At 46.7% G+C, this 144179-nt stretch overlaps 2 protein-coding genes across 7 annotated transcripts; both read left to right on the forward strand.

The window, feature by feature from the left end:
• Positions 1 to 7629: 7629 nt before the first annotated feature.
• On the forward strand, positions 7630 to 101443 carry PHF20 (PHD finger protein 20). Of its 6 annotated transcripts, none has more exons than XM_044298336.1 (20): positions 7630 to 7870; positions 39111 to 39227; positions 39330 to 39501; positions 40502 to 40586; positions 41192 to 41271; positions 45318 to 45690; positions 56670 to 56771; positions 59208 to 59420; positions 59525 to 59719; positions 66352 to 66408; positions 74690 to 74965; positions 80141 to 80326; positions 80693 to 80776; positions 82318 to 82467; positions 83863 to 84047; positions 85739 to 85838; positions 92181 to 92376; positions 93677 to 94070; positions 97472 to 97652; positions 98829 to 101443. In XM_044298336.1, exons 2-20 carry the CDS (start codon positions 39145 to 39147, stop codon positions 98966 to 98968), a joined length of 3252 nt encoding a protein of 1083 aa, XP_044154271.1. In that variant the 5' UTR covers positions 7630 to 7870; positions 39111 to 39144; the 3' UTR covers positions 98969 to 101443. The 6 variants fall into 6 exon arrangements, with proteins under 6 accessions (XP_044154271.1, XP_044154275.1, XP_044154273.1 ...); XM_044298337.1 differs by lacking the exon at positions 7630 to 7870 and adding an exon at positions 21679 to 21884; XM_044298340.1 differs by lacking the exon at positions 74690 to 74965.
• Positions 101444 to 133525: 32082 nt separating this feature from the next.
• Positions 133526 to 142415, forward strand: SMIM19 (small integral membrane protein 19). Its single transcript, XM_044297163.1, has 4 exons — positions 133526 to 133596; positions 135365 to 135528; positions 139180 to 139304; positions 141435 to 142415. Exons 2-4 carry the CDS (start codon positions 135395 to 135397, stop codon positions 141488 to 141490), a joined length of 315 nt encoding a protein of 104 aa, XP_044153098.1. The 5' UTR covers positions 133526 to 133596; positions 135365 to 135394; the 3' UTR covers positions 141491 to 142415.
• Positions 142416 to 144179: the final 1764 nt, after the last annotated feature.

Raw genomic sequence — 144179 nt, forward strand, 5'->3', positions numbered from 1 at the left:
CCAGTTTTGATAACTCTCCTCCATAGGCGGCTTATAGCACCAGATATTTTTATGTTATTGACGAAAATAACTGCACCATTGTACAGATGGCATATTAGACAATCCGAGAGTAAAGGGGATGTACAAGCAAATGAAAAACGTGGCAAGAGCCACTAAATGTAATAAGAAAATAATCCTATATCCACCTTCTAATCGCCTGCTGTTTCCAGTGTCACAGTTTGGGTCCATTCACACGTCAGTATTTTTACCTTTCCAGATAAACGTTCCTTTTTTTTGCGGATCCGTTTTTCAGTACAACCTTCTGGTTTTTTTTTTTACTAAAGTGCTTCCGAATCTGTTCCGTGTTTCCGTTATTCAGATTTTTTTTTTCCTCCATCCATTTTCCTGTCAACGGATCCCAAAAATCGGATGACATTCGGATGGCTTTTGTGCATGTCATCCGCATTTATGCGGAACCATTGACTTGAATGGACAACGGACCCGAAAAATGGACAGAAAGTAGGAGAAGCTTAATTTTTTTTCAGGCTCCACATACTCGAAAATAGGAAAACGGAACGGATTCGGACAGCACTATGATTGGTGTCCGCATTTTTGCAGAGGCAATTGAAATTAATGGATCCGAAAAAACGTTCCGATTTAAATCGGAACGAAAACGGAGTGTTATAACGGACCCTTTCAGTCCTCCTCATGGAGTTTGTGATGTAGCCCTATACGGCAGGTGACTGCTGCAGTCAATCACTGGCCTCAGTGGTCTCGTTTTAAAGGGTGTTTGTAATGGTGCAGAACCCCAAACAACCAGACAGAGTTTAAACAATGGTGGATTTATTAAATGACAGCAGTACAGTGCAGACCAGAAATCATATGCAGGTAATAAATCCAAATAATAACTTGTGCAGGAAAATTCACAAGGGACAGCCAGGCCAGGCCAAAGTTCATATGCACAGAAATAGTCTGTGTAACGTAGTATCTAAGGACGAGACATTTCCAGGGTCCGATCCGAGACAAACTGTTCCGCATAAAAGTTTCCCACAGGCAGTCTCTAGAGATGGATTGAGGAAGTCAGAGGTCATGCACAGGTAGTCTGGAAGAATGTGAACAGCAACATACACCCGGGTTGTCAAAACAACAATGGGCACTAACCAGCCAGGGCGATCACCTCTTAAACACCTGCTAGCCAATCAGAGTGCCGTGTGTTTTATTCCTCATAGGCCATATGATTATCCTAATCCCTGACACTTGTGCGGCCTTGGCTGGTCATTGATCACTTAACCCATGCCTGCCCTCTAATCTACTAGAGTTTATGTACAGGTATATTACCTGTCAGAAGCCGGCGTAGCGAATAAGATGAGAGTATGTTCAGCCGCGTAACCCTTTGCGAACCTCCTCTCAAGTGTGCACACGGACACTCAAGCGGCCCAGCATGGATACCCAATTGCGTTGGCACGGACGTCGGAATCACTTCTGCCCGCAAAGGAGTCAGAACCGAAGATTCCGCAGGCACATGCGTGACCTCTCCCCCTACTCCAATGGGGGCCCAGCAGGCCGAGCCCCCCGAGAATTCCTGGGGACCCCGGTGGACCGCTAAACAGGAGAGTGTCTTACAGTGGTGAGTGAAAGTTTATGAACTCCTTAGAATTTTCTACATAAATTTTCCCTAAAACAAAATTTTTCACTCAAGTCCTAAAAGTAGATAAAAATAACCAAATCAAAAATTTGTCATAAATATTAGCCGTGGTAATTTATTTATGAGGAAAAGTATCCAATATCACATGTCTGTGAGTGGCAAATGTATGTGAACCTTTGCTTTCAGTATCTGGTGTGACTTCCTTGTGCATCAATAACTGTGACTAAACGTTTCCAGTAATTGTCGATTAGTCCTGCACATCAGCTTGGAGTAATTTTAGCCCATTCATCTATACAAAACAGCTTCATCTCTGTTCAAATATTAATGGGTTTCCAGCCATAAACTGCTCGCTTCAGGTCCTTTCACAACATTTCTACTGGATTAAGGTCAGGATGTTGACTTGGCCATTCCAAAACCTTTCTATTCTATAACCAATTTTTGGTAGAACAACTTGTGTTCAGGATCGTTATCTTGCTCCATGACCCACATTCTCTTGAGAGTCAACTCACAGACAGATGTCCTGACATTTTCTTTTACAATTTGCTGGCATAATTTAGAATTCATCAATGATGGCAAGCCGTCCTGACCCAGATGCAGCAAAAGAAGCCCAAACTGAGACCACCACCACCACAGTGTTTCACAGATAGGATGTACTTTTTATGGTGGAATGCATATTTTCCTTTTGCAAACATAATTCTCATTTAAACCAAAACGTTCTATTTTGGCATCATCCATCCATAAGACATTGTTTCAATAGCCTTCTGGCTTGTTCAGGTGATTCTTAGCAAACTGCAGATCGGCAGCAATGTCCTTTTTTGGAGAACAGTGGCATCGCCTTGCAATCCTGCCATGCACACCATAGTTATTTACTGCTGTCCTGATGGTAGCCTCATGAACATTAACGTTAGCTAATGCGAGAAAGGCCTTTAGTTGCTTAGAGGTTACATTGCGTTCCTTTATAACCTCGTGGACTATTACACTCTTTGTTCTTGACATGGTTTTTGTTGGTCGACCGTTCCTGGAGAGGGTAATAATGGTCTTGAATTTCCTCCATTTATGCATAATCTGACTGTGTATTGGTGGAGTCTAGGCCTGCACAATATATCGCCAAAGCAATCGCAATATCGCAAAATCGTTTTTTTACACAATAAAAGCACACAGAGCTACGGGGACTGGGTATTGCGGATGTGCTAGCGGCCATCTAGCAACCCATGTCCTCAGCTCTATACCCAAACTCCCGGTGACAGGTTCCCTTTAAGACAATATCTGGGGCTTGTTTAGCCTAAGTCTACTGGGCTTCCATTGGGGATGTACATTTAAATACCCTAAAACTACAGTATTCAAGTGTATACTGTAATGGATTTATTAACTTCAATTAGGCAAACTGAGCCCAAACAACTCATCGTTGGACTCTGTTTAACATGCTTTGGCTTGTCTCCACAAACGTAGAAAAGACTGCAGCACTCCCAGGTCTTTATGCAATTCTTATTTATTCACCAAATAGTGCGAGGTTTCGACCTTACATGGTCTTTTTCAAGTAATTATTCTCAATCCCTTTTGGATTACACGGTGGTCCTAACCATGTTAACGAGCAGTACATAATGTGATGGAAAAATGAATCTAGCCAGCAAAGGAGGCAATATGGACAATCACAATACATTAGTAAGTGACTGGTATTAACTTTCTCTACATGATAAATGCCATTTGCTGAAGTGAGACAGCCCCTTTTAAAAGGCATTATCCCATGATCAGGCTCAGACTAGCTTACCCCCTGCACAAGCGGCACATGGCACAGTAGGCTGACTGCACTACATATAGAAGGCAGTGTACAGCATTTCAACCAGCCTATGTTCAAATAAGTGGGTAGATTAACAAACTACAGAATTTATTACTATAGCTGCATCAGGTGGCTGAGTTCCAACTAGAAATAAGAAAAAGAACAAACAGCAGGTGGCGCTATAAAAATGTAAAGGGATTAATGCTTTCGCAGCTGTAATAAGGTGTGAAATGAGGTTCTTTTTGGAGGGGTTGTATAATGTGCTCGGCCTGACCAGAGCTATCATATCAAGAGAAAGCCTAAAATTAGGCATGGAGAACTATTTGATCACATCCTGTACTCCATCCCAAAAAGGCTCAACCAAAGGGCAAGTCCATTAAAAGTGAGACAAATAGCACACCTCTCCCCACACCTCTAACAATGTTTTGAGGCAGACAGGGAACTTAAAGTGGCCCTGGAAAATATACTAAAAGTGGCCCCATTTAGTGGTTGGGTCCAAATTGATAGAATATAGAGCAAGCAATACCATATTGTGGCACATTATACTACCCCAACAGAGCCAAATACCACAGTCCATCACCAAATACTGCCAGCAGCACAAAATACATCCCCAATAACTTCTACTGGCCGGCCGTTTGTATCAGCCCACCGGGAAATTTCCCTGTAAGGTCTATGGCCAATCTACCCCTGGAGGAAGAAAGACCTCTTTCATATAACAACTTAGGCGTCTTGTACCACCTGGAGAGGAGTTTATAGTGATTCTCCTGGAGATGTACAGAGGGTGAGAAGCTATGAGATGTTGATAGTGTCCTCTTAGGGTACTTTCACACTAGCGGCAGGACGGATCCAACAGGCTGTTCACCCTGTCGGATCCGTCCTGCCGCTATTTCGCTGTGCCGCCATCTGTACCCATTGACTAAAAAGTCAGACATGCAGTACTTTTAGTCCGGAGGCCTTTCACCGTGCTGCGCTGGAGCTCCGTGCCCGTCCCTATTATAGTGAATGGGGACAGAGCGGTGATCCGGCAGCACGGCGAAATAGCGCCAAGACGGATCCGACAGGGTGAACAGCCTGTTGGATCCATCCTGCCGCTAGTGTGAAAGTAACCTAAGTATCCTTCACCGTCAAAACCAGTTATGGCCAGTTCGCATGCGAACACATGCAGGCTGCCATCTTTTCTCACAAGTCCGGCGAGGCACAGGTAAGCCCTTACCTGTGCCGCCAGCCGGTCTGAAACAAATGCGGTCAGCGGGAGTAGGCAGTTCCGAGAACAGCACGATGAAGGTCCCCGGCGGCTGTTCTCGGAACTGCCTGCTTCCGCTGACCGCATTTGATTTCAGACCAGTTCGCGGCACAGGCAAGGAATTACCTGTGCATCGCCGGACTTGTGAGAAAAGATGGCAGCCCGCATTGTTCGCCCGCGAGCACATGCGAACTGGACATCACTGGTCAGGGCCATATCAGCTCCTTCTCCCAGGCAAGTAGAAGGTGGATTAAGGTCTCTCCCCTGGCCTCCCAGCAATGAGTAAAGAGCTGAAACCTTCCTAAGCTTTAATACAAGATTGGCAATAAACTTTTAGGAGCCAGATCCGATTTTTTTCTTTACCAAAAAACCTGATCCAACACCAGCAGGATCCAGGCAGCAGCTCACATCGTGAAGGGGTCGCATAGCATTATATTGATTATGGTGCTATATAACCCTTACAGTATTGGAATGTAGGGAAACTAGGGATGAGCAAATCGACTTCAGATGAAACATCCGAAGTAACTTTGCATAAAACTTCATTAGAATACTGTACGCAGCGAGCGCTCCATACAGCATTAGAATGCATTGGCTCCTATGAGTACTTTAACAAAGTTTTATGCGAATCGACTTTGGATGTTTCATCCGAAGTCGATTCGGTCATCCCTAGATAACACTGGCATAATGCTGTCAGTGTTATACAATACATTCCAGAACTCTAAGGGTTACATAGCATCATAAATCAGCATAATGCTATGTGAACCTGGCAGTGCTGGGAGGTCAGGACGGGAGCTGCCGCATACTCACGCTGCGAGTCCGCAGTGTGCAACTCACTCGTCTGAAAGGGGCCTTACACTAATTTTCACACCAGATCTGTATTTTTTGTTTTTGTTTCGCAGACCAGACACAAAACCACAACTTGCAGAGGTTTTGTGTCCAGTCAAAAAACTGAACAAAGGAGAACGGAACGCATCCTGATCTGGTTTGTTCTGTTTTGTTCCCATTGACAATGGGAACAAAATGGAAGCGTTTTGCCCCGGTTTTGAGAAGACCCTCTCTAAATCGGAATGCAAAATGCATATGTGAATATAGCCTATTAAAGGAAAACAGCAAGACCCCTTCAGTCCTCCAAGCAGCATCTGTATTCAAAACGCATTACAACTTGATTGCTTTTCCACTGTGCACTGTTACTGCCACACCATACATGCAGAATTGCGCTGCCAACAAGACACAAAGAAGCAGCTGTTGGCTTCACACTTCTGTCACCGGAACTGCCTGTAGGATCCGGCAATCCGTACACAAACGGATGCGGATCTGTCTGACAAATGCATTGAAATACCAGATCCGTCTCCCCGGAAAAATGGATCCGGTATTTTTTTTCACACATTTGATCCATCAATGCGGCAATTTTAAAGCTGGATCCAGCACTAATACATTTCCATGGAAATGAATGCCGGATCCGGCATTCTGGCAAGTGTTACGGAATTTGGGCCGGAGAAAATACAGCAGCATGCTGCGGTATTTTCTCCAGCCAAAAAACATAAGATGGACTGAACTGATCCATCTTCAACGGATTTCTCTCCATTCAGAATGCATTAGGATAAAACTGATCAGTTTCTTTCCTGTATTGAGCTAAGGGTCCATTCACACGTCCGTGTGTGTTTTGCGGATCCACAAAACACAGACATCGGACCGCACATCGCCGGCATTCTCATAAAAAATGCCTTTTCTTGTCCGCAATTGCGGACAAGAATAGGACATGTTTTTTTTTCGGGATCAGAATTGCGGACCCGGAAGTGCAGATCCGCAATTCCGAATCCGGGCAGCACATCGTGCTGCCCCATAGAAATAAATGGGTCCGGAAAATGCAGAACGAAATTGCGGACGTGTGTATGGACCCCTAGAGTACTTTCACACTTGCGTCAAAGTTTTCCATTATTGAGTTCCATCCTAGGGGCTCAATACCGGAAAAGAACTGATCAGTTTTATCCTCATAGATTCTGAATTGAGAGAAATCCGTTCAGGATGCATCAGGATGTCTTCGGTTCAGTCCTTTTATGGTATTTGGACGGAGAAAAAAACGCAGCATGCTGTGTTTTTCTCTCCGACCCAAAATCCCGAACACCTGCCGGCATTTTTTTCCATTAGAATGTATTAGTGCCGGCATTAAAATTGCCACATGCGCAGACCTTTAAAAATGTAAAAAAAAAAAAATACCGGGTCAGTTTTTCTGGATGACACCGGAGAGACAGAACCGGTATTGCAATGCATTTGTGAGACGGATCCGCATCCGAATCCGTCTACAAATGGTTTCCGTTTACATATAGATTGCCGGATCCGGCAGGCAGTTCCGGCGATGGAACTGCCAGTTGGAATCCGGCAACACAAGTGTGAAAGTACCCTAAGGGTGGGTTCACATCAGCATTAGGCCTCATGCACACGACCGTCGTTTCATTCCGTGTCCGTTTTCCGTGATTTTCTGCGGACCCATTGACTTTCAAAGGGTCCGTTGAAAACTCTGCTAATGCACCGTTTGTCATCCGCGTCCGTGATTCCAGTTCGTCAAAAAAATATAACCTGTCCTTCTGCCCAAAGACTTGTAGTATGACGGAATGTAGAACGGAAGCCTTTAATCGAATACCAGCGCCACATTCAGGGCAGTGCAGCGCTCCCCACAGAGCTTCTCGCCGCGTCATTCTGTGACACTGGTGCTGTTTTTCTATATAGGAAATACGTGGTGTGAACAGAGTTCAACAGCAGAGCGCTTTCCCTTTCTACGCCACCCGCAACATCACTCAGCAGCAGCCAACCACCGCCGGCCGCACAAGTACGCCACGCTCCCCTAGGAAGGAAAATGCGCGCCAAAGCTCAGGTCACATGACCATCCCGCCTCCGCAAGTAGGAGGAACCACGAAGCCCCTCCCAATACGCGCCCTATCACTCAAAGCCGTCAGCCGTGACCACGCCCCCTCCCCCGCCGGCGCCTAGCGCTGGGTCTCGCACGCCCCCCCTCCAGCACACCTCCCGGGAGCGCGCACCGGCCATGCCGCGCAGTGTTAAAGCGAGGGAGGCGCTGACTGTGGTGAAGGGAGGCAGAACCATTATTTATTCCTGAGTAAATTCGCGCAGTAAGCAGCTGTCCCGAGGTCGCCGCGGCTGGAAGGGAAAATAACCACAGCCTTCTGTGAGGGGAGAAGACGGTGTCACCGGCCTGAGCTCCACACAGGTACACATCCATACTGCTGGCTGCCCACATGACGTTGACACGAGTGTCCCTGAGTGGGATGGGCAGGGGCTGCCGCTGTGGCTCTGCTGAGGCCGGGTGGCCGTGGAAATGACGCAGTGGTCGTCCGGGATATAACCGGGGAGATGTGGAGTTTAATGGGGTGGGGGGGCGTTATTAAACCGCCGGTCTCCCTCTTGTCTGCCTGCTGGTGATGGAGACATGGGCCAGCCAATCGGCGTGCTCCGGCGGCTGAGTGACAGTCCGACTGGCCTATCCGCGGAGTGGGCGGGACTAAGGATTCTTTTACCAGGTCCCTTTAAAACTCTCGTCCACGCTACCCTAGACGCGTTTTTTTTTTTTTTCTCCGTGTCGCGGTGTTTAAAGGGTTAAGGGTGGCCTCCTGCGAGCTGTGCTACAATCGCGAGTGACTATCGGGCAGCGCGGGCGACACGCGTCTTGTCGCTTCCTGCAGGATGTGATGGGTTGTCTGCAGCTGTGACGCAGCCCGATTGTCGCATGAGGAGCCGCCGGTTCTGCGGTCTCCTGGTGGGGGCAGGAGGCGGCACTGCAGCGGAGTAATGCCGGGCTCCTCCACCATCCTGTGCCAGGGCCCTCTTATTAACCCCCCTGATGCCGGAGAGACGCGTGATCCAGCAGGAGTCGTGTCCTGGGGGCTCCTGATGTGTGTACCCCCCAATTCTTGTGTTCAGTCTCTACTACGCTACATGAAATAGTCATACATACCGGACCGTGTCCTACAGTCGGTGGTTTGTCCTATTCCCATCCACTTCCTGCAGTCTGGCTACCGATGCACTCGTTAAATTGAGCACTTTCTATTGAGTTCCATGCGGGTGTCAATTATTTTATAAGAGCTCAGTCGTTGCGATCCACAAATTAGTGGCAGACGCTTTCAGGCCATCGCGGTGCATCCAGATGAGACTTACATCGGAGCAGGAGGATCGGCGTGAATTTTCAGAGATCTGCAGATTTTTGTAATGCTGTGTAGCCCTATTACAGTGACAGCATTATGTCAGTGTAATTCAGTAGATATAAATCAGTGTCGTGATGTGTGAGCCTGTAAGAGGAACCTCTCACTGACGCATGAGTTTACCGCGTTAAACTCTCTCCTGATGCCCTATATCAGACAGGTGGAGGAAAGCACACTGCGCAGGCGCGCCCACCCTCCGTTCATCTGTATAGGAGTTTTAAAAATATCGGAGTGCTATTTTTGGCAGAATGTGTTGCTCTAGAGCAGGGGTGCCCCAATCCAGCTGTTGCAAAACTACATTTCCCAGCATGCCCTGATAGCCTACAGCAGTGCATGATGGGAGTTGTAGTTTTACAACAGCTGGAGGGTCGCAGGCTGGGCCTGCCTGCTCTAGAGCCACAGCGGAAAGTCTGCAAGGTGAGAAGTATACTGACTCCTGTGGAGTTTCCATGGCTTTCCTGCCCGGTCTTACAGCTTCCTGTGGTGATTTAATACCAGTGTTTGGCACTTGGCTATTTTCTAGCAGATGAAACCCGCAAACCGATCTGCAGCAGAATGCACGTGACTTGGTGCTGCTATACCGCTGCAGTAACCGCACAGCTGCATGGGGCAGCATTTTTGCCTCTTTGCTGATTTTTGGCGCAGATTTGCCCTGGATTTCATCCTATGCATTGCAAAGGGTAAAATCCGCACATTGCTTTTCACTGCAAGTCCGCAGCATTTACACCACATGAGAACATGTCCTAATTCAGCTCTGTGGGTCTAGACTTGCTCCACACGAGCCGTATGGTATGAGTCAGGGTCTGTTCAGGGGAAAACTGATGGTTGAATATGTCTTGACCGCTATTACGTTCAGGGTTTCAGTTTTTGATGCTCTTTTTACGTGCGTGAAGGAAAACTGACGAATAAGCAACAGTCGGTGAGAAGCGCACTGCCTCAGATGTACATTCACTTCTATGAGGCAAGGGCTGCGTGAAAAACACCCGATTATAGAAGATGATGACCACCGCTCATGTGCACAGAACCACTGAAATGAATGGGTCAGGGTTCAGTCCTTTGACTGCACTCATCTCATCTGGACGGAAAACTCGCTCGTGTGAAAGAGGCCTTAGGGTGAATTCACATCTGGCAAATGTTGCCCTAAACTCCTGCGACTTAATAGCAGTCCCATACGTGGATGTGCATTATACCCCATTCAAATGTACAGGATAGTTGGAGGGGTTCCTACAACAAATCCGCCCGTGTGTGACTTTGTTCCATCTGGACAAGTCCTTCACCCAGTAGAGCTCAGGGTGGCAGCTTTGGGCCCCTTTCACACGAGCCAGTTTTCCGTCCGGGTGTGATGTGTGAAGTGAACGCATAGCACCCGCACTGAATCCTGACCCATTAAATTTTTTTTTTACGCATCAGTTCCGTGTTTTCACGCAGCCTTGACCACCATAAAAACGAATGCCCCATTCATTTTTATGGTGGTCAAGGCTGCGTGAAAACACGGAACTGATGCGTAAAAAAATGAATGGGTCAGGATTCAGTGCAGGTGCTATGTAATCCGGATGCATTGCATTTTCACTGATGGTTGCTAGGACATGTTGTCTGTAAACCTTTAGGTTTTTTCTTGCGAGTGAAAAACGCACTAAATCGCATTGCACCCGCACAGAAAAACAAACCCTGAACGCAATTGCAGACGCAACTGACTGAACTTGCTGGCAAAATTGTGCGAGTTTCACTGAACACATCCTGAGCCAATTACCGTCGTTTGTGTGAAAGAGGCCTCATTCATGTGAGCTTAGTCTGCTGGAGCTGCTCGTTGCATATTGTTTCCTGAGCATGGATACCCCTTCTGTAATAGTCATGCCATATAAAGACTTGTCCAGGTAAATACATTTTTTTTTTGGGTGTTTTACCTAATTCTTGGAGGTATGGAAAGCATGAGGACTTTTTTTTTTTTTTTTTTTTTTTTTTTTTTTTTTTTTCTTCCTCCTCCGTATGGGTAAGACTAATTTCATACGAGTGTATTCATCCATGAAATACTCTCCATGTGACTGCAGTATCTTTAAAGGGGTGTTCCAGTTCTTTCACATTATCCCCTATCCACAGGATTAGATTGGTGGCGGTCCTACTGCTTGGTGTTCTAAGGATAGCACAGTACAGCGCTATGTTCATTTCGGGGGGGGGGGGGGGGCCTGTATGGGATATGGTGGTGGTCCTAGTGGTAAGACCCCCACCAATCTAATGGTTATCCCCCATCGTGTGGATAGGGAATACCTTGAAACAACCAGATTACCTCTCTAAGGGCTTGTTCACACGACCGTTGGTGTCGCGTTCCTAATTGCGGACCGTTTTGTTGTCATTCTGCATCACGGATGTGGACCCATTCATTTCAATGGGTCCGGAGATGCGTAACGGAAGCGTGGAACACTGCGGAGTGCTTTCTGGGGTTCCGTTCTGTGCCTCTGCAACACAAAAAGAGAGAACATGTTCTATCTTTTTGTGGAACGGAGGGATCGCGGGCCCATTCAATTGAATAGGTCTGCAATCCCCATGCGGCTGCCTCACGGAAGGTGCCCGTGCATTGCGGACCGCAATTTGCGGTTCACGGCACGGGCATGGGACACCAACGGTTGTGTGAACGAACCCTAATGCTGTATGTTCCTGTGTGGGCTGACCTCGGCTGTACTGAATTGTATAGGGTTGTTCAATACCAAAATATTGATTTGGTTTCGATGCCATAAAAAAGTATTGCAATACTCGATACCACGTGAAAAAAATTCAATGTAAAAAAAAAAAGAAGCCGGGTGCATTCCACATTTTATGGAACGTCTGGCCCATTTTAGAACAGTCAGATCCTATTTTTGGGGGGACAAGGTGACTAAAAAAAGGCCAATCGCGTGGTTTTTATTTTTATGTTACGGCGCTCAACGCATAGGACACACAATTTTTTTTTTTTATATATTTTAAATTTGGACTTTTCAGACATGGTGATATGTTTATTTATATATTTTATATGTAAAATTGGGAAAGGGGGTGATTTAAACTTAATATTTTGGTGTGTGTGTGTGTGTGTGTGTGTGTGTGTGTTTGTTTTTTTTATTTTTATTTAATAACCATTTTCCCCCTGGGGCTAGAACCTGGGATCTTTTGATCCCTTGTCCTATTCACCCTGATAGGTCCTGTTCACCCTGATAGAGATCTAACACTCTCTGCTGCCCTGTGCATAGTACACACAGCAGCAGGCATGCTACCATGGCAGCCAGGGCTTCAGTAGCATCCTGGCTGCCATGGTAACCGATCGGAGCCCCAGGCTTACACTGCTGGGGCTCTGATCAGAAACTGCCACTGCCGCCAATGAGGGGACTCTGGCCACTGCCACCAATGATTTTAATATTTGGGGGGTGCACTGCGCCGCCGATTTTAAAATTGGGGGGTTGAGGGGAGGGGGCGCACTGTACCACCAATGGTTTTTAATACTTGGGAGGGCACACTGCGCCACCAATGATAATTTAGTTAACATTTAATACAGGAGGCGGGTGCGGCACCTGAGGGGCTAATTGCAGCTCCCTGCCAGCACCTGCCTCTGGGATTTGTATTAGAGAACCTTTAATCAGGCAAAAAAAATCTGAACTAAGTATCATGATATGTACAGCAGCGCCCAGGGATTCCACTGCACTTACGATTATCCCTGGGAGCCGCTCCGTTCTCCCGCTATGTCCTTCGGTATGTTCGGGGACTTGGTTATAGTAGGTGGAGACTGCCCTTGTTCTCCTGGGCGTCTCCTTCTCCCAGGCTGTGAGCTCTGCGCTGCGATTGGCCAGCGCTACAGCCTGGAAGAAGACGACACCCAGGAGAACAAGGGCAGTCTCTGCCCAGTATAACCAAGTCCCCCGAAGATACCGGAGGACATAGCGGGAGAACGGAGCGGCTCCCAGGGATAATAAGTGCAGTGAGATCCCTGGGCGCCGCTCTACATATCATGATACTTAGTTCAGAATTTTTTTCCAGATGAAATGGTCTCTTTAAACATTTACTTCCATTGGTGGCGCAGTGCGCCTGCCCCTCTCTCTTCATTGGTGGCGCAGTGCGCCTGCCCCTCTCTCTTCATTGGTGGCAGCACAGGGGGGAGGGAGAGACTGCTTCCTTCTCCCCTGTGCTGCTGAGGGGGAACACTGAGCGCGCTCCGATACTAGACTGCGCAATAGCGATGCCTAGTATTGAAAAAAGGCAAATCCTGGTATCGAGGTCGATACCAGACACAAGTATCAATTGGGTATTGAAAATTAGATGCCTAAAACAACCCTAGAATTGTGCTGACTGCCATTATGAGTATAGTTCAGTACAGCTGAGGCCAGACCGGAACACGGCATTAGAAGTCCTGATGAGCAGTCTTCAGTCCGTGAAATACTGTTGTCTGAATGTATTTCACAGGCTGAATATGAGGACCTGTCATGTCAACCACCTCCAAAACATTTAGGACTTAATCCTTTGTTTCCTCTTTTCCACCCGCAGTCGTCCCTGTTTTTCAGAGGCTGATATACAAATAGATGACGGGCGGACTTCACCGTCCTTTGTCAGCTTTGTGGCTGTGACATAGCTGCTGCAGGGGAGGCGGAGGGGGTCTGCACTTGAGCTTCTGCTTCCCCTTGGTGTCCGGATCTCCTTTGCTTCCCCTGATGCTTGCTGCGAGTGCCTTGGCTAAAAGACACGACATCTGTGTCAAGCCGTGTCCCAGCGTTGTCTCATGAGATGGTGTGAGTTTCACGAGATCTTGCTGCTGGAGCTGTTCCGACACGTCCATGATATAGGACAGTGACTCAAGTTCACGCCCTGGAGACCACCCAGTTGTCAGTTTTTCTTTGCATATTGGCCACACAAACAAGCAGGACTAATACAGGGTAATGGAGTCATGTGAAGACGTAGAAAGAAGGTAAGGGGCGACAGGAATCAAGGTTTGGTTGCAGTTTAAAGGAATATTCCCATAGGGCTTTGCAGAAATGGCATAGCACGCCCCGCTACCGTTTGTGCAGCCCCCATTGACTCTTACAGGCGTTATGGCCTGTAACCACCACCAACCCCTGGCTGCCACTTATGTGGGTTATTCCAATCTCAGCCATGAACGGCTCAGATAGGAGCAACCCCTTAATTTTTGGGGGGCATGGCCCATCAGGGACATTGATTGCATATCCCAGCAATATGCTATTAATGTCGGATAGGTGCGAGTCCCATCTCGAGGAGACTGTCCTGTTTCTCAATGGGCGTCTCCTCCTCCCTGGCTGTAGCGCGGTCCAATCACCGCCAAGGGAGAAGGTGTTTGTTTTTGTATTTTATTTTTATTTTGGGGGGTTTCTTCTCCCTGGCTGTGACGCTCTCCACTGTGATTGGAACGCGCTACAGTCAGGGAGGAGGAGACGTCTATTGAGAAACATAACGTCTCCTCCTCCCTGTTCCATGCTAATCATTTACATACCAGGCGGGAAAAGTGAACGGGGGGCACAGCGGGCAAACAGAGCGCTGGAGAGATAAGCTAGTATTCCTACAGAACCCTCTACTTATTTCATAATGTCTGGACCCATGAAAGGTCCTCTTTAAGTAGTAGTTAAAGGGGTTATCCCATCTTTTTAAGTCTGCCTAATTGTGTAGTTTTTGACACCAGTATCAACTTGCACAATAGAAGTTATCAGAGATTCGTCCTCACTTCTTATATATTTAACCTTCTTTTTTGTAGCCTTGTTTACTGCCGGTTGTGTGTTTTTTTTTTTTTTTTTTTTTTTTTTTTTTTTTTTTTACGCAGCCTGACCCGACTCTCGGGCTTGCGCATTTTCGCACCTGCGCGATGGATTCCTTTCGTTCGTCCTGTTTTTTTTTTTTTTTTCAGAGAACTTTCTGCGCCTGCGCGCTTGTTAGTTCTCCTGCGCTTATAAGTCTAGGTTATGGGTGGCAGAAGTAGGATTGTAGTTGCGGCGGCTGAGCAAATGATTTCCAGCTCACACGGGAGCGTGCACGCCAAGCAAGGAGGCGGAGTCAGTAGATCAGCAGACCGCTGATCCTGCTGTCAATCAATAGATATGTAAACGCCCCCTGACTGAGCAGTTTCTCGAACCTGAGAGAGCAGTCACGGCATGGAAATGAGAAGGTGGGATAACCCCTTTAATATAGATTTGTTTGTGGGGTTGTGTGCGCACTTTTGATCGCTGTGGTATTTCTTCTCTAAACTTCATGCTCATGATTTGGCTTTTTATGAGGTGTTTTTTTGCCAGACTCTCGTCACAAATGCTGCCACAGCAGTATAAAATATACAAAACCCTCTGTGAAGTGGATCTAAGGCGGCTTTCATATGGCTGCTGTCATGTGACATTTCCTGGACCGACCGAGGCTAATAGGAGCTGAACTCGCTGCCTCGTGGTAATCTCCTATGCTTGTGGGTCTGATACAGACAGTATCGTATGAGTACAGGACAGTAATCACTGATGCTGTGAGTTCGGCTCCAGTCAATCAAGGAGATGTGGCTTTCACATGGACCGCACAGCCATATGAATGCAGCCATGGAATGCTTGCAGCAGGCCCTGTTGGATGTTTCATGTAGACGGGCATGGCTTCTAGGGTCGACTTTCTCCACCGCTGGTAGCACCTTCAGCTGTTTGGATAAGAAACTTAAAGCAGCCTGTGGTCTCATTACACAAGGCCAAACAGAACGACCCTATGTACGTCCTAAACACGTGTACAGTTACATGCTGTACATCCCTTTCTGTAACCACTTCATATGCATGACCTCCTCTCCATTCCATATAGATGCTGCTGCCTTGACTCTACTTTTCTTAAGAGGTGGGGGTCCCAGAGGTGACACAAGTATAAGGAAGGCTCCCATTAAATGTGGCCCAGTGTTAGGTAGGTGTACTTTTCACCTCTGGGACCCAGAACAGATCTCCCAAAGTTAGTGAGCATGCTCAGCTATTTTCAAATCAGTGTACAGCTTGTATAACAGTGTAAATGTGGTGTGCCCTCAAAATAACTCGCACAGCCATTAATGTCTAAACCGCTGGCAACAAGTGCGTACACCCCTGAGTGAAAATGGGCAAGTTCTGCCTAAAGTGTCAATATTTTGTGTGACCACCATTATTTTCCAGCACTGCCTTAACTCTCTTGGGCATGGAGTTCATTAGAGCTTCACAGGTTGTCACTGAAATCTTCTTCCACTCCTCCATGACCACATCACGGAGCTGGTGGATGTTAGAGATCTTGTGCTCCTCCACCTTCTATTTGAGGATGCCCCACAGATCCTCAATAGGGTTTAGGTTTTGTGAAGGGTTAGCTCTTTTTCGGGGGTTGCAACCACACACGTATTCACGGACACAAAGTTTTAAGGTCCAAACATTGCTTTTCTTTTATTTGGCACCTCGGCAAAAACAAAACATAATACAAAACAAACACCTGCCCGGCTGGGCTCTAACTAAACATATAATAACCTGACTTGCCTAAAGTATATCTCAGTTCCCACACGGTTTCAGGTGTGGCTTTCTTAGCCATAGTCCAGCTCCCTTCCAGGCTGTAACCAAGTCAGTCTAGGCTATCTCCCAGCTTCGTGGTCCCTCAGCCTTGTCCAGCTGAGACCACATTCACAGAGCCTCCAGGCCTCTGTCCACAGGTAACACACTCCCCCCTAACCCTGGGTTCACACCTGAGCGTTTTACAACGCTCAACAAGGAGAAATCAATGCTTCCCTATGGGAATGGTTCTCACCTGGGCGTTTTACAGCGCGCTGTATTGCGCTGTAAAATGCCCGACGCTCAAAAGTTCTTGAGCTTCTTTGGGGCGTATTGTCGCTCGTTCCCGTACATAGACTTTCGGGAACGCACGACAATAGGCGTTCGCTTGTCTCTGTATGCGCGATTGTAAACGCCGGTACAATCGCGCATACAGAGCGCTCCATCGCGAACGCTCAGGTGTGAACCCAGCGTTGCTGACACTCTGGGAGGTGCTTTATGTCCAGTACCTCCAGCTGGTCTCACCTGTGGTGGAATAGGGGTGTGGATCACACTATCTACCTCCTTCCTTGCCTCTAACCTGTGTGAGACCTGTCACTGTCTCAGTGGCCAGTCCAGCACCTTTTACCCTCAGTTTCTTTAGCAAGACTATGGTCGTCTTGGAGGTGTTTGGGGTCGTTATCATCTTGGAATACCTCCCTGCAGCCCAGTTTCCAGAGGCAGATGATCTTGCTCTGCTTCAGTATCTATCTTGGTCTCATCAGATAACAGGACATGGTTCCAGTAATCCATGTCCTTAGTCTGCTTGTCATTAGCAAAATGTTTAGGGGGCTTTCTTATGCATCATCTTTAGAAGAGGTTTCCTTCTGGGACGACAGCCACGTAGACCAATTTGATGCAGTGTGTGGCGTATGGTCTGAGCACTGACAGATTGACACCCACACACAAACACACTCCTTTAACCGCTGGCAGCACTCATGCAATCAGCCTACAGCAGGCCATGGTGGGAGTTGTAGTTTTACAACAGCTGGAGGGCCGCAGGTTGAGAATCACTGGTCTAGGCCATCTTTATGTAGAGCAACTTTTTTTTTTTTTTTTTTTTTTTTTTTTTTTTTTTTTTTTCTTCTTCAGATACTCAGTTCTTTGCCATGAGGAGGCATGTTGAATTTGTTGAGAGAGAACACCAAATTTAACACACCTGCTCCCCATTCACACCTAAGACCTTGTAACACTGAGTCACATGAGTTATTTTGAGGACACACCACATTTACACTGACTACTTTACATTGTATCAAAGTGTCAGATCTTTGTTGTCCCATGAAAAGACAATAAAATATTTACAAAAATGTGAGGGGTGTACTGACTTTTGTGAGATGCTGTATCGGGGTGCTACCACATGTTCAGGTATTTTGATGCAGTGTTTAAAGCCAAAACCAGTAGTGGACCTTAAAAAGAATATGCCATTAATGTCCGATAAGCGCAGGTCCTATCTCTGCAAATGAAACGGCACACAGGTAATTTTGAAGCAGAAGAAGCGCTCATACCAGCACCGCTACCCCTTCCCCTTCAAACAGCTGGGAGTCAGACCCCCACCAATCTGATATTGACAGCCTATATTTAGGATAGGTCATCAATAGATACTCGTTGCACAACCCCTTTAAAGGATCTGATGCTAAAGGCCAACTTGACACAAGCGTTTTCAGTTCAGGAAACATTCCCAGTGTGACAGCTATATTTCCTGGCTAGAACACCGCTCCTCTGTCCCAAAGTCACAGCATCATAGTGATGTGTCCTCATCCGATCCGCATTTCTTCTGCAGAATAGATGCAGACCCATTTGTTTCAATGAAGCTGCCAAAAATACAGGTAGCGCCCCATGTGCTGTATGTCCGTTCTGCTGCCCCACAAAAAAGAGAGAACCTGTCCTATACTTGTTTGTTTTGCGTACAAGAATAGGCATTGTAACATTGAGTCTGCAAAAACAGCGATTCAACATGGACATCATCCGGATGTTTGCGGACTGCAAAGTGTATACGGTCATGTGAATGCATCCTAATCCTAGGCACTATGCATTGGAAAGGGTGGAATCCACGGAGGATAGACTGACATACTGGGGCTCTCTCATAATGTGTCGATGGTATTTCTTACTGTACCGTAAAACTGGGGGAGACTTGTCATAAGGGTAATACTGTGTGTGAAGTCTGTGTTTTTCAGGAGTCTGTGTCGGAGTACTTTGCTCATATCTAACGCGTCTGTTTAGAAATACTAGCCTTTTTAAAGTCTCTGATAAATATGGGGTGAAACTCATTAACATAGATAACGGCTGATTTTTCAGAACAGCAGTGTGTGGTGTAAAAAATCCCAAAAGTAGTGTTTTTTTTTTTTTTTTTTTTTTTTTTTTTTTTTGCACAAGAGACCTAAAAAAGTTCTAAACCTATTTTGGAACTTGATAAAGCCAGAATTCCCCCTTGTGTCTTGGCCACTTGCAAATCTGCAGCGTTTGTCATGTGGACATACCTTTGGGGATAATTTTTTTTTTTTTATGATTGCATTTTACTCATTTTGGGTTAAAAATCATTTTTTTTCAATTGGTCTTTTATTAAAAACAACTTATTAAATTACTAAAAGGTCATAAACGCTTTTATTTTATAGGGGTTATCCAATAGTACAAAATAGGAGGGGCCCAGATAAGGAGCCCTCAGCAGAGAGAAAATGCATATCCTGCTACTGGAAAAAATCTAAGCTGTGATGGGAAAACGGCTCATTTTTTAATTTTAATAAAGACCAATAAAAAAAAAAAAGACAAAACAAATTTGCCACCAAAGGTGTACATGGCCTTTTAGGGTGCATTAGTATCTAATCGCTAAAGTGTATGGTATTAGACAAATCTCCTGTACACTCAGCTTTTTTTTTTGTTTTTGTTTTTTCTTCTTGGGTGTGAAAATTGACCTGCTGTGCAGATTTTAAAACCTGCAGCTTGTCACTTGTTGTAATTTTGTGCGCATTTCAGACTTTAGTTCCGACTTAACCCTTTTCAATGGAAGGGTGAGATCTGCAGAATAGCCGCATTTCTTGCACACAACTGCACAGTGTGCTGAGTACAGCGCTCAGCTCGCCTCGAAAATGAGTGCTCCTGGACCCGTTCTTGTAATCGGTGGGCTCTCAGCGGCCAGACCCCCAGCGATCTGTGAAGGGGATGACCTAAAATATTGACACAACCCCTTACAGCTTAAAAAATAAAATAAAAACATGCTTTTTTGTGTTTATACAATTCAATAGCAAAGTGTAAACCCGTCTTAAAGGCTGTGGACACCTTTTTTTTTTTTTCTATTTATTGAGCTAAAAATAATTTTATTGGTCTTAGGCTATTTTCACACTAGTGTTTTTGCTGGATCCGGCAGGGTTCAGCAAAAAAAATATGCTTCCGTTACTGATGATGCAACCCTCTGCATCCGTTATGAACGGCTCTGGTTGTATTATCTGTAACGTAGCAGTGTCATGAACACCATTGAAAGTCAATGGGGGATGGATCCATTTTCTATTGTCAGAAAAACGGACCCGCCCCCCATTGACTTGCATTGTGGGTCATGACGGATCCGGAAAGTAAACATCGACATGCTGTGGTTTGCTCTCCGGTATGAGAACACAACCAGATGGAACGGAATGCATTTTGGAGCGTTCTGTTCAGTTGTTTTGTTCGCATTGACAATGAATGGGGAGAAAATGGAAGCGTTTTTCTCTGGTATTGAGACCCTATGACGGAGCTCAATACCGGAAAATATTAACTGCACAAAGGGAAAGTACCAGTCACACAGTTAGAAAAACAGTTAACCCTTTGTGACAAAACGGCTCAATATTATTTTTTTTTAAAACCAGTTGTAAAAACTATTTTTAGCCTAAAATGCGAATAAAAACCAATTGTAAAAATAAAATGTCCCTGAAGGTGCTCCTAGCCTTTAAAGGTGCTGCCACATTCTAATCTGCTGAATTTTGGATGAAACAAACGCCATTTGTTGCATTTCTTTCCTGAAAAGGGGGAAATGCAAAACTGAATGACCTGAATTACAGAATAGTTACATTGATGTCATTGTCTGCTGTGCGTTTCCCTTGCCTGAAGAAAATGCAGCACAAGCGCAGGTATTTTTTTCTGCACCCTTTGATTACCTGCAAACAAGTGCAGACTTCAGAATTCAACACAGTTTTTGACGTATTATGCTTCATTCACACATCAGTGTTTGGTCAGTGATTTCCATCAGTGCTTTTGAGCCAAAACCAGGTGCGGCTCTAAACACAGAACAGGAGCAGATCTTTCCCTCATGCCTTATGTCTGTGGAGGCTCCAGTCCTGGTTTTGGCTCAAAATCACTGACCAAACACTGATGTGTGAATAAGGCTTTACTTGCAGTTATTGGTGCAGACTTTGCAGATTGCTCACCCTTGTATTGGAAAAGGTGACACCCACACAACTTCTGCAGATTTCTAAATCTACATGGGGGGGGGGGGGGTCTGACATGTATGCTTTTTGCTGCTGCTGCAGTTGACCTGCGTAATCTGCACCACCGGGTGCACACTGCTGCAGGCAGTCCACTGCTCCGTAGTTCTTATCAAGAATTGGGACCTGTTCTATCTTTTGCGGAGCCGCAGAACAGACGTGCGGATGCAGGCAGCACATGGTGTAATTGAAATTAATGGGTCCACAAAAAAATGCTAAGATGCGGTCTGAAACTACTGTGGATGTGCCCAGTGCTGTCCTAGTGATCTCCCCTACCTGCATTCTCTGCACAGACTGGCACATAGAGGTGGGGTCCTTCCTGCAGCCCCACTTTGGATGCTGGGCAATATTGTATGGACTCCTGTGCTGTGGCATACCGTTTATGGGCACAGCAGTCAGGAATGGCAGAAAGGTGGCACCTCTGCATAAGCACAATTATTTTAACCATTTAGAGGTGTCCTTACCACTTGGGCCTGGAGGTTATGACCAGGGATGGTGTTGCAGTGCCACTTGCTTCCTTATTATCTTGGCTGAGGATAGCCTTCATTGTAACGCCCAAAAGATGGGTAGCTGACAACCACTTCTCTGCAGGCTAATGGTATTTGGGAACATATGATACATGATGGGGGGCTGTTTGTTACATGTTAGAGGCCATTGAGCAGGCACTACTCGGATGGTCATGCCAGCTGTTGGGGCATCTGGCTGTATCTCCAGTGGAGAGAGGTCACCTGCTGTCAGCTGCACATGGAGCCCCCGCCGAGTCCTCCCTGTGCAGCACGGCCTCCGCCTGCCGTCTGCATACTCGCCAGCAGGGGGCAGGATGCGTCAGCTTGTTAACCTTTGTGGCGGCCAGCTTCTCGGCGGTTCCCGGTTCACGGCTTGTCCCGCAGCCCCAGCGGTGTGTGGCGGAGCGCCCGTGCCGATCCGGCGCCTTGTGTGCTATGGTGAGAACAGCAGCAGCCCGGGTAACCCGCCCTGCAGGCGGCGCCAGCTCCCAGACAGCGGGCCTCTCTCCACGTGGATCGCAGTGCTGAGAATCGGAGGCGGAGGAAGAGGCAGCGGTGGGTGAGGGGGCGCCGATGCTGGCGGGAGGTGGTGGGTAAGGGGACGCCGGTTCTGGCGGGAGGCGGTGTGTGAGGGGGCGCCGGTCCTGGCGGGAGGCGATGTGCGCCCTGGCTTTGTGTGGTCCCCCTCCATGTGCTGTCATGTCTCTGCCCTATAGCATTCCTCTGCACCCACTGACTGTCATGGAGGGCAGCCGCTCCCTGGTGGCTTAGGAGCGCTCTGCTTATCTCGTGCCTTAGGTCGGGGCAGCGGAGGCTCCAGAGCATTGCTCCGCTATCGCAGTGAGGTTATGAATGGCACTTTGCTTTGTGCCAATTCCTCTAGAGGGCGCTGCATGCCCAGCACTGCCAGAACTAGTGGTGTCCACTGTCAATGGAGCCCTATGTGATGTCTCATAGGCTGCACCATCCCTGCATGGATACAGTAGACAAATGCTTCATTCACTGACAGCATGTGCAGGGTTTCCTCATAGACCCTCCTGTAGGGGAAATGCACCACATGGACAGAAGTATTGGGACACGTACACCCTGCACCTACAGGAGCTGTTAGAAAGTACCATTCTAAGTGCTTTGTGCACTTTTGCACAGCCATGCGGGAACAGACGAGGACCTTCCCCAAACTGTCCCCACAAAGCTGGAATCCTACAATTGTCCAATATGTCTTGTATGCTGAAGTATTAAAGGATAGATTATCAATATCAATATTTTTTTTGGGGGGGGGGGGGGGTCCAACAACCCCTGCTGATCAACTGGAGCCCCTTTAAGATTACCCTTCCCTGGAACTAAGGGGCCCAGCCCCTGATGGGGCCCCCCCCCATACCATTATCTCTCCTCCACCACAATGTACAGCTATGTACACAATGCAGTCAGGCAGGTAAAGTTCTGGTATTCGCCAAATCCAGTGCATCAGACCCCGGATAGGGAAGAGTAATCGCTCCACAAAAGGTGTTTCCTGCTGTACAGTGCCTGCAGGCTCTACATCACGCCACCTGACACTTGGCATTGTGCCTGGTGATGTAAGGCTTCCATGCAACTGTTCGGCCCTGGAAACCCTTTCCATAAATCTCCTGGTGCAGTTTTTGTACTGATGTTATTGGCAGAGGAGGTTTGGACTTATGGGGTCAGCAGAGCGTCAGTGACTTTTCCCACCGTACACCTCACTCTATAACTTCACGTGGTCTACAAATTCATGAGTTGCTGTGGTTTCTGAATGCTTCCACTCTGTAATAATACCTCTCGAAGTTGATGAGGAATATCTAGGAGTGTAGACATGTCGGAAACCGACTTGAGGCAGGGGTGGCATCCTATAACAGGACCACGCTGGAATTCAGTGAGCGCTTTAGAACAAGGGATTTTCTCACAAATGTTGGTAAAGGCAGACTGCATGGTTAGGGACTGGAATTTATACACCTGTAGCAATTGCTCTGAAGGAAACATTTGAGCTGGCCCATGCGCACAAACGTATTTTCTTTTTTGTCCCTTTCAATGGGAATCATTCATTTCAATGGGTCCGCAAAAAACCCACAAGTTACTGTGCATTCCATTTCCTTATGTCCGTTCCGCAAAAAAAAAGAACTTATCCTGTTATTGTCTGTGTTATGAACAAGGACGGTACTGTTCTATCAGTGGCCAGCTGTTCCGCTCCGCAAATACGGAATGCACACGGACTTTATCCATATCTTTTGCGGATCAGTTTTTTTGCGCACCGCAAAATACATACGGTTGTATGCATGAGCCGTAAGAGTTGTGTCCTGATACTTTTGTTCATGTAGGTTAGCTGTAGACACAATGTGGCGTACCTAGGAATGACTTGACTGACCTAAGCTGGCCTTACAGTATAAACCATACATGAAGGAATGTTTATGGTAGCCGATGCAGAATATGGGGTCTTTCTGGTTTATTTTTGCTTGTTGACAGCAGGTGATTTGACATGTGACTGGCTGCATTTAAAGGCATTGTCTCGCTACAGCAAATGGCATTTATCATGTAGAGACAAGGCGCTTACTAATGTATCGTGATTGTCTATATTGCCTCCTTTGACTGGATTCATTTTTCCATCACTTTATACACTGCTGGTTTCAATGGTTTGGACCACCCTGCAATCCAGCATAGGTGGCCGTGCTTGCACACTATAGGATAAAGCGCCCCGGCCGTGTGCAGCAGCTCCCAACCCAACGACCTGGTATCTGTAGTGCCCTTTACGTAGTGTATTAGTCGATGAGTTTTTAAGAAATACCGCCATGGAGGTAAAAACTGTGTAAAAATGGTCTAGGCTAGACTCCTAATTGCAATTTAGTGTTTTTATTTGTTTTGAGGTACAGCCTGGAGTAGATGCAAAAGGATAAAAAAAGTATAGATCAGTGATCAGCAACCTCCAGCGGTTCTGAAACTACAACTCCCAGAATCCTCACTTCTATGGGAGTTACAAGGATAGCCAAGTAAGTTTGCATGCTGGGAGTTGTGGTTTCCTAACAGCTGGGGTGCCGGAGGTTGCTAATCCCTGGTATAGAAAAACGACCACTATAGTGCCTCTCATTTGTACCTGCTTTTAAAGAGGACCTGTTACCACAAAATGCAGGCAGCGGGCGTCATTAGTGAGCTCCTCCTCAGTATGGGGAAAAGCTATCGCTCGTCCTCATACAGAATCATTATTAGCTGGTGTGATCTGCTGCCTGCATAAAATATGCTATTGCCTGATCATGTGCTGGCGGCACCTTTACACCGGAAGGTCATCGCTAACGAGTAGGGATCGGCCGATATTCAGGATTTTGAATGTTATCGGCAGCTATTTTGCCGATATACCGATAACGTATGGGGAACAAGGATCGCCCCCCCCCCCCCGAAACCCCAGTATTAATCATTGGTAGTGCAGTGCGCCCCAACCCCAGTATTAATCATTGTTGGTGCAGTGTGCCCCCCCACCCAAGCCCCCTAGTATTAATCATTGGTGGCAGTGGCCACTGGGTCCCCTCCTCCTCACTGACAGTTCTGATCGGAGCCCCAGCAGTGTACTGCTCCGATCAGAACTGTCAGTGAGGAGGAAGGGCTCCAATCTGTTACCATGGCAGCCAGGACACTATTGAAGCCCTGTCTGCCATAGTTGCCTCCCTGCTGCTGAGCACAGAGCAGCAGGGACAGTGTGAGGTCCTATTCACCCTGATGGAGATCTAGCAGGGTGAATAGGACAAGGGTTCTAGTCCCTAAGGGGGCTAATAGTCAGGAACAAAAAAAAACACACCAAAATATTAATTATAAATTAAAAAAAGATTTACAAAAAAAAATACACGTTAACAATAAACATTCATTTTCAGAAGATTTGTGTAGGAATTTTTAATTTTGCAAGAATGAAAATTCACAGATTATCGGTATCGGCCCTAAAAAAAATATCAATTTCGGTCGATCCCTACTCGCGAACATTCCTTCTTACGAATGATCTGGCGGACCCCTGCCCACTGTAATAGTCGGTCACTGTCGTGGCACCTAAGCCAGTTTTCCATTTCACCAGTTTTGATAAATGTGGCTCTAGACTGGAAAAAGTGCCCTGGGTGGTGGTCACACTGCTCTTTACTTACCCCATACACTAGAGCTTCCGGCTGTTCTGGTGTCTTCTAGGCCCAAATTTTACTACTAGAATATTTCAGTAATCTTTCAAATGTATTTCTATTACTTTTGCTCTGTGTGGGGTACAGTGTTACCAAATCGCCTTTGACCTAAACCACTTGTATCCCTATTAGTGCATATGATCCCTCCTACATCACATCACCAATACATACAGCCCCTTAACAAATACTCAGGGGCTTTCACATGTGCTGTTCTGATGCCGTTTTTGAAGCTACTGACTGTGCTGGATAAAAATGGAGTTGAATCAAAAAAATTCACCCAAAATGGCACATGTGACAACAATCTGTGGATATTGATGACCTGTTCCCACAATATCTGATCTGTGGGAAAAATAAACTGTGGATTGATCCAGACCCAGAAGGCTCAGATTGCTTTGCCAGCATACTACAGGTCAACACCTATTCAAGTGAATTGAACCTAAGCCTCAGTACGTTGGCATGGCCACTACCGAGGACCGAGCCTTCTGCTTCCAACCTCGTTCACAGTTTTGTTTTCTGGAGTTGCAGAAAACAGCAATTTGGAGGTGGTGCTAGGAGTTAGACCACCACCAATCGGATATTGATGACCAATTCTGAGAATAGTATAAGGAGGGAAATCCTGCTACATCTTATGAGTGGTTTGTCTGTACACAGCTATTCATAAGTGTACCATATTCCTTTCTGTGGCATGCACCTCTGATGTGCCTTATCCTCAGATGAGGAACATTGGAACCTTATTGTGTCTCCGTGACTCATTCAGGAAATGGCCCTGTGTTCTCATGGACAATAAAGACCTCTGGGGATGTTAGTGGTGGATCAATCAAGGGGCCACTAAAGGTTAATGTCTCCTAACTAGATAGATATATTCTAATTTTTTTTCTATAGTACTGATACTCTGTGAAATTTCAGGCTGATAGCCGATAATTTATACAGATATTCTTTGCATTTTCATTTTTGAAAGAACAAATTCCTACACACCCGACCTCTATGAGCGGTAGCTGCGATCTGTGGCAGTTAACCCCTTAGATGCAGCACCTGAGGGGTTAACTGCCGCGGATGGCAGCTATTTGTCAGAGGTCGGGTGCGGCTGTATGATTTTGCAGCCAGCACTGGCCTCCTGTTGAATTTGAATGAGTGAGTTAACATCATTGGTGGCGCAGTGACCACAGCCCCTCCCCTTCTCTCATTGGTGGCGCAGTGACCACAGCCCCTCCCCTTCTCCTGACAACAGCGCGATCCTTGTTCCTGATTAGTTATCGGCAAAATACATACCGGTAAGGCCTCTTTCACACTTGCGTTGTCCGGATCCGGCGTGTACTCCACTTGCCGGAATTACACGCCGGATCCGGAAAAACGCAAGTGTACTGAAAGCATTTGAAGACGGATCCGTCTTCAAAATGCTTTCAGTGTTACTATGGCAGCCAGGACGCTATTAAAGTCCTGGTTGCCATAGTAGTAGTGGGGAGCGATATACTTACAGTCCACGCGGCTCCCGGGGCACTCCAGAGTGACGTCAGAGCGCCCCATGCTCATGGATGACGTGCCATGCGATCACGTGATCCACGCGCTTGGGGCGCCCTGACGTCACTCTAGAGCGCCCCGGGAGCCGCACGGACGGTAAGTATGCTGCTCCCCCGCTCCCCGCTACTCTTTACCATGGCTGCCAGGACTTTAGCGTCCCGGCAGCCATGGTAACCATTCAGAAAAGGCTAAACGTCGCATCCGGCAATGTGCCGAAACGACGTTTAGCTTAAGGCCGGATCTGGATCAATGCCTTTCAATGGGCATTGATTCCGGATCTGGCCTTGCGGCAAGTCTTCAGGATTTTTGGCCGGAGCAAAAAGCGCAGCATGCTGCAGTATTTTCTCCGGCCCAAAAACGTTCCGTTCCGGAACTTAAGACATCCTGATGCATCCTTAACGGATTTCACTCCATTCAGAATGCATGGGGATAAAACTGATCAGGATTCTTCCGGCATAGAGCCCCGACGACGGAACTCTATGCCGGAAGAAAAGAACTCAGATGTGAAAGAGCCCTAAAACCGATAATCAGTCAATCCCTACTCCTAATAACCTTCAAAAAGCAGGCCTTTGTGTAGTGCATCTTTAACCACCTCAGGACCGCCGTACGCAGGATTGCGTCCTGCCGGCGGTCCTGCTCTTCTGGGTGGACGCATATACGCGTCCTCCCGCGATAGCCGAGATTTCCTGTGAAAGCGCGCGCACAGGCGCGCGCGCGCTCACAGGAACGGAAGGTAAGCGAGTGGATCTCCAGCATGCCAGCGGCGATCGTTCGCTGGCAGGCTGGAGATCCGAATTTTTTAACCCCTAACAGGTATATTAGACGCTGTTTTCATAACAGCGTCTAATATACCTCCTACCTGGTCCTCTGGTGGTCCCTTTTGTTAGGATCGACCACCAGAGGACTCAGGTAGCTCAGTACAGTCGCACCAAACACCACACTACACTACACCCCCCCCGTCACTTATTAACCCCTTATAAACCCCCGATCACCCATGATCACCCCATATAAACTCCCTGATCACCCCCCTGTCATTGATCACCGCCCTGTCATTGATCACCCCCCTGTCAGGCTCCGTTCAGACGTCCGTATGATTTTTACGGATACATGGATCGGATCCGCAAAAAGCATACGGACGTCTGAATGGAGCCTTACAGGGGGGTGATCAATGACAGGCGGGTGATCACCCATATACACTCCCTGATCACCCCCTGTCATTGATCACTCCCCTGTAAGGCTCCATTCAGACGTCCGCATGATTTTTACGGATCCATGGATACATGGATCGGATCCGCAAAACACATGCGGACGTCTGAATGGAGCCTTACAGGGGGTGATCAATGACAGGCGGGTGATCACCCATATACACTCCCTGATCACCCCCCTGTCATTGATAACCCCCCTGTAAGGCTCCATTCAGATGTCCGCATGCGTTCTGTGGATCCGATCCATGGATCCGTAAAAAAATCATGCGGATGTCTGAATGGAGCCTTACAGGGGGGGTGATCAGTGACAGGGGGGTGATCACCCTGATCACCCCCTGTCATTGATAACCCCCCTGTAAGGCTCCATTCAGACGTCCGCATGCGTTCTGTGGATCCGATCCATGTATCCATGGATCCGTAAAAAATCATGCGGATGTCTGAATGGAGCCTTACAGGGGGGGTGATCAGTGACAGGGGGGTGATCACCCTGATCACCCCCTGTCATTGATAACCCCCCTTTAAGGCTCCATTCAGACGTCCGCATGCGTTCTGTGGATCCGATCCATGGATCCGTAAAAAATCATGCGGATGTCTGAATGGAGCCTTACAGGGGGGGTGATCAGTGACAGGGGGGTGATCACCCTGATCACCCCCTGTCATTGATAACCCCCCTGTAAGGCTCCATTCAGACGTCCGCATGCGTTCTGTGGATCCGATCCATGGATCCGTAAAAAATCATGCGGATGTCTGAATGGAGCCTTACAGGGGGGGTGATCAATGACAGGGGGGTGATCAGGGAGTCTATATGGGTGATCACCCCCCCTGTCATTGATCACCCCCTCCCCCCTGGTAAGGCTCCATTCAGACATTTTTTTGGGCACAAGTTAGCGGAAATTTTTTGTTTGTTTTTGTTTTTTCTTACTAAGTCTCATATTCTACTAACTTGTGTCAAAAAATAAAATCTCACATGGACGCACCATACCCCTCACGGAATCCAAATGCGTAAACATTTTTAGACATTTATATTCCAGACTTCTTCTCACGCTTTAGGGCCCCTAAAAAGCCAGGGCAGTATAAATACCCCACATGTGACCCCATTTCGGAAAGAAGACACCCCAAGGTATTCCGTGAGGGGCATATTGAGTCCATGAAAGATTGAAATTTTTGTCCTAAGTTAGCGGAAAGTGAGACTTTGTGAGAAAAAAAACAACACAAAAAATCAATATCCGCTAACTGATGCAAAAAAAAAAAAATTCTAGGAACTCGCCATGCCCCTCATTGAATACCTTGGGGTGTCTTCTTTCCAAAGTGGGGTCACATGTGGGGTATTTATACTGCCCTGGCTTTTTAGGGGCCCGAAAGTGTGAGAAGAAGTCTGGGATCCAAATGTCTAAAAATGCCCTCCTAAAAGGAATTTGGGCCCCTTTGCCCACCTTGGCTGCAAAAAAGTGTCACACATGTGGTATCGCCGTACTCAGGAGAAGTTGGGGAATGTGTTTTGGGGTGTCATTTTACATATACCCATGCTGGGTGAGAAAAATATCTTGGTCAAATGCCAACTTTGTATAAAAAAATGGGAAAAGTTGTCTTTTGCCAAGATATTTCTCTCACCCAGCATGGGTATATGTAAAATGACACCCCAAAACACATTGCCCAACTTCTCCTGAGTACGGCGATACCAGATGTGTCACACTTTTTTGCTGCCAAGGTGGGCAAAGGGGCACATATTCCAAAGTGCACCTTTCAGATTTTGCAGGCCATTTTTTACACATTTTGATTGCAAAGTTCTTCTCACACATTTGGGCCCCTAAATTGCCAGGGCAGTATAACTACGCCACAAGTGACCCCATTTTGGAAAGAAGACACCCCAAGGTATTCCGTGAGGGGCACGGCGAGTTCCTAGAATTTTTTATTTTTTGTCACAAGTTAGCGGAAAATGATGATTTTTCTTTTTTTTTCTTTTTTCCTTACAAAGTCTCATATTCCACTAACTTGCGACAAAAAATAAAAAATTCTAGGAACTCGCCATGCCCCTCACGGAATACCTTGGGGTGTCTTCTTTCCAAAATGGGGTCACTTGTGGCGTAGTTATACTGCCCTGGCAATTTAGGGGCCCAAATGTGTAAGAAGTACCTTGCAATCAAAATGTGTAAAAAATGGCCTGTGAAATCCGAAAGGTGCACTTTGGAATATGTGCCCCTTTGCCCACCTTGGCAGCAAAAAAGTGTGACACATCTGGTATCGCCGTACTCAGGAGAAGTTGGGCAATGTGTTTTGGGGTGTCATTTTACATATACCCATGCTGGGTGAGAAAAATATCTTGGTCAAATGCCAACTTTGTATAAAAAAATGGGAAAAGTTGTCTTTTGCCAAGATATTTCTGTCACCCAGCATGGGTATATGTAAAATGACACCCCAAAACACATTCCCCAACTTCTCCTGAGTACGGCGATACCAGATGTGTGACACTTTTATGCTGCCAAGGTGGGCAAAGGGGCACATATTCCAAAGTGCACCTTTCGGATTTTACCGGTCATTTTTTACAGATTTTGATTGCAAAGTACTTCTCACACATTTGGGCCCCTAAATTGCCAGGGCAGTATAACTACGCCACAAGTGACCCCATTTTGGAAAGAAGACACCCCAAGGTATTCCGTGAGGGGCATGGCGAGTTCCTAGAATTTTTTATTTTTTGTCGCAAGTTAGTGGAATATGAGACTTTGTAAGGAAAAAAGAAAAAAAAAGAAAAATCATCATTTTCCGCTAACTTGTGACAAAAAATAAAAAATTCTAGGAACTCGCCGTGCCCCTCACGGAATACCTTGGGGTGTCTTCTTTCCAAAATGGGGTCACTTGTGGGGTAGTTATACTGCCCTGGCAATTTAGGGGCCCAAATGTGTGAGAAGAACTTTGCAATCAAAATGTGTAAAAAATGGCCTGCAAAATCTGAAAGGTGCACTTTGGAATATGTGCCCCTTTGCCCACCTTGGCAGCAAAAAAGTGTGACACATCTGGTATCGCCGTACTCAGGAGAAGTTGGGGAATGTGTTTTGGGGTGTCATTTTACATATACCCATGCTGGATGAGAGAAATATCTTGGCAAAAGACAACTTTTCCCATTTTTTTTTTTTATACAAAGTTGGCATTTGACCAAGATATTTTTCTCACCCAGCATGGGTATATGTAAAATGACACCCCAAAACACATTCCCCAACTTCTCCTGAGTACGGCGATACCAGATGTGTCACACTTTTTTGCTGCCAAGGTGGGCAAAGGGGCACATATTCCAAAGTGCACCTTTTGGATTTCACCGGTCATTTCTTACACATTTTGATTGCAAAGTTCTTCTCACACATTTGGGCCCCTAAATTGCCAGGGCAGTATAACTACCCCACAAGTGACCCCATTTTGGAAAGAAGACACCCCAAGGTATTCTGTGAGGGGCATGGTGAGTTCCTAGAATTTTTTTATTTTTTGTCGCAAGTTAGTTGAATTTGAGACTTTGTAAGAAAAAAAAAAAAAAAAAAAATCATCATCATTTTCCGCTAACTTGTGACAAAAAATAAAAAGTTCTATGAACTCACTATGCCCATCAGCGAATACCTTAGGGTGTCTACTTTCCGAAATGGGGTCATTTGTGGGGGTTTTCTACTGTTTGGGCATTGTAGAACCTCAGGAAACATGACAGGTGCTCAGAAAATCAGAGCTGTTTCAAAAAGCGGAAATTCACATTTTTGTACCATAGTTTGTAAATGCTATAACTTTTACCCAAACCATTTTTTTTTTTTTATCAAAGACATGTAGAACAATAAATTTGGCTAAAAATTTATATATGGATGTCGTGTTTTTTTTGCAAAATTTTTCAGCTGAAAGTGAAAAATGTCATTTTTTTTGCAAAAAAATCGTTACATTTTGATTAATAACAAAAAAAGTAAAAATGCCAGCAGCAATGAAATACCACCCAATGAAAGCTCCATTAGTGAGAAGAAAAGGAGGTAAAATTCATTTGGGTGGTAAGTTGCATGACCGAGCAATAAACGGTGAAAGGAGTGTAGTGCCGAAGTGTAAAAAGTGCTCTGGTCATGAAGGGGGTTTCACCTAGCGGGGCTGAAGTGGTTAAAAAACTATTTGTCCCTGTGATTTCAGCAAATTATATCCTTTACATTGCAGAATGTGAAATCTAGTAAATAATCTGCTGCAGTGTGCCCTCTAGCCTTACCGATGCTTTCTGCTGCATGCCTTAAGGCTTCCTTCACACTTTGCGGATCATGTGTGTTTTTTCCTGGGCTGATTCTCTTGCAGAAAAACAGCATCGTAATGCAGTACCAGCTAGGGTTGATGGATATCCAAAATATTCCCATGATAACGATATTAAGAAATTTATCGCAATAAATGCCCATGTAGAAGAAACACTCAAAACATCTTCTCATGTTTCCTTGTTGCCCCCATACAGTATATTGTCTCCTTGATGCAACCATCCAGTAAGATTTCTTTGTTGCCCTACCAAGAACAGGGCTCCTGTTCCACCCTGACCCGATGGAGCGGCACGTTTTGCATGCGCCCTGCTGCTCTATGGGAGTGCTGGAGACTCTGTCACTCCCATAGACAATGGGACATGCTAGTGGAAAGCCCTGATAAATGGGTTCTTCAGAGTGTGATAGAGATCCAATCCATTTATTAAGAGGATCATGCACCCCTCGTAACTTGTTGCATTCTCCGCAGTTCATGTGCCAGAACTGAAATCTACTCTATGCAACTTCTATTACTGGCAAAACATTCTCATAATTGATTTATGTGGGGCAATGCTGGGAAGTTGGATAGCGGGTTGGTTTCCCTGTTTTTTGGGCAGCTGCTGGAGACTTCTACGCTATAGAGGTGTGCGTACAGATGTGTAACGTGCACCAGACGTTTAGAAGCTGCGCACTGTCCAGTGTGACTGCCCCTATGGCGTCACTGACATACCGCAGTAATTATAAAACGATGAATACCGGTGTATCGCCTAACTCTGTTAGCGAAGTGTAGGAAATAAGACAAATCTCATGCAGTTTGCTTTTTTTCCTCCTTGCAGAATTCGACCTGTCGTGCGTATTTTGAAATCTGCAACGTGTCAATTGTGCAGATTTCACCCTCTGTGATGCAAGGGTGAGATCTGCAGTACTACCTAAAGTGCAGGCCGTCTTTCAGAAATTCCGTGCTGATTTCTGTGCGTTTTCTCACAAATATCCGCATGTCACCCCCACACAAACAATTGACATGCTGCAGATTTGAAAATCCACACAGCAGTTCAATTTCCACACGGAATGAAAGTGTACATGAGACTTGTGAAATGTTAGACTTTGCTGATACTGTATTATGCTGCAGTTTTTCCACACAAGAATCTGAGCACAAAAAAACATGTGTAATCTACGACTTGTGCAGGTAGCCTAAGGCCCCTTTCACACGGGCGAGTTTTCCGTGCGGGTGCGATCCGTGCGGCGAACGTATGGCACCCGCACTAAATCCTGACCCATTCATTTCTATGGGGCTGTGCACATGAGCGATGTTTTTAACGCATCACTTGTGCGTTCAGTTGAAATCGCAGCATGCTCTATATTTTCCGATTTTGACGTGACGCAGGCCCCATAGAAGTGAATGGGGTGTGAAAATCGGATGGCATCCACAAGCAAGTGCGGATGCGGTGCGATTTGCACGCATGGTTGCTAGGAGACCATGGGGATGGAGACCCGATCATTATTATTTTCCCTTATAACATGGTTATAAGGGAAAATAATAGCATTCTGAATACAGAATGCATAGTAAACCAGCGCTAGAGGGGTTAAAAAAAAATAAAAAATAATTTAACTCACCTTAGTCCACTTGCTCGCGAAGCCCGGCATCTCCTTGTGTCTCCGCTGCTGATGAACAGGACCTGGGGTGAGCTACTCCATTAAATAGAGCTTAAGGACCTTCGATGACGTCACTCCGGTCATCACATGATCTTTTACCATGGTGAATCACCATGGTAAAAGATCATGTGACGTACCATGTGATGACTGGAGTGACGTCATCGAAGGTCCTTAACCTGTATTTAATGGAGCAGCTCACCCCAGGTCCTGTTCATCAGCAGCGGAGACACAAGGAGATGCCAGCTTCGCGAGCAAGTGGACTAAGGTGAGTTAAAAAATTTTTTATTTTTTTTTAACCCCTCTAGCGCTGGTTTACTATGCATTCTGTATTCAGAATGCTATTATTTTCCCTTATAACCATGTTATAAGGGAAAATAATACAATCTTCAGAACATCAATCCCAAGCCCGAACTTCTGTGAAGAAGTTCGGGTTTGGGTACCAAACATGCGCGATTTTTCTCACGCGAGTGCAACGCATGACAATGTTTTGCACTTGCGCAGAAAAAATCGCGCATTTTCCCGCAACGCACACGGCTCTTATCCGGGCAAAAAAACTCACGCCCGTGTGAAAGAGGCCTAAGACCTCATGCACGCGGCTGTTGGGCGGCCATGGTCATATTGCGGCCCACAAACTGGCTGGCTCCCTGAATCCCAGTATGCTCTTGTGATTTGCAGCCCGTTACATGACTGCATAATGGCCAGGTGGGGTGAGAGGCAGAGAGATTTGGGTTTGCTAAATGTATGTGTAGTGTCCCACTAGGTAAATGTGGGCACTACACAAGGGTCAATTGGGCCACGTTGTCGTCCTACTCCTAAGGGACAGTGACAGTATATTTAACCGTCCATTTTAATGTATTTTGTATACGCTTTTGTGTATTGTCCCCCTGTGATATGTGCAGCAGGCCTATTGGGGTGTAGTGTAGCATCCTAGACACTAGAGGGAGATAGAGAGCCCCTAGTATAAATGTTCAGGCCCAGACAGGGAGGAGTTAGTCTGTAGTCGGGAGTCTGTGGAGACAGAAGTGAGAAGGCACCAGCCAGAGACAAGCTGAGGGCCTCCTCTGGACATGCAGCTAGACAGTCCAGGCTTCTAGTTGCCACCAGGAGGCTAGTGAAGGAGCCTGCCTGAAGTTTCCTGAGCCTATGTTTAGCTCAGAAGATTAACCCCAAGAGAAGAGTTTGTGTAAAGCAAGGATAAATACAGGAGGAAGATTTCTACCAAGGATAAAGCCAGACAGGAGTTTAAATGAACAGTGTACACTATTTCTGAGGAGAAGGTACAGCCTGATCTGAGTGTGTTGCTGTTGCCATCTGAGTATCTTGCAAGGAACAGTATACCTGCCATTATTGTGAAAGCCTGCCTGTGAAGGGAACCTGCTATATGGAACTGTATTGACACCCAACTGTACAAAGTTGAACTGTTTCACCAGTAAAGAAAAGTTTGGTTCACCATACCATCGTGTTTCTCATTTACTACAACTATAAATCTGTGTGCCACCGTTACAGGCACTGGCGTCACGAACCTTAAAGGGACCTTGCCCTAGGCACATTAAATACCTTCAACATCCAGGGCACCTCATCCACAATCAGGCCTGGTCCCTAAATACAGAATGTGCCCCAGAGGTCTCCTGTGCCAGCCTCTCCTTCACTGCCGTACGCCTGCCCAGGATTTTCCTACAAAAACTGAGTAACCCTCGCTTGCCCGTTGACCTCACAATCGCAATACCCTGCGGGTCTGGCTACTGCATATGTCCTATGAAAGATACTCTTTTGGCAAAAGTTTATAGTACAGCACAATAATATATCTGCCGTGGTTTAAATGTATTTTTCTATCCAAAATTGATGCTCTGAACATAAACGTTTCTGTCCTGGTGATGTTTTGCACAGAAATCAGACCGACACTTTCTTTTTGTAACACAGCTGCACAAGGACTAGCAAGTGGAGCTAATCCGTGGTTTTCTTTGCAAAATCCCTTAGCATGATGCCATCCAATTTAAGTGAATCGGATGGAGGAGTTGTAATCACTCTGCTCGCTGCTGCAATGTCGACGGCGAGCAGCTACACCGTGAAGAGAACACAGCGCTAATACGAGAGCTGCAATCTCGTCCAACAGCTAATTGGTTGCTGGCAGTTGGGGCCCTGCTGATCTGATATTGATGACCTATCTGATGACTGATGGGTCATTACTAGTAGGGGTGCACCGAAATGAAAATTCTGGTCCGAAACCGAAAATTCAGGATACCCCTTGACCGAAACCGAAACTGCCTTTTTGCCCAAATACTTTTAAAAGACCCCCCACCCCATAACAGTGCCATCCACAGACCCCCACCCACCCCATAACAGTGCCATCCACAGACCCCCCCCACCTCATAACAGTGCCATCCACAGACCCCCACCCACCCCATAACAGTGCCATCCACAGACCCCCCCCACCCCATAACAGTGCCATCCACAGACCCCCCCCACCTCATAACAGTGCCATCCACAGACCCCCCCACCTCATAACAGTGCCATCCACAGACCCCCACCCACCCCATAACAGTGCCATCCACAGACCCCCACCCACCCCATAACAGTGCCATCCACAGACCCCCACCCACCCATAACAGTGCCATCCACAGACCCCCCCCCCACCTCATAACAGTGCCATCCACAGACCCCCACCCACCCCATAACAGTGCCATCCACAGACCCCCACCCACCCCATAACAGTGCCATCCACAGACCCCCACCCACCCCATAACAGTGCCATCCACAGACCCCCACCCACCCCATAACAGTGCCATCCACAGACCCCCACCCACCCCATAACAGTGCCATCCACAGACCCCCACCCACCCCATAACAGTGCCATCCACAGACCCCCACCCACCCCATAACAGTGCCATCCACAGACCCCCATTGTACAATTAATAGATTAATAGAAAATAGCGGGGAGGAACTGGGAGGAGGAGCTGGGTGCCGGTGCGTTCACTGTTCTCCGGCCCCCAGCTCCAGTAGTTATAAAATGTTGTACAATTAATAAGAAATCTATTCATTTGGCCCCCCTCTGCAGTATTACATTCAATACAGCCACATCCTACTCACAGGGCTGTCATCTTAATGCTGGCCGGCCGGGCAGAGGAGCGGCAGCGTCACAACTGACGTCATGTGCCCGGCCTACTTTCTGAATGAAGGAGGCGGCGCAGGCATGTGACGTCAGTCGTGATGCTGCCGCTCGTCTGCCCGGCCGGCCAGCACAGCCCTGTGAGTAGGATGTGGCTGTATTGAATGTAATACTGCAGAGGGGGGCCAAATGAATAGAATGCTTATTAATTGTACAACATTTTATAACTACTGGAGCTGGGGGCCGGAGCACAGTGAACGCACCGGCCCCCAGCTCCTCCCCGCTATTTCCGGCCGATATGTAAAAATATCGGCAGAAACAGATTAGGTGCATTCTCGGCCGATATTTTCGGCCGCCGAAATTTCGGTGCACCCCTAGTCATTAGTATAGGAAAAACTGAGAATACCTTTAATCATTGAGATCTGTACATGTGGGCGTGTTTGTCAAAGGCAGATGCCACAGGATTCAAAGTTTGTTCAAATTTGGGTTTATTTTGATCCAGAACAAAAACTGTAAATCCACAGGAATCTAAACCAAAATAAAGCACCTGCTAACTAAACAGCAGTTTTCCTCACCTATTCGCTCAGCTAACACAGGACATCAGGTGTTACACAGCCAGCAGTTAATACAGCTTTCAGGCTCTGATGACGAATGAGGCTTTTGGGGTGTATTTATTCCCACCCAGTAATGAGATTACCTTGGAGGGAGGGAAAGTGGTGTACAGTAGGGAATGGCAAGTCCTACTGCCAACACCTTTCTCAGTTCAGTAAATGTCAACTTAGTCCCTCAGTAAACTCCACTTTGCTGAAACAACCTAGCTTTCTGGATTCTTGTTACCTGGCCCATCTGAGCATTCTGTACACACCCCTTCCAGTACTTTACTAGCCACTGTTTTGCAGCGTACGGATTCATTATTCAGTACCCTTGTTTAACTCCCTTTCAGATGTTACCTAAACAATGTCATGGATTTTCAGTGTGCTCTTCTCAGTAAGTACGAGATTCTGAATCTAGAGCAGAGCCTGGCGGACACACATATATACCATTGCTGAGCAATGGAAATTTTAATTTTTTTCAGATTTGGGGTCCATTCACACGTCCGTGAATGTGTCCACACACGTTCTGCAATTCTGTTGAACGGGTGCGGACCCATTCATTCTCTATGGGGATGGAATGGATGCGGAGAGCACACTATGTGCTCTCCGCATCAGCATTTCTGGAGCGCGGCCCCAAACTTCCAGTCCGCAGCTCCGCAAGAAAATAGAGCATGTTTTAGGCAGTTCTATGGGGGGTGCCGGTCAGGTGTATTGCAGATCCGGAATGCACTACGGATGTGTGAATGGACACTTAAAGGGGTTGTCCGAGTTCAGGGCTGAACCTGGACAGCCCTCCATTTTCACCCAGGCAGCCCCCCTGACATGAGCATCGGAGCAGTTCATGCTCCGATGCTCTCCTTTGCCCTGCGCTAAATTGCACAGGGCAAAGGCATTTTTCTGAGTTCCGGTGACGTACCGGGCTCTCTATGGGGCTGACAGGAACCCCGGTGACGTCACCGGCACTGATGGGCGGGATTTGGCTCTGCTCTAGCCAGTAAAACGGCTAGGGCAGAGCTAAAGCCCGCCCCTCAGAGCCGGTGACGTCACCGAACACACTGCTGGGCGGAAATTACCGCCCGGCAGTGTGTTATTGAAAACACAAGAGCCCGTGCCCTGCGCGATCTAGCGCAGGGCACTGGAGCGCATCGGAGCATGTGATGCTCCGATGCTAGGCTCAGGGGGGCTGCCGGGGTGAAAATAAGGGATGTCCGGGTTCAGCTCTGAACCCGGACAACCCCTTTAACCCTTTTGGGTGTATGGAGGTAATGGAGAATCCCTTCTGAGCTAAACATCTACTGTATCTATGCTTTTCAGGCTTGAATGGCTTTAGTAGAGGACAGTGTGTACGATGACGAAGCACCCACCGAACCGTAGAGGGATCTCCTTTGAAGTTGGAGCACAACTGGAAGCGCGTGATCGACTGAAGAAATGGTATGCCTTGTTACACTTAACACTACAAACGTCACTATTGAAAATACTATTACATCTTTGTAAGCTTTACAATATTTAAGTAAATGGGGGTTTTGCTGCTAGGTATGCCGCACACATTGAAGAAATAGATTATGAAGAAGGCAAAGTGCTGATCCATTTTAAACGGTGGAATCACAGATATGATGAATGGTTTTGCTGGGACAGTCCTTACCTTCGTCCTTTAGAAAAGATCCAGCTAAGGCGGGAAGGCTTGGTAGAAGACGAGCCCACTGTGGTAATTACAATTTCTATTTTTGTGTCGCATTTTCTGGATTGTTTTTCTGTTGAAGTTGGTACCCCCTGGATGTCATTTTATTCAAGTTTATAGGAGGAATAACAGTGGAACAGAAATTAAAATATTTAATAACACAGGGTGGGTCAGGGGACCGGACCAGTCATCTTTAAAGGGGTTTTCCAGTTACTATAAATATAACTTGTTTTAGACTAATTCATCAGTAATTACCTAATATAATGTAAATGTCACATTTACCGTTCAGTAGTTATAAAAGTAGTTTTCCTCCTTTGCTACCTACTGTGTTTCCTGATAAATTACCATGACATTGACCTGTAGTTCTAAACCTCTTTGTGGTCGAGCATGCTCAGTGTGTTGCTATCAGTTCTCTAGCTAAATGTCTTCTGAAACAAAGGGAGTGTTGGGCTCCATTCACACGTCCGCAATTCTGTTCCGCATTTTGTGGAACGGAATTGCGGACCCATTCATTCCTATGGGGCCACACAATGTGCTGCTCGGATCCGGAAATGCGGACCCGCACTTCCAGGTCTGCAAAATGCAGAACGCACATTGCCGGTGTCCGTGTTTTGCGTGTGAATGGACCCTTTGTGTGCTGGTCATTACTGAGTAGAGGGGGCGTGACTGGCTGCCTGATACAGTCCATCGATCAACAGCAACACTCACAGCAGGAAAGCTAGGGATTGTGGGGATTGTAGTCTGAAGTTTTGTGAGGGAAGTTCAGGCGCCATGATACTGTGTGTTGCAGGGTCACACAGGAGCTAGACAAATGGATTGCAAGGTAAATTGAAGCTCTGGTTTTATGTATAGATATGGGTTCTGGTTGTGTCACAGCTTGCAGCCTTAATGCAGGTTTTTAAAAATTGAGTTACTTTACCGGAATACCCCTTTAAGATGCCATGATTTTATTTTTTTATATTTTTATTTTTTCTCTGAATTATTCTTACTAAATTTAATTAATCTGTATGCTTTGTTCTCCTGGTAGGTTTTCCGTGTAAATGAACAAGTCTTGGCTTGTTGGTCCGATTGCCGATTTTATCCAGCAAAAATAACATCTGTCAACAAAGATGGTAAGAATTATTTAATGAAATGTTATTTTTCAGGCAGTAATTCACCGGCATAGCTTAAAGGGGTTGTACAGCCAGTACATATTGGTGACTTATTCTTACGATAGTAATATCTGATCAGTGGTTGTCCCACTCCCAACACCCCTGCCTGTCAGCTGCTCTCAGAGCGAGGCGGCTCTCATGCGAGCACTAATTCCTTTTCAATATTACACTGGGTGTAGTCTCGTCAGCACAGTACAATTACAAGTGCTTGTTTCATTCACTTGAATGGGACGAGCGCTTGTAATTGTGCTGCTGCAAGTGAGATGACACTCGGTGTAATCTTGAAGAGGAAGCTGTGCTTTAACGAGAACTGGCTCTAATCCAAACAGCTGTTTAGCGAGGGTGCTGGGTCTGACCCACCCACAATCAGATATTCATGACCTATATTGAGGATAGGTCACCAATATGTACAGGCTGCACAACCGATTTACGATTGTTGGTGTGCAGTATATACTTATCTACAGTTTAATGCCCCCAAGTTCTATGCGGTTTGCATCTGTATGTAAGAAATATTAATCTAACTTGCATTATTATGAATTTAAAATATTGTTTCCTCTTTATATTAGGCACTTACACTGTGAAGTTTTTTGATGGTGTTATTCAGACAGTTAAAAATATTCATGTGAAAGCCTTTTCCAAAGAACAGGTAAGTGACTGGGGACTGTTGTGTGGGCACTGATTTAAGTTGGCTCTGCATTTCTAATCCCCCCCCCCGCCCGCCCGCACAGGTCAGCTAGTATGTCCACAATGCCCTCATAGACGTCAATAGTCCTAGTAGTCACAGGTCCTCGTGACTACTGTAAAGCATGTCCATGCTAAAAAGGACCTATCATCGCTTCTGACATCTGTTTTAGTAACAACTTTTATTTCCAATGAAATGGCGGTACTGGATGATCTTTTCATATAACTGTATGTTGTGCTGTTCCTCTATTCTTACTAGAAGTTTGATTTGGGGATGTGTACCTGCACAGTCAACACTGTCCAATCTTCTATGGCAGTGGTACCCACACTAGCGTTAATGTTTTCCGGTATTGAATTCGGTCATAGGGGCTCAACGCATCAGTTTTGCCCTAATGCATTCTGAATGGAAAGCAATCCGTTCAGTATGCATCAGGATGTCTTCCGTTTCGTCCCTTTTACGGTATTTGGCCGGAGCAAATACCACAGCATGCTGCTGTATTTTCTCCAGCCAAAATTCCGGAACATTTGCCGGATCCGGCATTAATTTCCATTGAAGTGTATTAATGCCGAATCTGGTACTAAGTGTTCAGGAAATTGCCTGCATTGATGCATGCGCAGGCCTTTAAAGAAATGTGAAAAATTAAATACCGGATTTGTTTTTCTGGATGACACTAGAGAGACTGATCTGGTATTTCAATGCATTTGTCAGACGGATCCGGATCCAGAAACAAATGATATCGGTTTGCATACAGATTTACGGATCCGGCAGGCAGTTTCGGCAACTGAACTGCCTGCCAGATCCTCAGAATGCTAGTGTGAAAGTAGCCTAACACAGTTGGCAATTCATTCATAAACTTGTTAGGAATAAGGGGGACAATCAAACATGAAGTCATAAGAAGAGAAGCTCCAAAATGGTAATTTAATTCGGAATACAATTTACTAAAATGGACCTGTTCGAGAGGGTCCTTTATGATAGCAACCCTGGCTAGATGGCTTTCCCCATAATAATGTACAGAAGATGGAATAAAAAAAAAAAGCTACCGGCATAAATTTCAAATTGAATAAAAGATGTTGTATTATTTGGTTCCAATAAAAAAAAAAAAGAAATTATATAAAAAATTTGATTTTAATACTGATGACCAATTCTCTGAATAGGTCATCAGTATCTGATTGGTGGGGGTCCAACACCCGAGACTGACGCTGATCAGCTGTTTGAGAAGGCAGAGGCACTCCTGTGGGTGCCGTTACCTTCTCACAGCTCACAATGCATAGCACCAAACATAGTATAACGGCCATTCTTGCAATCGCGCTAAGCCCCATTAATTTGAATGAGGCTGAGCTGCTCCTAGGCCACGTGATCGACGAACTTGGTCTAGTAAAATCGGAGAGAAGACCATGGTGCACTGGTGCCTTCTTGAACAGCTGATTTGCAGGGGTCCCTGGTGTCGTGCCCCAATGATCAGATACTGATGACCTATCCTGAGGATGGGTCATCAGTAAAAAAAAATCTTAAAACCCCTTTAACTTTATTCTACAGGTCAGTAGGAATACAGCGATGCCAAATATTTTTGCACATTATCTAACAAAATATGAAATCCTTTTTTGTTGCACTACTTTATTTTTATTTCTGTTGTAAATCCATCATTGCGGTGTCCCCCCCCCCCCCCTCTATTTCAATATTAAAGACAGAAATACCCCTTTAAATGTGAAACCAGGCTCTATTTATTTTCTTCTTTTTCTTTCTTTCGTGAACATAATCTTGTCAATGGAAAATGATGTTGCGCTGCACTGATCACATAATTGCTTGGCTGTTTTGCATTAAATAGTGGAGTCACTTAGCCAAATGACTTCTGAGGATAAAGCGTCATTGCAGTATCATTATAGTCATAACCTATGTAATATTCATAGGCTTACTCACATCATCTTACTGATTAAGTCTAAAGTCTGATACTGCTTTCTTCTGGTGTTTTCATTAATGATTTCCTATACGTTGCACTATATCTAGAGGAAAATACCATATGGTTGTATTACATTGCTGTATTCACATTTTTACAATATAAGGCCTCATGCACACGGACGTTTTTTTTCACGGTCCGCAAAACGGGGTTCCGTTGGTCCGTGATCCGTGACCGTTTTTCCGTCCGTGGGTCTTCCTTGATTTTTGGAGGATCCACGGACATGAAAAAAAGTCATTTTGGTGTCCGCCTGGCCGTGCGGAGCCAAACGGATCCGTCCTGAATTACAATGCAAGTCAATGGGGACGGATCCGTTTGATGTTGACACAATATGGTGCCATTTCAAACGGATCCGTCCCCATTGACTTTCAATGTAAAGTCTGGAGTTCTGTTATACCATCGGATTGGAGTTTTCTCCAATCCGATGGTATATTTTAACTTGTAGCGTCCCCATCACCATGGGAACGCCTCTATGTTAGAATATACTGTCGGATATGAGCTACATCGTGAAACTCATTTCCGACAGTATATTCTAACACAGAGGCGTTCCCATGGTGATGGAGACGCTTCAGGTTAGAATATAAAAAAAAACTGTGTACATGACTGTCCCCTGCTGCCTGGCAGGTGCTGCCAGGCAGCAGGGGGCAGACCCCCCCCCCCCCCCTGTTTTTAACTCATTGGTGGCCAGTGGGCCCCCCCTCCCCTGTTGTTAACACGTTGGTGGCCAGCCCCCCCTCCCTCCCTCCCTCTATTGTAATAATAGCATTGGGGCCAGTGTGCGCGCCCCCCCAACCCCCCCCCCCTCCCTCCCTCTATTGTAATAATAGCATTGGGGCCAGTGTGCGCGCCCCCCCAACCCCCCCCCCCCCCTCCCTCCCTCTATTGTAATAATAGCATTGGGGCCAGTGTGCCCCCCCCTAACCCCCCCCCCCCCGCCCCCCCGATCATCGGTGGCAGCGGAGTAGAAGATTCATACTTACCTGGCTGCTGGCTGCTGCGATCTCTGTGTCCGGCCGGGAGCTCCTCCTACTGGTAAGTGACAGGTCTGTGCGGCGCATTGCTGTCACTTACCAGTAGGAGGAGCTCCCGGCCGGACGCAGACATCGCAGCAGCCAGCAGCCAGGTAAGTATGAAAATCTTCTACTCCGCTGCCACCGATGATGATTACAATAGAGGGAGGGAGGGGGGGGGGTTGGGGGGGTGCGCACACTGGCCCCAATGTATTAAAACAATAGAGGGAGGGAGGGGGGGTTGGGGGGGCGCGCGCACACTGGCCCCAATGTATTAAAACGAGGGAGGGAGGGAGGGGGGTGCGCACACTGGCCACCAACGAGTTAACAACAGGGGAGGGGGGGGGGCCGCACAATGATATTCAAACTGGGGAGGGGGGGGGAGTCTGCCCCCTGCTGCCTGGCAGCCCTGATCTCTTACAGGGGTATATGATGGGGTTAATTGTACTATCATATCCCCCTGTAAGAGATCGGGTGCTGCCAGGCAGCAGGGGGCAGTCTTGTATACAGTTTGTAGTGTATTCTAACTAGAAGCGTCCCATCACCATGGGAACGCTTCTGTGTTAGAATATACTGTCGGATCTGAGTTTTCACGAAGTGAAAACTCAGCTCTGAAAAAGCTTTTATGCAGACGGATCTTCGGATCCGTCTGTATGAAACTAAAACCTACGGCCACGGATCACGGACACGGATGCCAATCTTGTGTGCATCCGTGTTCTTTCACGGACCCATTGACTTGAATGGGCCCGTGAACCGTTGGCCGTGAAAAAAATAGGACAGGTCATATTTTTTTCACGGCCAGGAAACACGGCTCACGGATGCGGCTGCCAAACGGTGCATTTTCCGATTTTTCCACGGACCCATTGAAAGTCAATGGGTCCGTGAAAAAAAAACGGAAAACGGCACAACGGCCACGGATGCACACAACGGTCGTGTGCATGAGGCCTAAAGGGAACAATGTAGCTTTTGTCGAGTCATTTGCCAGCGGTAAAGCTGTCCTGTGAAATGACTGCAGGTGTCCTTACTGTATGGGTACTTTCTTTTAGGCCAGTGCTGCTCGCCCAAAGCACAGAGAGCGGCCCACAGAAAACACTACACCGTCTGATAAACACAGAGGTAAATTCAGAGAACAGAGGAAAAGCTCAGAGAACACAACCATAGAAAAAGAGAAATCGCAGACAACAGAAAAGAGAGCTGTGCAGTCCGATAAAGAGAAGAAGCCTGCGCCCTGTGAAAAGAGCAAAGTTCCTGCTGTAAAAAATGAGAAGGAGGATAAAGAAAATATATCCGAGAATGACAGGGACTCCTCTGCTGAGACCCGCCCAGAGGAGAGAGGTGGGCACAATGACAGCTTGAAAGTACCACTTGAAAATGGAGAACGGAGGAGGAAACGTGATCGTTCATCCTCACTAACATCTGGTAGGTTATCGTTTCTGTGAGATAAAGCCTGGTTTTATATTGTAGCCTTGATTTAATTCATATTTGTAAAACCACTAAACCAAGAGTTATAAAAGAAGTTTTCATTAGGCTACTTTCAGACTGACATTCAGAAATCTGGCTAGTTCTGGCAGCGGTTTTGGTCCGGTTGATTCTCTGCGTATTCGACCGGATATCTGCCAATTGCCATTATAGTTAATGGGGCCGGCGGGCATTCAGGCAACGTAGGGCAGTGCCAGATCCAGAGTTCCAGCAGGCTGTTGCCTGCCAGATCTGTGGACGCTAGTTTTTCTGAGACTTAATACGGTTGACCTATCCTCTGGGTCTGAAATCCAGGAGCCTTGCTAATCGGCTATTTGGGAAAGCACCTCCTGTGAGCCACGTAGCCTTCTCCATGCTCGCCAAGCACAGCACTGTATATTGTATAGCGACTGTGCCCCATTCACTTCTATGGGGCTGAGCTGTACCTAGGCCATGTGACCAATGAACAGCTTTGTGACTGGACTGCCATTGTTGCAAGTTTTTCTCTTAACCACCTAAATGTTTTGCCCTGCTTGAGCAGAAGTGGGATTGGCGGGGGGTGGGACTGCTGATAGGTAGCAGCTAGAAGCATGGGCCTGGTCCTTTTTGAAAGCTGCCATTTCAAATTGAGTCGGGAATAATCACAGGTAAAACCTTCTTTTATTTTAACTTTCAACAATATAATCGGTACTGACCCACATAATGTATTTTTATCACACAGTAAACGCTGTAAATAAACTCCTGCTGTTTTTTTGGGGGGGGGGGGCGGTTCCCCCTTAAAATAAAATGTTATTTAAAATACCGTATTTTTCGCCCTATAAGACGCACTTTTTCCCCCCCAAAATTGTGGGGGGAAAGGCAGTGCGTCTTATATGGAGAATACTTGACTTTGTATACCGCCGACCGCATGCTGCGCAGCGCGGTGGCGGGTGTATTAGTGGGCATGGATGAGGGATGAGGGGCCGGCATCCAGGTCTGTAACTACAGCGGGCCCGGTGCAGTCACTGTATTCTGCTACACCGGGCCCGCTCACTGTAGGAATCCTAACTGCAGGCAATGCTAACAGTCTTTTATCCAGCCTGTACTTACGATACTAACTTTCCGGCAGGCAGCGGGCAGGAGGCTGAACTGGTGGGCGGGCGCTTACAACGTAACTCACTATGTCACGCGCCGGCTCCGCCCACTTTATGAATGAAGAAGGGAGAGCCGGCGCGTGACATAGTGAGTTACGTTGTAAGCGCCCGCCCACCAGTTCAGCCTCCTGCCCGCTGCCTGCCGGAAAGTTAGTATCGTAAGTACAGGCTGGATAAAAGACTGTTAGCATTGCCTGCAGTTAGGATTCCTACAGTGAGCGGGCCCGGTGTAGCAGAATACAGTGACTGCATCGGGCCCGCTGTAATTACAGAGCTGGATGCCGGCCCCTCATCCCTATTGGGGGTCATTCTATGGATAGCACTGTTATGGGGGTCTGTGGACACATAGCGTAAAATGCTATTTATGTGTCATCAACAGATCCCCCATAACAGTGCCATCCACAGTGCCCAACATAACCGTGCCATCCACGGTGCCCAACATAACCGTGCCATCCACGGTGCCCAACATAACCGTGCCATTCCACGGTGCCCAACATAACCGTGCCTTCCACGGTGCCCAACATAACCGTGCCTTCCACGGTGCCCAACATAACCGTGCCTTCCACGGTGCCCAACATAACCGTGCCTTCCACGGTGCCCAACATAACCGTGCCTTCCACGGTGCCCAACATAACCGTGCCTTCCACGGTGCCCAACATAACCGTGCCTTCCACGGTGCCCAACATAACCGTGCCTTCCACGGTGCCCAACATAACCTGCCTTCCACGGTGCCCAACAAACCGTGCCTTCCACGGTGCCCACATAACCGTGCCTTCCACGGTGCCCACATAACCGTGCCTTCCACGGTGCCCACATAACCGTGCCTTCCACGGTGCCCAACATAACCGTGCCTTCCACGGTGCCCACATAACCGTGCCTTCCACGGTGCCCAACATAACCGTGCCTTCCACGGTGCCCAACATAACCGTGCCTTCCACGGTGCCCAACATAACCGTGCCTTCCACGGTGCCCAACATAACCGTGCCTTCCACGGTGCCCAACATAACCGTGCCTTCCACGGTGCCCAACATAACCGTGCCTTCCACGGTGCCCAACATAACCGTGCCTTCCACGGTGCCCAACATAACCGTGCCTTCCACGGTGGCCCAACATAACCGTGCCTTCCACGGTGCCCAACATAACCGTGCCTTCCACGGTGCCCAACATAACCGTGCCTTCCACGGTGCCCAACATAACCGTGCCTTCCACGGTGCCCAACATAACCGTGCCTTCCACGGTGCCCAACATAACCGTGCCTTCCACGGTGCCCAACATAACCGTGCCTTCCACGGTGCCCAACATAACCGTGCCTTCCACGGTGCCCAACATAACCGTGCCTTCCACGGTGCCCAACATAACCGTAGCCTTCCACGGTGCCCAACATAACCGTGCCTTCCACGGTGCCCAACATAACCGTGCCTTCCACGGTGCCCAACATAACCGTGCCTTCCACGGTGCCCAACATAACCGTGCCTTCCACGGTGCCCAACATAACCGTGCCTTCCACGGTGCCCAACATAACCGTGCCTTCCACGGTGCCCAACATAACCGTGCTTCCCGGTGCCCAACATAACCGTGCCTTCCACGGTGCCCAACATAACCGTGCCTTCCACGGTGCCCCAACATAACCGTGCCTTCCACGGTGCCCAACATAACCGTGCCTTCCACGGTGCCCCAACATAACCGTGCCTTCCACGGTGCCCAACTAACCGTGCCTTCCACGGTCCCAACATAACCGTGCCTTCCACGGTGCCCAACATAACCGTGCCTTCCACGGTGCCCAACATAACCGTGCCTTCCACGGTGCCCAACATAACCGTGCCTTCCACGGTGCCCAACATAACCGTGCCTTCCACGGTGCCCAACATAACCGTGCCTTCCACGGTGCCCAACAAACCGTGCCTTCCACGGTGCCCAACATAACCGTGCTTCCACGGTGCCCAACATAACCGTGCCTTCCACGGTGCCCAACATAACCGTGCCTTCCACGGTGCCCAACATAAACCGTGCCTTCCACGGTGCCCAACATAACCGTGCCTTCCACGGTGCCCAACATAACCGTGCCTTCCACGGTGCCCAACATAACCGTGCCTTCCACGGTGCCCAACATAACCGTGCCTTCCACGGTGCCCAACATAACCGTGCCTTCCACGGTGCCCAACATAACCGTGCCTTCCACGGTGCCCAACATAACCGTGCCTTCCACGGTGCCCAACATAACCGTGCCTTCCACGGTGCCCAACATAACCGTGCCTTCCACGGTGCCCAACATAACCGTGCCTTCCACGGTGCCCAACATAACCGTGCCTTCCACGGTGCCCAACATAACCGTGCCTTCCACGGTGCCCAACATAACCGTGCCTTCCACGGTGCCCAACATAACCGTGCCTTCCACGGTGCCCAACATAACCGTGCCTTCCACGGTGCCCAACATAACCGTGGCCTTCCCGGTGCCCAACATAACCGTGCCTTCCACGGTGCCCAACATAACCGTGCCTTCCACGGTGCCCAACATAACCGTGCCTTCCACGGTGCCCAACATAACCGTGCCTTCCACGGTGCCCAACATAACCGTGCCTTCCACGGTGCCCAACATAACCGTGCCTTCCACGGTGCCCAACATAACCGTGCCTTCCACGGTGCCCAACATAACCGTGCCTTCCACGGTGCCCACATAACCGTGCCTTCCACGGTGCCCAACATAACCGTGCCTTCCACGGTGCCCAACATAACCGTGCCTTCCACGGTGCCCAACATAACCGTGGCCTTCCACGGTGCCCAACATAACCGTGCCTTCCACGGTGCCCAACATAACCGTGCCTTCCACGGTGCCCAACATAACCGTGCCTTCCACGGTGCCCAACATAACCGTGCCTTCCACGGTGCCCAACATAACCGTGCCTTCCACGGTGCCCAACATAACCGTGCCTTCCACGGTGCCCAACATAACCGTGCCTTCCACGGTGCCCAACATAACCGTGCCTTCCACGGTGCCCAACATAACCGTGCCTTCCACGGTGCCCAACATAACCGTGCCTTCCACGGTGCCCAACATAACCGTGCCTTCCACGGTGCCCAACATAACCGTGCCTTCCACGGTGCCCAACATAACCGTGCCTTCCACGGTGCCCAACATAACCGTGCCTTCCACGGTGCCCAACATAACCGTGCCTTCCACGGTGCCCAACATAACCGTGCCTTCCACGGTGCCCAACATAACCGTGCCTTCCACGGTGCCCAACATAACCGTGCCTTCCACGGTGCCCAACATAACCGTGCCTTCCACGGTGCCCAACATAACCGTGCCTTCCACGGTGCCCAACATAACCGTGCCTTCCACGGTGCCCAACATAACCGTGCCTTCCACGGTGCCCAACATAACCGTGCCTTCCACGGTGCCCAACATAACCGTGCCTTCCACGGTGCCCAACATAACCGTGCCTTCCACGGTGCCCAACATAACCGTGCCTTCCACGGTGCCCAACATAACCGTGCCTTCCACGGTGCCCAACATAACCGTGCCTTCCACGGTGCCCAACATAACCGTGCCTTCCACGGTGCCCAACATAACCGTGCCTTCCACGGTGCCCAACATAACCGTGCCTTCCACGGTGCCCAACATAACCGTGCCTTCCACGGTGCCCAACATAACCGTGCCTTCCACGGTGCCCAACATAACCGTGCCTTCCACGGTGCCCAACATAACCGTGCCTTCCACGGTGCCCAACATAACCGTGCCTTCCACGGTGCCCAACATAACCGTGCCTTCCACGGTGCCCAACATAACCGTGCCTTCCACGTGCCCAACATAACCGTGCCTTCCACGGTGCCCAACATAACCCGTGCCTTCCACGGTGCCCAACATAACCGTGCCTTCCACGGTGCCCAACATAACCGTGCCTTCCACGGTGCCCACATAACCGTGCCTTCCACGGTGCCCAACATAACCGTGGCCTTCCACGTGGCCCAACATAACCGTGCCTTCCACGGTGCCCAACATAACCGTGCCTTCCACGGTGCCCACTAACCGTGCCTTCCACGGTGCCCAACATAACCGTGCCTTCCACGGTGCCCAACATAACCGTGCCTTCCACGGTGCCAACATAACCGTGCTTCCACGGTGCCCAACATAACCGTGCCTTCCACGGTGCCCAACATAACCGTGCCTTCCACGGTGCCCAACATAACCGTGCCTTCCACGGTGCCCACATAACCGTGCCTTCCACGTGCCCAACATACCGTGCCTTCCACGGTGCCCAACATAACCGTGCCTTCCACGGTGCCCAACATAACCGTGCCTTCCACGGTGCCCAACATAACCGTGCCTTCCACGGTGCCCAACATAACCGTGCCTTCCACGGTGCCCAACATAACCGTGCCTTCCACGGTGCCCAACATAACCGTGCCTTCCACGGTGCCCACATAACCGTGCCTTCCACGGTGCCCAACATAACCGTGCCTTCCACGGTGCCCAACATAACCGTGCCTTCCACGGTGCCCAACATAACCGTGCCTTCCACGGTGCCCAACATAACCGTGCCTTCCACGGTGCCCAACATAACCGTGCCTTCCACGGTGCCCAACATAACCGTGCCTCCACGGTGCCCAACATAACCGTGCCTTCCACGGTGCCCAACATAACCGTGCCTTCCACGGTGCCCAACATAACCGTGCCTTCCACGGTGCCCAACATAACCGTGCCTTCCACGGTGCCCAACATAACCGTGCCTTCCACTGTGCCCAACATAACCGTGCCTTCCACGGTGCCCAACATAACCGTGCCTTCCACGGTGCCCAACATAACCGTGCCTTCCACGGTGCCCAACATAACCGTGCCTTCCACGGTGCCCACATAACCGTGCCTTCCACGGTGCCCAACATAACCGTGCCTTCCACGGTGCCCAACATAACCGTGCCTTCCACGGTGCCCAACATAACCGTGCCTTCCACGGTGCCCAACATAACCGGGCCTTCCACGTGCCCACATAACCGTGCCTTCCACGGTGCCCACATAACCGTGCCTTCCACGGTGCCCAAACATAACCGTGCCTTCCACGGTGCCCAACATAACCGTGCCTTCCACGGTGCCCAACATAACCGTGCCTTCCACGGTGCCCAACATAACCGTGCCTTCCACGGTGCCCAACATAACCGTGCCTTCCACGGTGCCCAACATAACCGTGCTTCCACGGTGCCCACATAACCGTGCCTTCCACGGTGCCCAACATAACCGTGCCTTCCACGGTGCCCAACATAACCGTGCCTTCCACGGTGCCCAACATAACCGTGCCTTCCACGGTGCCCAACATAACCGTGCCTTCCACGGTGCCCAACATAACCGTGCCTTCCACGGTGCCCAACATAACCGTGCCTTCCACGGTGCCCAACATAACCGTGCCTTCCACGGTGCCCAACATAACCGTGCCTTCCACGGTGCCCAACATAACCGTGCCTTCCACGGTGCCCAACATAACCGTGCCTTCCACGGTGCCCAACATAACCGTGCCTTCCACGGTGCCCAACATAACCGTGCCTTCCACGGTGCCCAACATAACCGTGCCTTCCACGGTGCCCAACATAACCGTGCCTTCCACGGTGCCCAACATAACCGTGCCTTCCACGGTGCCCAAACCTAACCGTGCCTTCCACGGTGCCCAACATAACCGTGCCTTCCACGGTGCCAACATAACCGTGCCTTCCACGGTGCCCAACTCAACCGTGCCTTCCACGGTGCCCAACATAACCGTGCCTTCCACGGTGCCCAACATAACCGTGCCTTCCACGGTGCCCAACATAACCGTGCCTTCCACGGTGCCCAACATAACCGTGCCTTCCACGGTGCCCAACATAACCGTGCCTTCCACGGTGCCCAACATAACCGTGCCTTCCACGGTGCCCAACATAACCGTTGCCTTCCACGGTGCCCAAATAAACCGTGCCTTCCACGGTGCCCAACATAACCGTGCCTTCCACGGTGCCCAACATAACCGTGCCTTCCACGGTGCCCAACCATAACCGTGCCTTCCACGGTGCCCAACATAACCGTGCCTTCCACGGTGCCAACATAAAACCGTGCCTTCCACGGTGCCCAACATAACCGTGCCTTCCACGGTGCCCAACATAACGTGCCTTCCACGGTGCCCAACATAACCGTGCCTTCCACGGTGCCAACATAACCGTGCCTTCCACGGTGCCCAACATAACCGTGCCTTCCACGGTGCCCCAACATAACCGTGCCTTCCACGGTGCCCCCCCCCCCTCCCGGTGCCCAACATAACCGTGCCTTCCACGGTGCCCAACATAACCGTCGCCTTCCACGGTGCCCAACATAACCGTGCCTCCACGGTGCCCAACATAAACCGTGCCTTCACGGTGCCCAACATAACCGTGCCTTCCACGGTGCCCAACATAACCGTGCCTTCCACGGTGCCCAACATAACCGTGCCTTCCACGGTGCCCAACATAACCGTGCCTTCCACGGTGCCCAACATAACCGTTGCCTTCCACGGTGCCCAACATAACCGTGCCTTCCACGGTGCCCAACATAACCGTGCCTTCCACGGTGCCCAACATAACCGTTGCCTTCCACGGTGCCCAACATAACCGTGCCTTCCACGGTGCCCAACATAACCGTGGCCTTCCACGGTGCCCAAAACCGTGCCTTCACGGTGCCCAACATAACCGTGCCTTCCACGGTGCCCAACATAACCGTGCCTTCCACGGTGCCCAACATAACCGTGCCTTCACGGTTGCCCCAACATAAACCGGGCCTTCCACGGTGCCCAACATAACCGTGCCTTCCCACGGTGCCCAACATAACCCGTGCCTTCCACGGTGCCCAACATAACCGTGCCTTCCACGGTGCCCAACATAACCGTGCCTTCCACGGTGCCCAACATAACCGTGCCTTCCACGGTGCCCACATAACCGTGCCTTCCACGGTGCCCAACATAACCGTGCCTTCCACGGTGCCCAACATAACCGTGCCTTCCACGGTGCCCAACATAACCGTGCCTTCCACGGTGCCCAACATAACCGTGCCTTCCACGGTGCCCAACATAACCGTGCCTTCCACGGTGCCCAACATAACCGTGCCTTCCACGGTGCCCAACATAACCGTGCCTTCCACGGTGCCCAACATAACCGTGCCTTCCACGGTGCCCAACATAACCGTGCCTTCCACGGTGCCCAACATAACCGTGCCTTCCACGGTGCCCAACATAACCGTGCCTTCCACGGTGCCCAACATAACCGTGCCTTCCACGGTGCCCAACATAACCGTGCCTTCCACGGTGCCCAACATAACCGTGCCTTCCACGGTGCCCAACATAACCGTGCCTTCCACGGTGCCCAACATAACCGTGCCTTCCACGGTGCCCAACATAACCGTGCCTTCCACGGTGCCCAACATAACCGTGCCTTCCACGGTGCCCAACATAACCGTAGCCTTCCACGGTGCCCAACATAACCGTGCCTTCCACGGTGCCCAACATAACCGTGCCTTCCACGGTGCCCAACATAACCGTGCCTTCCACGGTGCCCAACATAACCGTGCTCCACGGTGCCCAACATACCGTGCCTTCCACGGTGCCCAACATAACCGTGCCTTCCACGGTGCCCAACATAACCGTGCCTTCCACGGTGCCCAACATAACCGTGCCTTCCACGGTGCCCAACATAACCGTGCCTTCCACGGTGCCCAACATAACCGTGCCTTCCACGGTGCCCAACATAACGGTGCCTTCCACGGTGCCAACATAACGGTGCCTTCCACGGTGCCCAACATAACGGTGCCTTCCACGGTGCCCAACATAACGGTGCCTTCCACGGTGCCCAAACATAACGGTGCCTTCCACGGTGCCCAACATAACGGTGCCTTCCACGGTGCCCAACATAACGGTGCCTTCCACGGTGCCCAACATAACGGTGCCTTCCACGGTGCCCAACATAACGGTGCCTTCCACGGTGCCCAACATAACCGTGCCTTCCACGGTGCCCAACATAACGCCTCATGCACACGACCGTATTTTTTAACGTCCCGCAAAACATGGTTCCGTTGTACCGTGATCCGTGCCCGTTTTTTCTTCCGTGGGTCTGCCGTGATTTTTGGAGGATCCACGGACATGAAAAATGAAATAAAATTCTAAGTCAAGTTTGCCATTGAAATGATAGGAAAAAACGGACACGGATCACGGACACGGATGACAATCTTGGGTGCATCCGTGATTTTCACGGACCCATTGACTTGAATGGGCCCGTGAACCGTTGGCCGTGAAAAAAATAGGACAGGTCATATTTTTTTCACGGCCTAGAAACACGGGTCACGGGCACGGTGTAAAAACGGTGCACAAGCCGAGTTTTCAACGGCCCCATTGAAAGTCAATGGAGCCGCAGAAAAAAAGGAAAACGGCACAACGGCCACGGGTGCACACAACGGTCGTGTGCATGAGGCCTAACCGTGCCATCCACGGTGCCCAACATAACACCATTAGGCACACCTTTTGGTTCAAATTTTATTTTATTTTTTCCTCCTTAAAAACCTAGGTGCGTCTTATGGGCCGGTGCGTCTTATAGGGCGAAAAATACGGTATATTCCTAAAACGAAAATTATAATACAACTAATCCCCCAAAATGAAAACTTTATTTTTATTTTTTTTCTACACTTATAACTGCTGGTGCAGAAAGGGTGAAAATATTATTGGTCCTTAAGGCCTAAAATTAATTATTCCTTTAAGGGGTTAAAAATGCAGTTGTGTCCCCTGAGTTCTGCGCCCACAATACTTACTGCAGACGTACTAAAAATCTACAATAAATGTCAATTTTTGTGAAGGTTTTAACCAATTTTAATCTGACTGTTAGGAGGTTAAAGGGGTTTTCCAGGACTTAGAGGTTGATGACCCGCCCTTGAATGGGAGCTGAGTAGCAGTGTCCCAGTACTGCTGCTACACTGACTGCGCAATACAGCTGATTGGAGGTGCTTGTTGTCAGACACCCAAAAATGTGATATTGATGACTCTACTGAGCATAGACAATCAATATCCAAGCCCTGGAAAACCCCTTTTTAATATATATATATATTTTTTTTTTCCAGTTTGCATCGCTCCTATCTTCCGTTCTGGGCTGTGGTTACATGAACTTATTTCCTGTCATATCATGAGCAACAGTGGCAGTGATTGGATAGATATGTAACTAGCGAGGTGGGAGAAGCTATAAACTAGGTTGACGTTGTTAGGGGCGGTGTTGGAGCGGTGGCAAAGAAGTGCATCAATGGTTTGTTGGATACAGCAACAAAGTTCTACATACAGGATAGAAACAAACAGGAGGGCACTTGTAACTTAGTGGCCCTGGAAAACAACACATAGGTGGCTCTATATTGTAGGCAGGGACAACAGACCGCCCCGGCAGAACAAAATACTGCTGCAGTATTCAAAGGCTCCTGTGGCCTCCGGCCGTATGCATAAGTACTGGATACTCCTAGCACGATCTAATTCTGAAAGCATCAGATCGTTATGTACCAGGTCGGTGCCTATGAGACCGGCTCGGGCAGCCCCCTGGACGTCAGCCTACCGTAAAGGCCAGACTCCTTCTGGAGGTGCTTATCTACCTGACTGAAAAAACACTTGTTTCAATCCAGCTGCTCTATCCTTTTCTCCCATGACAGCAGATATCAAGAGGGACCTGTAAGCATTAGATGGCTGGCCTGTATGTTTATTGCCAGCTTTACATGTATGTCTATACAGTATTGCATGCTTACATCTGTTCGCACTAAGTAGATGAAATGCTCATCTGTTAACATGTTATTGACAGATCCAGGTTCACAAACTCTTCAGCCAGTGACGTTGGAACTAAGAAGAAGAAAGATCTCCATAGCATCAGAAACTCATACCAAACGTCCACGCCTGGAAAAAAGTTAGTAAGCCTCACGTACTGGTGCACTACACTAACACAACCAGTTCAGGTTGGTAAGAAGCTGGTTGTAGTGGTAGTCAGTGGATTTACTGACCAGCTGTCTAGAAAGTCTCATTACCACCACTTACCGTATTTTTCGCCCCATAAGACACACTTTTTCTTCCCCCAAAATGGGGGAGAAATGCCCCTGCGTCTTATGGGGCGAATGCTGCCACTTTTACATCGCAAGCTGCGATGTATGAGCAGAGCGGGGACTCGGGGAGGGACTGGGAGGAGCTGGGGGCCGGCAATAGCGGCGGGGCGGTGCAGTCAGTGTAGTATAGCGCCGCTCCGGTATGCTAATATAAGATCTCAAATTGTAGTAATAGTTATTAAACTTGCCCCCCAACTGCTATTACTACCTTACCTCCTAATCGCTGCTGTAGAATTCAGGCCAGGCGGGCGGGCGGCAGCGTAACTCGTGTCACGTGCCTGCGCCGCCTACTCTATGAATGAAGTAGGCGGCGCAGGCAAGTGACGTCAGTGAGACGCGCCGGCCGTCCTGCCTGCCTGCCTGCCTGATTTCTACAGCAGCGATTAGGATGAAAGGTAGTAATAGGAGTTGGGGGGCATGTTTAATATCTATTAATGCAATATGACAACTTATATTTTGTGCTGGCGGCGGGCGGGAGGAGGGGGTAGGTTGGGGTTGGTTCGGATTGCGATCTGTGGATGGCACTGTTACAGGGGGGGGGGATCTGTGAATGGCACTGTTATGGGCTGGGGGGGTCTGTGCATGGCACATATATAACAGTGCCACCCACAGACCCCCCCCCCCCCCCCCAGCCCATAACAGTGCCATCCACAGATCCCCCCTGTAACAGTGCCATCCACAGATCCCCCCCCTGTAACAGTGCCATCCACAGATCCCCCCCCCCTGTAACAGTGCCATCCACAGATCCCCCCCCCCCCGTAACAGTGCCCCACAGATCCCCCCGTAACAGTGCCATCCACAGATCCCCCCCCGTAACAGTGCCATCCACAGATCCCCCCCCCCGTAACAGTGCCATCCACAGATCCCCCCCCCCCCGTAACAGTGCCATCCACAGATCCCCCCCCCTGTAACAGTGCCATCCACAGATCCCCCCCCTGTAACAGTGCCATCCACAGATCCCCCCCCTGTAACAGTGCCATCCACAGATCCCCCCCTGTAACAGTGCCATCCACAGATCCCCCCCTGTAACAGTGCCATCCACAGATCCCCCCCTGTAACAGTGCCATCCACAGATCCCCCCCTGTAACAGTGCCATCCACAGATCCCCCCCGTAACAGTGCCATCCACAGATCCCCCCCCCTGTAACAGTGCCATCCACAGATCCCCCCCCCTGTAACAGTGCCATCCACAGATCCCCCCCCCTGTAACAGTGCCATCCACAGATCCCCCCTGTAACAGTGCCATCCACAGACCCCCCCCCCCCGTAACAGTGCAAGCCACAGATCCCCCCATAACAGTGTCCGTATCCACAGATCCCCCCATAACAGTGTCCGTCATCCACAGATCCCCCCATAACAGTGTCCGTCATCCACAGATCCCCCATAACAGTGTCCGTCATCCACAGATCCCCCCATAACAGTGTCCGTCATCCACAGATCCCCCCCATAACAGTGTCCGTCATCCACAGATCCCCCCCCATAACAGTGTCCGTCATCCACAGATCCCCCCCCATAACAGTGTCCGTCATCCACAGATCCCCCCCCATAACAGTGTCCGTCATCCACAGATCCCCCCCCATAACAGTGTCCGTCATCCACAGATCCCCCCCCCATAACAGTGTCCGTCATCCACAGATCCCCCCCCCATAACAGTGTCCGTCATCCACAGATCCCCCCCCCATAACAGTGTCCGTCATCCACAGATCCCCCCCCCATAACAGTGTCCGTCATCCACAGATCCCCCCCCCATAACAGTGTCAGTCATCCACAGATCCCCAGTAATAGTGCCATCCACAGACCACCATTAGTTCCAAACCCACCAAACACCTTTTGGCTAAAAAATTTTTTTTTTCTTATTTTCCTCCCCAAAAACCTAGGTGCGTCTTATGGGCCGGTGCGTCTTATAGGGCGAAAAATACGGTATATACTTGTGAATATTAACCCATAGTACTAAGAAATTGGTACAAATAAGAACCCTCGTGGTTCAATTAATCTTTAAAGGAGTGTTCTGCTGAGTGACCTTTATGGCATCCCAGAAGTGGAACTCCCACCCATCAGGAAAATAAGGGACCCTTTTACAGTGATCAGGCATCCTATTTAGCCATAATTGTCTCATTAAAATGCCCTGTTAACTTGTGTAAATGCTAATCTGTATTTCTCATTCAACAACTTTACAATGGGTTAAAAACATGTATAATTCATACTCTTTACTTGAATATTGACGATATTATATAAATCTTCTAGAAAAGAATGTTTCTACCGCTACATCTGTGGGAACTGAAAATGTGTCGGATGGAGAACAGCCTCGTGCGGAGAGTGAGAACGAAAAGGATCCTAAAGCAGAGCATCTCTTCCCCAGCAAAAGTCAGGAGGACCTTACTGGTCTGGATGTTCCAGCAGAACCTGCACCAGAGAAGGAACTTGTGCGTCAAAATGGTCCAGCCTTGGAACAAGAAGGTGTGGTTTTCTGAGATTTTTATTTATTTAATTAAACATATTAATATATTTGTGTAAATTGAGTCTAACTTCCCTCCTCCTTCCCTGCACCCTTTCTTTCAAAGTGAAAACAAAGGAGTCCGCACCTGTGGACCATGTGAAACCTAAAACCCCTGAAGAAAAAGGATTGTTGCCTTTAGAGGATGTTGTTGAGCCTTCTGCTGAGACTGAGTCGACTGGTCTCCCAGACATCAAAACCAATGGCCATGAGAGTGAACTTCCAGGACCAAATGAAATTCAGATGATCACTACACTATCAGGTGACTACGTACTTGCTGTTGTCTCTGTATACCAGAAAAGCAGTCCTAGCATTAAGTACTGTTCTCACTTGTTTGCATCTGACTCGCACTGTACAATATCCATATTATGTGTCTTTCTGCTCTTTATCAGGTGTATGTAGAGCATATTTTTGTGTGTGCCTTTACACTTCCTACACTAGTACTGTTTGTTGGCCTTTTGCCGCAATTTGCTGTCTTGTGTTAGTGGCTTTGAAGATGTAGACCGCATGTCATCTGTTATCCTCTAAATACTAGTTGCATGATGGGGTAGGAAGTTGTCTTCATGCTGTCACTAACCTGCCACCATCTGTGTCTAGCATGACTGAGCTTTGTATGTTGTGAATATGGCGGTGTCGTATTAACGTAAAGGGGTTCTGCACTTTCATTTAACTGATCTATCCTCTGGATAGATCATCAGCTTCTGATCGGCGGGGGTCCGACACCCGGGACCCCCGCCGATCAGCTGTTTGAGAAGGCAGCGGCGCTCCAGCAGTGCCGCGGCCTTCTCACTGTTTACCAACGTCACGACTAGTATCAACTAGCGTGGGCGTGGCTAAGCTCCATTCAAGTGAACAGAGCTTAGCCCCGCCCACGCTAGTTGATACTAGTCGTGATGTCAGTGAGAAGGCTGCGGCGCTGTGGGGAGCGCCGCTGCCTTCTCAAACAGCTGATCGGCGGGGGTCCTGGGTTTCGGACCCCCGCCGATCAGAAGCTGATCTATCCAGAGGATAGATCATCAGTTAAATGCAAGTGCAGAACCCCTTTAATTTAAAATTTACCCCATGCCAGTAAATGTTATAAGGTAATTGATTGGCCTATTCTCACCTGCTTCTCTACCATTTCCAGTGCTGCAACTCCGGTCCTCCTTCTGGTGTTTGTATATAGGGTGCAGAATGTGACACCGATTGGCTGCCGTGCCGCTTGCACTATACCTCACCTCTCGGTAACACTGCAGCCCTGTGGGAGGAGGGCTGGAGACACAGTTGAGAACAAGTTGGTTATGTTATAACATTTACTGGCATGAGACACATTTTCATTTAACTCTGGCAACCCCTCTAGAGACATTTCCATCTCAGAATGTCATTAAACATTACAGTTGGGGTCCGGCCCCCGCTGATCCTGAATATGTAGAGGAGGCATTATTCTTGTACAGCTGGTCACCATGAACGGCATTGTTCAAGTTAAACTTGTGAAGGAGGTTCTTCATGCTAAGGATCGGTGGGAATGTCTACAATTGGACCCCCGTAAGTGAGGATGTAATGGCATGTAACCCTTTTAAATGACTAGAAGTGCTTAATTGGGACACCCCAGAATGCTTTGTTACTTCACTAAATAAATGCTTTCACTTGTTGCTGCTTAAACTACATAATAGTGAACCTTTGTAGTGGGCACCGTCTAGTTTTTGTTCGGTTTCCTTACATACTTGACTTGCAAAGCATGAACTACATATACTGTTGCTCGGTTATATATTATGTTGGTCGTCACTAACAATCTAACTAAGAGTGGAGGGAAAAGGGTGTTTTTAAAGAGAATCTGTCACTAAACAACTAATTAAAGGGGTTTTCCAGACTTTTATTGATGACCCGATCCTGTCTGATGGGGGTCGGACAACCGGGACCCCCTGCTGATCAGCTGTTTGACAAGGCACTGTCGCGCCATGGCCTTCTTGCAGCCTGGCTTAGGTCATGTGATGTCACATTTATCTGTCTCGTGGCCTAGACACAGCTCAACCCCCATTGAAGTGAATGGGGTTGAGCTGCAATACCAAGTATGACCGCTATCCAATGTACTGCGCTGTGCTTGGTAAGCAAAGAGAAAACCACAGGAGCGCCGATGCAGCCTCCAACTGCTCATCGGCGGGGGGTCCCGGGTGTCGGATACCTATCACTCAAATACTGATGACCTATATATGTCATCAGCAGAAAAATCTCAAACCCTTTTAAAACGGCGTGTAGGGTTGTAAATGGCATTAGCAAACCTACCTTTATTGTGCAATGTGGTGTAACGAAAGTGTTAGTATGCAAATGATGCTGTAAGTGCCAATATTTGGTCCTCATTTCAGCAAGTGCTCAGGCTCCTGTCCACAATCCCCACCCAGCACCTTCCCCTCTTGATTAGTGCTGTTTTGCTGCCTAACTTTACTGATTCCAATAGACATCTTGCGCACGTGCTGTCCTGCCATCTCTCCAGACTTTACCTTTTATCTCAGTGCTGGAGTCGGTGTCGTGCAGCCATCAGTCCGGACAGTGGGGGAGGGGACCTGGCGCAGGGATTCTGCTCGAGGGTGTGAGCACTTTTCAGTGATTGGGATTGTCCACTTGATTTGTAATTGGACCATGGAGCACATCAATAAAGTTTATTTGCATGTATATTACCTTCATGTAATGTCCAACATATCCCTGCCCGTCTGCACTGTAATTAGGTGGCTTTGACAGACTCCCTAAAAGATTTTGGGTGCTATCTGTATCAATGAAACAAAGTCAGATTGTATATTTTCAAACCTATAATCTTAAAGGGGTTGTCCGGAAATACATAATTTCTAACAGGTGCCGCCAGCCTGCCGCTTCTGTTCTCTGCGCTGATTCCCGCATCTCCATGTTTCTGTCTGAGGCTTGTTTGGTGGGTGTGTGGTTCCCCTTTTTTTTTTTTTCTTTTTTTTTTTTAATTTTAGGTACCTGGCATGGACATGATCACCTGATCCTCTTCAGCGAACCGCTGGCTTCAGAAGTGATTTCATTGAGACACCTAGCGGTTGGCTAAAGAGGATCATGTGACCATCCCCATATCTGGGAGGAAGAAAACAAACCCTGGACCTGAAGGTAGAGATATGGGAGTTAGCAGTGTGGAGCAGGCTGCTGAAACCTGGCAAATTATTTATTCCGGGACAGTCCCTTTAACTACTGTAGTAATTATGGCCTTACCACTTTTGGTATAGTATTTTGTCATTTTGAAAACACAGGTTTGTTTAAATACTGCTCTTTTCATTACTGCCTTGTCCCCAAGATTAAAGGGGTTGCACAGCCTATTTAGTAATATAAATTACCTATCCACAGTTCTGTGACTGCTTCAAACAGCTAATTTGTGGGGGTGTTTGGCAGGTGTCCAACTACTATCAGATATTGATGACCTATGCTGAGGACGACTCCTCAGTATTATTCCACTGCACAATCCCTTTAAATTCTAGCTTTCCGGTATAGGGAAACTCCACCTTTGATTACACATTGACCATATGGTGGCAAAATGCCAATTCTGCCATTTATTTATGTAATTAGTGTAACAGTTTTTCATCTCCTTACATTGTTGCTGCCGACTGTCTGGAGATAATGGATACATTTTGTCATTTATATCTGTACTTCTAGTACACAGCAATAGATAGGATGGCTCATGAGCATGTTCAACCCTCTGCACACCAAACAAGTTTTCCTAAGTGCTCTTTCACACAAGTGGATACCGTGCGTGTCACCCGCTACGTGAAGCCAAGCCCCATTCCGGACAGCAGAGACACGGAGCATTAACATTATTGATAATGCTCCGTGCCTCTCTGACCTTATTACTACAAAATCAGTGAGATTATAGGGGTTCTCCGGGTTCAGAGCTGAACCCGGACATACCCTTATTTTCACCAAGGGAGTCCCCCCTCCGATGCACTCCCTTGCTCTGCGCTAGATCACGCAGGGCACGGGCTCTTGTTTTCAATAACACACTACCGGGCGGAAACTTCCGCCCGCCAGTGTTTTCGGTGACATCACCAGCTCTGATGGGCGGGCTTTAGCTCTGCCCTAGCCGTTTCACTGGCTAGGGCAGCGCTAAATCCCGCCCATCAGTGCCGGTGATGTCACCAGGCTTCCTGGCAGCCCCATGGAGAGCCCCAGTAAGTCACCAGATCTCCGAAAAATGCCTTTGACCTGTGCAATTTAGCGCAGTGCAAAGGAGAGCATCGGAGCATCAACTGCTCCGATGCTCAAGTCAGGGGGGCTGCCTGGGTGAAAATGGAGGTATGTCTGGGTTCAGCTCTGAACCTGGGCAACCCCTTTAAGTTGTTAGAAAGGTGCGGCGCATTATCAATCATGTTAATGCTCCATGTCTCTGTTGTCCAGAGCGGAGCTTGGCTCTGTTTCACGCAGCGGATTACCCTCACGGCATCCGCTTGTGTGAAAGAGCCTTAAGGCTGGATTCATGTCATGTTTTTGCCCTACATTTTACATTTTTCACATCTATTTTATTTTTTTTTTTCAAGTATTGAAATCTGTCATAGGATTTCAAAACCAGAGTAAAACCTTAGTTTTGTCCCTATTTAATGTCGATGTAGACAAAACTGACCGGAACACACCAGAATGCGTTGCGTTGCGTTTACCCTGACCCACACAAGTTCTGCAAGCAGCGTTTGAGTGCATTGTGGGATACTGATTGGACACACAAGAAAATGGATCCAGTGCCCATTGACTTGGTTTTAGTGCCGGATCTGTTGTGGTTATTTTGGAGATAATACAACCGGATCCCTTCGGATGTAGCTGGTTGTATTATCATAATGGAAGAGTTTTTTTCTGATCCCTGACAGATCCAGCAAAAACGCTGATATGAAAGTAGCCTAACGTATTTCTTTGGGGAAAATAAGATACGAAAGTAAAGCGTAGTACACTACACTGTCCTGCAGAGTCCAGTAAAAAACTGTTAAAGGGGTTGTCCGGGTTCAGACCTGAACCCGGACATACCCTTTTTTTTCCCACCCAGACAGCCCCCCCCTGAGGCTAGCATCGGAGCATATCCTGCTCCGATGCGCTCCCGTGCCCTGCGCTAAATCACGCAGGGCACGGTCTCTTTTTTTTGTTTAACTTCCGCCCGGCAGTGTGTTCGGTGACGTCACCGGCTCTGAGGGGCGGGCTTTAGATCTGCTCTAGCTTTAGATCTGCTCAGTGCCGGTGACATCACCGGGGTTCCTGTCATCCCCGGTACGTCACCGGAACTCCTAAAAATGCCTTTGCCCTGTGCAATTTAGCGCAGGGCAAAGGAGAGCATCGGAGCATGAACTGCTCCGATGCTCGTGTCAGGGGGGCTGTCGGGGTGAAAATGGAGGGATGTCCGTGTTCAGCTCTGAACCCGGACAACCCCTTTTTAAAGGAGTTGTCTCGCTTCAGTAAGTGGCATTTATGTAATGTAGAGTCACTTACTAATGTACTGGGATTGTCCATATTGCTTCCTTTACTGGCTGCATTGACTTTTTCCATTACATTATACACTGCTCGTTTCCATGGTTACAGACCACCCTGCAATCTATTAGTGATGGTCGTGCTTGCACAATATAGGAAAAAGCACCGGCCTTTGTGCACTCCCACGGTCCCGGCCACCAGAGGCTGACACTTTTTCCTATAGTGTAACCATGGAAACGAATAGTGTATAATGTGATGGGAAAATTTATCCAACCAGCAAAGGAAGTAATATGGACAATCACAATACATTAGTAAGTGACATGTATTAACTTTCTCTACATGATAAATGCCACTTACTGAAGTGAGACAACCCTTTTTAATGTGTTTTTTTTTTTTTTTTGTTTGTTTACAATGAAACTTTATGGTGACTGGTGTCACTGTCATCAGTCACAGGCATCCATGTAACGTATACATTAAACATAAGACAAAAACATGATGTGAACCTAGCCTAAGAAATGCTAGATATGCTATAAAGGTGTGATCAGTGACGGCCAAGTACTATCATAACAGGGGTGCCATGTACGTTGATACAGGTTTGGGGTTCTTCTCCGTTGCAGAGATTGAATGTTATGGATATAGATAATACTGGTAAGTTACTCATATATTAACCCCTAAAGGCTGCCACCTAGTTTACTACTAAAAAACTGAAACTTCACTTTGTGAGTTAATGGGATGATACCAGCTATGTTTACCAATTAAACAATGGTGACACCAGTTGTTTTCTTTTGAACAGGCAATCTTTCAAATGCCTTTTACTATACAATGTAATACTTGTGTATTACAGTATGTAATCATTCTGACGGGCAGGGTGTAATAGTGGGAGGCCTGGGGCCCTTTAGAAGGTCCCAGGCTGAACCCTGTTGCATTTGTGGGGTACCAGTCGTTAGTCAGAGGCAGCTCTCTCCCTCTAACGGCTCAGATGCTGAGGGGTTAAACGTCTGGGATCGGAGTTCTGTATAGCTGGCACACTCAAGCGATGGCTTTTCCTGATCCCATGCCATTGCTATGGCATACTATTGTAGCACAGAGCGCTAACTGCCAGCACCGTAATAGTACATTACTGAACGTAAAGGGATTAGAGGGGTATTCCCATTTCCTAACGTTATGGCATAGAAACCGGAGGAATGGGAGTTCTATAGGTCGCTTACTGATCCTGGTCTATGCCATTGCGTTATAAGATGGGAATACGCCTTTAATCAGACTAATATGCTAACTGTATAAAATGTGTTTTTTTTGTTTTTTTTTTTGTTTTGTTTTTTATCTCGATTTGCATATTTGCTGACCAGAGTCAATGTTAATGAAAGGTGGAGCTTTACTTTTAAATTCCAGACATAAGTCGCAAGTAATAAATATCGTGCCTTGTAGCAGCAGCCATGCTAATTTCTTTGTCTGGGTTTTTCCCCCTAGCTCCTATGAAGCGGAATCCACGGTCTGACAATTCTGCTAAATACAGCAGAGAACCTTGTAAGATGCTTTGCTTAATTGCGTTGCACAAAGTATATAGTCTGTGTAAAGATTATGCCCAGTAGTGATCTAGTGCCCTAAAATCAAATATGTGCCCATCCCTCTAAGTAATGCTGTTCTTTGTCTCCAGAGGCAAGCTTTATTGCATAACCTGATACAACTCTTTGCTTATTACTGCTTTAGAAGAAAAATGGCACTTTCTAGTGCTTATTTTTTTATTTATTTTTTGTAGAATTAAGTAGCTGTCTTCCTTTTGCATTAACCTTACTGCATTTGCACTATTTGAGCTTTTGCTTTTTCTATGGCTGGTTTCAGTTCAGACAGCCATAATGTGGACCTCATTTTAGCATGTTACTGCTGCAATACCTGCCCCCCACCTTTCCCCCTTTCCTTTTTTCTCTGTACAGAGCGGAGATGCTCTACTAGCAGGATGTAAACTTTCTCTTCCATCAGACAGGGAGCTGACGGGCTCCTGATCTCTTCTCTCTGATCTTAAACACTCATTACAGCTCAGTTCTTATGTTACTGATAAGAACCTGTGTTTGACCTCTTTGTAATGTAGAGATAAGGTTTATTAGATGACTGGCTGAAGGTGAAAGTACCAGTCACACAGCTAGAAAAAACAGGTAACCCTTTGTGACAGAACAGCTTAATATCTTTAATAAAGACTCATTGAATAGATGCATTTTACTCATAATTGCCCCTTCGAAGGTGTAAATAGCTTTTAAACGTGTCTGTATTAGGTCCTCTTGACAATGGTGGAATTTTTGGCATGGACACTTGTGGTGTCTGCCTGGTGTTGTATTATTGGAAGGCAGCACTGCAGTTCACAGGCTAGCGGTTTAAGGCCTCTTTCACACTTGCGTTGTCCGGATCCGGCGTGTACTCCACTTGCCGGAATTACATGCCGGATCCGGAAAAACGCAAGTGTACTGAAAGCATTTGAAGACGGATCCGTCTTCAAAATGCGTTCAGTGTTACTATGGCACCCAGGACTCTATTAAAGTCCTGGTTGCCATAGTAGGATGGGGAGCGGTATACTTACCATCCGGGCGCTCCAGAGTGACGTCAGAGCGCCCCGGGAGCCGCACGGACGGTAAGTATGCTGCTCGCCGCTACACTTTACCATTGCTGCCAGGACTTTAGCGTCCCGGCAGCCATGGTAACCACTCTAAAAAAGCTAAACGTCGGATCCGGCAATGCGCCGAAACGACGTTTAGCTTAAGGCCGGATCCGGATCAATTCCTTTCAATGGGCATTCATTCCGGATCCGGCCTTGCGGCAAGTCTTCTGTTTTTTTTTGGCCGGAGCAAAAAGCGCAGCATGCTGCGGTATTTTCTCCGGCCAAAAAACGTTCTGTTCCGGAACTGAAGACATCCTGATGCATCCTGAACGGATTTCACTCCATTCAGAATGCATTAGGATAATCCTGATCAGGATTCTTCCGGCATAGAGCCCTGACGACGGAACTCTATGCCGGAAGACAATAACGCAGGTGTGAAAGAGCCCTAAGCAAAAATGACTAGCGTTGTGTCTAGACAGACTCTGCGTGAAGCCATGCTGGTTGTCTACTCAGTCTGGTTCCATTTGGGAGCCTTCACATGCGGCAGATTTTGTGGCAGAAAATTCTGCAACTGAAAATCCATTCACATCAATGGGGCTTGCAGAAATCCATGTGCTTGCTGCCCAGTTCAAATGAATGGAACAGATTTTTTGTTGTAAGAATTTTCGGCCACAAAATCTTCTGCGTGTAAAGGTGCCCATTGATGGAGCGAAGCTGTGAGCGTAAAGTGGAAAGCCGTGGCAGCAACTGCTGTTTATCTTGACAGTGTGAAAATCTGCCTTGTGAGCAATCCCTTTACAGCAGTCTGAAACCAGCTTAAAGGGAACCTGTCACCGGGATTTTGTGTATAGAGCTGAGGACATGGGTTGCTTGATGGCCGCTAGCACATCCGCAATACCCAGTCCCCATAGCTCTGTGTGCTTTTATTGTGTCAAAAAAACGATTTGATACATATGCAAATTAACCTGAGATGAGTCCTGTCCCTGTCTCACGTACAGGACTCATCTCAGGTTAATTTGCATATGTATCAAATCGGTTTTTTGACACGATAAAAGCACACCGCTATGGGGACTGGGTATTACGGATGTGCTAGCGGCCATCTAGCAACCCATGTCCTCAGCTCTATACACAAAATCCCGGTGACGGGTTCCCTTTAACCCCTTAGGGACCCATGACGTACCGGTACGTCATGAGTTTAAATTGAGATTGTGGCGCCCCAGGGGTTAATCCGCACAGAATGCCGGCTGAAATCATTCAGCCGGCATCCTGTCACAACGTTGGGGGGGGGGGGCACAATCAGAAACTTTAGTGTGGCACAAATCTATATTTATCACCCAACCCCCCCCCCCCCCCCCCCGCATGATTTTAGCCCGGTGGGAGGTGCAGGGGGGAATAATAGTTGGCTTCTAGTGGGTATACCAGGGTGTCAGCACATTGCTGACACCCTGGTATAAACGGCTGACATCTGTGAATGGATGTCAGCCGTTTAACCCTTTCCATACAGCGGTCCGTATGGACCGCTATATGGGATGCGTTTCCCCGCTGCTTACCCTTCCCCGAAGTTGTGGCCACAACTTCGCAGTGGGGGAAGGTTCCCATGGCAACAGGACGCCTTCTCAGGCGTCCTGCTGTCCATGGTGCTGAACAGATCTATGCTAAAAGCCTAGATCTGTTCAGTGTAAGTAAAATAAGTACAGAACCCTATATAAGATAACCGCCCAAAAACTGAAAAAACTATGGATCTTAGGCTATGGAGACACTAAAACTTTTTTTGTTTTAAAAATGAAATCATTGTGTAAAACTTGCATAAATAAATAAAAAAGTATACATATTAGGTATCGCCGCATCCGTGACAACCCGCTCTATAAAATTACCACATGATCTAACCTTTCAGATGAATGTTGTAAATAACAAAAAAAAGTGCCAAAAAAGCTATTTCTTGTTACCTTGCTGCACAAAGTGTAATATAGAGCAACCAAAAATCATATGTACCCTAAACTAGTACCAACAAAACTGCCACTTTATCCTGTAGTTTCTAAAATGGAGTCACTTTTTGGGAGTTTCTACTCTAGGGGTGCATCAGGGGGGCTTCAAATGGGACATGGTGTCAAAAAAAACAGTCCAGCAAAATCTACCTTCCAAAAAAACATATGGCATTCCTTTCCTTCTGCGCCCTGCCTTGTGCCGGTACAGCGGTTTACAACCACATATGAGGTGTTTCTGTAAACTACAGAATCAGGGCCATAAATATTGAGTTTTGTTTGGCTGTTAACCCTTGCTTTGTTACTTGAAAAAAAGATATTAAAATGGAAAATCTGCCAAAAAAGTGAAATTTTGAAATTGTATCTCTATTTTCCATTAAGTCTTGTGCAACACCTAAAGGGTTAGCAAAGTTTGTAAAATCAGTTTTGAATACCTTGAGGGGTGTAGTTTCTTAGATGGGGTCACTTTTAGGGAGTTTCTATTCTAGGGGTGCATCAGGGGGCTTCAAATGGGACATGGTGTAAATAAACCAGTCCAGCAAAACCTGCCTTCCATAAACCATACGGCGCACCTTTCCCTCTACGCCCCGCTGTGTGGCCGTACAGTAGTTTACGCCCACATATGGGGTGTTTCTGTAAACGGCAGTCAGGGCAATAAAGATACAGTCTTGTTTGGCTGTTAACCCTTGCTTTGTTAGTGGAAAAATTGGGTTAAAATGGAAAATTTTTGGGTGGTTTCTATTATGTAAGCCTCGCAAAGTGACTTCAGAGCTGTAGTGGTCCCTAAAAATTGGGTTTTTGTAAATTTCAGAAAAATTTCAATATTTGCTTCTAAAGTTCTAAACCTTGTAACATCCCCAAAAAATAAAATATTATTCCCAAAATAATTCAAACATGAAGTAGACCTATGGGGAATGTAAAGTCATCACAATTTTGGGGGGTATTACTATGTATTACAGAAGTAGAGAAACTGAAACTTTGAAATTTGCAAATTTTTCAAAATTTTGGGTAAATTGGGTATTTTATGCAAAAAAAATAATTTTTTTTTAACGTAATTTTACCAGTGTCATGAAGTACAATATGTGACAAAAAACAATCTCAGAATGGCCTGGATAAGTCAAAGCGTTTTAAAGTTATGAGCACTTAGTGACACTGGTCAGATTTGCAAAAAAAAATGGCCAAGTCCTTAAGGGGTTAAGGGTAAATTCACTCTGACTTGTCACAGTTTCTGGATTCTTACTATTTAATTTATTTTATGAAGTGATTATATTGTTGTGCAGTGTCAGGATGTTTATGACCCCAGGATAGGTCTTCAATATCAGATCGGTGGAGGTGCTAATCGGCTGCTTGAAGAGGCCACAGCACTAGTGAGAGAGGTCTGCGTCCTCTAAAATGTTAATCTGCACACCGTCATAAGGCCAATGTGCATCTCATTCAGGTGAATGGGCCTGGGAGCCACTATACAACATGCTTTGAGCAGACTGGAGCACCGTGACCACTGACAGGCTTGCTATGTAACTGATTTCTATTGGTGTCAGTAACTTTTCTACAGATTGCAGTTAACATAAACCATTTAGACTGGCTGTTTGGAGGACCTAGTGCCTGCTTTAACATTAAATCATAGCTTTTTTTCCTTGCTGTTATTGCAGTCTCCAATCCTGGTCTAACCAAGGGTCTGATCATCTGGTTTAACACCTTCCTAAGCATGATACTGTTGATTCTTAAGATTAGACTCCTGGTCAGGCTGTGATTTGTGACTGTTTTATGGGTGAAGAAATGGACCGGTGTCCAGGCAACCTCTTTAAAGGGAACCTGTCACTGGGATTTTGTGTATAGAGCTGAGGACACTGGCTGCTGGATGGCCACTAGCACATCCTCAATACCCAGTCCCCATAGCTCTGTGTGCTTTTTATTGTGTAAAAAAAAAAATATATTTTTTTATCCATATGCAAATTACCCTGAGATGTGTCCTGTACGTGAGAGGAGTCCAGCACCGCCCCACATCCTCAGAATCTCCTCCTTGCTCCCCCACATCAGAAAGCCAGAGCTCTGTAATCTCGTGATGCGCGAGGTAGCTGGCTTTCTGACGTCGGGGAGCAAGGAGGAGATTCTGAGGATGCGGCGCGGTGCTGGGCTCCTTCACACTGGACTCATCTCGCGTACAGGACACATCTCAGGGTAATTTGCATATGGATCAAATCGGGGTTGTGTTTGTTTTTCTTTTTTGTTTTTTTACACAATAAAAGCACACAGAGCTATGGGGACTGGATATTGCTAGATGGCTGCTAGCACATCCGCAACCCATGTCCTCAGCTCTATACACAAAATCCCGGTGACAGGTTCCCTTTACCAAGGAGATTTAAGGGTAATTCTGGTGCAGTTGAGATTCCTATTTTATTTCCCAAGTGTTCATTATGAAGGGCTCTGACCTGAATTCTTTCTGTCAGCACAGAGCCTGCTAGGTGACATAAGATCTTGGAGAGTATGCTTGTAACAGGCAGAGGTGACTATTTGCAGGTATCCCTGATGGCTGCTGTTCTCTGCTACTGGAGTAGTATAAAGTTAGGGGCATTTCTGGTTCTTCAGACAGACTTCTTGGACTGTTTGCTTTATCAGGGTTTTGGGATGTTCAGTGTGAGGGGCCCGGGCATATGGGGGACATTTTTTAGTCTCTGATAACCCCTTTAAAAACTCTATTGAAGTTTATAGAGAAAACAATGCTGTGAATTTCAAAAAAGGGGGGGGGAAAGCAAAGTGTTCATAAGATTTGTCCAGTCTTATTCACTTTGCTGGTATTGTATCACGCTGCAGTTTTTCCACACCATAAAACTGCACGTAATCCACAGCATGTGCAGTTACCCTAAGGCCCCATGCACACGGCCGTGTGTATTACTGTACTGTGCCGGCAGCAGGGAGCGCACAGCGTCATAGCACCCAGTGACGCCGTGCGCTCCTGCTCTCTGGAGGGATCCAGGCCGCGGTTCCACGGCCCGCACACGGCTGTGAAACACGGCCGTGTGCATGGGGCCTAAGACTTTGTGTTACATACTGTTCTGCCTGCTGTAGGGAAGAACTAGTAATTCGCCTACGTAGAATGGATTCAGTTCTTGCTCGCTTGTCCATGTACACGCCTACATATCGGCAGGATGAAGTAGTGAGCACTATTGTGAGGCTAGTGGATTAAAGGGGCTGTCTCATCGTTCACCAGGTGGCCGGGAAACAGCGGAGCGCAGCAAGCTATGCCTTTTCTCTAACCTGGGTACAGTATGGCTTGCTGTGCTCGTCTGTAGCTACAGAAACAGCGAGTGCCAGGCCACTCCTAGAGGTCAGGACTTGGTCTCCTCTCGCCTTAGTAACTGTGACCTTAGACAACCCCTTTAACAGCATCTTGCCTTTTAAGATCTAAGACCTTCTGGTAGGCAGTCTAAAGAGCAGTGTGATATACGGTCTGAGCTTTTTATTAAAGAGGACCTGCCAGCTCTCCTGACGTAGTTTTTATGTGAATGTGTTCCATATAGAATATAAATTCTAAAACCTTTTTCTTATAATTCTGTTGTGCTGTTCCTCTGTTATTCCAGCTATTAATATGATTAGATTGGGTGTTACTAGTTGGGGGGAGGTGTTTTACAGTCCAGTCAGTGCTGGTAGTATCAGACTGTGCTGGGACACATCCCTTTTGACATCTTGTCAATTTAGTCATACATTTTTAGGAATAATGACTGGAACGATGCAACTCAGTTATAGGAAAAAATGCTCTGGAATTGTTCTTTTGTGGCATACAAGTATTTACTAAAATGGGCATGTCCTCTTAGAGGGATGCATGGAGGAGTAAATATACTTGGACTTTTACTACCCCAGTCCTTATTTTGTCGTCTTGCTGCACAGCTATTGTAGTTACTCACACTGTCGGAGGCATCCAGCTTTTAGAATCTCCATGTTCTCCTTAAGGCACTTTCACACTTGCGTCAAAGTTTTCCGGCATTGAGTTCCGTCCTCTGGGCTCAATACCAGGGAAAAAACTGACTCGTTTTATCCCCTTGCATTCTGAATGGAAAGCAATCCTTTCAGGATGTCTTCATTTCAGTCTTTTTGCCTTTTCAGGACGGAGATAATACCGCAGCATGCTGCAGTTTTCTCTCGTGCCCAAAATCCTGAACACTTGCCGGAATGCCGCAATTTTTTTTTTCCATTGGAATGTATTAGTGCTGGATCCGGCAATAAAATTGCCACATTGACGGATCTGGTCTTCCGGTCTGCGCATGTGCAGACCTTTAAAAAATGTAAAAAAATAAAAATGCCGGATCAATTTTTCCGGATGACACCGGAGAGACGGATCCGGTATTGCAATATATTTGTGAAACAGATCAGTCTACGAATGGTTTCCGTTTGCATACAGATTGCCGGATCCGGCAGGCAGTTCCGGCGACTGAACAGCCTGCCGGAATCCAGCAACGCAAGTGTGAAAGTACCCTTACAAGGCCAGGTTCACCTACAGATGCTCAGTGTGGTTAAGAAATGCATCGACTGTTGCTTTAAGAGGTGGTAAAATGTAGGCATGCACTCTTCACTGCAACGCATTTCATTTAAAGAAGCTGAAAATTACACGCATTACTCCATATTTAGGATCATTGGGCAGTAACATAGTACATAAGGCCAAAAAGACATTTGTCCATCTAGTTCGGCCTGTCATCCTGCAGTCAGAAATGATCTGTCATTTTTCCACCTTCTGTCCTTTTTGCACATAATGATTTGTATTGTGAATAATATGAAGAGTGCATGAAGTGCATTGGGATGCACACTACCATGTGCATCCCGCATTTCCCCCTTCCGCAGGCGCCAAACTGTTGCAAATGCCTTTTTATCTGCAAATCGGAAAATGGGACTTTTTTTGTGTTGCAGGGACACAGATTTGGAGAGCACACTGTGTGCTGTCCGCATCTTTTGCATTCCCTAGGCCAGGCCTATGGATTGAAAACTCCTAATCGTCTCACATCTAGCATCTAAGTGATGAGGATGTATGTATTCTATACCACATCAACTCTCTATTTGAACCTGGCCTTCCAGCCCCCCTCTTGTAGATTATATGGCTAATTGACCAAGCTTCTCTAGTTTCCTTTTTTTTTTTGTTTTGTGTTTTTTAGTTTTCTTCCCTTTATGATTTGAATTCTTGCATTTTTACTTTCCTATTTTATTTTATTTTTTTTCTTGTTTTTCTTGTTTTGTTGTGTACTTACAGTAACAAATACTTTGAAGAAACCAGATGATCCAGCTGCCAAAGCTGTGACCTTGGACCTGGACGCCAACAGGTTTAAATGCAAAATTTTGGATTGCTCCAAATCCTTTCGCAAAGCCAAATTGCTGCATTATCACCTGAAGTATTTCCATGGAGTTGAAAAGGCAGAGCAGGATCAGATGTCCATGACCAGGCATATGCAGACAAGAGGCTCTTTAGCTCATGAAAAGAACAGCCAGCAGACCTCAAAAAGGAGACGCACCACCTCTGGTTCCCTGCGTAAGACTGCTCGCCTTTATGTCCTGTGGCTCTGTTTAGGCTTAGATTGTAGTGCTCTTGTAGTTATGTCCTATGGTTACCGGATCATGGTTGAGACATAGGCGAATCCCTGTCCTACATGTCATTTACCCCTTTAGTGTTGATTATATTTCCTTTCCTCTCGTTTCTTTTAGTTTGTTTTATTTGCCTGGAGTATAAAAACATTTGCTGTAATTTAATTACAGAAAATTGGTGTTTTTTAGATTACCACCTACATGAGGTTTCCCCCCCTCCCCCTCTCTATTCCTCTTAACGTTTGAGAAAAATATATATTTTCTCCTCACTTGCTGAGTGGATGCTCTTCTTTCTCTTGGTGAGATGCTAGGGCTAAGTTTAAGGGCTTATTTACACGACCGTGTGAAGCCTGTGCTGTGGACCGCAAATTACTGTCCGCTAAGCACGGGCACCTGCTGTGTGGCAGCCACATGGGGATCGCGGCCCCATTCACTTGAATGGGTCCACGATCCCTCTGTTCCACAAAAAGATAGCGCAAGCTCTATCTTTATGCGGTGCGGAAGCACGGAACAGAACCTCAGAAAGCACTCCGTAGTGTTCTGTTCTGTTCCGGATTTGCGGACCCATTGAATGGAATGGGTCCGCATCCGTGAAACGGAATGGCTACGGAACGGGACCCGTGTATTGCGGGTCCTCAATACGGACACGGGCTTCACAAGGTCGTGTGAATAAGCCCTAACACTGAGGCAAATGGATGTCTGTTTCACCTCACTGCAACGGCTCACAGACACATAATTTTTTTTTGCAGGTTCTGTTTTAAAAAAAAAAAGATTTTTTATATTGATGGCTTATCCTCAGTATGGGTCATCAATATCAGATTGGCGGGGGTCCAGGTCCACCACTGATCAACAGTTTGAAGAGACCAGTGACATCACGTTCATTGGTCATATGGACTAGGCGCAGCTCAGTCCCCTTCCAGTTAATGGCTGCATTACCAAGCAAGGCCGCTAGTGCAATGGACAGTGCTGTTTGGTAAGCGGCGAGGAGGCCTTGGAGCTCACAGGATCAGCAGGGGTGCAGGAAGTCAGGTGCCCACCGATCTGAAATTGACCTATCCTGAAGCTAGATCATCAATATGAAGCACATGGACAAACCTCTTTTAACGCCTTCCTCCCTATTTATTTTTCTTGTATGTTGTAAAGTGCTTTTCAAAAGAGCCATCCTGGTAACCAGATGATGTGGGTTGGTTGTCAATTCCCACATTTGCACCAGCACTGGCCGGCAGCACATTACGTGGAAAAGGAGAAATATATTGGTGCACTGCATTTAATTTAAAGGGAAGGTCCTAATGAAGAATCTTCAGATTCAGAGCCATGCTTTCCAGTGGCTCTCCACTGATGGCAGCCAAACCTGTCCCTGTGCAGTTGGGACAATTGGATTTTCTGATTGCCTCCTAGATAATGGCCCTTCTGTAACTTTAAAACAGTAGAAATCACAACCCTACTTGGCACCATCATATGTGGTATGGGTAGGGTTGGCTTTGTAAAACAGCATTTAGTTTTTCTGGAGATAGATATTCTGAACGTTTGGCTTAGCATGTCCGTGCAGTGGAGAAAGGGGAGCAAGTCAATGGCTCCTCTCCAATGAGAACGTGTTGCAGACCAACATGACTGATCCTTCTTTCCCCTGACTTTTGCTGCAGAAGGAGAGTGGAAGTCCCCATACAGATTAGATGGCAGGCGGGTCCCGACCAAAATTGGTGGATACGGCCAGAAGCAATGTAATGTGTGTTCACAGGCTGGCGCACACATGCAGTTTGTGAGACAGACAATAGTGGAAACCAAAAAAAGGGTGAAAGTATAATTCTTTCCTATAATTATTTTGGATCCACTCCTTGTTTTGGATATGAAAAACTAACTTAAAGGGGTTATCCTATGTTTAATGTAAGGCTACTTTCACACTGCTGTTTTGGCTTTCCGTTTGTCAGATCCGTTCAGGGCTCTCACAAGCGGTCCAAAACGGATCGGTTCAGCCCCAATGCATTCTGAATGGAAAAGGATCCGCTCAGAATGAATCAGTTTGCCCCCATTCCGCTTTGTAGGCGGACGCCAAGACGCTGCAAGCAGACATAACTGAGCCAAACTGATCCGTACTGACACACAATGTAAGGGCTCTTTCACACTTGCGTTGTCCGGATCTGGCGTGTACCCCATTTGCCGGAATTACACGCCGGATCCGGAAAAACGCAAGTGAACTGAAAGCATTTGAAGACGGATCCGTCTTCAAAATGCGTTCAGTGTTACTATGGCAGCCAGGACGCTATTAAAGTCCTGGTTGCCGTAGTAGTGAGGAGCGGGGGAGCAGTATACTTACAGACCATGCGGCTCCCGGGGCGCTCCAGAATGACGTCAGAGCGCCCCATGCGCATGGATGACGTGCCATGCGATCACGCCATCCATGCGCGTGGGGCGCCCCGGTTCCCCAGTACACTTTACCATGGCTGCCAGGACTTTAGCGTCCCGGCAGCCATGGTAACCATTCAGAAAAAGCTAAACTGCCTTTCAATGGGCATTAATTCCGGATCCGGCCTTGCGGCAAGTGTTCGGGATTTTTGGCCGGAGCAAAAAGCGCAGCATGCTGCGGTACTTTCTCCGGCCAAAAAAACGTGTTGGTCCTGAACCGAAGACATCCTGGTGCATCCTGAACTGATTTCTCTCCATTCAGAATGCATTAGGATAAAACTGATCAGGATTCTTCCGGCATAGAGCCCCGGCGACGGAACTCTATGCCGGAAGAAAAGAACGCAGGTGTGAAAGAGCCCTAAGTCAATGGGGACTGATTCGTTTTCTCTGGCACAACAGAAAATGGATCAGTCCTCCATTGACTTTCAATGGTGTTCAAGATGGATCAGTCTTGGCTATGTTACAGATAATACAAACGGATCCGTTCTGAACGGTTGTATTATCTGAACGGATCAGTCTGTGCAGATCCATGTCAGATCCGCACCAACCACGAGTGTGAAAGTACTACTTTCACACTAGCGGCAGGACGGATGTGACCCAGTTCCCAGTCGTATCCGTCCTGCTATTTCGCCGTGCTGCTGGACTTCCACGCTACCTTCATTGACTATAATGGGGGGGGAGAGGGTGCTCCGCTGCAACACGACGAGAGGCCGCCGGACTAAAAGTACTGCATGTCTGACTTTTTAGTCTGGCGGCCGATCACTACATACTGCCATGCTGTGCCGAAGCTCCGCCCCCGTCCCCATTATAGTCAATGGGGGCAGAGCGGGTCCGGTAGCAGGACAAATCAGACAGGGTGAACAGCCTGTCGGATCTGTCCTGCTAGTGTGAAAGTAACCTGAAGCATGAACATGAGACATCATACAGTACATGGCAATCTCTTTCCAACAAACTTGGAACCAGCACTGTACCTCACATGGATCTAGAGATTTTCCCATTTATTGCTCTGCTAGATTTATTTCAAACTGGCAGCTCTGGGGAGGGGGTGCATTTGAACTGCCAGCAGCTGCAAGGATACCCCCCTGATAAAGATGGAACTAAGCGCACGTGTCAACCGCAGTGAGCTGGACTTTCGGAAAAGGGGCAAACGGCGTGTGGCGCTGTACAGATTTCAGAGAATAACTCAGTGGCTATACGAAGTTTATACTTCCATGCAATTACGAAGGTATTCAGATCCAGCTGCTGGTTTGAAAGTTCTAGGGCAGGCATGCTCAACCTGCGGCCCTCCAGCTGTTGCAAAACTACAACTCCCATCATTCCTGGACAGCCCACAGCTATCAGCCTACAGAAGGGCATGGTGGGAGTTGTGGTTTTACAACAGCTGGAGGGCCGCAGGTTGAGCATCCCTGTTCTAGGGTATTTTTCATGGGATAACCCCTATAAAAACCACATGTGGGTAACTGTTTGGTGAGGAGCCTAAATGACAATGACTTGGACCCCTCTACTGTGATGTCAAGCATGTGCTTGGGTTGGGATCTTCTGCACTGGATAACCCATCAGACAAAAATATTTAATACTGTTGAATATGTGGTCACAAAGCCGCATGTGACTATGGCATCATAGACCACAACGGATGTGGCGTACAACCACAACATTTCTGCGATTTGGTTCTGTTTTTACAGCCAAATTGCAAGAATAAAATGGCCGCACAAGCATATTTCAGTCAACACGTAATTTTGGCCATGCAGCTTTTCTGAAACTTCATACATGGCGTTGTGTAGCCCCAGCCTTACACGTTGATTTATCGAAAATTAAAGGGGTTGTCCGCCTTTTCTCTTACTAATTTAATGTTTTGGATAGGTCATCACCATCTCATCGGTGGGGGTCAGACACCCGGGACCCCCTGTCGATCAGCTTTTTGAGAAGGCAGCACTGCTCGCAGTAGTGCCATGGCCTTCTTGCTGCATCGCGCAAGCCAGTGATGTCACGACTGTCATGTGACCCCTGGGTGTCTGACCCCCACCGATCAGATGCTGGTGACCAATCCAAAGGATAGATCGGTAAGAAGAAAGGCAGACAATCCCTTTGTACTACTTATGTGATATTTTTAAGATAATTTCTGGCCTGTTGATGTTCCTGGAGCACAAGCTTGGGCATTGCTAGACTAGTGGACTGTGGCAGATCCCAATTAAGTTTCCTAGTTATCTGTTGGACAGTAGTTGGATTAGTGACTGGGCTCTTCACTATTGGTAACAATGGGTTTTTAGATACAAATGCCTAATAATATTACTTCTAGAATCTGGTCATTGACTATTGGCCAGGACTAATTCTTCATGCATGTGTCTGTGATAGCCTGTAGATGGTTATTTTACCTAATCTTTCCCAGAGGAACTTCTTTTTTATCTTGTAATAGTGTGATATGACTCTTTATGGGAATGACCGCTGACTAGAAGGTTGATGTTACACGGAGCCATCAAACATCTCCAGTAATGCTTTTCTTTCTGCCGTTATGTGGTGGCATGGCCGCTGACTGTTGGTTTTAGTTTGCTCAGTGGTTGACAATGTTCTGCCTGATGGTCTCAACCCTGGTTTGAGTACATTGAAGCATGATCTACGTGTCTGTTCTCCATTTTCGTAGTCCCGTCAGTGAATGTGTATGTGGCGTTTGAAATCTGTGGTTGATTCCAGACTTTGTATGACCTGTTTCTGGTTTCTTTAGACACCCCGTTTCAGATTTCTCTACGAAGTTCGCCCCATGATGGTAAAGACTTAATTTGTGAGAAGAGGCGCCATTCAAGCCCAGCCACAAATAGCTCAAGTGTCCAAAGACCCACATTGAAAGAGAAAAGCAAAGAGAATCAAATTCAGAAGTCTTGTCGCAAGCCTGAGAAGGGTTCAGATAGTGGTAAGGGTTGTTTTATTGCTTTTAAAAATAGACACCACTCAAGTAGCTTAACTGGGGTCACAGGACCTATACCTAAGTGCCCTACGTAATGAGCCAAAATGATGTAACAAGAGAAGAAATGAAAAAGATAGAAATGACAACCCAACATGGACATTGTATGTTACAGGAAAAGTGCCTAAGGCAAACCTCCTACAGGTCCAATTGGACAGAGAACTTACACCACCAGTCCAATGTGCTTCACTGTTGGCTTTTGATAATTTTATGATATTCTAAAGATGGGTAAAAGTAGATATTCAGTGTCTCAGGATGTTGCCATACTGCTCTGCATTATTAGGCGTCGGCTCTAATTCTCAAACTCCTTTACAGTTAAAGAGAATGTAAAGGAGAAGTTTAAAGACCTTTTGAGCCTTAAATCAAAGAAGAAGAAAAAGAAGAAAAGAATCAAGTCAGGTAATGAAAGTGTCACATTTTTCGACTTTGGCAGTGTTCACGCTTCTGTCTCATTTTATAAGCTGTCATATTAACAGTAGCAGAATAGTTATTGGGTGAAGGCCGCCAATCGATGTCATTACAGTACCCATTGAGTTAATTAGCCTGCATCTCTCGCCCACATAGTAGGCCAAGATATACTCTATAGAATTTTATGAACCTACGGACAACATGCATTATTTTTAATTATTTTTTATATGTAGTCTTTAAATACGTTCCCTTCCTCCACTGTCACCCAAATGGTTGCTCTGTACATCTGTCTCTGTTCACATTAGCATCATTTTTACAACGCCATGACAGTTTTGCCAATCAATTAGCAGATGGCTTTCAGGCTGCACAATTTTTTGCCCTCTAAAATATGACTAAGGCTACTTTCACACTAGCGTTCGATCGGATCCGTTCTGAACGGATCCGATCATATTAATGCAGACGGAGGCTCCGTTCAGAACGGATCCGTCTGCATTAAAATGGCAAAAAAAAGCTAAGTGTGAAAATAGCCTCGGACGGATCCGTCCAGACTTTCAATGTAAAGTCAATGGGGGACGGATCCGCTTGAAGATTGAGCCATATTGTGGCATCTTCAAACGGATCCGTCCCCATTGACTTACATTGTAAGGCTCCTTTCACACTAGCGTTCGCTGGTCCGCTCGTGAGCTCCGTTTGAAGGGGCTCACGAGCGGACCCGACCGCCTCCGTCCAGCCCTGATGCAGTCTGAATGGATGCGGATCCGCTCAGACTGCATCAGTCTGACGCGTTCAGCCTCCGCTCCGCTCAGCAGCGTTCGGGTGTCCGCCTGGCCGTGCGGAGGCGTGCGGATCCGTCCAGACTTACAATGTAAGTCAATGGGGACGGATCCGTTTGAAGATGCCACAATGTGGCTCAATCTTCAAGCGGATCCGTCCCCCATTGACTTTACATTGAAAGTCTGGACGGATCCGTACGAGGCTATTTTCACACTTAGCTGTTATATGCTAAAAATAATGCAGACGGATCCGTTCTGAACGGAGCCTCCGTCTGCATTATTAGCGATCGTAGAACGGATCCGCCCGAACGCTAGTGTGAAAGTAGCCTTAGTCTGGACGGATCCGCACGCCTCCGCACGGCCAGGCGGACACCCGAACGCTGCAAGCAGCGTTCAGCTGTCCGCCTGTCCGTGCGGAGGCGAGCGGAGGCTGAACGCCGCCAGACTGATGCAGTCTGAGCGGATCCGCTCCATTCAGACTGCATCAGGGCTGGACGGAGGCGTTCGGGTCCGCTCGTGAGCCCCTTCAAACGGAGCTCACGAGCGGACCGACGAACGCTAGTGTGAAAGCAGCCTAATATGAACAGAGCCTAATGGGTTCAGTGGCGCCTTGCTGGAAAATCCGGAAAATCCCAAGTTTGCTGTGCCCACTTCATGTCCCTTTGACCTCACTTGCATGACGGTTTCTTTTTATGACATTACCACTTTATTGAACTGGCTTATGATGATTTTTTTTCCACACGTACATCTCATCTGTAGAGCTATCTGGCAGCGAAGAAAATGTTGACATTTCAAAGGAGCTGTCACCCAAAAAAACAAACTCCATAAAGCTGGGCACAGATTATAACATTTCTTGTTCTATTAAAACATCTGATCATATGAAGCGCAGAGATACGCCCCGATTAAGTGGTGAGTAACAGAATTAGATGATCATTATATGGACACAATCATTTCTTTTATGGGGGGCACGTCCTTAAGTGTTTTTTTTATTTATTTTTGTTTTCAATGCAGCTTCAAAATCTAACTATTTTTATGCAAATTTTATTATGGTATTTTTATCTTTTTATTCCTTGGGAAATGTTATAAAAAGGGGGTACATTTTATTTTATATTTTAGTTTTTTTCATCATTTTTGCCCCTCATAAGGTCATACAAGAACTTCGGAGGGGGTGGGAGCGGCGTATTTAACATAACAATTTTTTTTGTTGCTGATTTCTCTGGATATATTGGCCCCAGTTACAGAATACCGCCTTGCAGCATGCCCTGCAGAGCTGATCTGGGTTTGTTTCTCATGATTGCTGGGAACAAAGCAGGAAGTGGCATTGCCGCTGTCTGATCTGTATGCCCACCAATCATTGAGCAGAGACGTGGATCGCTTAGATGTATATAGTCTATGGGTGGTGCGTATACGGGATACTACCATAGGAAAGGGAGCCAGCTCTGCTAGAAAATGTTGCTTTAAAATGTATTTCATGCCAGAAACTTGACTTGCTCATATAGCTCCCTGCCCCACTGCTATTAGTCCTGGGGTGTAAGCAGTGATATGACTTCAGTGGGCTGTTGCACCAGCTCTGTTCAATCTTTTTTGCAGTGATGTGAAAGATGACGACTTGACACTAACAGGGAGCGTGACACAGCCCTCAGTCACATAACACAGGGTTGTGTTGTCTTACATAGGAATAAACATGTCTTCCCGTGTCACGGTGCAGGGTGGCCAAGTTGTAGCTCGGACCCAGAGCCCCGCCGATGTGATATAGATTACCTATTCTGAGGATAGGTCATCATTATCTTTTTTTCTGCATAGCCCCTTTTAAGTGCTTTTATTTTAGTGTAAGGGTCCAACCCATAGGTGGCCACTGTGACATGGTCAGTGGGCCTATGTGTTCTGACCAAAATGTATGGAGACAGTATACAGAGCGCCTACGTTGTGCTTAGCAGCAATATATCATGGCATGTGGATTTGCATGCCATGTGGTGTGTTTTTTGTTTTATTTATAGGTTGGCTTTATTTTAAGCTGATACGTTTTTGTTTGTTTTTTCCTCCCCAGATAACCACTTTAATTATAGGGATTTTAATGTTGATGCTTCTGCTAGCATAAATGACTAAGTTTTCTAATATACTTTGTCAATTCCCACCATTTTCAATATCTGTTATTTAGAATTCATTGACGGCTAGAAGAGTTCTTGACGATTATAATAGAAAGTTTCCTATTATGATTTCACTTTATTTAAGACCAGAAAAAAAAACTTCTATATGATGTAGTGAAACTTCTAGTAGATGTTTAATTGGCTTTCGTCTGAACAGATGAGGAGACTCTAAGTGATTCATGCACAGAAAGTCTGCTTTGGAGTGATGATGATGATGACGACGACTACAATGAAGAAATAGACGTTACAAATGCAGATGAAGATATGGAGGATGATGAGGCAGAGTGTGAAATTGTTCGCTGCATGTGTGAGGTGCAGGACGAAAATGACTTCATGATTCAGGTAGAACACAGACCTCCTTAGAGGTTTTCCCGAGAGATTTTTTTTATTGATGGCCTATCCTCAGGATAGGTAATAAATATCAGATTGACGGGGGTCCAACATCCATTACACCCGCCTATCAGTTGGTTGAAGAGAAGGCCGCACACCAGTCATTGTTTACTTGCCTTACATCACAGTGGTGAGCAGGTGTAATTACCCAAAAAGCCATCCCATATACTTCTAAACACTTTTCTAGGAACGAGCCATCCCATTGAAGTGAATGGAATGGCTTCTTGTAACTACACCTGCTCACCACTGCAATGCAGACCTTGAGCAGGTAAACAATGAAGGGAAGACTGCGCTGGCACGGCTTGTGGCCTTCTCTTCAGCCAGCTGATTTTCGGGGGCACTCTGTCGAACCCCTGCTGATCTAATATTATTGACCTATCCTGAGAATAGGTCATGAATAATAACTTGGAAAACACCTTCAATTTATAATGCTGGGGCACATTTATGTCTTACCACATCACCCGAAGCACATACATATACACACATAATAGAGACGCAAAGAATAAAAAATGTTTTCCACAAGTTGGTGAAGCTACGGAATGCCATTCCCCTAATATCTACCTTTGTATAGAGCAGGGGTAGGCAACCTCCGTCTCCCAGCTGTTGTGAAACTACAGCTCCCAGTATGCATACTTGCTCTGCTCTTCTAAGAACTCTCATAGAAATGAATGGAGCATGCTGTAGTTTCACAACAGCTGGGAGCCGGAGGTTGCCTACCACTATAGAGTTTATAGTAAGGCAGAATAAAGATGATGTTTTGGTCCATTCTGCAGATGCCAGCTCAGTGATCCTTTGATTGCCCAGAGTCCAGTTTCATAACCCTCATTTATTGCCAACAGATAGTTTGAATGATTTAAGGGTCCATTTACCTGGCAAATGATTGAGTTAAAGAGGACCTTTCACCAGAATAAAACTTCTAAAGTAACTATACAGGCATGTAGAGCGGCGCCCAGGGACCCCCCCCCCCCCCATTCACTTATTGTTTATACCTGGGCGCCGCTCCGTTCTCCAGTTATTGCCTCCGGTATCTTCAGAGTCAGGCTCCACCCAGGGGAACCTGCCGTGCCGGCGCCTTCTTTTCCCAGGCTGCAGCGCTGGCCAATCACAGCGCTCAGCTCATAGCCTGAGAGGCTTTTTTCTCTCAGGCTATGAGCTGAGCTCTGTGATTGGCCAGCGCTACAGCATGGGAGAATGAGCCGACGGCAGGTTCCCCTGGGTGGAGCCTAACTCTGAAGATACCGGAGGCAATAACGGGAGAACGGAGCGGGCCCAGGTATAACAGTAAGTGCAGGGGGGTCCCTGGGCGCCGCTCTATATGCCTGTATAGTTACTTTAGAAGTTTTATTCTGGTGAAAGGTCCTCTTTAATTATAGGAAACAAATATTCGTACAAACGTTTGTTCCCAATAATTGGTCCATGCAAATGTGTCAGTGATCACTTGACAAACACAGTAAGCGATCATTACTACATGTAAATGCAGCTACAGAACTGGAGTGAATGATTCCTATGAATGTTCATTCCCAATTATTGCCTCAGTGTATCTGCCTGTGTGGTCTCAATATGGTGGTGGTATCTAGCAGGCTCGTAAGTGGTGGCTGGAGTATATCCCTTTTGATAATCCTTTCTTTACTTTGTTTTTCCAGTGTGAAGAATGTTTGTGCTGGCAGCATGGAGTTTGCATGGGGTTATTAGAAGACACTGTACCTGAAAAATACACTTGCTATATCTGCCAGGATCCACCAGGTATGTATTCTTTAAAAAAAAAATTTTTGGGAATGTTGTACAGTTTGACAAATTAAAGTAGCATTTCCGGGGCAAAATCCTGGCAGATCTGTGACCATTTGAGCCTGACAGACACCCTGACTTAGCCCTGCAACATACAGCAACCAGCTACGTACGGACGGACCGGGCAGAGTGCGCAGAGGAGGCACTCTGGGAGCTGCACTGAGAGCCACTCCGGAAACTGGAGTGAGGGTGCCACGTATGGGTTCAAACGGAGGACCTGCAGCGAGCGCTGAAGCCCAGATCCTGGTGAGGCATAAGGAGTACGAGATTGGGAGGCGCTATACCCGAGGTGGAGGGAAGGGGATTCGGCCGCAGAGATTACCAGCTAAAGTTTCCAGCCAGTCGGCCATCTTGCAGATACCTCTGCAGGGAAGGGGGCAGAAGCCTAGACAGAACCAGACTCCTGCAGCAGCACATACAGCAATATCCCCGATCACTCAGCAGCCCAGATACAGCCTCTTGTAGAAACAGCCCAAGAAAGCAGGATCAAACTGCCTGATTTTACAATCAAATCAATGTTATGTGTACAAAGGTGCCAGGCATCTCTGAAAAAATATCAGTCTTGAGACTGCTACCAATATCACAGTATATATACTGTACGCTACACCATTTTGACCCCTGAAGCCTGCTCTGAATATCGCAGAACTGTCTACTATTTTGATACAACAATGGGGCCACAAAAACCAATGAAAAATTGCGAGAATTTGCCAGACAACCAGAAGATGGGGCACAGTCACCATTACCGCCACGGAATATGCAGACTAGAGAAAGTACAGCATCCGAAATACCGACCCAAGTAACTTCCCAGGAGGAAGAACGTACTCTTAAACAAGTAACCACTGAGGTCTTGGAAGCGATCACTGTGTGCAAGACTTCCCTCACAGAAAGTGGACGAAGTCAAGACAACTGCCCCAAAACCTGCGAAAACTGGTCCAACACACTGAAGAACGTATATATCTCGTATAGAGAATTTCACTGCTACTGTTCCAAGAGCCATCTCTGATCCTAATACCAAAGCGGAGCAATGGAAGCAGAAAGCAGAGGACCTAGAAAATAGGCTCCGTAGAAATGACATTAGAATAATTGGATTGCCTGAAAGAGCTGAAGGCCGGGCGCCAGATGAGTTTATAGAAAATTGGATGGAGGAGCTTTTTCCAGATGCAAACTTCCCCTCAGCCTATGTAGTAGAACGGGCCCACAGAATACCAGCAAAACCTCCTCCACCAGGGGCACCACCCCGCCCCATGCTTGCAAGGTTCCTCAACTGCAAAGGATGACATTGCCAGTTTTTCCATCTTGCCCGATTTTTCTATGGAACTGCAGAAACCACACACCACCTTCATGGATGTCAAGAGATGCCTGAGAGAAGCAAACATCCCATACTCTAGAGTCTATGGGCTATCCTGCCAAATTCAGAGTGGTGGATGGTGATAGAGCGGTCTTTACTTCCCCTGGAGAAGTCTCTGGCAACTTCAATTGCTTGTATTTGGCAATTTGAGTCACAGTTTACTTGGATGAACGTTAATGTGTTCAGAGGTGACTTGATATAATCAGATGGAGTCTTCCATCCATAATCCAGTGGTTGATTTCACCAAATCTATTGTGCCAATACTAGTGCTGTGACCGCATCAATCATTAGTAAATTCAAGACAGTTCTAATAAAAGCCGTCGGGTATTGTGCCTGTTGTGGTGTCCCACGTGGCAATGATACCCTGACTGCTGGTACCTTTTCTAGCGATCTTGCAGGCCTTGACTGCTGGGTTATGGCTGGTACCTGGTCTGGATCTCCTTTTTGGCGTCCCACGTGTTCTGTGCCGGTCCCCCAGGCTCTATGCAGGTTCTACACTTCGCTGCTACATTCACAGCCACTTATCCACAAGCTAGAGTAATCTGCATGGGAGCTTTAAACATGATGTTGGACCACTCTTGACCGCTCTCTGGGCTATGTGGACCTAATAAACATGGGGACTCCCTCACAACTTAATAGGTTTCTGATTTTAATTTAGATAGTTGGACCTCGGGAGAGCTAAATACCCCACAGACGAGGTATACTCCTGCTACAGTGGCGGACATAACTCCCTAACCCGAATAGACTATGTTAGGTAACGAGTTAGTGATGTTAAATCTACGTGCGGTAACATACCTACCCAGAGGGATATCTGACCACTCAGATACTGGGCACTCTGATGCGGGGCACGCATTCAATAATGTACAGGATGACTATACATCCATTCTGGCTGAACCTCTTGATCAGCAGATAGAATCCCTTACCAGCTACGAGAGTTTCTTGAAATACACGCAAACAAACCTAACCTAGCACAGGTGTGGGACACCTTAAAGGCATTTCTTCGAGGGTCCTTACACTCCAGCATATCCTTTTATTTTAAAAAAAGACGCCAAACGTTCAGAGGTGGAGCTGGAATCCCGGTGTACTACACTGAAACTGCAATATCTTAATCACCCGACAGACACTAACAAACGCGTGGCCCCAAGTGGGAAGACAATATTTAGCGACACTTAAGGACAAGGCTTGAAACAGACAGCATTCGAACTGGGAAATCAATCGGCTAAACTACTGGCTCAATTAGTCCGTCATAACTCTCTCCTTCCTCAACGATTTTAGCAGTTAGAGACCCCGCAGGACAACTGCACAACACGCAAGAGGCAATTCTCCATACCTTTTACACACTTCTACCAGGTCTATACAGATCTAGAATAACAGCAACTGAAGCGGAGATAGCTGCATATTTATTGGGCATATCCACCTACCCTTACTACAACACAACCTACCCAATTAGCGTAGAAGAAATGACACAAGCAATATCCGATCTTAATAATGGGAAATCTCCCGGCCCAGACGGGCTCCCCAAAGAAGTGTATGCTAAATATATGGAGGTTCTAGCTCCTCAATTGTTATCCACCCGCCAATTCTCCTTGGAAAAAGGTAACCTGCCCTAAACGTTTATGGAAACCACTATTATATTGTTACTCAAACCTGTTAAGGATATGTTAGACTGTGGCTCATGTAGACTACAGAATATTGACAAGAATTCAGGCCACTTCTAAATCGGGTAATCCTATCATTGGTACATCCAGACAGGATTGATGCCAGGGAAATCCACCACCAAGAATATCAGGCGGGTTCAGGTAGTTACTCAGGTGGGGTTCTCCTTTTTAAATGAGGATTAGGCCCTTGCTTCACTAGACGCTGCCAAGGTATTTGATTCAATAGAATAGGCCTATCTGATTAACTGCCTGAAAAGGTTTGGCCCACAATTTCTCAAATGGAATACTATACAGCAGCCCAGTCAGTAGGCTATTGATAAATGGAGAGCTATCCGTAAGCTTTCCTCTTCATAGAGGTACGAGACGGGGCTGCCCCCTGTCACCACTCTTATTTGCACTGGCAGTTGAGTATCTGACAATTAAAGTGAGGAGGAGCAGCAGCAATATAACCGGGTGACCATGGGAGACAGAAGTCCATATAGGACCATATGCAGATGACAGGATACTATGTTTATCGTCACCTGACATTTCCCTTAAAGGTGCAGTGGCCTTAAATGAATTTGGGGAGTTTTCGGGCATGCAAATCAATTGGGAGAAATCGGTCTACATGCCTCTAGACAGGTTGGACAGGTCCCTTACATGTGTAAAGACTAAAGGTGGTTGATACCTTCAAGTATCTAGGGGTAAATATTACTAAGATATTCCCAGGCCCTGTTTCTCAAAATTTACCCCATAAAGGACCATATACGGAACAAGCTCCAAAACTGGAAAACATTACCCATCTCGGTGGCAGGATGTAGTAATCGCATAAAAATGATTTATACTTCCCAAGGTGTTATATGCCCTCCAACACTCAGAGGTGCCTAATACCTAAATCGATATTTAGAGAAATAGACTCCGATTATAGAGTTTTTATATGGGGAAGATCACGGGCTAAACTAAGATACATTAGATACATTTAAAAAAGCCAAAAACAGAAGGTGGTATGGCTTTACCAGATTACTATATAGATTTAGCAGGTCAGCTGAGGCTTATTAGAACTTGATATACTGCGGAGGACCTACCCACTTCTTAATGCCCTTCCTGGACTGTTGTTGTTGTCAGTCCTGGAGATGCCTCCTAAATTCCAGAAACTGCTGCTGCCGCTGCATAGGTTAGCACAAACTATCTGGAGAGAAGCGAAAATACTGACCCAGATATACCTTTTATGGGCCAATCAATCGCTGCCACTGGTAGAAGTAGTCATGGGGGCTGAAAGATTGCAGACGGCAGAGGTTAAAACGCTTGGAGATGTATACGATCAGGGAGTACTGATGACATTTGAAGCACTGTCTCAGAAGTACAAATTTCCTCGTACTCCCTTTTCATACCTACAACTTAGGCTACTTTCATACTGGCGTTTTGGCTTTCCGTTTGTGAGATCCGTTCAGGGCACTCACAAGCGGTCCAAAACTGATGAGTTTTGCCCTAATACATTCTGAGCGGATGCTTTTCCATTCAGAATGCATCAGTTTGCCTCCGATCAGTCTCCATTCCGCTCTGGAAGCTGACACAAACGCTGCCTGCAGCGTTTTGCTGTCCGCTTGACGAAACTGAGCCAAACGGATTCGTCCTGGCACATAATGTAAGTCAATGGGGGACCGATCAGTTTTCTCTGGCACAATAGAAAACTGATCTGTCCTTTATTGACTTTCAATGGAGTTCATGATGGATCCGTCTTGGCTATGTTACAGATAATATAAACGGATCCGTTCATGACTGATGTATGCGGTTGTATTATTGTAACGAAAACGCGATTGTGAAAGTAGCCTTAGGTTGGCCATGCAGGCTATAATCCTGATATACTCACTAATAGGGGTTGTTAAAACCCAGGGTCCCAGAGGACTAGTGTCAGCAATTTATTCCCATTTAGTGCAAGCAAAGGTCAAGAACGGCCCTCTCAGGGTAATGGATAAATGGAAATGATCCCCACACTTACTGAAGAATGCATAACTGATTTATTGGAATCACATTTACATGTATCGCCAGCAGTTATTAAAATACAACTGTACATTATTTATCAAACCTATTTAACGCCAGCTAGGCTCTACAGGATGGGCAGAGCATCATCCACAGCATGCTCACGATGAGGGGAACTAGACGCAGACTTCTGGCACATGATATGGAGTTGCAGCCCAACAGCTGTATTCTGGAGGGAGGTGACTGCTTTTCTCTCCAATTTGTTGCCGGTTCAGATAGACTGCACCCCTGAGATTTGCCTGCTGGGACTTATAAATGAAGATAACTGGGATGACTACATGACAAAATTTTTGAGCCATTATTTATGGCGCGGAAATGTATAGCCCTGAGATGGTATGCCCCCTGTACACTATCCATGTGGAAATGACGCACACATTGTACTCTGCCTCGAGACCGCGACAGGCACTGTCGGCAGCCCAAGGATCCTCGGATCGGTCGGTTTAGTGGAGTCACAGGAATGTTCTGTACAAACTTTTTTACAGCAATGCAGTGGATGATTAAAATGCATACATAAAATGGGCCTGTTATGCCTGTTTGTATTATGATATGCAACACAATTGTAAGATGTTGATGTTCTTTCTTATATGTCAATAAGAGTAAAAAAAAAAAAATTGTGGCATTTCCTAGTGCTTTTTCCAGAAGCAGGATGTATTAGCGGCCAGGTTATGGCAGGCCCGTGGCCATTCAGAACTCTTGTGGCTGCCATACAAAGTACCCTGCGTACTGCAATTGCGTTTACAGGTGCTATTCAGAGGACTGATGAAGCTCCCTCTTAAACTTTTCAGATGTTGAAGTTGCTTTTAATAGCGACATTTTGGGTTAAACATCCAGGATCAGAATTATTTCTGATCACTGCAGTGAGAGCTGGGTTCCTGCTGTGTAAAGGGTCCATTCACACGTCCGCAAAATGGGTCCGCATCCGTTCGGCAATTTTCAATGGGGCCGGAATGTGCGGTCTGCATCCGCGGATCCGCACTTTGGTTCCGCAAAAAAAAATAGAACATGTTCTATGAGATTGCCGGCGATGTGCGGCATGCAAAATGCGTAACGCACATTGCTGGTGTCTGTGTTTTGCGGATCTGCAAAACACATACGGACGTGTGAATGGACCCGAATACAGCCAACCCCCGAGCGCTCACCATGGCGTACGATTACAGCATAGAACATGAACTACCTGCTTTCTGTGACATAATAGTAATTCACCGAGGGGAAGGGGATTGTCCCACAGAGAGAACATGTCTCCTAACCACCACTGGTACCTCTACTTTCTTCTAGGGCAGCGCGTAAGTCTGAAGTACTGGTACGATAAAGAGTGGCTGAATGAAGGTCACATGCACGGCTTGTCATTTCTGGAAGAAAACTACTCTCATCAAAATGCAAAGAAGATTGTTGCAACACACCAGCTCTTAGGAGACGTGCAGCGTGTTATTGAGGTTCTGCATGGACTGCAGCTGAAGATGAGTATTTTGCAGTGAGTACAGTACATTATATTGCAATAAGAGTAAAAAAACAATCATGTTCCCAGGGCTATTGTGCTTAAAGTATGCAAATTAAAATATCTGGACAAGTGTATTCGGACACAGGCATTACACCTTCAGGAGCTTTGGAGGGTTGGGCTCCAATCTCCATTCTAGTTCATCCTAGTGGTGTTGGATGGGTTTGAGGTCTGGGCTCATTGTGAACCAGTCAGGTTCTTCTACACCAGACTCAAACCACCATGACTTTACGGACCTTGCTTTGTGCACTGAGGCACAGTCATGCTAGAACTAAAAGGGCCTTGCCCAAACTGTTCCCACAAAGTTGGAAGCATGCAGTTGTCTGAAATGTCTTGGTATGTTAGTGTTAAGATTTCCCTTCACTGGAATTAAGGCGCCTAGGCCATAGCATTATCCTTCCTCCACCAGACTTTACAGTAGGCACAGTGCAGTCAGACAGGTAACGTGTTTCCACTCCTCCCGATGCCAGTGGCGCGGCGTGCCTTGCGTTACTCAGCTTCTAAGGCTTGCATGCCATGAAGCTCCTGGCACAACAATTTGTGAGGGGCAGTTTTTACACTGTCCTCACCACTTTTCAGAAGGGGGGAGGGGTGGTTTGCAAGGATGGGAAAGGATATGAATTGTTCTTGGTATAGTCCAACAATGTTTATTGATCACGCCCTCCTTTTTCTGCTGTTAATGGCAATGTATCCTAATTAATGATTGATACAGGAGCTGGTGCTATACTATTGATATAACCAAGCAGTTCTTGACTTTAGGGTACCCAGGAGCTGACATGTTTGTCTCCCAGCTTGATTTCTCTTTAAAGGGAACCTGTCACCGGGATTTTGTGTATAGAGCTGAGGACATGGGTTGCTAGATGGCCGCTAGCACATCCGCAATATCCAGTCCCCATAGCTCTGTGTGCTTTTATTGTGTTAAAAAAACGATTTGATACATATGCAAATTAACCCGAGATGAGTCCTGTACGTGAGATGAGTCAGGGACAGGACTCATCTCAGGTTAATTTGCATATGTATCAAATCGTTTTTTTTACACAATAAAAGCACACAGAGCTATGGGGACTGGATATTGCGGATGTGCTAGCGGCCATCTAGCAACCCATGTCCTCAGCTCTATGTGCAAAATCCCGGTGACAGGTTCCCTTTTAATTACTGTACAGACGAGGATTTTTTTTTTGGGTGTAAAATGCTGTCTAATTTGCTAAAACCTACACTGAGATTTCACAAAATGCTTTGAGATCCAGGCCAGTAAATCAATCTCTCACCCCAACAGAAGCAAGGAGCATCCAGACCTGCGGTTTTGGGGCCAGCCATGGAAGCAACATACATTGAATGACAGATGTTACATCAGAAGAACTGTGGAGGAGAACTCCTGTAAAGAGGATTCCACAAACTACAGGACTTACAATGGTGCAGTGGATAAGCCTTCCCCAATTCCTTCTGTGGAGGAATCTTATATCACCAGTGAACACTGTTACCAAAAACCTCGGACCTATTACCCTGCAGTAGAGCAGAGACTGGTTGTAGAAACCCGCAGTTCATCATTAGATGGCGGAGTAGACCGAATACGGCAAAACAGGGAAGACTCCATTGCTGAAAGATTAGGCTGGGAATTGGACAGAGAGTTGCTAAAGGTAGAAAGTGAGTCAAAGCATAATTATTGTAAGGTGAGTAATATAAACCTAAACTTGTAGTGATCTGTGTTGAGATTTAAATTATTAAATTGTCTTTTCTAATACTTTATCTAGCTTTTCTGGGGGTAGAATTTGGATGACCTATCCAGAGGATTGGTCACCAATATCTGATTGGTGGGGGTCTGACACCAACCGCCAAACAGTGGTCTCCGCACAGCAAGCACAGTGTACATTGTATAGTATTCACTTGAATGGCACTGAGCTGCACTTAGGCCGTGCTCATAGGAGCACCATGGCCTCTTCAAACAACTGATTAGCAGGGTATGCTTTCCCTGATGCCGAGATCCGAGCTGTGCATGTGCTGGAAGACTATGCGGATACCTGATGCGCTCACTCAAGGGCAAGGGGGCGTACCTAAGTGAGAGAGGTGGTAGTGAAATGGTGCTCTGAGGGGTTAGGGTCACACCTTGGTGCTCTGAAGTCCTAATTGGCACTTGCATTAATGGCTTTTTTTTTTTTTTTTCTAACCTTAAGTAATAGGTTATAGCACCCAGGCCTGCCAACCATTCCACACCCCGCAGTTGTGTTGCAGGAGGGGTTGGTATAAATAGCAGACAGCACAAAATTGTACACCATCTCCTGTGCTCCCATAAAAATAAATGGAGCAACAGTGCCCTTTTCCGATCAGCCACTCCATCCATTTCAGTAGGGGTCCCAGCGGTAGGACCCCTACTGTTCTAATGTGATCCTCTTTCTTGTGTATAGGGTATAACTTGTAACCGGATTACCCCTTAAAGGGATTAAGAATTTATTACATGGTTGTTTTTCCCTCTGAAGTGTCCATGTCTGTAGTTCTCTAATGCAGGTTAATGCTTGTCGGGGCCTGTCAGTTTTGTGTGTATGGATGCAAAACTGCACCCTCAGTCACTATCCAATCAGTCTGATTGTGAAGGCCATACCTCCAACTGGTGACACCCAGACACTGACAATTCCTTCATGCTATTCTAGTAACAGTAGTAATAGAGGGAAGGTACAACATGGTTATAAGAAAAGTTGCCCCACAATCGTTACATGGAGAATGCCCAACTTGCAGGATAACAGGCTGAACTGGATGGACGGATGTCTTTTTCAGCCTTTCAAACTATTACCATGTAATCCATAAGTGAAGAGAAACTGTGTAATATAATGTAAGATAAATGCCTCTTTCTTGCCACTTATCAGGCTTTTTTCCTTCTCCCTGCCTATAATCAATCTTTTAGAAATCTAGTTACATCTGTTGACCATAGATATCTATGGAGAGGAGAGTCGGAGTGAGCAGAGGCAGAAAGATACAAAGATGGTGCTGCTTTTACAGTGCTGGATTCACAGCTACACTGCTCAGTACTGCTTTATATTGTGCTCCATGCTGCTGGCTCTGAGGTTGTGCTACAGGGAGATTTGAGAGCAGGATCCCCTGTGTGGGAGACATCATGGCAGCCAGTCTTCTCCCACTAGCTCAGGGAAAACTGACAAAGATGAAGCAGAGGGGAAAACAGATGAATGTAGAACACAAGTAAACTAATGGTCAGATATAGTTTTAATCCTCATGTACACACAACAGCTTATTCTGAAGTCGCATGAAATGATTAACTTCAATGAAAACTATGGGGGGGGGGGGGTTTGTAAAAAAATTTCCCCATATTTACAGTTTTTGTGTTTGTGTCCCAAACACGGGCACAAAGGATATGTACTTTATGTAAAAACTACTGATAACAGACCATATTTAAATGCCAAGTTTGTGCAAAATGCATTAAAATGTACAATGCCAACTGGAATTTCTTGAATATCTAGACTCCACATAAAGTTGATGACACAAGCAGAATGAATGTTTTTTAAGGTTAACACATTATGGGGAAAGTGTCACATTTCACAAATAGGCCTGCACGATATATCGCCAAAGCAATCGTATCGCCATAATCAACGATTGCCAGATGTCAATTTGGCCGACCCAAAATTGCTGCGATTAACTACAATGATACACGGCCGCCGCACAGCGCGGTCCGCGGGTGTATGAACAGAGGGAGGAGGGGCTGGCATCTACATTAGGAATGACGGCGTGGACCGGTGCAGTCCCCCCTGTATTCTAATGCATCGGCCCCGCTCACTGTTGTATAATATCTAACCTGTAGGCATTGTTAAAATATAATAATCACTGTGTAATCCAGCTGTATTACTTCCAACAAGTTCCGAGGCAGGAGGGCGGGCGGGCAGTGAGCGGGATCGGTGCATTAGAATACAGGGACTGCACCGGTCCCCGCTGTCATTCCCAATCTAGATGCTGGCCCCCCGGCCCCTGTATTGGGGGGTCATTCACACTGCAGGGACACTGTTATGGGGGGAATCTGTGGATGGCACATAGCATAAGATGCTATATATGTGCCATCCACAGATGCCCCCATGGCAGTGCCATCCATAGCAAATAGACCTCTAGCACAATTCCCTTTTAAAATATCACATTGCACAAAATTCGCATATCGTGCAGCCCTATTCACAAATTACATTAAGGTATAACCACAGGCTAGGAGAGAATGCAATATGCTTTATTCCTTGGCCGAGCATGCATGGGTGCTGGCCTGGGAGGGGAGAGCCATTGCCAGACACCTGCCAGCAGCTTATCTACCTGAGAACAAAAGAATCAAACATTTCTGATCTTTACCTACACCGGCTACTATTAGTTGGCCTTCATACACGTTAGAAAATCTGCGGGTACAGCCAACATTTGTCTTATGTGTATGGCCGGCTTAAGGCTACTTTCACACTGGCGTTTTGGCTTTCCGTTTGTGAGATTCGTTCAGGGCTCTCGCAAGTGGTCCAGAATGGATCAGTTTGCATTCTGCATTGAAAAGGATCCGCTCAGAATACATCAGTTTGCCTCCGTTCCGTCTACTGCTTGCAGCGTTTTGGTGTCCGTCTGATGAAACTGAGCCAAACTGATCCGTCCTGGCACACAATGTAAGTCAATGGGGACTGATCCGTTTACAGAATCTGGCACAATAGAAAACTGATCCGTCTTGAACACCATTGAAAGTCAATGAAGGACGGATCCGTTTTCTATTGTCAGTGAAAACGGATCAGTCCCCATTGACTTACATTGTGTGCCAGGACGGATCTGTCTTGGCTATGTTAAAGATAATACAAATGGATCCGTTCTAAACGGACGCAGACTGTTGTATTATCTGAACTGATCTGTCATGACTGATCTGCATAAAACGAGAGTGTGACACTAGCCTTAAATGTTCAGTACAAATCTGATTTGTTTATATGTTTTTTCTGCTGATGGTAGGTAGACACCCCCATGGGTCTGAGATCTTGGGAGCATTGAGAATTATATATTTTTTTCATTGTAAATCTGAAATGTTTTAAACTGTTCTTCATTATCCACTTTTGGTCTTTAGGTAAGAGAATGTTTATCAAAGAGGAATATCCCTCAGGAATCGCCGCATGCTCAGCCCGCAGACAATGGGGACGCTGCTGTCAGTTCACAGATTCAATGGCAACTTAACCTTCTAACACATCTGGAGGCCCTGCAGGAAGAAGTTACTCATAGAATGGATTTTATAGAGAAGGAACTTGATGGTGAGCATCCTAAATACGAGGGGTTGCACATGGTTAAAGAGCTTGTCCGGGCTTTTTAATATTGATGACCTTATTCACCGGATAGGTCAGGTTATCAATATCTGACTTGCAGGGGTGCTGGGTATCGGGTCTCCCCCCCCCCCCCCCCCCCTATTCTGGGGATAGGGGGGTCTCGCTACACTATCTACAATAGATGGTAATAATGCGATCCAGCCTGACAGGAACGCTCACCAATGTGTAGTATATGTAGGTGTTTGAGAATAGTATGTAATGAAGCCCCAAACCATCACCCCCCCCCCCCCCCCCCCCCCCCTAAGCAAATGGAGGCAACCAGTCAAACTCACCTTTTCTGACAGGTTGATTGCGGCCATTTTAAATAATCCCTGGAGAGCTCCTTTAACAAGAGGTAATAGATTACTGGGTTGCCACTCTGTAATGGTTAGGTTTATTAAAAGACAGTGAAAGATCTTTTGGAGAGTCGGTCCCCTTTATCGTTCTCGGGCATGCCTGAGGAAGGAGATTGACTCTGAAACATGTCTTAAAAAGTTTGTCATGAGAAAAAACGTTATGTAGCTGACTGACACGAGCGATGTGCTAATGTCAGCAGTACATAACAGTGTGCTTTATAACTCCACGCCTGCCGCCGATATCTTAAAATATGCTAATGAGGGATATTCGGGCGTTGCTTCAGCATCTAGAGGCTCGGTCTACTCACCCTTTGGCACGCCCAGGTCCCGTTAAAGTCCAAACTATTAAAATATATAAAAAAAATCTATGCAGTGAATGCCGGAAAAGAAAAAATAAATAAAAACTTTTAAAATACGGAATGCACGTGGCTTTTTTGGTTAATTTTTTTTTTTGCGTGGTATCCAGTATTGCAATACTTTTTTATGGTATCGAAACTGAATAAAAAATTTGGTATCAACAACTCTAGTGCCTGACTTTGTACAACCTTATCTGGTGAGAGATATTCGTTAGCCGCTTTTTTTTTTTTCTTGAGGGTTTCACTTTAGGAAGCACCTCTTGTGCTTTTTTTTTTTTTGTTTTTTTTTTTTCTTCTCCTCACAATGGGCTGAAAGAAATGGTGGATTTTTTTTAAATATAGTTTGTGTTTAGTGTTCCTTTAACACTTCCCGTATTATATTTCTAAAGGCAGCTCTACATTTGTTGTTGCAGTTCTAGAAAGTTTTTTGGACTACACTGGTGAACTTGAGCCACCAGAACCACTTGCGAGGCTTCCACAACTAAAGCATCGGATCAAGCAGCTTCTAATGGACCTTGGCAAAGTGGAGCAAATAGCTCTGTGTTCAACATGAAGAGACTCGAGCAAACCATGGAAGTGGCTCTACGAATCGGAGTAGCAAGGCCTCCAGCACTGCAGAGCCTTGAGTAGCATGCAGGCTGCATGTATCATGGAGAGACTGCTGGGACGATGGAGGATGTCGCTTGTTCTCAGCACAAAGGGAGCAAGCTTCTCATACTGTTTGATAACAGGCTAGAATATTATCTGAATGTAGTAACGAGGCTTGTATTCTTTTCCTTTTGTTCATACTTCTCTTGGTTGTCTGGAATTGTTAGTTGCTGAATTGTTTGCTTTCACCTTTTGCCCATTGTATTTTTTGTGTGTTAATTTCTCTCCTTAAAATGCTATTGGTGTAATACGACAAAATTAACTCCATGCTCCACCCAGGAAGTTCACCGATGTAACACATGAATTTAACTTGGATGTTTTTTGTCACGCCTAAACTAAAAGCTGTAAGTAAAAGAACAGTATAGGGGGCAAAAACCTAATTTAGGTTCTTTCTTTTGTTTAAAGGGCTATTCCCATCTTAGACATATCCTGACCTCTGGCAGCCCCACGATCCTGACAATAAAGGCTCTGCAGCGCTGATTTAGCACTGTTCTTCCTTCTGGTACTTGCATCTGCAGGAAACAATACCCTATTTATGTAACCCCTTCACTTCCCAAAAATTATATAGAGAAAATAATGTAGATTACACAGTAATTTATTTGTACCCACAAACCGCCTTGAAAAATAATACAACATCTCCAGTGTAAAACATGCAGCTTTGTCAAAAACTAAGTTCATTGCCTATGTGTTGGGAACTAGCACATACATGCAGCTAATGGGCATCAGTGCTGAAGGTTTAATATGCCTTTTTTATGTTTAATTGCAGGTCTGCTTTCCTGCTACCCGGCTCTGCTCTCCCAAAATGGCTGGTGATGGAGGGTTATGTAATAAGTCTAGTGTGTAGCCTCCATTCACTTACACTGAGAACAGATAGCTCATGTGCAGTCCGTCCCCAATGTAAGGGCATAAAGGTCGCTGATGGACGAGACTGATCAAATGACCCTCTATTACCAACCATTTTGCAAGCACAGCAGGTAAGGTGGCCTACAAACAAGGCATATTAAACCATCATAAATTGGCGCCAGTGGATTAATAATGCTTTTTTTACTAGCTGCATGTTTGTCCCTGTGGAGCTCGTAATGGATAGTGGCAAAGTCCTTTTAGGTCTAGTCTTTAAGTTGTTAAATTGGTCCCCCCCTTCTTTATGTGCAGTGGTTGGGGTTACAAAAACTGGAACCTCATACGATAAGAACGTGAAGTGTTGGTGCGTATGCATGATCACCCGTCTATTGACTTTTATGTGGGACTGGCCAGTACAGGGCTCAGCTATTTCCAGCAATGCTATAGAGTTGTATAGACAGGTGGTCACACATGTACACTAGTGCTCCATTCATCCTGGAGACTGAGACATCTGCTCTCATTCCAGCAATCCAAAATTTATTGTTAGTTGGACAAAAGTAAATTGGTGCTGTGATATACCATCACTTTGTAAGATGGGAATAACCCTTTAAATATCAAGTTCTACGGCCTCCCATCCTATTCTGGCCAGCCCCTAGAGCAGTATTGTATCACGGAGACTATTGTCCTGGCGTCCCAGTGGAGAAATATTCTTAATTCAGTTGCTGCAATGTTTAGTAGGTATTATGTTTGAAATCTTTTGCTTGTTGTACTTGCGGTATTGGTACATAAGCACGGTTATTCTTACTAGGGCATGGCTTCCGGCAAATGTAGTAAACGGTCTACATTATGCTTTTTGTGTAATTAAAGACTAATAAGTTATGGTAAAGCTGGGCCTGGTCAGTGAGGGAAGCAAATCAATAGAAATGAATGTTTGTATATAACCTGACGTTCCATAGTAGCTTTACGGTATGTAGGATGAGCCAGTAGTTTAATGGGTTTCAGCTGAAGAATTATTGTAGGGTTCATAACAGGGCATATGCTTTGCTTGTTTGGATCACATAAGTCTTGGGGGGGGCACGTTCATAAGCCGTATTTTACTGCAGTTGGATTTGGTCACTGGCTTTCCATTGACTGTAATGGAGCATAGAAAATCGTGTGATGTACTTCTATAAAATCTGTTCTGGGAAGCCTTCCTGCCTTAAAGGGGGTCGTCTCACTTAAGCAAATGCCATTTTACCACATAGAGAAAGTTAATACAAGGCACTTTCATTTTCCATCACATTGTACGCTGCTTGTTTATAGGGGTTATGCCCACCCTACAATCCAGCAGCAGTGGCCGTGCTTGCACACTATAGATAAAAGCATCCGTGGCTGGGACTGTGGAAGCTCATAGGCATGCACCTGCAGCAGCTCTTGTCCCAACCACCTCGTATCTGCGCTGCAGCAGTGGTCATAACCTCTGGATATGAGCAGTGTATAATGTGATGGGAAAAATAAATCCGGCCAGCAAAGGAGGCAATATGGACAATCACAATACATTAGGAAGTGCCTTGTATCAATTTTCTCTACATGATAAATGCGATTTGCTGAAGTGACACAACCCTGTTAAAGAGGTTCTCCAGGCATTAAGAAAATAAAAATACTATTGTGTTATTATAAATATATTCCCAAATATCTTTTATTAGTTATAATAACTCCTTTTGTCTGGGGAGCAATTGGGAGAAATAAAATGGCCGCCGTCCTATTAGTGCACACTAAACCTGTCCTAATCACACAGGAGGACAAGTTACTTTAGAGCAGTGAACTAATCCGTACAGGACCGGCTGTGGTAATGGAGACTGCATACAAGTGCTGCTGCTAATCACCCCCACCCTCCTCTCTGTACTTCATGAGTCCTCATGAACGCCATTCCTACAGAGATTCTGCTGAAGATCTTCTCAACTGTGTTCAGGATTATAATCCCTGACTAGCAGATGAGGATGAGGCAGCTCTTTACCTCAAGTGCCCGGAAGTCACTTGTCCTCCTGCGTTAGGATGGGTTTTATGTGTACTAATAGGACGGAGGCCATTTTATTTCCTCACTAACTAATATTATAAGTAATATTTAAGTAATTTAATTTCTCGCCCAGTTTCCTTGGGGGACACAGAAGACCTTGGGTATAGCTCATCTCCATAGGAGGCGTGACACTAAGTGAAAACTGTTAAGCCCCTCCTCCACAGCTATACCCTCAGCCTGGAGAGAGAGGCTGCCAGTTTTTGCTTAGTGTCCAAGGAGGCAAGACACTCCCTGCTACTGCAGGGCTGTTTTCTCCTTTGTTGTTTTTTAAAAATTTTTGATTTTTACTTTTTTATTTTCTTTTGTTCCAGAATACGGGACAACAGAGACGCACTAGACCTCTCTGTTTCTCCCGGGGTTGAGCTGCGCCAGTGCCGGTATCCGCACTGCTGCCTCCCCCACAGAAGGCAAGGTGGACCAGGGCAGCCCAGCTCCCCTGCATCCCGCCAGCGTAAGGGTCGCCCGCACGCCAAGTCCCTCTTCCAGCGTCCTGCCACTACGGTGCCAGTAGCTGAAGGGGCGACCCTGCTGGAACGGACCGAGGGTGAAGACGGCTGTGGTGAGAGAGTGGCTTCTCCAGCCCTACGACCCCCTCCCCCCCACCCCGGTCTCCTGCTTGACTGACCCCCATACTGGTCTGGCCACCCTAGTTTGTTTTATTAGTTCCCTCTCCTCCCCTCCACTATAGGTGCATCCACTGAGGGGTTATGCTGGCGTCCCTATCATGCCGCCCAGGGAGCTGCCTCTCTCCTTGCAGGGTCCCCCATCCCCCCCCTATCGCCTTACCGGTGCGCAGGCATCCCTCCTTGAGACGGCTCAGGGCCTGGGCCCTCTCCTGACTGCTGCGGCGTAGGGCCCTTGTTTCCGGTCCGCGGGGTGGGCTCCCGCGGCCGGCATGACTGCGGTGTTCAGCGGACCCCGGCCGACCGCAGGTGCTCGGAGAGGCTGTCTTCCGGTCGGTCGGGCGCCGCAGAAAGGTTCTATCCCGGGCTCCTTCTTCCGGGCCCCCTGATTCTCCGGCCCGCGGGGTGGGCTCCCGCGGCCGGTATTGTGCATGCGCCGCTTCGCTCCCTCCAGATCCCGGCCGGTACCTCCGGGCACCGCAAACTTTAGGCCCTGGCTTCGCGGCCTACTAGGCCGCAATATTCCGGCCTCGATTGGAGGGGGCGGGCATTCGCAGGCGCGAATTCTTCCCGCCGGAGGTCCCCCCGCCCCCAGGGGATCGCTGCACCGCCCTCAGGTCCGATCTGTATTAACCTCTTGGACGCTGACGGCTGCCATCTGGAGGAGACCCTGGGATGGCTAGCCTCTCAGTGAGGCTGTGCTCTTATATGGTGGCCCCTTCCTGCCTAAAAGAGGCTGTGTTTTACAATAATAAATAGAAAAAAAAAAAAAAAAAAAAAAAATTAAAATAAAATAAAAAATATAATAATATTAATAATGAAGTGTGAATATATATCATATATATGAAATATCTGTATTTTATGTTGGCTGCGCAGGATACTGCAGCCTGACCTTAGAGCGCTGGCCGTATGCCTGCCCCTATTCTATAGGTGGCATGTTGCGCTCCGTGGCACTGGCCAGGTATACATGTTTCCCTTTCTAGGCGGACCCTTGCCCTCTCCTGGGGTACGGCGCTGGCCAGGTGCAGGCCGCCTTTTTCTATAGGCAGAATTAGTCGCCCTCTCCAGTCGCGGTGCTGGCCATGTGCATGACCCCCCATTATAGGCGGTATACTGCACTCTCTCTGGCTGCGGGCTGGCCTTGTGCATGACCCCCTTTCTGTAGGTGGAATACTGCCCTTTTACCGCATACGATGCTGACCATGTGCACGACCCCCTTCCATAGGCGGAACGCTGCACTCTCGCTGGATTTGCTACGGCCATATGCGTGACCCCCTTCCATAGGCGGAACGCTGCACTCTCGCTGGATTCGCTACGGCCATATGCATGACCTCCTTCCATAGGCGGAACGCTGCACTCTCGCTGGATTCGCTACGGCCATATGCATGACCTCCTTCCATAGGCGGAACGCTGCACTCTCGCTGGGTTCGCTACGGCCATATGCATGACCTCCTTCCATAGGCGGAACGCTGCACTCTCGCTGGGTTCGCTACGGCCTTATGCATGACCTCCTTCCATAGGCGGAATGCTGCACTCTCGCTGGGTTCGCTACGGCCTTATGCATGACCTCCTTCCATAGGTGGAATGTTGCACTCTCTCTGGCTTCGCTGCTGGTCATACGCATGACCTCCGTCTAAAGGAGGACTGCTGCGCTCTCTCTCTCTGGATTCGCTGCCGGCCATATGCATGACCTCCGTCCATAGGCAGAACGCTGCACTCTCGCTGGATTCGCTGCCGGCCATATGCATGAACCGGCCATGGGCATGACCTCCTTCCATAGGCGGAATGCTGCACTTTCCGGATTCGTTGCCGGCCATACGCATGACCTCCGTCCATAGGCGGAATGCTGCACTCTCTCTGGATTTGCTGCCGGCCATGTGCATGAACTCCTTCCATAGGTGGATTGCTGCACTATCATTGGATTCGCTGCCGGCCATGTGCACGACCCCTTCCTTGGGTGGTGTGCTGCACTCACTGGAATCGCTGCCAGCAATGAGCATGTATCCTTTCCTCAGGCGGCATACGCACAACACCGCTGACTGTGGTTGTTTTCTCGCCAGTGCGTTGCTGGCCATGTGCATGTCCCGCATCCTTGGCGGGGTGCTTGCATTTTTGCTGGATGCGGTGACGGCCGTGTGCATTACCCCGCCCCTTTCTGGGTGGAATACTGCTCTTTCGCCGGATGTGTTGCGGGCCATACACGGCCCTCCTCATCCATGGGCGAAAAATTTGCACCCTCACGTGACCCATGGCTGTCCGTGATATGCTGTGCGGGATTCTTGCATGTTCTCCTTCATTGTGGAGTAGTTGCACTCTCACAGTATTCGGTGTTAGGTGGGTTATTGCGCACTCGCTTAATGGTTGGATAACCCCGTGCATGTCCCCCTTTCACTGGGCGGACCTCCCTCCTGCGTTCCCGCTGGGTACTGTGCGGCCATGTGATTGGTCACCTTCTGGGCAGACTATGGTATGTTCTACTTCTCTGAAGTTGTTACTGGCCTTGGGCATCCCCCCTTTGGGACGGGCCTTTGCATTCTTACCAGCTGCAGTGTTGCCAGATACGTTTCCCCCTTTTCTGGGGGGCCTGCCTGCATTTCCATCGCATGCCATACTGATGTCTTGTGCATAACTCCCTTTCAGGTTGCACTTTGCACTTCCGTTGATACTGTTGGACTCTGTGGCTGATCCCCTTCACTGGGTGTCTATTTTTTTGCGGTGAGCGGTATTTCTGGTGCACTCTGTCCGTTGTTTGGGCCGTGTATGCCTTCTCCTCCCATAGGTGGGTTGGCCTTCTCACTGCTTGCGGGGCTGCTCGTACGTATGCCTCACTTCCTCCTGCGACATTCCCTCTTTTTCTCTTGGGATGTGGTGCTTGTCACGGGCCTTGCGCTCTTCTCTAAAGAGATCATTCTGTCCACCTGTGTAACCCTTGGGTGCTGTCATACAAGCATTAAAAGAATGCCATTGTATTCAAAGGTGTATTCCTTAGATATAGTAGATGGGCTCTACTGCTCTCTACTTCGCCGAGCTGGGTGGTGCTCGTTTCTCTGGTTTGGCCTGTATATTGTGGTCCCGTTGGTCGGCATCCACCATGTCCGTTGGCCTTTCCACCTGGGGAGTGTTCGTGGTTCTTTGATAGGTGCCCTTTCGTTCTCCCGTGCACTCGCTTCCCGGCGCAAGTGGTCACTGGGTCGAGAGTGCCGTTTGCAGTGCCACTCGTTTTCGGCGTTGGCTCTGGCGGGGCTGCTGTTCCCTCGCCTGCTACTGTTTCCTCCTCTTCGGGTGTCGTGCAGTATGAGTCTTTTCTTTTGGCGCCCCCTCCGCGCTTCAGGCTGGTCCGCTACCGGGTTCGGGCCGCTTTTCTCGGGATGGTCACCCAGCTTCTCTTGGGTGCTCGCTTACCCAGGTCCGTAGGACCTCCACCTTGGGTTCTTCAGGGTACTCGCCTTCTGCGTGGCAGTGAACCGGGCGTCTCAGTGAGCGGGGTTCTGCCTTTGAGCTGTCCTATGGCTTCCCTGTTGCCCACTCCTCCTTTCGGTTGGAGGGTGTTATGCCGGCCTCTGTCTCGACTGCCTTTTCTCGCCGGCTCTGCTTGGCTCCCGCTCGGTTCGGTTCGGCTCCCTCCGGTGTGGCTTTTGCCCCGGCCGCGCTTCAGTGGAGGTTCCTTCACTGCCCTCCCATCTGGGGAGAGCTTGGTTGTTCATGTGGATGGTTCTGATGTTCCTCTTGGCCTCGTACTGTCTCCCTTGTTCACTCTGGCTGTAACTTGGGAGGAACCCCCATTCGGTCGAGATTGTCATTAGATCTCCCACACCGGGACTGTAGGACGTCTTCCTGTGGTGGCTACATCGACATGGACTTTAGCCTGTCTTGTCCTGGCGGTTACTGGGCGGACCCTTCGGTTCCTTTCCGTCTGTCCTTCTGCTCCCCCACTCCGGGTGGTTACAGGACAACGTTGCTCGGGGGCCGACGGGACCAGTTTTTGCCGACCGTACTGCCCGTGTTTCGGGTCTGCGCCTGTTCGCATTGGGTTTTCACCCGCTTGCCCAGGCGACTCTTGCGTGCTCGCTAGTGTTCGCTCCTAATGGTTCTGTCTTTCTCCAGTCCGACCTAGATCTGGGACTGGGACTCTGTTGCTTGAAGTGTCAAGTGTCGGCGCTGTCCTTCCCCTTTCAGCGTTCCCCGGCCCTCTGGGCCTGTCAGGACCCTCTTCCATGGAGCGGCTTTGGGGTTCCCTTGTACTGCCCCTGGGTACCGCCCTGGGCATTGCATACTGGGCTCTTGGCACTCCAGTCTTTCCCTTGGAGCCGTTACAGAAGCTCTCTCTACTCCTTCTGTCCTGTACGGTTATGTTTCCGTAGCCGTCGTGTCTCTGGCGGGTGCCTGGGTGGCGGCCCTTCTTGTTCCGGGCCTTCTCTTTCCTCAGGACAGGGCTGTTCTCCATCCCGTCTCTTCCTTCCTTCTGAAGGTGGTGTTTGTCTTTCATTTTGACGAGGCTTTCGTCCTCCCCTTTCCACCCCCGGGAACGGACTCTTCTTCAGATTTGGGAGTTGTTTGGGCCTTGCGGTTTTTACTTGGAGATCTCCGGCTCTTGTCGACGTTGGGTCACTTGGTTTTCTAGGAGGTCCGCGCAACGGGTTGGTGGCCTCCGGGGTGGCTTTCCTCCGCTTTCTCACTGTGGTTATTGCTGTGGTTACCGCACCAAGGGCAGGGTTCTGCTTTTGGTGTCTCCGTTCATTTCACCAGAGTTGTCGGTGCCTCCTGGGCCGGAGGCATTTGGCTTCGGCCATGCGTCTGTGCGAGGCGGTCACTGGTCTGCCTTACAGCGTTCTACAGGGTGCCTACTCTGGCTTCGGCAGGTGCTGCCTTGGGCCGCCTGGTCTGCGGGCGGCGGTTTCTTGATGCCTTCGGGTGCTTCGCCTTGGTGCTGTGGTCCCTCCCCCTTTTGGACTGCTTTTGAACGTCCCAAGGTCTTCTGTGTCCCCCAAGGAAACTGGGCGAGAAAACGAGATTTTTGTATAACTTACCAGTAAAATCTCTTTCTCGCTCTTTCCTTGGGGGACACAGCACCCACCCATTCTTTGTTTTTCTCTACACGGTTTCCGAGTTGTTTTACCCGTTGGGTAGTTGGCTTGTTGGTTCCACTTTTGGACTTTGCCTTTTTTCACTACTTGGACACGCAACTGGCAGCCTCTCTCTCCAGGCTGAGGGTATAGCTGTGGAGGAGGGGCTTAACAGTTTTCACTTAGTGTCACGCCTCCTATGGAGATGAGCTATACCCAAGGTCTTCTGTGTCCCCCAAGGAAAGAGCGAGAAAGAGATTTTACTGGTAAGTTATACAAAAATCTCGTTTTTCTTGATTCTTGGAGAACCCTTGTAATGGGGAAATATGTGCAATTCAGTAGTGGTGATGCTTTCTGACAAACCACCACCAGCGATTCTTGTGAACATACCCTTGAAGACTCTTTAAAGGGGTTGTCCAGGGTATAAACCTTTTTTATTTTATTTTTTTTTCCCCAGAAGGCAGGTAATGCTTTAAATAAAACCTATTTAGTACCCGATGGTCCCTACCACTTTCTGTATACTATTTTGTAGCTGGCCACATGCAGTCTAAAGGTGCGGTTAGCCTGCGCCCCAATGTGTAGCAGGGCTGCCGTAGGAATGAACGGGGCAATTCACACGTTTGCTGCTACCACGACGACCGCAAATATTCCAATACTGCTGGATTTTTGTATTTTTTTTTTTTTGTTTTTTTGTTTTGTTTTTTGTGTGCATGTTTGCAGCAACGTGAGTCACTGTGACCCCATTAATTCCGATGGCATCCATGCTTGGCTGCAATACTGGGGCGCGCAACATGTGTCGCACCTAAAATCGCTGTGTGGCTATACCCTAACTGTATGATTACTGCAGCCAGCCACTGGCCTTACCAGTGTTGTGTGAGGGCACTAGGCTAGTGGTTGGCTGCAGCGTTCAAATGATTAGACTGCACATGATCATCTACTAGGAGGTGTACAGAGACTGGTGGGGACCAATGGATCAGTATACACTGGTCAACCCCTTTTAATTGAGTTAAACTTTACTTTATGGAGCATTCACATGGTTTTACGTTTGGTCTGTTACATCCATGTTTTTTGTTTGTTTTTTTGCCAAAAAGGCATCTTTCAGATTAATCCATTTTGATGAGATCCATTCCAAATCTTTAAAAATATGTAGGTCTGACAGGCTGAAAATGCAGCCATATGATGACTCCCTTACTTATATGTATACTCTTGTGAAAATCCCATAAGATGACTTGCACATTCTGTCAATTTCATCATCTTCCTGTTATTCCCCCGCTTTGATTTTGTATATATGTATGTATATTTATTTACCCGGTCACAGCTGAATGGAAGACGGGCTGTGCACAGGTCAGATTGATCTTAATGGATTTGTATTGATTTTGTAAGATCTGTATGATTTGATGGTTGAGGCAGTGAAACGGCTGTGAGTATGAGGAACGAATGCTACCTTTTGAATCTTTTAATTTGGGCGGCCCAATTGGTTAGACATCTTAAAAGTTTTGCCAAGGTTTGTTAGATAATGCCTATCCATCCATAAAACACACACAAAGCTACACAAGATGAAAATTCCCGTTATTAGCCCCGTAGTGTTCCTTTCAATATTTCCCAGACCTGGGATTGGAAAAGACATATGTCACTTATATAGGCCCAAAGTGACATATACAGAGAAGAGCCATTAGTAACGCTGCAGGTTCACTAAGGCCATCTGCACACACTAGGCATTACGTGCAGATTTTCATGTATGAGATTAGACAAACATTATGTACACTTGGCCTTTTTACAGAATTCCCCAGCAGGTCAATTAGAGATGAGCAAAGCAAGCTTATAATTTTGGATTAATACTGTACAGAGATTTGTACAGTATTAGAATGTATGGGCTCCAATGAGCCGAAGTTAGCCATTTGTGACGTTGCGCGTGAAATTGTTGAATAACTTCAGTTATTGATTTTTAAAGTGGGAAAACCACTTTAAAACTTGACACGAACTCTGCTTCGGTTCTGAGGTACCAGAGTTTGGTGTTAGTGGTTTTCCACTATAAAAAAAATCAATAACTGAAGTTATTCAACAGTCGCGCGCCATTTTGCAAATAACTTCGGCTCATCAGAGCCCATACATTCTAGTACTGTACAGTATTAATCTGAAGTTGTGATGCATATCTCTAATGTCAATTATTATTTTTTTGTGCAGATGTCAGCCTTTTCATTCTAAGTGTGAGATCTGCAGCAAAATCACATTAAAAAAAAAAAAAAAAAAAATTCCGTAAGTAACACATGCAGTATTTGTTGCGCAAATGCACAGAAATCCACATGAAAATTCATGTAGAATTTGTTATACAGCTGGTGCAGGTACCCTATAGAGCAGTGGTGGCGAACCTATGGCACAGGAGCCAGAGGTGGCACTGAGTCCTCTCTGTGGGCTCCCGCACCCTGGAAAAAGTCTCTGGTGTGCCAATATGCCTTAGACCTTTCCTGCTATTCATCAGCGCAGGGCGCACTATCAACAGCACAGGCAGCGCACTGAATGCAGACAGGATATTATAGCTAAATGATAAAGTACATGGAAGATAGACTATATTGGACTGTTTGTTGTGTTGGCACTTTGAGATAAATAAGAGGGTTCCAGGGTTGCGGTTTTGGCACTCTGTAAAAAGGTTCACCATCACTGGTATAGAGATCCTTGAAGATCCCAGGCACTGCACTGTATGGACATGCATATGTAAACTCACTGATACAGCCCCTACTGTAACAGGTTATACAAGGAGAACCCTTTAAATACCATATGTTAAAGCTCTAGTCATCAAGGATTAGTAAAGAGGGTGTGCTCTGTATCAGAAACGGCTCCACCTCTGGACATGGGCTGCAGTACCAGACATGGACCCCTTCTACTAATCCCAAACATCTAGTCTCCTTCCACTGATTCTATTCTATTTGCACTCTGTTAAAGGCGTTTTTGGTTTTTATTTACACCCAAATTGTCACTCACAGAATAATGAATTTTGGTTAGGCACGGTACCTTTCTATTTGTGGTGCCATGCTGCAAATGATTTGTGTAAATCTAACTTACTAAAATATTTTCAATGATGGTTTGTATGCTTTTTTTTTTTTTTTTTTTTTTTTTTTTATATTATATCCCCTTTTACAATTGAGGGGATTAGTCATATTTCTCATGCAGTGCTTTGTTAAAACTTTAGTGGTACAAGGCAAAGCCACAAATGAAAGTGAGCTTGTCTGGCTGATCCTGCTGCCCTTCTATTACATCCAGTATACAGAGGTTCTGCTGCATGGTGTTCTGAGTGCGAATCCTGGGGGTGATCTTTCCAGCCAACACATAGTAATGGAAAAGGTGAGACCACTCTCCGTATATGCTGGGACTAGAAGCCAGGGTATAAAGCAGTGACAGACTCAGGGCAGCAGGATCAACCTGGTCGGTGCGTACTTAAAACCTCTTGTTTCTAATGTTAGTCTTTGCAGGGGAGTTTTTTTTCTTTATGAAATTGTTCTTCCTAAAATAAAAACAATATATTTAACTGTACTTGTGACTGACGAGACATTATTACACTTAAAGTCAAGTCTATGGGCCGCATAACGGATCCGTCTGGTTTCCTGCATAACGGAAACCAGATGGATCCGTTATACAGCCCATAGACTTCTATTATGACGGAATGCCTCCTAAAGGAATCCATAACTGAATTGTAATAAAACTCCAACTTGTAAAACACAAGTTCACTCATCCCTACATGTAATTAAAAACCTTTATAGCAATTGAATTATTCAATGAAACCCATCTGTATAGCGCCACCTGCTGTTTGCTTTTTTTTCTCATTTCGCTGTCCTGCTCACTGGATGCTAGCACATGCTAATTTCCATCCAACTGCAGCAAAAGGACATGCTCCCTCAGCTTGAAATAAATCTGGTAGAACAATGAATGAGGAGATCTCTGGATCCATGTGAGGTACAGGGCGAGTTCTAGCTTTGTTAGAAAGAGATTGTCATGTGCTATATGATGTCTGATTAAAAAATATATATATATATATATATATAATAAAACAATGGCGGCACTGGAAGAAAACACAAGGAGGGTTATATGTCCAGGGATGTAGCAGCTTACCCCGTCAATAGAAGATGAAAAAAACGGACAGCACTCCAGGTAAAAGTTAGTGGTGTTTAATCACCCATGTGGATGCCATCCACATGGGTGATTAAACACCACTAACTTTTACCTGGAGTGCTGTCGGTTTTTTTCATCATATAGATATAGAGATATTATATATATATATATATATATATATATATATATATATATATATATATATATATATATATATATTATAATATCTCTCTATCAGACCAAAATTTTGGACACGCCTCATTCAAAGAGTTTTCTTTATTTTCATGACTATGAAAATTGTACATTCACACTGAAGGCATCAAATCAAAACTATGAATTAACACATGTGGAATTATATACATAACAAAAAAGTGTGAAACAACTGAAAATGTCATATTCTAGGTTCTTCAAAGTAGCCACCTTTTTGCTTTGATTACTGCTTTGCACACTCTTGGCATTCTCTTGATGAGCTTCAAGAGGTAGTCACCTGAAATGGTTTTCACTTCACATGTGTGCCCTGTCAGTTTTAATAAGTGGGATTTCTTGCCTTATAAATGGGGTTGGGACCATCAGTTGTGTTGTGGAGAAGTCAGGTGGATTCACAGCTGATAGTCCTACTGAATAGACTGTTAGCTGCTTTTTTTTCTTGCCATAATACAAATTCTAAGTAAAGAAAAACGAGTGGCCATAATAACTTTAACAAATGAAGGTCAGCCAGTCCGAAAAATTGGGAAAACTTTGAAAGTGTCCCCAAGTGCAGTCACAAAAACCATCAAGCGCTACAAAGAAACTGGCTCACATGCGGACCGCCCCAGGAAAGGAAGACCAAAAGTCACCTCTGCTGCGGAGGATAAGTTCATCCGAGTCACCAGCCTCAGAAATCGCAGGTTAACAGCAGCTCAGATTAGAGACCAGGTCAATGCCACACAGAGTTCTAGCAGCAGACACATCTCTAGAACAACTGTTAAAGGGGTTATCCCACTTTGCGTTTTTATACTTACCTGCTGCCACCGCGCGTTCACTTCCTGGATTCTGGCTGGGGGCGGGCTTCATCTTGATTGAAGTCTTCGCCAGGCCGAGCGCTGGACTGAACGCGCACGCCGCCGCGCATACGCAATGGTGACTTATTTCTGTCCAGTATAGTACAGAGCTGGCGTGCGCGTTCGCAGCTCTGTACTATTCTGCCCGGGAAAAAGTCACCGTCGCGCATGCGCGTTCAGGACAGCGAGCGGACCGGCCGGGAGAAAGAGTCTTCTGGGCAAGCGCGACCATCGGGATTTTGGAGAAGAGCGGTGGTCGTAACCAGGGGAGACAGAGTCACAACAATATGGTAAGTGTGGGTGAATTTTATCCTAATCATCCTAATCGGTGGGAATTTGTTAATAAAGTATATTTACAAAAATGATCACTGTCAAATCATTAACAGATTTAACAGTGATCATTATGATGGGATAACCCCTTTAAGAGGAGACTGTGAATCAGGCCTTCATGGTAGAATATCTGCTAGGAAACCACTGCTAAGGACAGACAACAAGCAGAAGAGACTTGTTTGGGCTAAAGAACACAAGGAATGGACATTGGACCAGTGGAAATCTGTGCTTTGGTCTGATGAGTCCAAATTTAAGATCTTTGGTTCCAACTACTGTGTCTTTGTGCAACGCAGAAAGGGTGAACGGATGGACTCTACATTCCTGGTTCCCACCGTGAAGCATGGAGGAGGAGGTGTGATGGTGCTTTGCTGGTGACACTGTTGGGGATTTATTCAAAATTGAAGGCATACTGAACCAGCATGGCTACCACAGCATCTTGCAGCGGCATGCTATTCCATCCGGTTTGCGTTTAGTTGGACCATCATTTATTTTTCAACAGGACAATGACCCCAAACACACCTCCAGGCTGTGTAAGGGCTATTTGACCATGAAGGAGAGTGATGGGGTGCTGCGCCAGAGGACCTGAACCCAATTGAGATGGTTTGGGGTGAGCTGGACCGCAGAGTGAAGGCAAAAGGGCCAACAAGTGCTAAGCATCTCTGGGAACTCTTGGAAGACCATTTCAGGTGACTACCTCTTGAAGCTCATCAAGAGAATGCCAAGAGTGTGCAAAGCAGTAATCAAAGCAAAAGATGGCTACTTTGAAGAACCTAGAATATTACATATTTTCAGTTCTTTCACACTTTTTTGTTATGTATATAATTCCACATGTGTTAATTCGTAGTTTTGATGCCTTCAGTGTGAATCTACAATTTTCATAGTCGTGAAAATAAAGAAAACTCTTTGAATGAGAAGGTGTGTCCAAACGTTTGGTCTGTACTCTGTGTGTGTGTGTGTGTGTGTGTGTGTGTGTATATATATATATATATATATATATATATATATATATATATATATATATATATATATATATATATATATATATATATATTTATACAATCATGGGATAAAACCTTTAAACAATAGAGAATGAAGAAACTTTGCAAATAGTTACTAGTACCCGGAATAAACCCTGATTTCTCAGTACTACTCCCTTCTGTCCCCTTCTTAGTAAGGAGACGGGCCCTTTTTAAAGCTGGTTTCACACAAGTGAGTTCAGTGCGTTGAACTCGCAGCATGTGTCTGCAAGAGCTCCTGACCTAGGATCACATAGCATTATATTGATTTATGATGCTATGTAACCCTTGGGCCCCTTGCAGACGACTGTGCAGATTAGGTCAGGATGCGTTGCAAATGCGTTTAGTGAAAAATGTGCGATTTCAAAAACCAAGTCATTCAGTTTTGTCTGTGATCGCTTTGATTTTATTGTGCATTTTGCATGTGCGTGATAAAAAAAACAATGTATACAAACATCTCTTTGCAACCATCCATGAAAAACATTGCATCCGCACTTGCTTGCGGATGCGATTTTCATGCAGCTCCATTCATCTCTATGGGGCCAGCGTTGCGTGAAAATCGCAGAATATAGAACATACTGCAATTTTCACGCAAAGCACAAGTGATGTGTGAAAACCAACGCTCATGTACACAGCCCCATTGAAATTAATGTGCCTGGATTCTGTGCGGGCACAATGCATTCGCATTGCACCCAGTGCGGAATACTCGCTCGTGTGAAAAGGGCCTTAGAGTGCTGGAAATGTATTGTAGAACACTGACATAATGCTGTGAGTATAGTAAAATAGACCCATAGTCTGACAGCAGCGTAAGGCATTATGATGATGTGAGTTCCAGTCAGAGGAGCAGTGTTTATTTCGCCAAACACAACTATCATACAGAGTGTATTGTGGGAAACTGCAAATGCTTTTTAACTGCTCTCCCCGGCCCCTAGCTTGTAGTGTGAACAGTTTACCACATATTTCTTATTATCTATCCATCTGCTGCAATATCCGTATATATCAGGAGTGCTCAACTTGTGGCCCTCCAGCTGTTGCAAAGCTACAACTCCCAGCATGCCTGGACAGCCTAAAGCTATTAGGGCATGCTGGGATTTGTCGTTTTGTAACAGCTGTAGGGCCACCGGTTGAGCATCCCTGGTATATATGCTACAATATCTCCATTGATGACAAAGGTGTGTCCCACCTCTGCAACTTTTTGTTTTTATTTTAATGCAATAAGAAAAAAAGTGTTGCAAATGGTGTTCATTAAAAATATCCTACTTTTTCGGGACTACAGCTCCCATGCAGACAGTCTTTATGCACATGACCCTATCCGTATTTCCCTCCATAACCTTACAGATACCTTCCGTGTACATTCTGCATTGTTCTCACTCCCATCAATTGAAATGACAAGTCTTGTCTGGCATACAGACCAGTATAGGAAATGTTTATAAGGGTACTTTCACACTTGCGGCAGTGTGATCCGGCGGGCAGTTCCGTTGTCGGAACTATCTGCCGCTGACTGAAAGCATTTGTGAGACTGATGCGGATCCGTCTCACAAATGCATTGCAAGGACGGATCCGTCTCTCCGCTTGTCATGCGGACAGACTGATCCGTCTTGTACAATTTTTCACATTTTTACCGGTCTGCGCAGGACGGATCCGGCATTCTGGTATTTTGAATGCCGGATCCGGCACTAATACATTCCTATGGGAAAAAATGCCGGATCCGGCATTCAGGCATGTTTTCAGTTTTTTTTCGCCGGAGATAAAACCGTAGCATGCTACGGTTTTATCTTTTGCCTGATCAATCAAAATGACTGAACTGAAGACATCCTGATGCAAACTGAACGGATTACTGTCCATTCAGAATGCATGGGGATATGCCTGATCAGCTCTTTTCCGGTATAGAGCCCCTGTGACGGAACTCTATGCCGGAAAAGAAAAATGCCAGTGTTAAAGTACCCTAATCTGGGGAACAACCACACAGATCTTCCAAAAAATATATAAACAAATGTGTACCTGGACCCAGAGAAATGACTGGTATGGCCTTAGGTCTCTCTACGCTTTAGTCTTCCGTCATACTGCCTTCCATCAGTTACATATTTCTTTGCTAACCTATTGAATCTACTTTTTAGTGTAGGCACTCATCAGTGTTTTACGTTTCTATTGACCTGCTCTATTATAGGAGCAGAATAACAAAAAATAGTAGTACAGGATTTCAGACATACAGTGGCGTACCTGTAACGGACCAGGCCCCACAGCAACTGTTTAAACAGACTGCTAACAACCCCTCCACCCCCTTGGTCCTCTTAATGCAGACATCAGACTGAACCAAAAAACAAACAAAAAACAACTCTCTTCTACTCCTGCGGGAACTCAGGCACCCATAGAAGAACAGGGAGCAACACACACTACTCCCTGGGATCTGAAAATAAATCTAATTGTCCTCCTCCTGAGTTCCGACCCCCTGCTTCCATGATCGCTACACCCCTGCAGACATAACAGACACTAACACGACTAGTGGACTCCATTGATTATAATGGGCTTGTCATTTTAGATAATTTGCAACTAGGGCTTCTAATGGCAATGTGAACCTAGCCTTGTGTGACAGACATAGGGTCCATTCACACGTCAGTATTTTTACCTTTCCAGATAAACGTTCCTGTTTTTTGCGGATCCGAAAGTCTGGATGACATTAGGATGCTTTTAGCATGTCTTCCAGATTTTCGACGGATCCATTGACTAGAATGGGATGACGGAACGCAAAATCGGACAAATAGTAGGACAGGGTATATTGTTTTCCAGGATCCGAATAACGGAACGGAATCTGAGAGCACCATGAGTGCTGTCCGATTATTTGCGGATTCCATTGAAAATGAATGGATCCGCATAACGTTCCGTTTTTAATCGGAATGGGATGCGGAACACCAAAACGGACGCGTGAATGGACCCTAACTGGGAGTATTACTACAGGATCTGAGTACACGGGGTTCATTTGTACTATGTTACCATGGAAATACAAGGTAGGTGTTTCTCCAGCTGTTACATGAATACAACTCCTAGCATGTCCTGACAATGCCAGGGAGTATGGTTAAGTTTCTTACCACAGTGTATTTTGAGTACATGAGGTAGGAGTTCATTGCTGCAGTGAGCAAACAGGACCGGTCATGAGGTTAAGGGCACATGTGTTCTGGCCAAACTGCCAGTTTGTTTGATGTACTGCTCCAAATTAATTAAGATACGTGCACGGAGAGATCAGACAGACAACTCACTACATGGAGTTAATCAGTATCTCTGGTTTATTTCTGAAAACAACATGGGTTTCAAGGAAGGAGTGGGAGGGGGGTGAAAGATAAAGTATATATTTTCTATTGGCTATGAACTCTCTACTTTTCTGTAACCTTGACGGCCAGAGGAAATTCCTCCTCCCTCCTTGTTCCTGGGTGAAACCGTTACTACTTCTTTCTTTGTAACTGCTTGCTTGAGCTGAACGGAAACCACATAGAAAGACATGATAAAAACACAAAGTAAGATTCTAGTTTATAGGTGTAGGCTGAATGCCTGGCCGCCATCTTAGCTCAACAAGCAAGTATCCATTTTGTATCAATAGTCCATAACAGTCCCCCCTTGGAGACTTGATTGTAGACTTTCCCTTCGCCTAGCGAATCCCCTGGGCATACCATTCGTATCCTCTTCACCCGCAGTGGCGACAACCTACCCCTTATAGGTAGGCTCCCGGTTGCTCGGACTTGTGGTAATACCCTGGGATTCATCTCACCCTATCTCAGCCAGGCATCATTGTGAGGAGGGGGAGCTGTGTTGAACGATGTTTCCTTCTGTCCTTCCTCATCGTAGAGGAGCATAATAGGTCGTTCATCAGTTTTCTTCATTCTTTTTGAAAAGCGGGTCACACAAATAAGAACGAGCTTAATCACTACATATATCACCAATATTATTAGGGCTACCTGCAATATTACTTGGACAATTCCCATGAGCCAACCTCCAATACCTTTGAACCAGTTATTGGGGTTAAGGGAAGAGAAGGTATCAGACCACCATGTATCTTTATCAGCTTTATGTGCATCCAGCCATTTATCTCTTAAATCCACCATTTTCTCTATACCCACCTTAACTTGCAAATTACCCTGCGGGTCTATCTAATGGCAACAAGAGGGTCCCACAATCTGGCACATACCTCCATCTTTAGCTGTAACATAATCTAGAACTAATGTGTGTTGGTTGGTGACAATGATTAACTGGTTTTGCACAATGTTTGAGGTATTCATAAGTCTCATCACTTCCCATATTTGGTCATCCAGGTAGTCTGTTGCTACTACCAGATGATCCCACATCTGCACTATCATGGGATATATAAAGATGGAACTAACAATTTTGTTGGTAATGCTCATCTCTACTACATGTGGCTTGCCATTTGGTCTGGGTGTGTTATCTTTGGCCCTACGATACAAGGTGTGTTTAGGTACTGCATTTATGTCAATTTCAGAGTGTGGTACTATAAAGGTGGCAGGAGTAAGCCTGGCGATGGTGCACAGTCCTGTGACATTCTGGGATAACCATTTGTACGCTTTGTGTCTACAAACTAAGTATATGTCGTCTGGAACTGTCACTGCTGTGCCATTGAATAATCGGGTAATTAGTTTGGCTAATTGTGTCCCTTTCACCAACTCATATCCTTTTGACTGACTTTCGGTGTCGTTAGCTAATATACCTGTCAGGAGATCCTGTACAGTACGGCGGTTACAGGGCAGATCCTTTCCGTTCTCAGCATCTACACCAATACACTGTACGTGGCTGTCTGTTTTTGAATCATTGCAACCTGAGTGTATGTGTGGACTAAATGTCATACCTTTTGGTTTGTACTTGGAGACAATAACAGTGTGTCCAGCTAGGAAAACATGTGACATTAGCCCAGTGTCCCTCTTGCCAAGGAGTAGAGCTATAATCTACCGAGGGTCCTGATCTGTTTATCATGAGCCATGGGGCATCTGCCCACCCTGCAACAGGTAAGGCTACTTCCCTGTCCTTGTTTGTACTGGATTTAACTTGGTGTATGGTAGTGAGAAAGATGGTAGAATTAGACAGGTCAATCAGTTCAGAAAGTTCCAAGGGAATTGCAACATAAGGCATACTGGTTGAACTCACGGGACTGTGGGTACAGATCCAACAATCTCTGAGTGTCTCAACCCCTGGACTAGAATTTGATGGTGCTGTGTCAGTGAATTGTCCCATTCATCACCCAGTGGTGTGAACACTGCTGATATGCCTACAGTCAAAGTCATGATCAGTATGTGAATCCTCATGGCTTATTGTTCCAGGGTCGTCGGGACGGCCTTTACTCTTTTACAATGTGAGGCATGGATCCAGGTAAGCCTCCCTTCGAGTTTCACAGAGGTCGGGGTAGTCAGCAACACCTGGTACGGCCCCTCGTATCGTGGTTCAAGGGTGTTTCTGACGGTTTCTTTACCACCACCCACTCTCCAGGTTTGAGATTGTGAATTCCCTCTAGGGAGTCAGGATCTGGAATGGAAGAGAAAACTTGTGCACGTATGTTAGACAATTGTTTACTCAGGGCAATCACATATTTAGCAACAGATTCATAATGCATTTGCAATTGCTGTGGGAAGTACTGTCCCATCCTAGGCCGTGTCCTAAACAAAATTTGGTGTGGAGGCCTAGGGGTGTGTCTAACTGAAAATAGTGCTATTGGCAGGCATTGTACCCAACTGAGCCCTGTCTCCCCAGTCATTTTCAGCATCTTGGACTTCAGTACCCCGTTCAGTCGTTTGACTTTGTCGCCGCTTTGGGGTCTGTAGGGTGTGTGATAGGCTAAGTGTGACCCTACCATCTTCCAGACTTCTTGGGTTAATCTAGCAGTGAATGCTGGGCCCTGATCACTCTCAATGACCTCAGGTACTCCGAACCTACAGTTTCCTGCATCAGTTTTTTTGCAGTAGTGGTTGCTGTCTGGTTTCGGGCGGGGTAGGCTTCTGGCCACCCAGAGAACAAGTCTACCACTAGTAGCACATATTGAAACCCTTGGCACATTGGCATCTGGATGTGGTCAATTTGAATCCGTTGGAACGGGTACTGGGCTTTGGGGAGACATTTGGTTTGTGTAGGCTCAGGTCATCCCAGGTTGCACTGCGCACAGATGAGGCAAGACTGAGTATGCCTCACCAGGACAGGGGTTATCCCTGGGGCCATTGTCTATTAGTTCTTTCATGATGGTCTTAGATTGGTGGGTGGGCCCATGAGCTATTGAAGCTATCAGATAGAGAGCTTTGGGCAGAGATACTCTCTTTCCTTGGGTCCACAGTCCAGATTCTTTCTCTTCTTGGGCTGACTCTTTTAGCCAATCCAATTTTTCTTGTGGCGTGGCCTGTTTCTGTATTTGTTTCAGGAGGTCCCATGTGATTTCTTCTTGTTCCAGGTCTTCCTGTGTTATCATAATCTGGTCTGACTGGACTCTTTCCTCTTTCACTGCTGCTTCCTTGGCTGCTTGATCAGCTAGGGCGTTTCCTCTGGCTTCAGAGGTGTCAGCTCGAGTGTGCCTGTAGATCAATAAAATCTTCAGAATCTCCATTATACTCCCCCCTTGGAAGAGGAAGGAGTGCAGCAGGATGGAGGATGTGGCACCTCTGAATGGTGACATTATCTGGCAGAAGCAAACTACACTGAAGCCGGAGGTGGCGCTGTGCAGCGAGGTGTTCAGGTTGAGTCTGCTGGAGGATGGCAGAAATGTCATGGGGAGCCAGAATAGTGAGGGGATGACCCAGCACAACGTCAGATGTGACGTTTAGAAGAGAGCTGGCAGCATGGATAGCTCTGACACAGGAAGGGGCTTCTCTGGCTACTGGGTCCAGTCTCTTTGTATGGTAGGACTTTGGGGTCCTTCAGGGTCACAGTGACTGGTGGGACATTGAGGTATCCAATAATCCTGGGGTCCTCTGGCCCAGAGAGTATTGGGGATGAGGTGCAAAATGGTTTGCAGCGAATCCCCTTGCTCATATAAATCAGTGCAGAATTTTGTCAGACATCCGGCATCTGTGGGTGTCACATAATTTGAGTGAAAACCACAAAGACCAAGAAGCGAGACAGTTTCTTATCAGAAAGAGGAGCTTAAACTAACACAGCAGAAACTAACATTTCTGTGAAAAGAAAAAAGGTGGGGGTCAACTGATCCCCCGCAGCTGTCCTGCAATGTGGAATGATCTGCTAATTTAGCTTTTGTCCATTTCTGTAGTTGTTCTATAAAGAATTCTCCAGACTCATGATCCCGGGGGTCAAAGTTAGCACCTTTAAGTTCAGGGATGTGGATTTGATCCATTATCAGTGTGGAGTATTCACCTGTCTTGTTTTCCACTATACTTTGCAGGTCCGACCATGTGCACCCATAGGTTTGATGCACTTGGGACAGTTTCCTGAAAAAGGGCATGGGATGGGTCTCAGGGTCAGGCAGTAAATTCACTATGGTGAATAACTGTTGTGGGGTGAAAGACACATATTTTGGTGGTCCCTGTGGCCGGTTCAGTGCTAGGGCTTCTTTCAGTGTCTCAAGGTTTCCCTGCTCAATTTTCTGTAAGTTCTTTTGTAACTCTGTAATCTGACCCTGCAGTATTTGATCTTGTGAACGTCGTGATGGGCGCACGGTCATGGGTACAGTCCACTGTGGTGCCAGGGATAAAGTTGGCGGATCCCCGTAGTCTGTCGGGGTACCCCGCGAAGGAGTTTGCATATTACCCGGTGCATTTTGTATGCCCATTGTGGATTCTGCAGCACCGTCTGCATCCCCCTGTTCTGCTTCATCAGGTTGCCCCCCTACCATTATAGGAGTAAGGGTGGCAGGTGAGTGGGGTAGCATGAATGTACCGTCCGGGTTAACCATGGGGTACAAGGTAGTAGGAAGGGGCAAGGGTGACATAGGAGTGACGGGGGGGTCCGGACCGAATGATATTAAAGGTCCGTTCATGGGCGTTGCCTGGGGACAAGATGGCGCTGTAGCTAACACGGGAAGTGATGGGACGTGCCAGGGAGTAGTTACCAAGGTGTGGTTTTGTGGGTGGGGAACCCCACAGGGAAGGCACGTATCACGGGAGGAGGGATTCTGTTGACCACATGTTTTGCAGGTCCACCCACCTGCTTTCTTCCCGGCGCCATTATAGGGTGGTGGCAAGTCATGTATCAATGCAACACCAGGTTTACAGAAATATCTCTGTCTTTTCTCATCAAAATTTAGTTCCCCCCGGTCTGTTCAAATTCTTTACTACAGTCCAACCACACACGGACCATGTCTGTCAATTTATCATCTTCTAACTTCCCTCTCTTCTCGTTTAACAACACTTGCCAGGTAGCACTACATAGGATGCCTCCTTTACAGACACCTTTAACTCTTCTCCAACTTACTTAATCCTTTTATGAAACGTTTGCCTCTCCTGTCCGCCACGTACTGTTCAGGTGAACAGTAACCCTTCGGGACACTTTCCTCATTTCCCATTATCTCTCGTACCTACTGAAGCCGCCTAAAGACCTCCTGTATAGAGTAATCACTGGACGCGAAGACCTTTGAGTCCCGGTCAGCACACTCTGGGCTACCGCGAACCGCTCTCCACCCATCTGTGATCGTCCCCTTTATGGAGATTCGAGTCAGACACCGGGCTGAACTCCGATACAGGAACACAGGAGAACTCCGTGTCTCAGTCAATGATACTTGTCAACAGGGTCTTCACAACTTATAGGCACAACATAGTACATCAAGACTTTAAAAAAAACATATGGGGTTCTTACTTTCATGCCCTCGAGGACGTCCCAGACTGCTTCCGCACCCCTCCCTCAGACGAACACCAAGAGGCTACACCAGGGGACACTTTATAGGCAAGATGACTCAATTTTCCTACCTCATATCACGGGTTGCGATCCCGGTGTCCGTTAGTGCGCCTCTCCTCGTCTGGTCTCTGGGGGTACGGGAACAGAGGGTCCAATCCTCGAGCCCCACGTTTTGGTGCCAAAATTATTCTGGTTCTGGCCAAACTGCCAGTTTGATTTGATGTACTGCTCCAAATTAATTAAGATACGTGCACGGAGAGATCAGACAGACAACTCACTACATGGAGTTAATCAGTATCTCTGGTTTATTTCTGAAAACAACATGGGTTTCAAGGAAGGAGTGGGAGGGGGGTGAAAGATAAAGTATATATTTTCTATTGGCTATGAACTCTCTACTTTTCTGTAACCTTGACGGCCAGAGGAAATTCCTCCTCCCTCCTTGTTCCTGGGTGAAACCGTTACTACTACTTTCTTTGTAACTGCTTGCTTGAGCTGAACGGAAACCACAAAGAAAGACATGATAAAAACACAAAGTAAGATTCTAGTTTATAGGTGTAGGCTGAATGCCTGGCCACCATCTTAGCTCAACAAGCAAGTATCCATTTTGTATCAATAGTCCATAACACATGCATACGAACGTGTGCCGGCTGGGCCCATATTGTGGCCTGCAACTAGCAGGTCTAAACTATACAGGCCTTGCCCATTTTTGCACTGTTTTACGGATGCAGACCTTTTCACTTGAATCGGTCTGCAATCCAGACGGTGCGATCCGGAAGCACTACAGAGTGCTTCCATGGGGTTTCTCTCTGTGCCTCCGCACCACAAAAAAAAATTGAATATGTTGTTTTTTGCGGTGCGGACTGCTCACGGACCCATTCAAGTTGAATGGGTCTGGATCCATCTGTGGAATCCACACTAATGTTACCCGTGCATTTAGGACCACAAATTGCTGTGTGCATGAGCCCTAACACTATTTTGGTGTGCCATCCTGGCATCTCTCACGTAGAGTGACTTCTGTATTGCTGTCCAATAGCCAAGAATATCTGCTCTGGCAAAAGGAATCTTCTTGAAGAGGTAATGCGTACAAATAATTCTAAGGCTATGATCAAATGTTCCACCTGGAACACGCAGTGTGTTTTTATATCACCTGGAAAAGCTACCACTTGGGGTGCATTCACATCACCGTTTAGCTTGAAGAATGAAAAAAATAATGGATTTGTTAGGCCCCTTTCACACAAGCGAGTATTCTGCGCGGGTGCAATGCATGATGCGAACACATTGCACCCGCACTGAATCCGGACCCATTTATTTCAATCGGTCTGTGCACATGAGCATTGGTTTTCTCGCATCACTTGTGCGTTGTGTGAAAATCGCAGCATGCTCTATAGGCCTCATGCACACGACCGTTGTGTGCATCCGTGGCCGTTGTGCCGTTTTCCGTTTTTTTTCGCGGACCCATTGACTTTCAATGGGTCCGTGGAAAAATCGGAAAATGCACCGTTTTGCAGCCGAGGCCGTGATCCGTGTATCCTGTCCGTCAAAAAAATATGACCTGTCCTATTTTTTTGACGGACAACGGTTCACGGACCCATTCAAGTCAATGGGTCCGTGAAAGAACACGAATGCACACAAGATTGGCATCCGTGGCCGTAGGTTGCTTTCATACAGACGGATCCGAAGATCCGTCTGCATAAAAGCTTTTTCAGATCTAAGTTTTCACTTCGTGAAAACTCATATCCGACAGTATATTCTAACACAGAAGCGTTCCCATGGTGATGGGGACGCTTCTAGTTAGAATACACTACAAACTTTGTACAAGACTGCCCCCTGCTGCCTGGCAGCACCCGATCTCTTACAGGGGGATATGATGGCACAATTAACCCCTTCAGGTGCGGCACCTGAAGGGGTTAATTGTACTATCATATCCCCCTGTAAGAGATCAGGGCTGCCAGGCAGCAGGGGGCAGACCCCCCCCCCCCTCCCCAGTTTGAATATCGTTGGTGGCACAGTGTGCGCCCCCCATCGGGCCCCCCCTTCCTCCCTCTATTGTTATAAATCGTTGGTGGCAGGGCTGCAGTAGCTTCCTGGTTGCCATGGTTACCGATCGGAGCCCCAGCGATTAAACTAGGACTCCGATCGGAACTACGCTGCCACCAATGAAGGGGGGGGGGGGGGGCCGCACACTGCCACCAATGTTGTTACTGCTATAGAGGGAGGGGGGGGGATGGTGGGCGCACACTGTGCCACCAACGATTTATTACAATGGAGGGAGGGGGGGCGATGGTGGGCGCACACTGTGCCACCAACGATTTATTACAATAGAGGGAGGGGGCGATGGTGGGCGCACACTGTGCCACCAACGATTTATTACAATAGAGGGAGGGGGGGGCGATGGTGGGCGCACACTGTGCCACCAACGATATTCAAACTGGGGGGGGGGGGGGTCTGCCCCCTGCTGCCTGGCAGCCCTGATCTCTTACAGGGGGATATGATAGTACAATTAACCCCTTCAGGTGCGGCACCTGAGGAGTGAATTGTGCTGATCATGGCCCCCTGTAAGAGATCTGGTGCTGCCAGGCAGCAGGGGGCAGTCATGTACACAGTTTGTAGTATATTCTAACCTGAAGCGTCCCCATCACCATGGGAACGCCTCTGTGTTAGAATATACTGTCGGATCTGAGTTTCACGATGTAGCTCATATCCGACAGTATATTCTAACATAGAGGTGTTCCCATGGTGATGGGGACGCTTCAAGTTATGGTCGGGTGTCCGCCTGGCCGTGCGGAGGCAAGTGGATCCGTCCAGACTTACAATGTAAGTCAATGGGGACTGATCCGTTTGAAGATGACACACTGTGGCTCAATTTTCAAACGGATCCGTCCCCCATTGACTTTCAATGTAAAGTCTGGACGGATCCGTCTGAGGTTACTTTCACACTTAGAAATGTTTTAACAATATAATGCAGACGGATCCGCTCTGAACGGAGCCACCGTCTGCATTATATGAACGCAAGTGTGAAAGTAAAGGGACTCCTGACTTTACATTGAAAGTCAATGGGGACGGATCCGTTTGCAATTGCACCATATTGTGTCAACGTCAAACGGATCCGTCCCCATTGACTTGCATTGTAATTCAGGACGGATCCGTTTGGCTCCGCACGGCCAGGCGGACACCAAAACGACTTTTTTTTCATGTCCGTGGATCCTCCAAAAATCAAGGAAGACCCACGGACGAAAAAAACGGTCACTGATCACGGACCCCGTTTTTGCGGACCGTGAAAAAAACTGTCGTGTGCATGAGGCCATATTCGGTGTTTTTCATGCAACGCAGGCCCCATAGAAGTGAATGTGGCTGAGTGAAAATCGCATCCGCAAACAAGTGCGGATGCAATGCGTTTTCACTGATGGTTGCTAAGAGATGTTGTTTGCATACCTTCAGGTTTTTTTTTATCACACACGTGCAAAGCGCATTAAATCGCATTGTACCCGTGCAATAAAAACTGAATGCGATTGCATACAAAACTGAAAGAACTTGCTTGCAAAATCGCTAATTTTTATTACTGAACGCATCCAGACCTAATCCGCTCACTCTCGTCTGCCAGGGGCTTTAGGGCGTTCTGTATACGGTACTATTCATTTTAATGGTAGCGCAAAAAAACGGAATGTACTCCGTATGCATTCCGTTACGTTGAAAGATAGAACATGGCCTATTATTGCCTGCAAATTGCGTTCCGTGGCTCCATTCAAGTCAATGAGTCCGCAAAATAAAAATGGAACACATACGGAAATGCATCTGTTTGTCTTCCCTATCCATTCCGTTTTTGCGGAACCATCTATTGAAAATGTTATGCCCAGCCCATTATTTTCTATGTAATCACTGTATATGCCATATGGAAAAAACGGAAACAAAAAACAGGACGGATCCGTGAAACACTGAAAAAGACATACTGTCGTGTGAACGAGCCCTTATTCTGAGCATCAAAAGAACTGAAAGCTAAATGGTGATATGAACACACCCATAGGCAGCTTTCACACGGGCGAGAATTCCATGCGGGTGCAATGCGTGAGGTGAACGCATTGCACCCGCACTGAATCCGGACCCATTCACTTCAATGGGGCTGTTCAGATGAGTGGTGATTTTCACGCATCACTTGTGCGTTGCTTGAAAATTGCAGCATGTTCTATATTCAGCGTTTTTCACGCCCCATAGAAATTAATGTGTATGCGTGAAAATCGCAAGCAAGTGCAGATGCGGTGCGATTTTCACGCATGGTTGCTAGGAGATAAGGATGAAGGCAACCCCGGATCCCATTAAAGTGTATTCACTATTATTTTCCCTTATAACATGGTTATAAGGGAAAATAACAGCATTCTTATTACAGAATGCATAGTAAAATGTGGATTGAGGGGTTAAAAAAGATGAAGATACAAGACGATGCCAGCTGCGTGATCAATTGAGTTAGGTGAGTTAATTTTTTAACCCCTCCAGCACTATTATACTATGCATTCTGTATTCAGAATGCTGTTATTTTCCCTTATAACCATGTTATAAGGGAAAATAATTACATCTACACAACACCTAACCTGAACTTCAGTGAAGAAGTCCGGGCACCACATTCAGTTTTTTTTTCACGTGCGTTTTGGTCAGTGATTTCCATTAGTGATTGTGAGCCAAAACCAGGTGCGGCTCTACACCCTGTTCAAACTTATTATGCAAATTTATTTTAAGTGTCACAAAGATTAAATATTTAGTTTTTCAGTTTAAGGCTACATGCACACGAACGTTGTTTGTTTTCGTGTCCGTTCTCGTTTTTTTTTGCAGATAGGATGCGGACCCATTCATTTAAATGGGTCCGCAAAAAAATGTGTGTTGTCCGCATTAGTATGTCCATTCCGTAGCCCCGCAAAAAAAATAGAACATGTCCTATTCTTGTCCGTTTTAGGCATTGCTACAATGGATCCGCAAAAAAAATACCTATGGCATACGGATGTCATCCATTTTTTTTTTTTTTGGGGTGGATCTGCAATTTGCGGACCGCAAAACACACGGTCGTGTGTATGTAGCCTTACTCATGGATGGCATTGTGTCTCAGGGCACACTGAAAACAATCTCTGACACCTGTGATAATTGGATTGGCAGGTGAGCCCAATTTAAGGAAAAACTACTAAAGGAGGGTGTTTCACATTATTAAGCAGAGCACCATTTTCAAGCAATATGGGGAGATAAAAGGATGTCTCTGCTGCTGAAAAGAGTGAACTAGTTCAATGCCTTGGATGAGGTATGAAAACATTAGATATTTCATGAAAACTTAAGAGTGATCATCGCACTATTAAGAGATTTGTGGCTGATTCAGAGCACAGATAGGTTTGTGCAGATAAAGGCACATTGAGGAAGATTTCTGCCAGATCCATGCATCGGATCAAGAGAGCAGCTGCTAAAATACCATTACATAGCAGCAGATACTTGAAGCTGCTGGGGCCTCTGGAGTCCCATGGACATCAAGCTGTAGAGTCCTCCAGAGTCTTGCAACTGTGCATAAACCTTCCATTCGGCCACCACTAACCAATGCTCACAAGCAGAAACGGCTGCATTGGGCAGAAAAATACATGAAGACTAATTCTCAAACAGTCCTGTTCACTGATAAGGGCCGTGCAACCCTGGATGGTCCAGATGGATGGAGTAGTGGATGGTTGGTGAACGGCCACCCTGTTCCAACAAGGCTGTGACGTCAGCAAGGCGGGTGGTGGAGTCCTGTTTTGAGCCGGAATCATGGGAAGAGAGCTGGTCGGCCCCTTTAGGGTCCCCAAAGGTGTAAAGATGACCTCTGCAAAGTATGTGGAGTTTCTGACTGACCACTTTCTTCCCTGGTACAGAAGGAAGAACTATGCTTTCCGTAAGAAAAACATCTTCATGCATGACAATGCACCATCACAAAGAATACCTCTGAATCAAGGCTGCTATGGGGATAAAAGTAGAGAAAGTCATGGTGTGGCCTCCATCCTCCCCTGAGCTCAATCCTATTGAGAAACATAGAATGTGTCGGCAGATAAGAACCATTCGGCCCAATATACTGAATACTATGGATAGCCCCTGGCCCTATCTTATATGAAGGATGGCCTTATGCCTATCCCATGCATGCTTAAACTCCTCCACTGTATTTGCAGCTGCCACTTCTGCAGGAAGGCTATTCCATGCATCCACTACTCTCTCAGTAAAGTTATACTTCCTGATATTACTTTTAAACCTTTGCCCCGCTAATTTAAAACTATGTCCTCTTGTGGTAGTTTTTCTTCTTTTAAATATTCCCTTCTCTTTTACCTTGTTGATTCCCTTTATGTATTTAAAAGTTTCTATCATATCCCCTCTGTCTCGTCTTTCTTCCAAGCTATACATGTTGAGAACCTTTGGAGCAGGCATCCTCAAACTGCGGCCCTCCAGCTGTTGTAAAACTACAACTCCCACAATGCCCTGCTGTAGGCTAATACCTGTAGGCTGTCCGGGCATGCTGGGAGTTGTAGTTTTGCAACAGCTGGAGGGCCGCAGTTTGAGGATGCCTGCTTTGGAGCATCCTCAAGCAAAAGCTCTATGAGGGTGGGAGGCAGTTTACATCCAAACAGCAGCTCTGGGAGGCTATTCTGACATCTTGCAAACAATTCAAGCAGAAACTCCAAAAACTCACAAGTTCAATAGATGCAAGACTTGTGAAGGTGATATCAAATAAGGGGTCCCATGTTAAAATGTAACGGGACCTGTAGAAATGTTTAAAAAGTTAAAATGTTGTTAAAAGTTTGATTGAAATAGCTTTTGACTTCAGTAAATATGCTGCAAACACAATAAATGGCAGTGATTTTCAGTTCTTTACAACCTATAAAGTGTTTTGAAGCTTACAGTGTGTAATAATAAACTGCATTGTAATTTTTTTTATGTTTAAAAAATATATATACTGTTATCATTTAGGCTACTTTCACACTAGCGTTCGGGCGGATCCGTTCTGAACGGATCCGCTCATAATAATGCAGACGGAGGCTCCGTTCAGAACGGATCCGTCTGCATTATTTTTAGCATAGAACAGCTAAGTGTGAAAATAGCCTAGTACGGATCCGTCCAGACTTTCAATGTAAAGTCAATGGGGGACGGATCCGCTTGAAGATTGAGCCACATTGTGGCATCTTCAAACGGATCCGTCCCCATTGACTTACATTGAAAGTCTGGACGGATCCGCACGGATCCGCACGGCCAGGCGGACACCCGAACGCTGCAAGCAGCGTTCAGCTGTCCGCCTGGCCGTGCGGAGGCGAGCGGAGCGGAGGCTGAACGCCGCCAGACTGATGCAGTCTGAGCGGATCCGCCTCCATTCAGACTGCATCAGGGCTGGACGGCTGCGTTCGGGTCCGCTCGTGAGCCCCTTCAAACGGAGCTCACGAGCGGACCAGCGAACGCTAGTGTGAAAGCAGCCTTAGAGGTTTGTTCAATAAAATGTGAACTGTACTCTTAATAGTTGATAACTGAGAATTATGCTGTTATTTACATCAATTATTTAGGTAAATGAGAAGTATAATTTGCATAATAATAGGGTGTAAACACAGAACAGGAGCAGAATTTCCCTTATCCCTTATGTCTCTGGAGGCTCCAGTCCTGGTTTTGGCTCACAACCATTGATGGAAATCACTGACATGTGAATGAGGCTTAAGGCGTTATGCACACGAACGTTGTTTGGGTCCACATCCTAGCCCCATTTTTTGTGGCTCAGATGCAGACCCATTCACTTCAATGGGGCCACAGAAAATGTGGACAGCATCTGTACCTCCATTCCGCAGCCCTGCAAAAAATAAAATAAAAAATAGAACGTGTCCTATTCTTGTCTGTATCACAGACAAGGGGTAGGACGTTCCATTCTGCAAAATGCTGAACACATGCTGCCGGTATCTGTGTTTTGCGGATCTGTGATTTGCAGTGTGCATGAGGCCAAAATGCTGTAGGTGTTAAAGGGGTTAACGCACTTCTGCTTCTTCCTGTACAGTGTCGGAGGGCAGCCAATGGCAAACTGGGACGAGCGATCACAATAGCACCTCTTACCCCCCACTGAACGAGCAGCCGACTGTCAAGAAGGATAATCTGCTGCTCATCGGCACGTGTAAACCTACCATAAGGCCCCTTTTACACGAGCGTGACGGATTAGGGCCGGATGCGTTCAGTGAAACCCGCACCAGTAAGTTTAGTCAGTTTTGTCTGCGATTGCGTTTTGTTTTTTTCCACGTGGGTGCAATGCATTTTGATGCGTTTTTCATACGCATGATAAAAAAACTGAAGGTTCTCAAACAACATCTCCTAGCAACCATCAGTGAAAAACGCATTGCATCTTCACTTCCGGATGCAACGTGTTTTTCACTTAAGCCCCATTCACTTCTATGGAGCCAGGGCTGTGTGAAAATCGCAGTATATAGAACATGCTGCGTTTTTCACACAACGCAGAACTGATGCATGAAAAAAAATGCTCATGTACACAGACTATTAAAATGAATGGGTCAGGATTCAGTGCGGGTGCAATGCGTTCAAGTTTTTTCCTCGCGGGTGCACTGCGTGACCTGTTTGTGTGAAAGGGGCCTAAGGGTCTGACTACATGGCGACACAAAGGGGGGTGGCTACTAGTGTTGAGCGAAGCCTGGGCACCTTTTGGATGAGGCACCTTACTTTTATGAAGTATTTTTATGAAGATATAAAACGAGCTCCAAGGAAAATGAAAACCTATGGAAAGAAGGTATGAAGTGCTATAAGGACGTACTTTTGGTTTAATATTGATTATCCAGGTGACAGATTCCCTTTAAAATCTCTTAAGCCTCTTTCACACTGGCATTGCGTGTGAGGACCAGATAGGCTGCGGGTGCGTTGCGGTAAAAGGCGTCATTTTTCCGCGCGAGTGCAAACCGTTTTAATGCGTTTTGCACGCGTGTGAGGCCCAGATAGGCTGCGGGTGCGTTGCGGTAAAAGGCATCATTTTTCCGCGCGAGTGCAAACCGTTTTAATGCGTTTTGCACGCGTGTGAGAAAAATCGGCTTGTTTGGTACCCAGACCCGAACCCGGACTTCATCACTGAAGTTCAGGTTTGTGTTAGGTGTTGTGTAAATTTTATTATATTCCCTTATAACATGGTTATAAGGGAAAATAATAGCATTCTGAATGCATAGTACAATAGCGCTGGAGGGGTTAAAAAAAAAAACATTAAACTCCCCTTATCCACTTGTTCGCGTAGCCCGGCTTCTCTTCTTTCTTCTTCTTTGAGAACCTGGAAGAAAAGGACCTTTGGTGACGTCACTGCGCTCATCACATGATCCATGACCATGGATGAGGTGAGTTTAATGGGTTTTTTTTAACCCCTCCAGCCCTATTGTACTATGCATTCTGTATTCAGAATGCTATTATTTTCCCTTATAACCATGTTATAAGGGAAAATAATAAAGATCGGGTCTCCATCCCAATCCTCACCTAGCAACCATGCGTGAAAATCGAACCTCATCCGCACTTGCTTGCTGATGCTTGAGATTTTCACGCAGCCTCATTCACTTCTATGGGGCCTGCTTTGCGTGAAAAACACACACAATATAGAGCACGCTGCGATTTTCACGCAACGCACAAGTGATGCGTGAAAATCACCGCTCATGTGCACAGCCCCATAGAAATTTATGTGTCTCGATTCAGTGCGGGTGCAATGCGTTCACCTCATGCACTGCACCGGCTCGGGAAAACTCACCCGTGTGAAAGGGGCCTTAGGGCGCATTCACATGACTGTAGCCATTTTTGCGGTCCGCAAAAGACTGATACCAGCTGTGTGCATTCCACATTTTACGGAACGTCCGGCTCTCTAAGGACGGTCCTATCCTTGTCCATAATACGGACAAGAATGCGACGTGTTCTATCTTTTTTGTGGGTGCCACGGAACGGACATACGGATTGAGACAGTACCCTGTGCTGTCCGCATGTTTTGCGGCCCCATTGAAATGAATGGGTCCACATCCGACCTGCACAAAATGCAGATTGGATGTGGAAAAAAAACAACAGTCATGTGCATGAGCCCTAACTCAAGAGATTAACCGTAAAGACTCCTTTCATTCTCTTTGAAAGTGCCAGAGGTAGTGGAGTGCAGCGTGGTCAAAGCACAGGTGCTGCAGACCCCATAGCGCTCAGTGGTCGCCCTATACAAAATTAAGTAGTAACAGATCTGTGCATAAGGTCTTGTTGTCTATGCGGTATAAACACGTCCTTTTCTCTTGGTTACACTGCCACACTAGTACAGCACAATGCCCTATTTTATAGGAACTTCTACGGACATGCTATGAACATTTCTGCTGCCTCTATGCACAGGAGCGTGAAGTTCACCAGACCCGATTAGTGGCTAAGCCGCACCTAAAAAAAATAATAATAATGTAAACAAATAAATAATCTACTATCGGCGCTCCGCTTCTTCGGTCTGATGACGACTCCATCGGTTTGCACGTGTACATGAGCCGTCCAATCGTAGCGCACGTAGCTGTGACCAATAGCAGAGCGCCTCTTACGGGCTACCAGGAAGGGGGCGGGTAGGTGGCGTCACGTGATCGCAGTGGACGATAACTAACTTGAGTGTTATGAGCGGAGCAGGTAAGATGCGCGCAGTGGCTGTAGTCGGGGTCGGGCTTTATAATAAGGGTGCGGCGAAAAGAAATGCAAAGCTTTGTGGCTTTTTACGTCGGATGCATTTCTGTTCCCAGCCTCCACTCCCCGCGTTTGTCAGTTCCCTTTATGTATAGCATCACACAGCACGGTGGGGGGGTCACCTTATTGTGACATGGAAGGGACCCTGACTCTGATCTGTTCTCATTTATCAGCCACATCAGACTCCTGAGTGTAGTGTGATCTTCACCTGGAATGCAGAATGATCTCCTGGATCTAATGAGAAGCCCTGAAATCCTTTACATGAGGGCCGGATATTATACAATACACTGGGAGACCGCCAGACCCCTCCGAGGCCATGGGAGCACCTCTGCACTCACCAGATCTCCACAGTCTCTTCAAACAGCTGATCGGTGAGGGGTTCCGTGATTCGGACCCCCTTCGATCAGATATTGACGACCTATCCTGAGGATAGGCCATCAATATCAAAATCTCCGGCAACCCCTTTAAAGGGAATCTGTCACCACATAGCTCTGACATGGCTGGTGCGCACTTCTTGATACATTCTAATGCTGTTGGTTCTATTTCCATTAGGGGTCCCTTTATGGAGAAATTAGACTTTTTATTTTATGCTAATTAGCCCCTGGGTGCAACAAGGGCGGTGCTGTTGCACTTCACTGCATCCTTTTCCTTCCCAGCCAAACCCCCACCACCTTGACTGACAGGGCCAGGCAGTGAAGAAGTAATCACTCCTGGCCTGTAGTCTCACAATGAAGCCTCATTCACACGTCAGTGTTCCATGTAGTGTGCTGTACGTGTTCTCCACGGACACCACACGTCGCCATTCATTTTAATGTGTGTATTTACACATCCGTTTTTTACCATGGTCTGTGAATGCATGCTCTATTTTGTCCGCCCATTATAGTCTACGGGTCAGTGAAAACCACATGTGCCATCCATGTTGCACGGATCATTAGGAAGAGATGCTTTGAAAATTATTTTTCAGCTGTGTGGTGTCAGTAAAAAAAACTAAAAACGGACACACGAACCCTTCACGGACAGCCTCAAGGAGGCATCACTGGCCACCTTCTCACGGATTTGAGCACGGACACTGACGTGTGAATGAGGCTTTACTTGTTCACATGAAGCAAATGAGCAATCTGGGGACTTCAGGGCCCGGAGTGAGTGCGTCTTCACTGCATGACCCTGTCGGTCAAAGTGGAAAGTCTGGGAAAGAAAAGGAGCGGAGCCTCGGGTGCAGCCAGGTGCAAAGGCACCACCCTAGTTGCACTCAGGGGGTAATTGGCATAACATTAAAAGCCAGCTTGCTATGAAGCCATCCTATATGCCAGATGTGCGCTTCTCAATACATTCTAATGGTGTTGGTCCTATTTCCATCAGTGGCCTCATTGTGGAGTGATTTCTCCACAACGTAGCCACCGATGGAAGTAGGACAAGCACCATTAGAATGTATTGAGAAGCGCACATCTGGCATGTAAGATGGCTTCATAGCGAGCTATGTGGTGATAGATTCCCTTTTAGCCAGGGCTATATGGAAACTTTGGCGTGATTCTTGACATCAGCACGCCCTTCAGACTTTTTTTTTTTTTAGTTTTAAAATTTGTGCCACCCCCATGCCATGGCTCCTTCAGTGTGCTGATCAGCGGTGGTCATAAGGGTGGGCCATCACTGTCCTAGAGAGTAGTACCTTGTTAACCTTGCTCTTTGTCTTATCCGGTGATTATTTTTATTGCAGTTACTACAGTAGAAGTCACTTGCACAGGATATGGCCCAAGGATTTGGTGTAATGGCAGACGATGGGGCCATTGACTACTCTGTGCATGAAGCCTGGAATGAAGCCACCAATGTCTATTTGATAGTGATCCTTGTGAGCTTTGGTCTTTTCATGTATGCCAGAAAGTGAGTTTCTTGTACAAGTTTTCAGGATCGACATTGTTCTTTTATATTACCAAGTAGAAAAGGGATTGTGGCGCTCAGCAATATAGAATGGCCCTTTAACTAGGCCCTCTAGCGTGTGGTACCTGCAGAGGTGCACCTAGCCTTTCTGCTGACTGAGGGGGAAAAAACTGAAATGACGCCCCCCACCCCCTTCATGCCAAATTCTCAACCTAACCCCTTCCCTCCAGCCTTACTGTTAAAGGTATACATTACATATAGTGGTACAAAACATACTGGTTAATACAGCGATACAGTTGAGTATGCAGAGATAAACGCTTCCACAATGAAAGCACTCATTGCCCAAGGCCTTTCCGCTACCCCCACTTGTCTCTACCTGGTGCTGCCCCTGACGAAGGATTTTGGAGCGAAACCCGGTGCTTGTTTTTGAACCGAGTCTGTGAGTATAATAAACCCTTTTAACTCAACTCATGTGAAGGGGCTTCACTATTGTCGCAACCTTTGGTTTTTCACAGAAGCCTGGAGGAAGAGTGAGGGAGGCTTCGTGTGGCTTGAATGCTTTCCCATGTCCAATTTTTCTGAATGGTTCTGGTGCAGGAACTTTCTTCCATGGTCTCCTGAAGCAGCGCGGTGCTGCCTGAGGCAATCGCCCTACCTTGCCTCATTGGCGGTGCACCCCTGGGTACCTGATGAAAGAATAATGCTCGTCAGCCTGCGGCCACTCTGGTCTTGCGCTTTGCTTCCGTTCTGCAGTCTTCTGGTCGCAGGCTTATTTATTTCCAAATGAGGTCACATGCGCCACTTTAGAGGAAAGTCATTGGCTGCAGTCGCGCATGTGACCTCAGCTGGAAGTAAACAAGCCTAGGACCAGAATATCGCCATACGGAGCCAGGTCACGTAAGCAGCAGGTGGGTATTAGTCTTTTATCAGGTGCTACACACTAGGACCAAATACTGGAAAACTCCTTTAAAGAGGACCTTTCACCGCTCCTGATGCCTGTTTTAATCGCTTAATGCACTACCTATGGAATAACAATTCTGGAGCCTCTATTCTTATGGCTCTATGTTATGCCATTTCTTTATTATTCCTATTGTGGGAAAACAGTACGCTTGTTGTACTATGAGGACATACAGACGTGGACAAAATTGTTGGTACCCTTTGGTCAATGAAAGAAAAAGTCACAATGGTCACAGAAATAACTTTAATCTGACAAAAGTAATAATAAATTAAAATTCTATAAATGTTAACCAATGAAAGTCAGACATTGTTTTTCAACCATGCTTCAACAGAATTATGTAAAAAAATAAACTCATGAAACAGGCATGGACAAAAATGATGGTACCCCTAGAAAACACAGAACATAATGTGACCAAAGGGACATGTTAATTCAAGGTGTGTCCACTAATTAGCATCACAGGTGTCTACAACCTTGTAATCAGCCATTGGGCCTATATATATGGCTCCAGGTAATCACTGTGTTGTTTGGTGATATGGTGTGTACCACACTCGACATGGACCAGAGGAAGCAAAGGAAAGAGCTGTCTCAAGAGATCAGAAAGAAAATTATAGACAAGCATGTTAAAGGTAAAGGCTATAAGACCATCTCCAAGCAACTAGATGTTCCTGTGAGTACAGTTGCACATATTATTCATAAGTTTAAGATCCATGGGACTGTAGCCAACCTCCCTGGACGTGGCCGCAGGAGGAAAATTGATGACAAATCTAAGAGACGGATAATCCGAATGGTAACAAAAGAGCCTAGAAAGACTTCTAAAGAGATTCAAGGTGAACTTCATGCTCAAGGAACATCAGTGTCAGATCGCACCATCCGTCGTTGTTTGAGCCAAAGTGGACTACATGGGAGACGACCAAGGAGGACACCATTGTTGAAAACGAATCATAAAAAAGCAAGACTGGAATATGCCAAACTACATGTTGACAAGCCACAAAGCTTCTGGGAGAATGTCCTGTGGACAGATGAGACAAAAATCGAAGTTTTTGCCAAGGCACATCAGCTGTATGTTCACAGACGAAAAAATGAAGCATATCAAGAAAAGAACACTGTCCCTACTGTGAAACATGGAGGAGGCTCTGTTATGTTCTGGGGCTGCTTTGCTGCGTCTGGCACAGGGTGTCTTGAATCTGTGCAGGGTACAATGAAATCTCAAGACTATCAAGGAATTCTAGAGAGAAATGTACTAGCCAGTGTCAGAAAGCTTGGTCTCAGTCGCAGGTCATGGGTCTTGCAACAGGACAATGACCCAAAACACACCGCTAAAAACACCCAAGAATGGCTAAGAGGAAAAAATTGGACTATTCTAAAGTGGCCTTCTATGAGCCCTGACCTCAATCCTATTGAGCATCTTTGGAAGGAGCTGAAACATGCAGTCTGGAAAAGGCACCCTTCAAACCGGACACAACTGGAGCAGTTTGCTCATGAGGAGTGGGCCAAAATACCTGCTGAGAGGTGCAGATGTCTCATTGACAGTTACAGGAAGTGTTTGATTGCAGTGATTGCCTCAAAAGGTTGCGCAACAAAATATTAAGTTAGGGGTACCATCATTTTTGTCCATGCCTGTTTCATGAGTTTATTTTTTTACATAATTCTGTTGAAGCATGGTTGAAAAACAATGTCTGACTTTCATTGGTTAACATTTATAGAATTTTAATTTATTATTACTTTTGTCAGATTAAAGTTATTTCTGTGACCATTGTGACTTTTTCTTTCATTGACCAAAGGGTACCAACAATTTTGTCCACGTCTGTATGTATGTTTATGGTCTGCTTTACACATATATATATATATATATATATATATTATATAAATTGTCCTGTTATTTGTAGTCTCATGGAGTATTCTGTAGGTTCAAGTTGTCAGATGCAGAATAGGTCAGTTGCTGTATAATGGTTATCCTCCACTGCATTATCCAAAGGTGTTCTATGTCACATGGGGGAACCCCTGAATTTTTTTTCCCACTCCTGGAAAATTCTATACTTCTGGTTAAGGCCTCCTGCACACGAACGTGTGCTGCCCATTGCCGTATTGCAGACCGCATTTGCGGATCCGCAATACACGAGCACCGTTCCGTGTGTATTCCGCATCACGGATGCGGACCCATTCACTTCAATGGGTCCGGAGATGCGGAACGGAAGCACGAAATGTCACGTACTTCTGTTCCGCAAAAAGCATTAAAGTAAGTCCGTGATCCGCTGCTGCTGCCCCACGGTCAGTCTTCGTACATTGTGGCCCGCATTTTGCGGGCTGCAGCGCGACCACGGGGCGCACACGTTCGTGTGCAGGAGGCCTAAGACTTGCTGACTGCAATACCTGCTAAGAATGAAGAACGAGCTCAAAGTTTGCATTCCATGCTGTAAAAGTGACATGTCTGTGAAGGTTCTCATTTATCCAGGTCATGGTATATCTGTAAATAATAAATCAAGGCAACTGGACGTACTGCAGATTTCTTGGAAACGTTTCAAGGACGAATGGAAGAACGAGTGAAACGTTTTCAAGAAATCTACAGTACGTCCAGTTGCCTTGATTTATTCTTTACAGCTATGTAAAAGTGACAGCTTTTTCAGGGCAACCCCAGGGTGATGTGGATGGGGGAAACCCAGACGCCTGAGTAATATTCTAAGATATTTCTCCTACAGGAACAAAAGAAAGATCATGAGAATTTTTACTGTGCCGCCAACAGTGGAACCTGCGTCACAGCCCAATTTCTATGATGACATGAAGAAGATTCGCCTCCGCCAGCAGTTAGAAATGTATTACATTGGTAAGCTTCTCGCCATTTTAATAGTCATCTCCACACAAAATAAACTTTTATTTAAAGAGGACCTTTCACTACTCTACAAACGAAAAACTAACTATACCTGTGGGCAGAGCGGCGCCCAGGGGTCCCCCTGCACTTACTAGTAAGTAATAGCCTGGCTATGAGCTGTGCGCTGCGATTGGCCAGCAGTGCAGCAAGGGACACGCCTCCTACAAGAAAACAGTCAGAGGGAGCGCAGGCACCGGAGCCTATACCGGGCGAACGGAGCGGCGCCCAGACTTACTAGTAAGTGCAGGGGGACCCCTGGGCGCCGCTCTGCCCACAGGTATAGTTAGTTTTTCGTTTGTAGAGTAGTGAAAGGTCCTCTTTAACACTAAGTATATGAGATTTATCAGATGAATTGGAGGATATTAAACTAGAAATTACAGAAGGATGAATGTGTAAAGTACGGTATATTGCCACATGGTCAATAGTTCCACACCTGCAATAAAGCTATCCGGCTGAGGAACAGTCTGCTGGAATTCACCGTATCTCGTCTAGCCGCATACTGCCACTTACCACCAGATCCCATGGTCTATAAAGCTGTCCGGCCACTTTCCAGCATGAGCACTGAGTTTCTGCTGGACAAAAACAAGTGCAAACGCCAGTTATTGTGCGGCCAAAACCCATCGCTCATGCTGGATCCCATTATAGACACTGGCTTCCAGCAGTGCATGCCCCTACTCGGTACACCCTACCAGATAGCTTTACCATGGAACTAACTATAGAAGTTAATAAATATCACACTAACTAGCCATCATTTAAAGGTGTAGTCCAGTTGAAACAAGTGACGTCATATGGCTAGTAGTATTGTAGAGCAGCACACTCACACCACCACGACCACAGATCCTCAGCAGTCCACCGAATAGCACAAAACCAAAGGTGACGGCAGCATCTCCAGTGTATTCCTTTTATTGGACAATCCTTACAGAATGCGTGCAGTAAAGGCAAGACAGCTACGTTTCGGCTATGTCCTAGCCTTTATCACACTTTGATAAAGGATAAGATGTAGCCGAAACGTAGCTGTCTGGCGTTTACTGCACACATTCTGTAAGGATTGTCCAATAAAAGGAATACACTGGAGATGCTGCCGTCACCTTTGGTTTTGGGTCATATGGCTTGGACTGACTAATGAGACACTTCCCCACCCCACACTGATCACTAGAGTGGTGTGGCTTCTTCTGAAATTGCCTCTTACTACAGAGAGGTAGAGAAAAATAATAAGCTGTGTAATGTCCTGTAGGTCATAGCAATGTCACAACAATTCTACGCTTTAAGGCTCCATTCACACGTCCGCAATGTGTTTTGTGGAAACACTGATCCGCAAAACACGGAAAGCGGCAATGTGCGTTCTGCATTTTGCGGACCGCACATTGCCGGCACTAATAGAATATGCCTGTTCTTGTCCGTAATTGCGGACAAGAATAGGACATGTTCTATTTTTTTGCGGAACGGAAGTGCGGACCCGCAATTCCGTGTCCGGGCAGCACATCGTGCTGCCCCATAGGAATGAATGGGTCCGCAATTCCGTTCCGCAAAATGCAAAACGAAATAGCGGACGTGTGAATGGAGCCTTAGGCTTCATTCAGACGTCCGTATGAATGGTCCGTATCCGTTCCTCAATTATGCGGAACTGGTGCGGACCCATTAATTTTCAATAGGGCTGGAAAAGATTCGGAAAGCACACAGTGTGCCATCCGCATTCGGACTTCTGTTCCGCGGCCCCGAACTTCCAGTCCGCGACTCAGCAAAAAAATTGAGCATGTCCTATTCTTGTCCGCAATAGCTGACAAGAATAGGCATTTTCTATTATAGTGCTGGCCATGTGCACATGGCCGGTGTCAGTGTTTTGCGGATCTGCAGAACACTTACGGACGTGTAAATGGAAGTTCAGTTTCTGGCCAACTTTTGTCCAAAAGGTGAACTGAAACAAAGTAAAAGCTTTTCTGTTAGATATCTATCATAAAAGTTTCCTTCAACAAAAATTCTTGTTGAGTATCTGAAATCAAGGATCAGTCTTTGCTTCCTCTTTGTAGTAATTTGAGGTGGGGACTAATATGAAGGAAACTGTCAGTATGTTTTTCTTATTTTCAGCACGGAAACATGATCAACATAGTCAAAGTGAGAGCGTTGAAGTTACTATGGAGTGACAGGTGGATGAGGAGACTACATGGAGGATCCTTGAAGCCCAGTTCCACCTTAAATTCAGATGACAACTTAAAGCCAAAGGGACTATGGCACTTGGTTTCTGAAACTGTACATACTGTCTATATGCATCGTTCTGGCACATTTTTTTGAATTGTAGATCCAGCAGGAACGTGGTCAAAGCTGAATATACTTTATACAATGTAGTTGCTCCTGGGGTTAAGATAAACCTGATGAGACACATATTACAGGATTATGGCGCCACATTTTCAAATGTACTGACAACACCCTGCTATTGGAGCAACGGTTGGAAGCCCTTATGATATAGGTGTAGTGACTTTCAGATGTAGGTCAGATCCAGCAGTAAATCCATTTTGTCATGAATTATGTAAAAAGACATTATCCATTTGTACTGACGGCGATGTTAAAGGGTCACTGAGTATTGGTAAAAGTTTTGATGTCATAGAGACATATATCAAAAGTTTTGATCGGTTGGGGTCTGAGTTATGAGACCCCCCCCCCACTGGTTGCTGGGATGTGGAGGGAGAAGCGCTAGTATACTGCGCACTCTTTCACTGCAGAGGACAGAATCGAGATGGACCCATAGACTTCTATTGAGCCCATTTCCTGCAAAGAGAGAGCGTGATATTAGCCTGCTTCTCCCTCCACATTCTAGCGATCGGTGGGGGTTTCAGTGCTCAAAACTTTTCATGTGTCTCTATGATGTATCAAAAGGTTTGCCAAAACTCAGTGACCTTTTAGGGTGGCCATTCACATTAGAGACAGCTGTTCCTCCAGACCTGGGACCGCCATACAGATGAGATGGTCTCCTAGACTGCTGAAATTAACGTTGGTTCAACCCAACAATGTATGGGCATTTTTAGGCTGCATTTATAATGGAAACCACATGTGCTTGGTATTACAGCTGTTGAACGGCGTAAAAAAACACCAGACGTTCATGTATTTTTTTGGTGGCTTTTTTAAATATATTTTTTACATGTGTTTTTCACACCTATAGAGAAGCATATGGGAAAATATATGACAAAATGCACCAAAAGTGAAAAAAAATAAACCTTTTTATTGTGTGTTTAATATTTTGCTACTGACTTGGCCGCAACTTTTTTTTGAACAGAGAAAGTAGGAAAAGTACTAAAAAAGGGACTGTATTTTAAGAAGCACGCCCACAAGAATGTTATTCTCTGGCCCATTAGAAAGGTCCATGATGTAAATTGTAGTGAAGGTAACCTTCTTACCGGTGGTTGTAGTTGTGAGTTATCCCCTTCCTTCTGATCCTCAGCTGTGTCATGTGACCATTACTCTGACTCTCCACCTGACACAGTGTCCAATGTGTGTACAGGAAGTCAGGTTCTATGTTCATTACTATGAGGGCCTTGATGACAGTCTCTTCCTGTTCACACATTGGACACTGTGTCAGGTGGAGGGTCAGAGTTAGGCCTCATGCACACGACCGTTGTGTGTTTTGTGGTCCGCAAATTGCGGCTCCGCAAAACACGGATGGCAATTTGCGGAACAGCACGGACAGCCATCGATATAACTGCCTATTCGCAAAACAGACAAGAATAGGACAGGTTATATTTTTTTTGCGGACCACGGGACGGAGCAACGGGAATGGGTCCGCATCCAAGACGCAAAAACTGCAGCTCGGATGCGGATCAAAACAACGGTCGTGTGCATGAGGCCTAATGGTCACATGACACAGCTGAGGATCAGAACGAAGTGGAAAACTCACAACTACCGGTAAGAAGATTACCTTCACTACAATTTACATCATGCACCTTTCCAATGGGCCAGAGAACAAACATTTTTGTAGGAGTGCTTCATAAAAAGAAAAAAAAGCTGTGTGAAAGGACCCTGATAATAATAATGTAGACGGTTAGGAATTGACAAGAACCATCCTATGTTAGAAGTGAGGAGGCAGAAGTGACATGTGTATCTGTAGCACTGTATATTTAATATGGTTGTTTGCACCAATAAATGAAACGTGTTCTCGTTCGGAGGTTTATTTCCTGTTATATAGACAGAAAAGTGTTCAGCATTCATATGGCTGAGGGCTCATGCGCATTGCGGATCCGCAAAACAGGGATGCCGGCTGTGTGTGTGTTCTGCAATTTGCGGAACAGGTGGGACATGATAGAAATGCCTATTCTTGTCCACAAAATAGACAAGAATAGGACATGTTCTATTTTTTTTGGGCGGGGCCACGGAACGGAGCAGCGCACGCGGACACGGAGTGCTGTCCGCATCTTTTACAACCCCATTTAAAGTGAATGGGTCCGCATCCAAGCCGCAAAAAATGCAGCGTTTTAACTACCGGTACTTGCGTTTCAAGAATGTTAGTGGAATGGTGATGCGGTGTGACTTTGTTTTCTGAATGCTGGATGGTTTACGTATTCGGTTCACACTGTACAGCACATAGCACTCTGTTTTCTGAATGCTGGATGGTTTACGTATTCCGTTCACACTGTACAGCACATAGCACTCTGTTTTCTGAATGCTGGATGGTTTACGTATTCCGTTCACACTGTACAGCACATAGCACTTTGTTTTCTGAATGCTGGATGGTTTACGTATTCCGTTCACACTGTACAGCACATAGCACTCTGTTTTCTGAATGCTGGATGGTTTACGTATTCGGTTCACACTGTACAGCACTTAGCACTCTGTTTTCTGAAT

This window comes from Bufo gargarizans, chromosome 6 (genome assembly GCF_014858855.1).
Source record: "Bufo gargarizans isolate SCDJY-AF-19 chromosome 6, ASM1485885v1, whole genome shotgun sequence".
In the NCBI taxonomy this organism is placed as follows: domain Eukaryota; kingdom Metazoa; phylum Chordata; class Amphibia; order Anura; family Bufonidae; genus Bufo; species Bufo gargarizans.

Coding starts and splice junctions, on each gene's coding strand:
- SMIM19 (XM_044297163.1), top strand. CDS start 135,395: ATGGCCCAAGGATTTGGTGTAATGGCAGACGATGGGGCCATTGACTAC. Junction 135,529..139,179: donor CTTTTCATGTATGCCAGAAA/GTGAGTTTCTTG, acceptor TTTCTCCTACAG/GAACAAAAGAAAGATCATGA. Junction 139,305..141,434: donor GTTAGAAATGTATTACATTG/GTAAGCTTCTCG, acceptor TCTTATTTTCAG/CACGGAAACATGATCAACAT.
- PHF20 (XM_044298336.1), top strand. CDS start 39,145: ATGACGAAGCACCCACCGAACCGTAGAGGGATCTCCTTTGAAGTTGGA. Junction 40,587..41,191: donor AACATCTGTCAACAAAGATG/GTAAGAATTATT, acceptor TCTTTATATTAG/GCACTTACACTGTGAAGTTT. Junction 85,839..92,180: donor TATCTGCCAGGATCCACCAG/GTATGTATTCTT, acceptor ACTTTCTTCTAG/GGCAGCGCGTAAGTCTGAAG.